The sequence below is a fragment of the Ischnura elegans genome, chromosome 13 (assembly GCF_921293095.1).
Source record: "Ischnura elegans chromosome 13, ioIscEleg1.1, whole genome shotgun sequence".
NCBI classification, from domain to species: Eukaryota; Metazoa; Arthropoda; class Insecta; order Odonata; family Coenagrionidae; genus Ischnura; species Ischnura elegans.
Window position 1 is genome coordinate 7,425,196 of NC_060258.1, and position 144,179 is coordinate 7,569,374.

The following is a 144,179-nucleotide window of genomic DNA, read 5'->3' on the forward strand; positions in this document are numbered from 1 at the left end:
TTTTTAAAGAAGGAAAATAACTTTATATTTAGAGGGGTCCGGACCCCCCCTTGGCTATGCGACTGGTGGGGGTTTTCAGAGCCCCTCCCTCAGAAAAATCTTTGAAATACCTAATTGATTCTAAAGGGCGAGTATTAGGGCTGTGTGAATATTTTGTTGTTTTGTTAGTGAACTATCCGTACCCCTGGTATTAGTTATAAAAATTATCACATTAAAATATTTTTATATGCAAAATTCTCTGAGCTCTGTTGAGGCTTTTATCCTCCTCAGGAGGTTTTGTCCCCCCCAGAGTTTAAGGAATCCCCCTCGCTGTGCCTCTGGCTAGCGCTGCCCCTCCTCACATGGGCATACCTAGGTGAGGCAACTGCCCCCTGGAAGCAAATATAAATTAAGTTCAAAACAATAGTTATGAACTAATTTTTCTTTTGAAGGAAAACGATATTAGTTTAATACTTGGAACTTAAATAAAAATCATTATTTTTTTAGGCAAATAATCGTAAAAACTAATAAATTGCTGTCGTAATTTCCTTATAATTTTGGTTTTATTAAATTTTTAAGGAAATGAATAAATTAGTTTAAATTTTTAAGTAGTTCTCATTTTTCAGGCAAATAATTGTAAAAACTAATAAACGGTTATCATAATTTCCTTAAAATTTTGGTTTAATTAACCTTTCCTGTGCAAAAAAGTTGACACTTGAACGCCCACAGCTACTTTTGCCCCCCCGCCACCCGGTTTTGATTTTAGGCATGCCCTCTCATCACCTAGGAAGACCTCGTCATGATCACTCAGCTCTACCAACACTCCAGTCCAGTGCACCCAGGCCTCCGTTGTAAAATATGGCAGCTACTTACCAAACAGGGATTGTGTAACATTTTATTGAAAAAAATACATCTACAAACAGGCCTGCAACATCCAGCCATGAGTGGTCATCCTTGTAAAACGCAGCACTTAAATTCGTAGGCAAGACTGAACTGCATAGCATTCAGAATATCCAAGGTATTTTATCAGGGGTTTTTGTTATGTGTAGTATCTTAAGTGGTTACTTTTTTACATTCACAATGAGAAAAATGTGAGTACAGTTGAAAACCTTGATATATGGGAGTTCAAAGGATCGGCCTTATTTTCTCACTTATAGAGGTTTCTTTCTTACCCAGATTTTGATGGATGCATGAAATGGTTCCGATGAGACCTCTCTAATTTACAGATGTACAAATAAGGGAGTAGGTGGTAAGAGCACAGGGAATCCGCAGTTATTAACTTATTGTGTATGCCATCATCTACACACTTTAAATTATTTAAAAATTTTACTCAAAGGAATCTATAAATATCTTTAAGGTTTCCCAATGTTATTATTGATATGCTTTCTCGATCCCATAAATCTCATAATTTTTTTCCTTTTTGAAACAACTTAACAAATCTCAATTCAATGGATTCACGGATGCAACAATTTTAACTACTAAAATTTTCTTTTCATCCAAGCAGTGCCAAATTATTTTTTCTTCAGACCAAAACCTTGAAACTCCCTTCAGAATGGATGTAAGTTAATGAATGTTTTACTAAAAATAAATTTGCAGTCTCCTGCCAATTTAAACAATCAACATATACCCAGGGCTCCTTCGAGATATTTTCTTGTCTCTTGATGGGGATTCGAAACATGCATTTCAATACACCAAAATCATTCATGCTGTGTGGTCTTCTGTGTTGTAATTTATCTTGTGGTAAAACCCTGTATGTTGTTTTTTGATATTGGGGATCGTTACAATAACTTCAACAGATAGAAAAAAAATAGAATTACAAAATGACAACAAAATATTGTAGAATTACTTGCAATTAATTCGGATGAAAGTGCAACTTTGGCAAGCAAGGATGTATCACAGAAGGGTGTGAGAAAAATCTCTGGTATGATTTCAAGCACTCGACTACCAATACCATTGCATTACTCTCCACAAAAGATTGTGTATGCAAGAGGAAAACTCATCTCATAACCTTCCTTCTCAACTACCAGTTTACCATACAAAGGCATCTCAACTTTCTCAGATTCCACCGTCTCTTCCATGAAGGAATGCACGTAATCATTAGAAAAGGAAAAAACGGAATGATCTCAAGGTGAAACAGTGAAATTTGAATAATTCTTTATCTCTTTAGGAATAAATACTTTTGGGTATATTCACTAAAGGGAGAATTTCCCTGTAGCATCCGAAATTCTCTGCGATAAAATCATTTGCCTACTCTGGAATTTGAAATGTGTTCCTCCGAATTCTGTCAGGCAAATAAAGTTAAGCATTCCCAAGTTATCATTAACCTTTGCAATCCACACAAGAGGACAATATGACACTCACCTCCCCACCGCAGCAACGAAAAACTTGCACTGTTTCAGAAACTTTATCACTTTTACTACGTATTTGCCATTTATCTTTTGCCAAAACCTAATTTTACTGACAGTTCCAACACAGTATTAACTTTTATACTGCTTTTGTTTGACATGAAAGGATGATTTGGTTCCAGGATGATGATCAAAAATATATCCTTTGCTTGACACATTTCACATTCCCTTAACATGGAAATTGAATGGAATTCCCTTATCTTTGAAATATTCTGTGATGATTGCATTCCACCAATTACCTATCCCCCATTGCAACGAACTGTTCTCACTGATATTTGATGCATGCCATGTGTGCAAGGAATCGTAAATTTCTAATGAATTCATTTCCAATATGTCAGATTTTAATTGATATTATTTTAATACTGTTTTCAGTTATATTAATAAATGCCCAAACACATAGAAGTAAGAGATACCAAGATTAATTATGTTATAAACTAACAGAAAGACAATTAGCCTAGGTAAAGCAAACACGCACAATGATAATTTTCTTAAATACACTGAGTAAGTTTGTCATAAAACTACATTCATGAACATAGATTCTTATGTTGGAGTAGCATAAGTGAGGCTAAATTACACAATGCATAAGATCAATACTACCGATACCTTTATTCTAACTTCACAGCAGCACTATACCCTAAAGGTCACAGATGTATAAAAAATTATATGCATCATCCTTATGGAAAAGTCGTTCAGCAGTTGGTAAAAATAGTGAAGCACCTGGAGCAAACTCTGTAAGGTAAAGGTTTGATTCCTGTGTGTGCAAGCCAGTGTACGACTCCTTGTAGAGAAAGATCTGAGCGAATTAATTATGAATAAAATTTCTCTCCATTGTGTGTATGCAAATTCGAGACAAAGCAGCCCTTTCAAGCAGAAGACTTTTCACAATAATAGCAGGGATAATATCAATATATGCTTTCTATCCCAAGTGTGCTACCATGTGATTGCTGAGGGAGAGAACCTTGAATGAAATATTTACAGCATACCTTGCATGGGAATGGTTTCTTCTTTGTATTTGTATTCAAGTGTATCAGCAGGTTGCTCCTTCTAGAGAAAGACTGCACAATCATTTAATGAAAAAGGCTTCACTTCTGCATGTGTATGCATGTGTGCATTTAGGGTACTACTTTCAGCAAAGTTTTTGGAACAAATTTTGCAGTAATAAGGTCTTTTTACTTTGTGTGTCCGCACGTGTTGATTGAGGCTGCTCTTACAAGAGAAAGACTCTGCACAGTGATTACATGAAAAAGATTTCTCTCTTGCATGCATACGCAAGTGGAGCATGAGGCTGTATTTTCTAGTGAAAGACTTTTGGCAATTATTACACAAAAAAGGTCTCTCCCCTGAGTGTTTTAGCATGTGATTGGTGAGAGAAGAACTCGAAGTGAAAGACTTGCAGCACAAGTTGCATGTAAATGGTCTCGTGCCTGAGTGAATGCGCAAGTGGCGGATCAGGTTGTCTCTTCTGGTGAAGGACTTTGCGCAATCGCTGCATGCAAAGGGTTTTTCCCCTGAGTGCGTACGCATGTGGTTAGTTAGTTGATAACTCTTGGTGAAAGATTTAAAACACGTCTTGCACAAGAAAGGCTTCTCTTTTGCGTGAATGCGCATGTGTTCAGTGACACCAGAAGTCTTCGTGAAAGACTTGCTGCATATTGTACACGGATAACGTTTTCTTCCTGCGTGTGCACGCATGTGGCTGTTAAGACTGCTTCTCAGAGTGAAAGACTCTGCGCACACGCTGCAACTGAAAGGCCCTCCTTTTGTGCATCCTCTTGCATCATTTTGGAGGTTTCCAGCACAAGAAGTGGACTCATTCTGTGCGTGTGGTTGCCCATCTCCATCAATGCTTCTCACTCCTCCCAGAGTTTTCTTCTCTTTCATTCCACATGAGGATTTTACGACAGGAGTATTTACTTTATGCATCGGCACTTGTCTTTTCCTTTTCAATCCTTTCAATGTCTCGGAGGTGGATGACTCACAAGAATTATTACTCACATCACTTGATGCAGGGATTATTAAACACTCATTTTTTCCCATAGATGATTCTGCATCAAGATCCAAATTGCTGGCACCGAAATGAATTTCCATGTGTTTGATCAGATCACTTTTGGTGTTGAATCCATATCTGCAGTGGGAGCAATAATATAACTTTTTGTTTGAATTTTTACCATTACTAGGATTTTCGATGAAGCAATTACTTATCTCTTTTTTGTCTCCCATGACTGCCTCAATGCCACTTCTTTTGCATTCACCTATTCTGATTATCCTAAGTCTATCTGTGATATTTGGTGCATCACCTCTACACCCAACAACATTCATTGTTGCTCCATTTCCACCGTTATTAGATGCTGGAATGTGTTTCTTATAACTGTGTCCATCATCAGGAATTGAGTCAGACATTATCTTCTCAGCATGATGAGCACTGCCCTCTTCCAAATATTTATCCATCACATTCATTCCTTTACCTACATGGGATGTTACAGTGTTGGATTGCCTGATTGTCAATGATACTGCTGGAGCAATAAAGTCATGGTTAAGATCGATTGTTACATTTCTTTCCTTCAGCACACATGAAGTTGATGTTGTTTCCATCAGCACTTTGTCAGGAGTTGATATCCCTAGAAAAGAAAATCGTACTTCAATTTTCTGAGTCAGACAGGAAATCTAGGACTCACAGACCCAATTTTTAAAAACCATTTGATAGAAAGAAACCTATTCCCTTTAATTAATATTTTTGCTGGCTGCTTAACACATGAAAAAGATGTCACTCTTTTTGGCAATTTCAATATAGGTTCAATTATGTCCGAAAAGGAAAGGCAAGCATCAATAATTATCACATATCTAGCTTAAAATTGTTGATGAAAAAAAATCATCCCCTATAAAAATTCAAAAGACAAAAGTGTTTAGTAATTTTATGTTCTGAATATTGTAATGTCCCAAAAGCCGATATTTAAAATGGCAAACGATTTTTCATTTAGGAATACTTTAAGAGAGAATTATGTTTTCCTTATACTCCTATGCAAGTAAAATAGGTGTTGGTCTTTTTGGGTCATTTCAATATTGCTACAATTTTGCCCAAAAAGGACAGTCAGGCATAAAAAATCACCACATATCAAGCTTTAAATTGCTTAAGAAAAACGAATAAGACCCATTGAATTCTTTTTTCATTTAAAAGACAAAAATGTGTTCAGTGATTATTGGTTATACACATCGTAATGTTCATTAAGTTGATATTTTAAAAGACAAAAATCTTTCTTTTGAGAATAGTTAAGGAGAAAATAATGTTTTCCTTATCCTTCTATGCGAGAGAACAACAAATATTTAAATATTTAAGGAATGTAACTTATTGATTGATAAAATAGTTCCAGACTTTCAATATGAGTTTAATTTTACCATCTACTACTTTCGACATCAAAAAGTAAATATTTTTCATAAATTACGTAGCAACTGATATCACATATTCCATGGAAGAGGCCACAATTCATGCGCTTTTATTTCAAAATTCGCAGCACATTTTTCTTGAAAAAGAAGGAATGCCCCAACCATGAATCAAGTCTAGTCAGCAATCACAGTTAAGTCTGATTTAAAAAATAAAATTTGTTAAAATTAAATAATTTCCTCTTTTTCTCTATTTCAGGATAGAAGTAAAAAAAGTTGTAGGGGTAGCGATTACATTTTCCAGGTTGACAAAGATAATCATTTTCTGATCAACTTCATGATGAGATGCAAGCAAGCATATTGAAATAGTAGGGATTTCGAATTTTTTTATCAATTCATTTTCATAGCCAGAAAGCATTTGAGCACTTTCACGTGGAAGTCGAGTCACACTCCATCAGCATGCTTTTCCATTTAAGGTATTTAAAAAATAAATTCCGAGTGGACTGTTGGTATATGACTACTAAATTCCAACAGCAAAAGGTTAACGTATGCAGCAAATGCAAAAGGACACAAGAATATTCAAATGAAAAATATATTCATTACAGTCTTAGGATATCCAACAACCCAATTTATTCAGACTAAGGGTGCGATTCATAGACTGCACTTTAGGCTAAAGTATACTTTAGCCGGGCTAGAGTCTGCTTTTTCCGTTTCATAAACGCCACTTTAGAAGAAAAATGGCCAACTCGTCACTTTACCGTAAAGTGCCCAACGGGAGCTCACTTTAGGGCTAAAGTGTCCTTTACGGATGTTTAAATATGGCTGCACCGGCTGTTATTGAAGTTGAAATATGAAGATATTTGGGTTACGGAAATGAATGGGAACGATTTTTTTGGTGAGAACACAGTAGCAGACAGGCGCGTTTCAATAAATAACCAGACACGTAATATATGTCTTTTCCCTGGAAATATATCGAGTCCGTATTGATGGCTTACTTATATTTTGACGTTTAACTCTATCAGTCATGTGATAATAACAACACAGTAGTTACACAATTACAACATAGTTGAACAGGTTGACATAATTTATGTTGATTTTGTATACAAGCTAACTGTTAAGTTCTTAGGTTATTTATGCGTTTATAATGCAGAATTTTCCTTCAAGATACTTGAATATGATAGCAAAATTCTGTTTACATTGGCGTCAATAGCCTTCGTGAGCAAAGACTTGATTTTCATTTCGTTTGGCTGGCCAAATACTAGTTTCTATACCTTGCATTGCATTTTAAGCGTTTTTACTCAATATTTGCTTTATGTACTCTTTCCGTATGCCTCCATATCACGTTTAACATGTTTCTGTGATTTTGAAACTAGAGAGTATCTGTTTCGTTTTTCGACTATGCATTTGAATGTTTACAATGATGATATAGAATCTCATCATGAAAGGCAGCAATAAAAAGTAAATTATACTTTCCTTCATAGTCATATTATAGAGAAGGAGAGATCGAGGGGAAGGAGCACGATCCCTCCATCTTCCAAGCAACGAGGCTATGAGCAAAGGAGCAGGGAAAGAACACGTCCGATTTTGCATGTGACCTTGTTGCCTTCAAAGCAAAAGGGGCGAAGACACAGGAATGTGATATACGCAGTTTGCATTGCCTGAAGGTACCAGTCCGTCTTGTCTTGTTTGAATGCGCTCATGCTGTGCTTTCTTCTTCCAAAATCGTGCTGTTTGGACTATTTTGAATATTAGTAGCCTTTTTATGTCTATAAATCTTTGTGTCAATAAATAAGAGCTTAAAATACTTAAACGGAGTCAGATATCCATCTTGTAATGTCTCATTCATTTTTGAACCTCATGCATGTCATACAATCATACAATTGCTGAAAGCTATCAAGATATCTTGGAACTCAGTAGGTGACTCACCTACTGAGTTCCAAGATATCTTCCTAGCATTTGGCTCCAGAAACTGGGAGAATTGAAGCTGGGAGACTGAACTAGGTCAGCAGGTGAGACGGGTAGGGATGAAAAAAGTTTCGATTGTTCCCGCGTAACGCATTGGACGAATTTGGATCCAAAGTACATTAAGATGAAGGGCATTATTTGTGGATATTTGGATCTGAGGTATCCGATCCGACCATTACAAGTAAGCATCATAAGGTTAAGACTACAAGTGGATACCTACTCATCTACGAGCACCATACATATCATGTAAATTTAGCTGAAAAATTCCATGTGAATTATTAGTGTTGAAAGTGGAAACTTTGATGACTGTCGAAAGTCTAGGCAAAAGTCCACAACACCGTGCAATAGGATAGAAAAAATGCCAAAAATTGTTTTCTTTATCTCCGGTGTTCAAAATAGAGGTGCGTCTCTTACACGAGCTTATATTGTATTAGAAATCCATAACCACACAAATGTAAAGATAAATATTCTCTCATATGTAAGTGACATGTAAACTTAAGTAAACAAAAATTACACATGGATGACTAAATTACGTCCTTCATCCTTCAACAAGTTTGCAACAACTTCTACATATATTTATGTAATTGAAAGCCCTAGAGTTTACTCACCTGTAGCCTTAGTTGTGGAGTCTTTGGTCATTTTCCAATTATCAATCAGTTTTTCATCCTTGGTAAACATAGGCTAAAAGTAAGAATCATCATATTAATCATGAATGCTCAGGAAAATCAACAATATTTTAGGAAATTATCATCTACAACTGAATTAAAAACCAATAATCAAATTTTGAATTTTTCTGCACAAATATTTCTTTTTAGAAAATGGAACTCATGTCCATACCTTCACAGCAATAAACACTTTCTCATTTCATTCAACAAAGAGACAGCCTTTGAATTAGTTTCATTCTAGATTGAGCAATAACTCTGCCATTGATGTAATTCTTTTTACCATTTGTTATCATCGATGTAATGCTCTGTTTCACAAAAAATTAAGAAACATTATTGAAGATAGAAATTCTATTTCCCAGAGGAAAATTTGTCCATAGAATCGAGATACAATAAAAGTATTTACAACCCTGAAAAGGTTATAATTCCTGTTGTATAAAGAATACAGCCTAAATTTTGAAACAAGGCAATATTTTTGTAAAGTAAAACATCATAGTCAACAAAGTAAATCTCAGTGTAAACAAAGCAACAACTCTTCTGCTTTGGGAGAAGCCGTACTTATTTAAGAAAATCATTTGATCAGTTGTTCACCCAACCTATGTCTTAACTAAAGTACAACCTTAGATTTATATCATCATATGAACAGGAATTGGTTGCCTTTACATATAACAGTAATTTTTAATGCTACTACCAGATTACAGTAAGCAATTTTGGTGAGGCCATAATTAGATGGAGGTATGAGGAGAAGAATAAAATTATCGTTTCGGTAAAATGAGAGTGATATTGCACACCAAAGAATCTCCATCATATATGACATCTCCATCATCAAAAAAATGTATTTTACTGCTAATTTCCAAGCAAAGGTCAAACATGAATGTAATGAACAATAGCAAGCCGATTACACTACCTTGTGGGGCAAAAGATATGTGCTGTTGATAAATAATGTTGGCCATTATCCACAGAGGTTAGATTTGTATCCTAGTAAAACTTTGCTAAAAACGGAAAAAGTTCACTTACCAAGCCATCGATTGACAGAGGGTCAGAAGTCTCACTTGAAAGTCCACCTGTATTCGACGAGTTAAATGCAGGATAATTCCCTCCACTCAGGAGCTCTTCGTTCTCCCCTTTTACATTGCACTAAAAGATAATTTTTAGTGTCACTCAATAAATGCAATATAATATAATCATAACCTTTTAAATGATAATTTATAATAATAAAACCTTGTCCTTAAGTGGAGACCACTCAAGCTGGTTGATAGTGTGTATGCCTGAGATTCTTAAGACTGACTCTAATACACTTGCTGATTTGACAGGTGTTTTTCCATCCCACTTGGAGTGGAATGACTCTATATTTGCTAGATTCAGTGGCAGCTAGCAAACATCCTCACGTGGAACTCATGGGTGGTAAATTTTGTTCTTCCAGTTTCACCAACTCAGATGTTTCAACATTCTCAATGGATATGAAAGATGTTGGAAGTCTTGATGCCAATTCTCGTTTTTGCTCTTTCATTTCCTTCCACTATTTCAGGGAAATTGTCATGCATTTCCTAAAAATGGCAACATTGAAACAATACAAATGCCTCCTGAAAACCTATGGAGCCAAGGTGTGGAGTTTAAAGACCTCTGGCAACTATCACGTGACTCATGAGTGTGGAGACATATACATTGGTCAAACTGGAAGAACTATTGAAACCAAGATATCAGAACACAAACATTGCATAAGATACGCTGAGGGAATCAACTGTAGCCAACCACTGTATCACATACAATCATGCCATTCTAATTACTGAAGCCATATTTGTCTTCTATGCAGATGGATATTGGGATTGGCTTAACAAAGAGGTAAATGGAATAGGACTCAAAGAAAAGAACTAATATAAATGCAGGTTTCAACCAAAGCTAAACATAATTAAAAGAATGGGAAGCATCACCTTTCTATGAGAAGAACAGCAAGAATGTACAACAAGGATCTAATCAGGGGAAAAAAGATTCGCGTTAAGGCTTTCTGACATAGCGAAGACTTACCTTGAAAGTACACTAAATAAAGTTCACCACTGGCCTACTCAATGGAATGAAACACTTTTCTTTCAGAAGAATAGTTATGTTGTACAAAAAAGATTGATTAACATGAAAAAAGATTGAGATCTCAATAGTTTTGCTATGTAGTGTATAGTGTTGCCATATAGTAGTGCACTGGAAAGGTTGTAAAACAGAAACTCGCACATTTGAGGGTGGCTTCCCATGAATATCCATACATACACTCAATGCAAACCTAATTTTGTCACACAACAAACAATTTTACTCAAATAAAGGTCATTCTACTCCTAGATGAGAATAAACCTTGCCACAATGTTGGCTCTGGGCAATTGGCAGTGTTGCACGGGAATGCATATTTCAGTCATTTGAACGGAGCATGCAATCTGCAAAGTAACTTCAATCGTATCTCAAATGCATTCTTTTGTGCCAGCAGAAGATTCCGCATTGTCATCAGCTGCCTTCTCTTCTTTGATGATCTATGCAGAAAGTAAAAGAGATACACAAGTCACCTACATCGAAAATAATAAATAGGTCATTTTCATCAGGCAAGGCTGTAGCAAGGAGGTTAGATCCCCCCAAAATGAAAAAAAATAAATACATACTTTATGCTCGCTTGGTGCTCACACAGCGATATTATACAGACTGTCCCAAGTGTCGTGTGTCATTTTTGACCTGTAATTTTAGTAACTTTCCGTAGAGCTATGTTCATGAAAATTGGCACACTTATGGGAAAAGGTCCTAAGTGTTGTTGAGTGAAAGCAAAATTTTAAAATTTTGACCATTTGACCTCACAATTTGGGTCCAAACCAAAAATTTGAATTTGCCTTATGGGGTTTCAATGTAAAAAAAATCGAGATAGAAAAATGTCTGAATTTCATTGACCAAGGTGTCAATTCTTATGGTTTCGGACCCGAAAAACCCGAAAATAACAATTTTATTTACGAAAATTCAACCGTTGACCCAGTAAGGTCACCGTCAAGGTCATAAGGGTGGCAAAAAGAATAGCATACCGACAAAGGTGTCGATCTATGGGTTTTATAGGGTGCCCAAGTCATTGGTATTGTCCAAATACCCGTATTATTCACTAATTGACCTACGAGGGTCACAATGGGGGTCAAAGGTCATAGTGTTAAACGTCAGGCCATCGTGGCAACTAACGTGTCAAACCATAGGTTTTGAAGGGTGCCAAAGTCGGATAGGCAGTTCATAGATCCGTATTGTTGGTTTTTTGCCCTCCGAGGGTCACAATAGGGGTCAAAGGTCATAGAGTTGAACTTCGGGCCATCATGACAGCCAACGTGTCAAACCATAGGTTTTGAAGGGTGCCAAAGTCGGTTAGGCAGTTCATAGATTCGTGTTGTTGGTTTTTTGACCTCCGGGGGTCACAATGGGGGCCAAAAGTCATAGAGCTAAACGTCGGGCCATAATGACAGCCAAAGCGTGGAACCATAGGTTTTAAAGGGTGCCCAAGTCAGTGTGGCAGTTCGTAGCAGTTTGCATATTGTCGATTTTTTTACCATCGAGGGTCATAAGGGGGGGTCAAAGGTCATATATGTATGTTTTGAAATAATAGGAAAACTAATTTCTCCAACTAAAGGTTTTGAAGGGTGACCAAGTGAGTGGTGTACACATATCCACTGCCTTTTCCGACAAGCCTCCCTTACCCTCTTAGTTTTACGCCGTTCTTGATTATTTATTTCCCTAGACATCCTTTTTCCCGACTCTGTGTCCACATTTTTCCACTACATCTCTCTGCAAAGAAGGTCTTATGGAGGTCTAACGCCACATAGGACTTTCTTTATAACTACGCTGAAATCCCATTGGTTTTAAAGATCAACAAGCAAATAGCAAAACCCATTCATGCCGCTTTTCATTTAAGTATTAGACCTCCATTGGTATCGCTCAAGTTAAGGGTTGCGAGTTTTTCCCATGAAAGTCCTAAAGATATGTTAAATAAGTAGTTAAGAAAAAGTCCCAGTTTGACTGTAAAGACCGCAACCTTCTGACTGACCCTCGTCCTGCAAACATTACTGTCTGCAAATTTATCAGGACCTCACTTCACATTCAAACTTGCAAATCGGTTGGGTATAACACCCAACAGTCTCATTGCTATGTCTTGGCCTTTCCATTAAGATGCTTTTGCCGCTGAGCACTATTGTCCGCGCAGCGTGAACTGGACAATTCCAGGTGTGCGATATAACAAAATTTAAATATTCTAAACTTGAAGCCCTAGAAAGTGTAATGTTGCAGCTTCGAGAAGAAAAGCATGGCAATCAAAACCATCTCTGCAATTGGATGGTTGACTAGCCCAATGTAAACTACATGTTCACTTTTCAGTTTATAATCCTATTAATTTTGTCGTTTAGTGATATTTCTCTTTAATGGTTAAATATTTATCACAACGCATGATACAATCAAAATAAAAGCTGGATTTATCCATTTCTTTTACGTTTTACCTTATGGTTTCGGACATAGCCAATATCTTTTTAAACGGAGTTTTGTCTTCCACTTTGAGCTGCAAATCAAAATGATGTTTAGAGAAATAAATGATCAACTTCGGCATGAAGCTAAGATGGCATGGGAAGCCTGCCGGAAAGCACTGCGAGGAAATGGAAAATTTTTGGAAGGAAGGGGGGTAAGCGCATTGCATATTTTCTTTATGACCTTTGATCCCCATTATGAATTTCGGAGATCAAAAAAATCTGTTATGCGGAACTATGAACTGCAAAACTGACTTGGGCACCCTTTAAAACCCATGGTTCCACTTTTTGGTTGTCATGATGGCCCAAAGTTTAACTCTATGACCTTTGATCCCCATTGTGACCCTCGGAGGCCAAAAAACCAACAACACGGATCTATGAACTGCCTAACCGACTTTGGCACCCTTCAAAACCTATGGTTTGACACGTTGGCTGTCATGATGGCCCGAAGTTCAACTCTATGACCTTTGACCCCCATTGTGACCCTCGGAGGTCAAAAAACCAACAACACGGATCTATGAACTGCCTAACCGACTTTGGCACCCTTCAAAACCTATGGTTTGACACGTTGGTTGTCATGAAGGTCCGACGTTTAACTCTATGACCTTTGACCCCCATAGTGACCCTCGGAGGTCAAAAACTAACAATACTGATCTATGAACTGCCTAACCGACTTTGGCTTTGTATAGCTGCGCAGGGATATCTAGTAGTCCAATGCGACTCAAGTCAATAATTATCTAAGCAAATTTGTAGATGCAGTGTGCGTAGTTGTAGTGCAGCGTGTGAAATAATAGTGCTGTGAATTAGAAGAAAGGTGAATGACTTATGGACCTCCTGAGGGACCCCAGAATTGACAACGATACCAAGGAGTTAATTCATTTGGTCCCTGCAAAAAAAACTAGGAGGCTAAATTCAATTTTATAATAATATTTTTATATTTTCCTTTACAGGTTTATAATAAATATGTATATTTTATTTTTGTCTACTATTCCATAAACCCCCCGAAAATATTTTCTGGCTACGGCCTTGTCATCAGGTGAGCTGTTCAGCCAGAGTCAACGTTTCAATGGCTAGCTCTGCCATAGTCCTCAGGGCATTGAGTGATGGACCAACAATTCATCTGCATGGTCAACAAAAGTGACATCATGATGAGCTTTGAAACTCTGTACCTATCTCTACAAAGGATTTCCCTTTAGAGACATGCTTCAGCTCCCGAGTATACCCTTCCAAATCAATATAGTAGAACTATTTCTTCTTGAGAGGATAACAACATACTTCATGAAAGATAGAAAGTTCTTTGAGCAGATGGAAGGCATCCACATTGGATTAAGTCCAAACATCGATGCAGCCATGGCACATTTTTAATGGAGGATTTTGAGGAGAAAACTCTACCCAGTAACTCATAACAGCCTAAATACTGAAACTGCTACATGAATGACACATTCATTGTTTGGCCACATGGGCAGAAGGTAAACCTCAAGAAAATTAATAGAAAAAGCCACAAAATCAAGTCCACTATGGAGCAGAAGAAAAATGGATGTCTGCCGTTCCCTGATATTCTAATACATCAAGAAGATTGCAGATGCCTGGACAACCAAAAGCCCACTCATATTAATATCTATTTGAATGGGCGGAGTCATCACCATCCCATCCAACGGGATGCTGAAAATTTAATTCAGTCCATCTTAACCATAGCCAATGAAGAGAGCTTACCCAGTGATTTGAAACACCTTCACCAATCGTTTAGGCAGAATGGATACAGTAAAAGAGACATCCATCCTGCTCTTAAGAAACCCTATGATGAAAACATGTCAATCCTTAATACATTAAACAAGAAAGAGAAACAAGAAAACCAGTCATGAGGTCTGGCCTCCCATTCATCTCCACTACATCCAGTAAATTATCAAATATTCTAGGAATAAATCGAATTGACACAATAAGCTACCTTGGAAACTAATGATGTCTAAAGAAAAAGACAACATGGAATAGGGAATACTTAGCAGAGCAGCTTCAAATACTATACTTTGGCATAGAAAATGAGCTCACCTTAGCCATGAAAACATGGAAATATTAGAAAAGGTTGTAAATTGGTTGAACATTGATGAAAAGGATAAAGATACTTGGGCTGTGAGCCTGGAAGGAAAAAAACAAAGCTGCTACACAATGAAAAAACAAACGAAGCTGCTACACAATACTGCTAAGGAATACTGCAAATCGTCCATCGTAAATTGTTTATACTGATGCCATGGAGCCTCTTTTTCCCATATGGCTCATTTCATGCCAGTTCATCCAGGCATGACCCCCACCAACTTGGATTTTGACCAAACATGGCAATTTTTATCCTTCCATGTAGGAATAAAACATTGTAAAATACTTCTTGGCTATCTTACAGCTTTATTGCGACCATTTGATATTTGGGTGAAACTGCAGTTTTTAATGAATGTGATCTCCAGGGGCTTGTACCTCCAGAGGGAAATAATTTGTCTCAGCCATACTTTTCATCCCACTCTTATGAAAATTTGCAGGTTTACAATAGTCATGAGGATTCTAAAAACTAATTGAAAAATATCCTAAGGGATATTGAAAATTCCCTAAACTCGTATGTTTCATAAGATTTTAGAAAATTTTGCGACAAAAATATGGTTCCACAAAACATTTATAACATAAACTTAAAATTCATGGCTTTTTGCTTGCTTTGTTGTTAAAAAAATCCCTTTACACTACTCTGGTAGTCTGTGTTGGGTCCTCCTTCAAGTATGACGAAATGCTTGTGTTAACTGCTTTCTCTATACTAAGTAAGTATTTATGACATGAATCTTGTGCATAATAAGTTCCAAAATTAAAAAGAAATTATCTACAGGTTTTTTTTTCTCTCGATAAGAAAAATATACTTTTGAAATAGAATATTTAAGGAATTCACAGAACTTACCCATCCTTGCTGGGATAACTTGATCGTTGCTTTATAGAACACATAAAAGTACTGGATACATGTCGACACAACTTAACTTTCTCGATTTTTATTGACAAAAATTTCATGAACGCGTTTTACTTAATTAATGTTGTGCAACTTATAAAAATAATCTGAGAAGGCACATTGTCCAACCTTGACAAGCCTTTACCCTAATGAGGATTAGACATTCATTTGTTGCTGTAACTTCTTGGAAGAAATGATACTTTTAAACTTCATAGTTGAGCTCAGGAAGTTATCAGATTACATTTGAATATGGTAACAATGTAACCACATCTTTTAGACCTGAAAAGGGTCCATGGAAAAGGAAGTGAAAATGAACTGAGTAGGCCCTGCCACTTTCACCATTTATACAAAGTAGTTTTTCTCTCAGGAGGTAGCTATTGTTTGACCTTTGTCTTCCCCAGTTGCCCTTCAACTTTGGCAGTGTGTTCATTAAGTTTATTTTTTCCAATGAGCTCAGTTGTTAATATTTGTGTCCATCTCTAGAAACCAGGTATGTAAACATTAAGGAAAATATTTTGACAAAATTTGTAATTTCTATCTCAGCTAACAATCATTCGTCAATTTCATATTTTGATTTATCATTCAGGTTGATGCCTTTATAACGACATAGTACCAAGAACTTGGTAACTGTAGTCTATGAGAACTTAATGGTACATAGTGCCATAAACTAGCTACACTCAATTAATCTCCTAAAATTCGAAGAATTAAGTGCATTGGAAAGACAAATGATTGAACTCAGGAGTGGCATAAGTTCTGGACTTCTTCTGAGTATTTGTGAGCACCAAAAAACCTACTTCCTAAAAACATAAAACGTAACAAATAACTTGCTGTTATCAAGTAACTTGCTGTTGTTACTTGTTGTTAGATGTCATAGGAAAAAATAGTAATTGATTTGATCGCCTGCATAATGCATTCAGAAAAGGAGTAAGAAGGATAAACTTCATGGCTACTTACTACTTAGCCTTCCAACTTTAACATTAAAGGCCTTATTTTTAGATCTGGCAAAATATTGACACATAATAATAAAAAACACAATAATAATTTTAACTCAAGTGTTTTTGGCATGAGTTTTTTGATCCTGTTTCAAATAACAATGTTTACTTACAATTTGGGTTGTATTGGGAATGTAAAAATTTTAATGTACGTTTTACAATAGTTACACATTTAAAGAAAAAATCAAACAAAACGATAAAAATGGCATTGCAACATTTTATGAATTTTTGATTTATTGCAGTCTCCCATACCGCACGTCACTGGTAGTGTAACAAGAATTGCACGCCACTGGTTAAGGGTTAAAAAATAAATGTCTGCCTACTTCTTTTACCAGTCTTTCATATACAGGAATCTAGCCTATCTTTTCAGGAACAGTCTTTCATATATGTTATGCCTTCCTTGTAATATTATCTGTTAACTTTGATTTGTTAACTCTGCAATTGATGTCATTTTATTCATGCAATGCCATAAATATATTAAGGTTTCTTTGGAGAGGAAAAAACAAAAATAATGTAATTGAAACTAGGCATCCATGTGAAAAAAATGGGACAAAATCTGATGCTGCCGCATCTCAGAAAAATATTTCCACACATGAAACTAATTTCTTCAGTGAAATTAATGGAGACAAAGATGAACAGCAGGCAGGCACAACCACAATTAATCAATAATTCATACAATGTTGCAATGCCATTTTTATTGTTGTTTGATTTTTCTTTAAATGCTTAACTATTTTAAAACTAAAATTAAAATTTTTACATTCCCAATACAAACCAATTTGTAAGTAAAATTTTGCACACAGATAAGTAGAAAAAAATTATGAAAAAAGAGCACTACATGCGAATGTCAAACCTAGGACTTCAAGGTAGTAGCCAAACACCATTAACACTGGGATACCGCTCCTTCCTCTATAGGAATAAAATAGACCTGTGAATGTTTAACTGCACTTCTTTTTAAAACCATTGGTTATGTAACCCTGTGTGTGGGTTATTTGTGGTCAGCTCCAAATGGACTACAACATTAAAAAGTTTGACTGAAGTTTGAGACGTGGTTTTCTTAATGAGCTATTATTTATCAGTCCTAGGATTTCATATCGTAAAATAAACATCTTCATGAGATATGATACCAGTGTTTAACATACTAACATATAAGACAAGTACACTACAACAATTACGTACAACATAAAAAGGAATAAACAGCTGCTTTAGAGACAAGAATACCTACTTGTTTCAGACCTCTGTAACTTTCAATTGAATGGGTTACACTGCCCATAAATACTCGTGCATCGGAGTAGCAAAGAGAACAGGAATACTGAAGAGGGTTGGTGTACTTTCAATAAACAGCACCACTGGAAATCCACATTCCTACATTGCAGGAAGACAGCTCTTTCTTATTCACCGGAAGAAAAAAAAGTTAAGCTTGTTTACATGTAAAGCTAGAGCTTGAATGCTAAGCATGTGCCGGTTGCTAGCAAGCAACTATGTGATACTTTTGACACCTAAATGATGGGTAACTTCTGAAAATCACAGGTATTTTGTGCCATCACATTAATAACAGCACACACATGAAACACTTTGGACCACCAAGGTGCCCCACGTCCCCACTGGAGGGCTAATAAGGTTAAGTTTATCGGTCCCAGGATTTTATATAGTAATGTATAAGGCAAGAAAACTACTACCAAATGAACAACATAAGAAGGAAAAAAACTGCTTACATTAAGATAAGATAACTTGTTTGAATAATTAATTACTTTGAATCAAATGGGTTACCTATGAATCTGTGTAAAAAGCAGAATGTCCTATGATTTAAAATGACAAACATTTAGATTTTTACCTCCTGCAACAAATAATTACATTCCATTACAAGGATTCTGTACATACCTGGGCATTCTCCTCCGGAGATAGTTCCTTCTTTGCCCCAATCAGCGTCAAGTCCAGGTCTGCCACAATATCTCCCCTACTCTGAGTTTCCACCTTTTCACCTTGGGAAGCAGTTAAGGTATTGGGCTGCAACAAAGTCCCCAATCATCATCATTAGCAAATGAGGTACAGAAACATAGATGTGCTTTTAGAATTATTCACACGCATAAAATAAAAGTTAGTTTCAAATGGATATCTTCATACTATCCGGCAAGGTAATTAATGTCAGGAATTGATTATGTTTATAGTTGTTATTAAACTTACCACTTAACTATACTCCTAATGCTTCTTATTTTCATTGCAAAATTCCTGAAAAATCCACGTCATTATCCTCTGGGCAACAGTTCTTGGAGGTGTAATTCTCCAGATATCATCTTATATTATAACAGAAACTCATATTATGGGAACACTTTGTATGAGAATCCAGAGGCCATAGGTAATAGCTTTCATTCACAGAAAATAAAAAGGGGCACAAACAGAAAATAATTTCAGTTTATTTTGGTTTATAATTTGGTTTAGAGACATCAAGGATTTTGACAAAAAAAACTTACTCAGACGAGATACAACTGACGCCCATTTTCAGTTAACGAAAAAGAGAAATCTTTGGATTAATTTCTAATAGGACAAAATTTGCATAACTTCAATGAGTAAATATGAAGATTTTTTCTCTACATGTAAAATTAATAATTGGTGTTTTCTTGAGGTATTTTTACATTCAGTGACTTAATTAAGTTTGTATGATGTATATTTCCACACAACAATATTAGTTATTAATGGAAAACACTGAATCCTTCACAACTTATTTGCACAAAAAATTTAGACTGTGCTTTCAAGCATATCAAATTGTTTCAGGAGTAAATGCACTTAATTAATGAAAAATTATAGACTACAAATGATAATTTCTTCAATTTAATATAAAACTCCACCACTGATGAAGGTTACAATACCCTTTGTCTTTTTTAAGGACATCTCTATTCTTACAAACAGACTGATATATTATGCTTTAGGAAGGTTAGTTACCAGTGATGATGAAGCAAGAAATAAATAGTCAGTATAATAGCACAGGCACCGAGAACACTAGAAAGAAGAAGACTCCTACAATTGAGAGTATTAACACCAAAATAGGGAAACAGTATATCTGATACTACATTTCGAGCATGGTAAAAAATGGTCGCCATGTTTCAAAATGGACAGCTGCAGAAAAGTCAAGATTGGAAGCTTTCAAAATGTGTCGCTCTAGAAGATTACCAAAGATAAAAAAATGAAAACAAAAGAAGGAAGTAAAAAGAAGAGTGGGAGGAAAGGGAAGTCTTCTAAAAACCTTATCTTAATTGGCCACCTCATTAGATGTGATGGCCTTATAAATACAATAGTCGGACAAAAAGGAGAGGTGGACAGAAAGAAGGGAAAATAATAGTGCTGTATTTTGTCATGGGCCACGTTATTAAGAACATAAAAAAGAAGGCCATCTATTTGAAAAAGATGAACAGATGCTAGACCGGAATTGAGGGCTGTAAGAAACCAATTTCAGTTTTGCTTACTGATGATGGTGATACAGTACAAAATAAAGATCATTATAGCATTACCTGATCAGAAGAGTCTTGATGTACCAGTTTGCTTGAGACACCATCAGAGCAATCATTGAGTACATATCCTTCTTCACCATCGCTAATCTGATCTTCTTTAACAGGAGAGCACTTGTATGTTACCCGATCACTCTATTGGAAAGAGGGACAACGATGGATACCCATTTTAATCAATTGGTATACAAATAAAAAGTGATCATGAACAAAGCTTGAATTACATGGTCTCTGTAGAAAATAAATTATTCCTGATGAATGATTCTGGCCTCTTTGTAGAAAACAGATTGACTTAATAAACCAAAAGGATTCAGCCAGTAAAATTCTTATTCGTTCTCAAATAATCTAATAACAGTCATAGTATGAAGAAGAAACAACTTTATTGGGAAAATCTTCGGAATAAAAAGCTTCTTAAGTTGTGAACTTCCCCGATCATTAAAATTAATTTCCAAAAGGGAACAAGGCCAAGAGCACTAACTTCTAAAAAAATAGATAAAAATCTAAGAATAAGCAAAATCTTAATATTTCATTAAAAGTGGAAGGGTTTCAAGACTATGAATAACAGCAGCAGAAAATTCAGTCAGACTAAATAAAAATCAGTAAACATCACTAAAAATTGATATCTTTTGGCAATCAACTTGCATTGCAAACGTCAAACACCCCATTCAAAATTGGCAAAGAAGGTTGAATCCCTAGCCTACACTATAAATTCCTCTTCACTTTCATCACAAAATCCGAATCTGCTAGAATCTGATTCCTATAAACATCAATCCCTCATAAGGAATGCAAGTTATGTAGTTGAATTTGGCTAGCAGCTACATCATGATGTCACGATCAATCTGTTTCACTGTACCTAATTCAAAAGTACTCAGTTTAACTCTCAATTCCTAATCCCCCTTCCACTCTGTGGTAAACGGAAGTGAAAAATGTGTTTGTATGATCACATTACAAATGACTGCTCAGTGCCGTGATGACAGAGAGCTTACTTGCTCAGTGAGTTTAACGGTCAGTTTGGCAAAATACACCAAATCTGTTCATTACATTTAATGTTAATGATTCAAACATGAAAGCTCTTCCGTAGTTGTTCATGATTGAAAAGGCAAGGCAAAATGCAGTACGTTTCTGCTGAGAGGTATAAATAAATAATGCATAAAGGAATGACAATGTGCCAGAGGAAAATTGGATTACACTTGGCAAAACTACACTCACCAGGTCATCAGTCGTCAATGGGTCTGACACATCACTGGAAATTCCAGCTGGATCTGACGTGTACTGCATGGGATTATTCTCCTCACTGAGGTGACCTTCGTTCTCCTCTTTCACTACTAGAAACTATATGAGAAAAATGGGCGTCACCCAATGAAAGCAAAACAATAATCTCATTTCAACATAAAAAGGCAAAACAATAATTCCCTCATTCGATAATGAAAACTCCTATTTTAAGTGAGACCACTCCAGCTGGTCAAAATGATCCTGAGATTCTTGCAACTCAAAGATCAAACTCTAGAATATTAATTTCCAAACAAGGACGGGGAGCTGCTTCACCAAGATCACGTTCAATGATAGTTTTGTAGGTTTGAATGAGAGTTTTGGTCACTTACAGTAGGGGCACAACAGCGGGAATGATAGATCAAGGTTCCAGTGGACATTGAATTGTCTTTATCATTTCTTTACCTAGGCTTATAAAGAGGTGCCACAACAATTTATGCTAATTCCTTAGTAGAATTAAAGGAGGAAGATGGCTTGAACAAATAAGAGGGCAATCATGAGACACAACCTGGTAATAGCCACCACCTATGGCTTAAACAGATATTTGACAAGGGTATCCAAAAGTCTACTCCACAGGATAAGAAACATTTCTCTCAAATGATTAGCAGTGTTGTACAACTGTTATTGACTTGTATGAAAAAAGATTTGTATGGTTCGAATTTCTACCTTATGTGTTACTACTAGAAAAGTACAACCACTAACGGTTGCATATATGTTAGTGACTTCCAGTTGAAATACTTACTATTATGACGGACATACTATCTTTCTTCATACGACTGAGAAATTTGCACAACTGACGGTGCATCAATATAGGTTTTATAGTGTATAAGAATAAAACTTACCAACTTGTCATCCCTGGGAAGTAGGCAGTCTGGCACAGGAATGTATATTTCAGTGGCTTGGGCTGAGCAAGTGAGCTGTGTATTGTTTTCAATCAAGTCTTGAATGCAGTCCGTAGTCTCCACAGAAGGCCCCAAATTGTCATCAACTGCCCCTTCTCTTTCAAAACTCTGCAGACAAAGTAACAGTGACAAAACACTTATCTCCTCAAAAACACATACATGGGATGCACTAGAGCATTGCAAAAAAGAATGCTGAACATAATGTATCTGGCTTCATGTAAAAATGGAGAGTTGTCTGCACACCTATTAACCAATCACTGAAAAGCTACAGTGCCGACTGAAATAAAATTTAGCCGGAAGATCCCTAATATTCCGAGTTCATTCAGCGTCTTTTTTAAATTTATTTTTGCCATGATAGCCGGCTCTTCAATGCAAACTGTACAATACACAATGTAGATCACTCAGATATATCATTTTTCAAATTACGAGAAATCAAGCTAAAGATAAATGATTCAAATTTTTGTGATAATAAAGTAAATAATCGAGTTTCTTCCTATAACACACCATTTGCTTCCGCAATTTAAATGTTTGGAGTAGTGGCTTTTGTTAGGCCAAAATCACTATTTCACCTTTTCTCATTAGTACAGTTGAGGAAAAACAAGTGGAATATGTTTTCAATGCATTCATTATGTCCTAGACTTCCTGTTAATATTTAAATATATAAAATCTGGAGGAGAATACTGGGTGTAATATTTATGCAGAAAGAAAAGAAACCTCAAAACCATCTTGTTTTCCATATATTTTTTATGAAACTGTTTTTTAAGTAACACTGATACTATTAGCCTTAAAACAAGCTAAACCAATCATACAACAATTATGTATTATGCGATATGCAAAGTTCCTGCTGTCTTTCAATAGATGGCTTTAGCACTGATTGCTGGTCGTTTTTGAAATACCAGAAACATCATGACTCAAGCTAAGACATTTGGTAGACAAGCAGCTTGATGACCATGATGAATACATCTCCATAATAGATACTTAGTGTTGTGAGAAAATGTCTAAGTTTGAGCCAATTTACCATCATTTGTGAAAGGAAATGATTTCCTTCTTTCATTAAAAGAAAACAGGGGATAAAGTTCATCAAGTCCCATTAAGTTAACCGAGATGCTGCTACACAAGAAACAACGTTAAATGATTGGTATAATCTTCAAACACAGTAATTCTAATGATGATGACCGTCCATTTGTAGGAAGACGAAAAGCCTTCAATGAAAATTAAATGGAGGTATTGCTTGAAGAAGACGAATGGAAAACTTAAGAAGAGTTTGCTTTGTATTTGGAGTTACCCACCAAGCCATTGCATGCGTTGGTAATTTAGTGTTAAGCAAGGATCTTGAGTTTCCAATGATTCAACAGTAATTATAAAGCATATAAATGATCCACCTCACATTAAAAAATCCATTACAACCTAGCTGGAAATAATCAAATGTAAAGGCCAAATGTTGCCCGCAAATCCTCCAGGCATTGCACTGTCTGATTATTACTTGTCCCATTCGATGGTACATGGTCTGACAGGTCCGCACTTGCACCCATGTGAATACATTGAAAATTGGCTTCATTCATGCATAACCTCAGAAGATGAACACTTTAACCATCACGATTCAAGCTCTGCCACAATTATGCAGAAAAATTGCACCTTACGATGGACAGCTTCCTTCCTTTTATATGTAACCCATTAGAAATTTGGATACATAGCTCCGTTTTTATCATAGGGTGGACAGAACCTTATTAATCACCTAGATTTTTAAATTATTAATCAAATGAACCATTTAATACAAAATAAATACATACACCTAGGAAACAAAATCTTTAACTCTACAATTACATGAAAAATTTCTCAACACAGTTATCTGCATAAACTTAAATACACTTTAGAAAAATATGAGCAAAAAACATTAACCATTCCAATAAGTACTTAGAAAATATTTCTGCTACCACACTTCAAACTCAAAGAATAAAATTCATCCACAAATTATAACAGTATCCCATTCAAATTATTACACAATCACTACACGAATGTCATCAAAACAGATAAAAATAAGGTTTCAAGAAATTGACATCAAAATATATAATAGGAATTTAAATACTTTGATCATACATTATTACACCTTAATAAAGTCGATAGCCCCAAAAAATTAAGAATGCAATAAACTTTCCACACATGCATATCATATAAAGTGTTATCACAGGTTTTCCAAGCTTAGACATCTGTGGAAGGTTACTCAGGAATTCCACCGGGTCAGGGGCCGTATTCTGTATCTCCAAACTGATCTGTGTGGCTCCGATTGGCCAGGTGGGACATCATAGAGAATTGCGGTAAGCAGTCCTGCGATTCTTTATGAAGATGATGGGTGCAGCACCGACGTGAAAACAGAGGATCATTGCTAGCCATACCAACACAAAAAAGGAGTCTAAACGGCCACCGACTAGTCGGTTCCATGAATACCCCATGCAATTCGTGTCTTTTAATTTCGTTTTCCCCTCATCACCAAGTCATGAAAGAGGTTTGTGACAATTTATCTCTTTCTCCATTTTATTTCTAATTATCTTTTTCTTTTATTATGTGAAGGGAGTAAATACATTATGATAGAGTGAAATAAAGCCTATTACAATTGAGGGAAAGTGATATTATCAATGAGAGAAAGTCATGAAATGGTGGCAGACTTCATATTTATTAACCAATACCTTCTATTTTTGTTAAGGCAATCAATAGTTGATGATAAAGTAAATTATACTGGCCTATTCAAAGGTTGACAAAGATTAAACATTGTGGAAAACCTCATATTTATTTGTTGATGAGGGAAAAACAAAATAAAATGTACAATGTGCACGGGGGGATTAATGAAACCCCCTACGCAGTGGCCATTCTGATACATTTTTGGTGTCCGTATGGCTATCGATGATCTCTCTTTTACTTGTTCGTGCTGTACCACTTGGGTTCATACAGAATCACACGACTGCTAACCGGGAGTCAGTGTGACGCCCCACCCAACGATCGGTGCCTCACTGATTGGTTTGGAGATACATAATACAGCTCCTGGAAAACTCGAACAATGAAATGTCAGCGAAGATGGTGTTGGAGAATCTGACCAGGTGTAATTATGGGGCAACCTTCTGCATATCATGTATTTTCCACGATTTTGAAGGCTGTTATGCGGGATGAAAAAATGTACCTAAAAATGTATTTCCCAACACAGGTAACCTTTTAACTTATTTATACCAAGGTCATATTTAAAGTTGTAGGCCAATATCATACAGTTAAACTTTAAACTTTTTTATACTAAGGTTATATTTAAAATTGCTAACCACCAATGTTTAAGGAAGCTTTCCAATTTTATAATGCATTTTTAAAATACAGTTTTTCTGAGAGATTTTTTAAAGAAACTGTTTTTATAACAAAAAATACAAGTAATTTTAATGAAGGCACTAACAGAAATGCAAATATAAAAATAATATTCAAATATAGGAATATTTTTATGTAAATTAGAGTTAGCAATTACGGATAAGATGTATCACATCAAAAATCCTAATTGCTTTTATTTTACACCCATGGATGAATATGTTTTCTAGGATAATTTTTGCGCACTTAAATTAATTTCCAATAGTTTGCCTATCATGCCTTCATTGTACCCACCATGAAATGCCTTGAATAAAAACAATGAAATTCCGAAACGTAGCAAAGATGCTTAATTATAAATAACCTTAGCGTCATGAGATCACAGTTACAGGTGAGGAAGAGGCCCCGAACAAAAGAAAGAAAATATGTTTGCATGCATACGAGACTTTATTTGACAACGCATAAAAATTTCCGGGTCTCTGACACTTCATTTTTTAGCAGCAAATCGTCAGGGATTTGTTTGTTCACTTTAGCATGCTCCGATTACCTAATCAAATACTTAAAAAGGTAGTGCGGTACAGCCTAGTGGGTATATTGCCTTTTTCAGTTGATAAATAGTGCATTTGAATGCTATACTTACCAGGATATCATTGTTTAGCACACACTCAGTTTTGCCAGAAGACAAAATGTTTTCATTAGTTGCCACTGAAAAACCAACTCCAACATTAATATGACCCTTCAAAGGATTCACAGGTGCGGAAAAACCGTTTATGGGAAATAGGACTATTATCACTTTTCCGTAAACCATGTTTGAGGGCCTTACATATCCCTACAATTGTAGATTAACAAAAGGTATGCTAAATTATCTTTTGATCGTTAATCGAAGTGCCTTTTTAGTTACTATTCGATTTAATGGCCACCGGCAGTTGTAAAACATTATATATTTCTCTAATTGTGTCACCGTGCGACTAATCTATTGTCATATTGAGATAATCCTTGTAAATTTATGCTGTAACTATTTCTGTCAGCAAACATTTTCTCCCTAGATTCCTACTATTGTAGACAAAAACCAAAGAGAGTCACTTTTAACTGTGCAACATTTATACTACACCAGTCTTCAAATAAGAAAAAACGAAAAGTACTCACCCTGAAGCATTTTCTCGTCAAACTTTTTCTCAGAAATGCGTTTGACTCTAAACAAGTCTTTTTGAAAACACTGAACTCCGTCAGTTTCTTCAAACACAGTGGACACATGGTAGCGGGCAGGCCATCTCCCACAGCAATCTGAGTGGTTAATAAACAAGTTAAACGTCAACAGCATTAGGAATTATCATGGAAAACATAATGAAGTAAGCAGCATTTTAAAGAAAATCGATAACATGTACCGTGTATATAATAACATGTAACTTACATATAAACCGACTAAATCATGTAGGGCATCCTTCACAGTTATTTTGCACGCTAAACTCGAAGAGAATATGTTGTAATAATACTCATGATTCTTCATACAGAGTCTGCAATGGTCAATCTCTGAACTCCTTCCAGAAGAATCCGAGAAAATCCCACTGGTGTGACTCATCTTTTCGCTTCAAAATATCAATCAATATTTAAAACAGGTCTATCGTCAAAGAAATCATCCACTCAGCATTGACAAACATAACAAAATCCCACAAGGAAACTGCATTCACTAGAGTACGTGTGAAAATGAAATACTTTAGAATGCTCAACGAAAGGAATATAAAAGCCAACAATTAATGAATCGCCTGAAAGATAAACCAGGACGAAATAGAATGGACCGAGAATATATTATAACAATTTTGGACACGATTACAAATTCCGTGGACACATACACAACAAATATTGATCCACAACATTACTTGTTAGTATAAGACAAAACAATCACACCTCAGTATCGAGTCGATGTTTCTAGTTGCCATTTTATCCGCCAACAGCAGACCTTAAGTAGAGGCCAAACATACGCGGTTGAAGACAATTTTCTTTCCATTTGATAAAATAAATAGACAATGCATTGATGTTCATCATTTTTATTTCAATTTGTTGTAAAATAACTGTATTTTGTTATTATTAATTCAATAATTTGTCCAGATACGGAATTTAAGGCCAACTTCGGCTTGCACACGCTCATAATCCATTGGCGCTTTTTAAATCTAAAAATAACTTTAAACTTTCTATGATGTAGAATTAGTCGTTTAAAAATATTCATGAATGATATTTCTCAATAAATCCCAATATTATGCCACTAATCGTTGAAAATACCTAGTTTGGATTGTAGGCCTGTTGCATACGTTATCCTCTAGCGGTTTAATACGCAACTAAATTTCGGTATCAGAACTAAACCTAGCTTACCTGGTCAGTTATAAGGTGCCAATAAGCTTGAATTCTTGTGACTCGTTTGCTGTTTACTCATCTGCTTATGTGATTTCTTTATGAAGTCCGATTTAAATGTGAACTTATTACGCCCTTTTCCTTGATAAGTTTAATGTTTTTGCATTGGTGTATGTCATGGAAATGATCTTAATGTATTAGGAATTTGGAAATTACTGAGTCATACGTGGATGATTTGTTGGAGTGAACTGGTTTAGAGATTCAATGAGTTATTGCAGTGAAAGTATGAGTATTACCATTGGGGATTTCTCGGAGTCTTCAGGAAAGTATTCGGAGAGTACCCCGTGCAGACTTTGCATGAAGAAAAATGATTATTATTACAACATATTCACTTCAGTTGTGGCAAGCCAGATAACTGTAGAGGATGCCTTATATGATTTAGTCGACTTAAAAGTAAGTGACGGTTACATTTTATGGATTTCCTGAGTTCTGTTTTTATTCCGTTCTATGAACTTATTTTCCACGATATGTCTGAGGTCTCTCGCATACGTTTTCATTGATTTCTTAGGTTGCTGTGGGAGATGGCCTGCCTGCCACTTTATGTGCACTGTGCTTGGAAAAGCTCATCGAATTCAATGATTTCAGAAATGTTTGTCATAAATCGGACGGAGAACTGAGAAATTTTTCGTGTATAAATAACTCAGGGGTGAGTGCATCTTTTTTTCATTGGAATTCTAGTGAAACTTACAAATAATGTGAAATCATTCACGTAAGTAGATATTAACTTGTTCATATTATATTACCGTGTAGCCAAGCCTTAATGGTTTCACGTTCATATCGACGAGATTTAAAACTTTTGTAAGATGTTTGTGTTTGTGGGTTCAACAGGTTAAGACAATAGCGTGAAAAAGTAACTTAATCGTGTATTTGATGAATCCAAGACGGGCAAGGTATTAAGATATATGTCTGCATCAAATTAGTATATGCAAAATTTATTAAAAATCACTTTGATTAGGATACAAAAGTTAATGGAGCATTAAATTAATTCATTAGCAATATTAAATGATATGAAAGGACCTCGCCAATGATCGACGGAATAGTGAAATTAGTCCAATTTCCCACGTAGTGTTTCCGATTTTATTTATTCAGTGGTGAGGACCGCAGACGTTTTGTCTTTTCTAACAGCTATGTGTTCAAAATTCAATCCAAGCCAAAAAAGTGGGTAATTGGAATTCAACTACTATGACCTACGAATTAAGGATATCAATGAATGCGAATAATTGTTGGGATGTGTTTTCGATATCTTTCTCTTACTTTAAACCTCCTGTTTGGATTTAAATTTGAACTCTTGAAGTTTAGGTCATTAATAGAATCGTATTTGAGGACGTTTTTAAAGTTCATTTGCCAGTTTTAAGTTATATTAAACATTAAGAGATGATAGAAATGCATAAGTTTACAAGTACTAAAAGGTAAATTAGCAACTCAAAAAGTATCCAAGAAAATATTTCAACAAAAAGATTAAAATATCTAAGGCATATTAAGAAAAATGATTCTACACACCATGGCTATTTAGTGTACTTGTCCGTTGTTATGTTAAAATAATATATTTATATGCATTTTTTATATATGTATCATATTTGAGTGATTTGATAACAATATTATTTGCTAAAATTATCTATGTCAGTGGTTCATAAAAATTTTTATCTGCTTGATTTAAAAAACCTTTATTCAAATTATTTAATGGTAAATAATATTTTGTTTACATAACAAAAAGGTGTGGTAAGTGCTACCCTAGATAGCATATATCAACTTTAACTAGCTTAGGAATTTTTTCTAGGCTTGTTAAAATCCTAAGATTCATTGTAAAATAGATGTATTAATAACCAAATAAGAGTTTAGGATTTACATTCCTCTCTCTGTAAAGTGGTAATTTTGTAATTTTTTTCTTAAAGCCTTGTCAAGGGATCGCACTTTCCCCGTGCGTGGGGCAAGTGAGTCCCATGGCTGATGTGCAATATATTTCCACATTGCATGGCGCATGGGCTAAGTGCGATTTGCCCAGATATTCAGCTTTACATTACTCTTTATGGTACCAACTTACGTTTAACCGTTCATGAAAAACTCACCACATCCAATACCTTATCCAAGATATTGGAGTTTTTGTCTAGTACTTGAAAGAGCTTTATTGATTATTATCATAATCATAACTACCATAATTACATTATATATTTATCTAGGAATAACTTATAGTGCATTTAATATAAACAATATATCTACAATTTGAATAAATCAGAACTAAAATAAATCAATTATGTTCATATCAGCATGGATTTCAATAGCACGAATTACTCTAATGTTGGTTATTAATTGATATTAAGATCTTATGTTAAGTTAACGAGTAGCCTTCAAAGCTTCTATCAAAAGTAATAATCTTTTAGGTCTTAGTTTATATAAACAACTTTAGAATTGCAGTTTAATATCATTTCTATTTACTATAAACCCAATGACTTCCAATACCTTCTCCAAGATATTTGAAATGGCTTTTATTGCATCTTCTGGTTAATTAGATATTACACTAAGCAATTTTGGTGAAATTGGATCTACTAATCATGGTTCGAATTGCATACATTAATTTACACGTATTACAAATAGCTAATGTGTGTAGAAGCTGAATAATTAATGATAAAAATAGCGTCAAGTTTTTTTATGATAAGATATTTGTATATAAATTAGATTGAAAGGAACAACTCAAACTATTTCTTCAAACTATTCAGTATTGAATATTGATTTGTTCATTTTAAGTTGGGTTTTAACCCAAGAAAGATGAGCAAATGGTTAACTTATCCTTAACAGCCAACGGAAGGCTTAGGTAATATGTTTATTTCTTCCCTAGTTATTTGGCTTGAACCCTCATTCTGTGGATAGGTGAAACATTTTTCAGTCCCTCAACATGTCCTCGGAAAGCAAACCACAGGATAACCTTATTCATTGATCTCCAGAAGTTTGTTGATATAGTGAGCATCTGACATTTTACCACTGAATATAGCTAGAATCCAATCTCCACTACAATCCTGTATTTTTGGGAGTGCAACAACTATTTAAGCGTATTTCCCTTCGATTACTATCAAAGTAGGGGCTTTGATCTCCTTTGCCCTTTGTGTCATTAATAATGATGCTCAAACGACCTAATAAACTAATTGTATGAGTCTAGGGAAATACACTCTTGCCAACAACTCTCTTCAACTCTCTCAACAACTCAAAGTCTTACCTGAGTACGTAGAAAATGAAGTTTCGTCAAGATTCTATACATACATTCCAGTAAATTATCATGGTGCATTTAATGGATTGTCTTTTGCAACAAATCAAATTGAGCATTTATCGCAAAAGGTCAGAAATTTTTTTGCCCTTGCATACTCTATCCTTTGAGGTTTTTTAATTGAAAATTTGTGCTATGAAATTAGACCAAAAAAGCAATCTTCAGGATGTTTGTCGTCTTTGAAAGGTATTTTATGCTATTTTTATGAGCATGATCAGCAACCATTTCAAAATCCACTTTTTTAGACAACTATAATCCATATTTATTCATACCAGCACATTTTCTCCCCATTCTTCCAATTATAAATTCGTCAAGTGCCTTCTTTAGGTCATCGTTGCTATTTGGCAGCCGTTTTGTTTTTTTCTCACATAATTGTGTACCATTTCACCATGCAATATTAATTATTGCTCATATTATGACAGCAACACCCATAATATGCACGAAATAATTGTATATTTGTGACCAGGTCTTAAACACAGTGAAGGAAATACACAAATATGTCTACTAAAAATTTAAGCTTGATTTTGGTAGGGCTACAGGAAAGGTCTCAAGTTTAACTTTGCATAAACAATTTCACCTCAATCAACTTAGGTTATGATGCTTAAAAAGATACAATTGTTATGGTGAAAGCAAAATGCGAGGTAATTATTTTATGAAAACTAACTAAAGAAAGCCTCTTTATCAGAACAACCATAAAAATAAAAGTTGACGTGAGAACTCTCATTAAACAACCTAGTTCTATAGTCCACAATGATTTGTAATATTTATACAAAAAAAGTTTAACTCAAGAATTGCCAGACAGAAACTAAAAATTTAAGCCATACTACAATCATGTAGCCCCGTAAGGAAAGAATGATTGGATATGGTAGGAAATGTGCGACCCTTCCATCTAAACTAAATGTAATGACCCGAGTTCTAAAATTTAAAGTAACCAAGAAAGCTAATCCATGAAGAACAGAAAACAAGATATAGTTCTTACCTAGCACCTCTGATACGCAGATGCTGAAGGAACTGTGGTGTTACCTGTCCTCACAACCAACATCAACTACGAGATGAACTGAAGGGTATATTTTCTAAGAGTGTGGAACAAGAATTCGAGGGGTAAATATTTCGAAGTAGTCGGCTCTGGTTCCATCACAATATGTGGAATATGTTGAATGACTGTGTGATATGATGTATGTGCCTCGCGAACGGAAATACGATTCTCTTGAGTGAGGTTGCATTTGCACCACCTCACCTTACTAGTTATTGTCCAAATAAATGAACCCATGAAATTACTCTTGAATGAATGTACACATAAATGTAATTCACTTGTGAAAATTGTCACCCAATATCTCTATTTTAATTACAAGATTGTAACTGTAAAAGAAGGGAATTAGGATACTTTGCATGACCTTGATATTCCAGGTAACATGAGTTTGCTGTGAATGACACGATTTGAAGGCCTTCTCATGGCCCATGTGATGCTATAATAAAGCCATCATAGTATGGCCTGAGTTTCACCAAGAATCTTCTTGCCCAATGTTGATTCTAACAGCCATGTAGTTTATGGCTGATTGATTTGCAGACACGTTTCAATTTTTATTTAATGGCATTGATAAAATTGCAAAAATCCTGTTTCCTCGAGATTATCAGCATTCCTTATTTGTTAATTTTGAAGTAGGTGAGTTGCTGTATCAGTGTTACTCTCTTTGCAGAGTATTGGAGGAGAGGGGGCTGTTCATGACAATTTGAGGTCTTCTACTGAAACTAAGGACTTTGTTCCTGATGCGACTGTAAGCACTTTTGAGAAAGTGTGCTCAGACCAACCAAATGAAATATTCATTCCTGTGCCAGACATCCAACTGCCCACTGCCAATATGTTGGTAAGTTTTATTCTCATACACAGTAATACCTGTGTCGGAAGATTCATTATTTTAGCTTTTGTTATATTAATATATCAATTGTATGATGAAAATAAGTTTGCCTAGCATAAGTATATGCATTTCTTTGGGGAGTCTTCTTTATCATTTGCATCATAAGTTGTATGATAGAAGGTAAAATGCTTATCCATTTACTCATAATTCAATGCAACCTTTTCCCTACTACACACATACATACATGTGTGGAAGTTTCCTGACCCGGGAGAAGAGAGGCGTGTATTTATGTGTGACATTTTCCTGGCCAGGATAACAAAAGCCGTATGTGCATTTTCTAGCTCTCCCCCACTTAGGACGGTCGTGGGTTTACTTTGTCTAGTTGTCTCGGGACTCAACCCTGCAGGGTTTAGGAATAAGCCTCAGAATCCGGGAGCATGTACCCAGACCCCTCGTCTTTTATAACCCCTCTTAGCGGTAAGGGACAGCAGTCATACAATTGTTTATCCAGTCAGTTTTCCAAATGAATATTTGGTCATTTCTCAAGAAAAATAGACTAAGAATTGAATTATTGGTCTTTTGAACAGCATTTACAATTTTTAAACAAAATTCTACGATAAATATTAACTTAAATCTCGAGTTATGTATAAACATCAACATGGAAATTGTTGTTGCATTAAATGCTTTAATGTTGACCGTAGAACTTTACTAAAATTTTGACAATGCTCAGAAAACAATGAGGAATTCAATTCAAAGTCTGCAATTTATATGCAAGCAACAATTATCCGTATTCTAAATATGTATAAGCTATACATAAGTTGACCGCTTACCAATGCCGCAAGTATGGTCGTAAACCCGGGAAGGAGGGAGCACAACTACCCTCAGAGTCTGAGATAATGCAGAGTTCCAGCAAGGTGGGGTCAAAAAAGGTTCCGCGAGATCCTTCTTAACGAATGCCCCCCAAAAATGCTCTGTACCACGAGAAAGAAGAGTCTCTTGAGACTCAGTACAGCAGTCATGGGAAGACAAAAACTCTGCTGTCTCGAAAGGGTTAAGTTGTACGATACGGCCAATGTTAAATGACGTTTGTTTAAAATATAAGAGGCTCTCAAGTGAACTCTCGAGCGATGAAACTCATTGTTAGCCGATTAAAAATGAAGTGTGTCTCATTGATCCCGGAAGGGACTGGCGGGTCGTAAAGGAAACCATTAGGTGGTCCTCTTTGGGACTGCCAGGATGATAAAGGTTATTTTATGTGCATTGCTGTGAAATAGCCACAGTAAATTAATCCTATGGTGCACAGAATTTAAATTATAATGTCTGAAATGCATCTCTCTCATACCATGGCACTTTTTGGGACGATATCTGTAGTGTTCAGTGGGAATGGCTGTTACAGTTACAAATATTAGATGGAAAGAATTATTTGTGGGAGACCCTGATTTCCTTTTAAGAAGAAAAGTATTTCGTGAGGCTCTCAACTGGTTGCGGGTTCATTAAGGTCTTTTCTCCTGTGTGTTGCCATCCTTGATAAACCATGGGGGCCTAACACCTAATACCATGAGCTTTGGTAAATATGCCCTGGGAATCTGCATTGTGATCCGCACTGTCAGCCAGCAATGGTTTCATTTGCAGCACTCCGAGGGGATTTTTTCTCATTGAAATTCATGTGTATTTCATTTGTAATAGGAACTAAAACTCGATGACACAAATGTGTTCATGAGCATTTCCTGATTTGCTTATATGAAGGAAAGAAATAGCATTCGGTTTATTAAATGGTAAAGTTGCATTAATCTTCACTCTAGAAGACAATTGCATATAGATTTGTTGAAATTCTGTCCATCAAATACTCAAAATTTGTGCTCAGGTAATTGGGAGTTCATTCTGTTACAAATATCAGGAGTGAATGGAACTCTGCTCTCATTTCCATGCTACAGACATTTCTGTGAACCGTTTACAATGCACATCAAATGACACCATCAGTCAAGCTTGTACGCAATGGATTGGGGCCCCTTTTATGTTGTCCTTTTGCCTATAGTACTGAAAATACTCTTACCTATCATCCATACCTCATTCTCAATCTTAGAGAGGAGGACCGTTATAAGATAATATGTAGTAGAACAGGGGAAGCCTGCAACCAATCCCGTTAAAACATGTGCCAATCATGCATCAAGAGAGTTACGAATATTTATTCTCCAAAGAGCTCCAGAAGAGAAATTAGGCACCTCCCTCTATAAATAAAGTACTATAGAACTCTATTTAGTGGTTATGTATAGTTATATAACCTTTTTAATGCAAATATTTTCATTCATTGCCTAATATCATTATTTTATGGCTTGAAGAAGCGTATAAAATGTAAAAATTGTGAATTACATGGCAAATGGTATATCATTACTGAGGATTGGTTAGGTCCCCTATTGGCAGGCCATTTAACGCTTGGGAGATTTGAATGAAGGTATGAAGTTTCTGTATGTTCTGGGTTTTTCAAAAACAAATACATCCATCCCTCTCAGCTCAAACAACGAAAATAAGAGAGTGACTGTAGCACAGTATAAATTGGCTAATGAAGAAAAATTTGACACAATTTTTCTAGATTATTTGCAAAGACAATAAATAAAATGGATAGTAGGGCTCTGGAAATTTGGAAATGATGAGGGTAGGGGAATTTTTATAGGTAAGGATGGAGAACTCCAGAGATAACAACCAGAGATAGTAAAGGTTTAAGATTTCAGGGTACATGGAAAGTGAAATTGCCAACTGTAGACCAAGAGAGAACTCCTTTTATAGGAGTTTCTATCCACCATTGGGTGACAAAAGCATCTTTGGAGGGGGTTGCAAATATACCTGAATGTAATGCAATACAGCCTTTCAAGTACATAGCAACGAAATGCCAATGATGGATCCAGCAGTTGAAAGTGCTCCTGAGAATCCTCTCTTAAAGGTGACCACAAAAGATGACTGAAAGCATGAACTCATGAAATGGAACCATGGAGTTAACTGCTTCATCATACATATGTACCTCCAAATCAAAAAATGGAATCTGACATGTCTGCATACCGTGTATGTCTGAATAAAGTCCCCCCTTTTTTCCAAAAATGCCCATGGTAATAGTGAAGGGAGGGACTATTTTCAGACGCATTGTTATAATTTTTCGGGAAACTGAAGCCTCAATATTAGGGGTGGGACTATATTTGGAGAAATGTGGTATTTTACGAGACATGCAGTATTGTTTGATAAACTCGTAGTCTAGCATAGTAACAAAATGCAAAATGAACTGGCTAGCTCCAATCATGATGGATTATGTCAGCCATATTGGCTTTAATTTGAGATTATCAATACAAATTTAAATTTGTCTTTATTTATCAGCTAATTCTAGCAGCAAGAAGTGATGATGATGATGTTGGTGCATTTGCAAATGTATCCATTCGCAGGATTCCACCTACTGTCTGTAAAAAAAAACAAGATACCAGTGTTTGAGGGGCTCTATCATCTAAAGGAGGTAATCAATTTAAATTGCACCAAAAACATACAAAAGAGAATTAATTTCTATCTTGAATAATTTACTTCAAAAAATCCACCCCATGGTTTTTCCTGTACTTAATTTTTTTCTAAAAATAATACCTGTTTTTTGTGTGCGTAATCAAGTTGCCCAACTTTGAGCACCTGGTATTCCCACAGTTTTCATTCCTGTAACGTGGAATTTTGATTGAGGAAAGCCATATTTTTTGTTGAAAATTTGCAGGAAAAAATTGTTTATACCACAAAAATTGATAGATTTGCTGTAAACAATGCAAACCTTTGCTAACATCGAAACTAATGGATCAATTGAAAATTGATTGGTGCTGACATACCATGTACGATGATTTTAAAACTAGTATTGATAAAACTTACATTAAATGCTGCAGATAAAGTGAATATCGCTTAATATTTATCTAAATGTTTTTACACCTGTACCGGCAGCTACGTTGTGGGAGAGGGTGGAGAAGAGAGGTGCATGGTTGCCAAAGCAGCAAGTGGGCAATTCATGTACTATCACGGTACAATCCATCGAACTGCACGATATGGCAACTGTGCACGGCTTTAAGAGACTTTTTCTGTTGTTTTGTTTTGGCCTTCCTCACTAGGCAGAACAAATCCGACAACCAGAGTGCAAAAAAAGAATAATAAACAAACAGTATTGAATATACTGCTGCCAATTAATGGGTATGATCTACGAACATGCATTACTTACATTCCACGGCAAACAATAGTAACAATACATTTTCAATTGGCTAATTGGTTTCAAAGTTAACAGAGATGTTAGTTGCATTGTTTAAAATAAATCTGTTAATTTTCGTGACATAAACAATTTTTATTTTAAAATCAGTTCATAATAAATCTGGATATCTTACATCAAAATTCCTAGTTATTGGAATTAAAAAATACAGGAATATGTAGAGCGCTAATTTGGGCAACTTGATTTTACACTTAAAAAAATATACCTGGGTGTATGGTGGGTACATATTTAGAAAAAATAAGTACAGGAAGTATTATGGGGAAATTTTTTTGACATAAATGATGCAATGTAGAAATAAATTTTCTTTCATATGCTGTTTGTTGCATTGAAATTAGTTGCGTCATTTTAAAAGACAATAGATGCTCTGAAACTTGGGTGTCTTGCATATTTTTACATACAAAAGGTGGGGTTCGAACATTAAACCCCAGGGTTGGTGAAAATTATTGGGTGTACTACTACTTACTTTCTCCCATAGCCATTTATACCCAAAATGGTATTTAGCCTCACCAATTGTCTGCCTCCAATTTCTTCCATCTTCTTCCTCCTCCTCAGTGACTCCCATTCTCCCCGTATCAATCATCACCTCATCTTTCCATCTTTTTTTCGGTCTTCCTGGAGGTTGTCTTCCATCAGGGTTTTTTTCCCAGACTTGTTTTACTAGGGCCTCTGGCTGTCTTTGTATTGCGTGCCCTGCTCATCACAATCTGCAGCTCTTAAGTTTCAGCAACTATGTTTGGCAAGTTGAAATGTTGCCTGAGTTCCCTGTTGTGTTTTATTTTCCAGATTTCATTTTCTCCTACGGGCCCAAAAGCTACTCTAGAAACTTCATTTTAAAAGATACACAAAAAAAATTTCAGTTTTTTTATCGATAAGCCTTGATTCAGCTCTATATAGAAGGATCGGTCTTATTGTGGATTAATCCATTTAAAGTTTGGTTCTGATGGATAAAATTTTTGATGTTAGGAGTCTGTTGAGGACATACATACTTCTACTACATTAAATATTATTATTAAAAATATATTATTATTACTATCAGGATTTTATTGAATGTAACACTGCATTCTTTCCCAGTGTCATGTAAAAGTGGAGAATTAAGAATCTCAAAGAGAAGAGAATAATGAAATGCTGCATTGGAAAGCTCTAGATTGAATTGAAAGTAATGATATAGACCACTTGGGAACTGATGAATTAACACTCTTTCCTTGCTTAGCGAAGTTAAGTTGTGATGCAATTCCATTCCTCAGTGGAACACTCCCAGTATGACTCAGCAGACAAACACAAATATTTCCCTTGGTTGATCAAATGTTAACAAAAATACTATTGGGCTTTGTATTTCAGGAAGAAATTGTTCAAAATGGGCGATTAATTATTATTAAAAAAAAGGGTGCATTCAACCCCACTAGGAGCTCAGTTTCTCAGTTGGACAGAAAAGAGCTATAATGTCAGAAATTTCATTTAAGTTGGTTGAAAAAATCTCATGCAAAGGTGCATTTCACCAGTATGACTATTTTCTGATAAAGAGGAGGTTTTATTGCAATCATTATCATTATTATAATGTATATAATATATTTTCACAGCAATTTTGTCAGTTTTAGGCGAAGTGCGGGTATCACCAAGCACTCTCATCTTTTTACTCTGTGTTGAAAATTTTTCGAACATTCCGACAAGTCATTAAAAGTGCCGCTTTTTGTATTGTAATAAACAAGTTTTTCGGAAGTCTAATAGTTTGAAGACCTTGATGGAGTGAATGAGGCACTACTCCTGAGGCAGAGATAATGATTGGCATTATGTGTACTATATCCGATTTCCACAATCTATTTATTTCATTTTTAAGCTCTTCGTACTTTTCCATTTTGTTGGTATAGGCTGTAATGATATTATGCGAATAAGGTATGGCAATGCATATCAAGTACGTTTCATTATGAGTTTTATCTTGCACTACTAGATCAGGTATACTGATATGGGCTGTTTTATGGGTAATAATTGATAGGTCATAATAAATCTTACAGTGGTCATTTTCAAGGATGGTGTTAGGTGTGTACTGAAAATGAGGAACTCCATTTTCTATGAGTTTATACTTTAGAGCTAATTTCTGGTGTATGACGTTGCATGTTAGATTGTGACGTTGCAGATAGTCTTTTTGGGATAACTTAGTGCATCCTCTTGTGATGTGCTGTATCGTCTCAGAGGCATTATCACATTTTCTGCATCTGTCATCCAATTACTTTGGGTTTTTTTCATAATATTTGTTTTCACCACCTGGTCTTGTATTGCGATCATAAATCCTTCTGTTTCTGGGAAGAGTTGCTCATGCCTGAGCCATGTGTGCGATGCATTTTTATCGATTTCAGGGGCCTCCAGGGCATGAAAGTGTCTTCTGTGAAGGGATATAGCTTTCCATTTTGACATTTTACGGTCTATAGTAACAGTGGTTTTACTTATTTGCGTACTTTCGTCAGATAGGTTGTTTATTTATTGTCTGCATCACAGATAGTTCTCAGGATATCCAAGGTAGATTTTTTGCTGAAAGAATATTTCCTTAACTGAGAAAGTTGTGAGTTGTGCTGATTCTTGATGTCTATGATACCCCTTACACCAAATTTTCTTGGCAGCGTGCTCCTCTCTATATTCAAGTTTTTATGGAGCATGTTTTTCTCAGTCATTTAGGACCAAATTATTATTATTATTTGTATTTTATTTATGTCACCCAGAATTCTCTTCTAGTTTCATGTAAAAGAGGAGAACATGGACCCCCTAAGGGAAGAGAATGATGAAGTGCTGCATGGGACAGCTCCCGATGTATTTGAAAGCGATGCCGTAGACCCATTGGCCACTGATGACTTGGTGAGTCAACACTCTTTCCTTTTTTAGCACAGTTTTTTTATGATGCAAATTCATTCCTCTGTGGAACATTGGAACATTCCCACCCTCATCTAGTAGAAACAAGCAACCTTTTCCCGGGCATCATAAACAGTGAACCAGTTCAGAAGAGTGTGTTGTGAATTAATGAATCATTCAAAATGAATCAATCATTGTAATTAGCGAAATGGGTGCGCTGAACTGCACTAGTTACTCACATTTGCTCACTAAGTGGGTGAGTGGTCTGACTTCACTGCACAGTTGGCCTTTTGGTGATTGTGGAAACACCTTGCTCATTTTTGATGACCACGGAGCAGAAAGGAGGAAAACAAATGGGAGTTAAGATGCCTTCTGCTGCATCCGGTATGCTCTCACAGGGTGATCACGGAGCAAGGTGCAGCTGAATACACCTGAGGATTTGAATTATGATCCCCAGATGTAATCGTTCAAAAAAGAACAAAATCATTCATAATGAATGATTTATCCTAATCAAATTCAGTTGGTTGTGTTTGGCTGCATTTCCAGAGAATTGGATTATATGGCTGCTTGCTGAATCCACCACTAAAACTGTATACTAATGAAGGATTTATGTTTACCTAAATCAGACTTCAGCAGATACAGATTTTGAAATAACAGGGTGGTTTCCTATTTTTTTATTGCCTAAATCGAAATATTAGTACTCCTAGAGTACATATTTCACGCTTCTAGATTTTTAAATCTCGATACCTATTTTTAGCAATTATCGAGTGACCAAAAACGTGATGGTTAACACTTTGAGTGCCGGCTGCTAAATTTAAAGCCGTACAGAAAAATTCAGCTATTTTTACTATATTCCTAAAAAATTTTAAAACATTAGCATCAAAAATATATGCATATTGATGTGCATTTCAATAAAAATGGACTATGCTCTTCTTTATTAATGAGTAGAGTAACATTTATTGCTAGTTTTTAAATACATAATTTAACAATGAAAACCTACTGTTTTTGAAAAATAAAAAAGTTGCAACATATGATATACCGCCATAACATGCATGATATTTTTTTTAATACGCTCAATTTGAACTATTTAAAGCATGGAAATCACAAAAAAGCATTGTTCCAAGCAAAGCCTGTCAAAGCAAAGCAATCCTGGATGACAAAAAGGGACAATGCACCCTCAACGAGTGGTCCATTGGCCCAAAGAATTTTCACTCTTAAGTGGCCTAACATGAGGATGCCGGTAGCTACAGAGGACTTTTCGTCCTCAAGATATAAAGTAAACTCTTTTTCCATCGAGCAGTTGATTTTTGAAAAAACAGAACCTCTGAGCAGTAAACTGGAAAAGTACCACGGGCGAAATATTACGGCTTCACGCATACAAAGCCAATTAAATGGAAAGACGTAATATTGGTATGGAATTTATAGGAGGCGACCGACAGCTTAGGTCATTTGCGCCATGAGGGAAGGGTAGGTGAGGAAGGGTGGAGAGAAACCCGGCGTCGGCATTAGCCTGCTCTTAACAAAAGGTGCCAAGGGGACCTCGGCTTAGCATCCCATCCGACGGATGGAGTGTTGCGCTTTAAATGTCCTCCACACAACACACTAGCAGGGATCGGGCAGTCTCTGAAAATTCTCTGCCGCTGCCGGGATTTGAACCTGGGCTCACCGGGTGGGAAGCCAACACTCTGACCACCACACCAACCCGATCCCCAAGACATAATATTACGTCCATGGCAATCCTCAGAAGGATTAGCAGGGCATAATATTACGTCCATGGCAAGCAAAGTGTTAAGTATGAGTGCGGGGAAAAGCCCATGTTCTGGTTCCGGCTACCACTGTATGGGGCCACCACTTTGGCGCGAGGCTATGAGCACTGCTACAATGCAGGCTAATAGCTGCTAGGAGGTAGTGGTTGGCTTAAATAAGGATTAATAATGCCCTATCAAAGGAAGAAAACTTTCCGACTATTGCCAATTTTAATGATTGTTTTTTAAGGCATGTTTCCCTGATCTCTGTGCCATTTGCATGCATTGGTAATCCCTTTTATTTTCTTTGATGAAGGGAACTACCATACAGTGAACAGGAAATTAGTAGGATGACTAGGGGTTTGTCCTCCCTTACCATCCTTTAATGGGATGTTGGATATTTACAATAAAGGTTGGTTGCCAAAGGAATTAATTTATATTTCTGTGAAAGTATTTTAACTTAGTAGGGCAAACATTTAACCTTCTTTGAAATAGAGTTGCTAATTTACTTGAATGGATAAAGCCAACATATTTGTGCTCTGAACACTATTTTCACCTAAGTTCTTGTCCTTTATTTATTGCCGTTGTCAGTCTATTATGTCTAAGGACATGACTGAGGTGTTTGTTCCAATCTTCTAAGGTTTTCATAAGGTTTAATGAGAAGGTAGAATAACTATTGGCCTGTATATTGTTGGCCAATAAATTTATTCAGCCTTCTCCTAAGAGGTAAGAATAGTTAATGAAGTAATTTTTAATTTAGGTTGGATCAGTTAGGTTTCTTGTGTGAATTAGTGAATATGTGTATCAATGGAATGGTAATTCTCTTTCTATTAGGGTGGAATGGGAACATGCATGTCCACTTCAGTAAAACAAGGATATGAACAGTGATGACGAAGATGATTATGATTGCACTGATTGGGCCAGTAATGACTTTATGTGACATGCCTCTGATGATCACTGCATGAACTATTTGTTGCATGTGTAACTTGATTTGTATGCAAATTTTATCCACATCGTATGTCAGCAATCCTAAGGTTGTTTCACACAGTAATCTGATGCACTCTCATTAACTGCTAACCTTTTTGTGTGAATGTATTTCTTCCCTTTTACATCTTTAATAGCCTGCCCAATGAATCAAATTTAGCACTGTCAATTGCCCTTCTCTCTGTCCACCTGTGAATATTTTTCTTTGTTAGGCTATTGCATCTCATGTTGTGGCCAATTTAGTTGTCCCATCTTCCTTTTAGGGGTTTTAGAAGGCCCATTTTTTCTTCCCACTCTCCTTCTCTGTTTCTCATTACCTTCTCAGTTCTTGTGATTTATCAGCATCATTCTTGTGAACTCGTTAGAAGTTAGTATAGAGTTGTATTATTACAAGATTAGTATAGAGTATTAGGGCCTATATTCCTTGGTAAGCAGTATCATTAAAAAAATTGAGTATTTTGTACCACATTTTTTACTTTCTCAGTTCATGTGATTTATCATCGTAATTCTTGTGAAATCATTTGAAATTAGTATAGAGTTATATAATTAAATTATTACATTATGATTATAGAGTATTAGGATGTACATTCCTTGGTAAGGAGTATCATAAAAAATTAAGTATTTTGTAGGATATGCCATCAGAAACATAAACCATACTTTTCGGATCAAAGCACATAAAAAGCTAATTTATTTTAAAAATTACTTTTTTATGTGCTTGGAAAATGCACAAAAACTACCAAATACATCATTCTCTTTAGAAATTACTAAGTATATCCAAATAACAAAAATATGATTTCATACAGAAATGTCTTGTATTTTCATGGTCCCGTAAGTTTGAGAGAAAGATGAAAAAACACAGAAATAATCATCAGCATGAAATAATAAATAATGGAAAGGGTTAGTAAATGCTGTAAGAGTTGAACTTGAAGCTAGAAGTCACAATAAAACTTATGAGTAGATGCTGTTGGCCAGCTTGAAATGTCTGAGGTGACACTGGAGGTTTTATTAATATTTTTTTCAGAGGTTCTAGTCATTGTTTTGCCTTTACTGAGTGACACTCAGCATTCTCTTCTAGTTTCATGCGAAAGTGGAGAACAAAGACCACTTTGGTGAAGAGAGTTATCCCGTGGTGCCCACACCAGATCCTGCTGGAAATTCAAGTGATGCCTCAGACCCATTGGCGACTGATGACTTGGTGAGCACACTAAGGCTTGTAAGGCGTTGCAAAATGCATTTTTACTATGAGGCAAATTCATTCCATTGTGAAAAATATTTCCAACACCACTCACAAGGAGACATCGAGAGAGTGATGTTTTAGATCTGAATACCAAATTTATGTTCTGAAACTATTTAGGTAATGCCGAGAAACAGTCTTTGATTTCGTCCACTTAGGACTGGGTTCAAGAGATATTCGCATGTAAAGATTTTGTGCACCATCACTTACCTTGAGCAATCACTCCCTCTCAGTTATCTTGGTGGCCGAGTGGTCACCGCCTCCAATGTCTTTTGCAGCTTGTGTCCTGGGTTCGAGTCCCGATGTAGACTATTTTTTTTTCTCTTTCACAAATTTAGTAGTCACTGTAACAACTCATCCCAATTCGTTTAATTTAGTTGTTTGGCTATTTTTTATTTTCATATTAGTTTATGGATTTGAAATGGAACTCTCAATTGTGAACTCCAAACTACTGTCCCGTTTTTCATAAGTAGGTGCTTGTTCAGCCCATAAAAAACTCCATTGAAGGTCCTCAGTTTTATTCGGTTAAATGAGGGCAGTCAAAAATTTATTTGACCTTCCCTGATGCAGTAGGAATAGTTTTCCTGAATCAGGTAATATTTTACTTCTACAGACATGTGGTAATTCATGTTTTGGTTGTGATTAGTTTTGTTTCTTGTGCAAATTGGTGAAAATGTGTGTCACTTGAATGCCAATTCTCTTTCTACTAGAGTGGCAGGGGAACATACATGTCCACTTCAGTAAAGGTGGATAAGAGCGGTGATGATGAAGAAGAAAATGATTGCACTGATTGGGCCAGTATTGACCTGATGCCACATGCCTCTGCTGATCAGGTGTGAACTCTTTGTTGCATTTTCAACTTGAATTGTACGTAAATTTTATCTCCATTGTATGTCAGCATTCCTGAGGTTGGTTTCACACAGTACTGTGTGATGCACTCTAATTAACTGCTTACCTTTTTGTGTGATTATATTTCTTCTCTTTTACATCTTTAATAGCCTGCCCAATGAATCAAATTTAGGACTGTCAATTGACCTTCTCCCTATCCACCTTTGCTTAGAGTATTTTTCTTTATTAGGCCATGGCATCTCATGTTGTGGCCAATTTAGTTGTCCCATCTTGCTTTTATGGGTTTTAGAAGGCCTGTTTTTTTTCTTCCACTCTCCTTCCCATTTCTTTCTCAGTTCATGTGATTTATCATCATCATTTATATTTATCATCACTTTATCTTGCTTGCTTCCATTATTTTTAATTACCGAAATTGCTGTTAATGAACTGAATGATAGCCTTAAATGCGCTAAATTTTTTCTCTGATATTGGCATTATATGTAATTTTTAAATCTGTCAGTTTACGTTGTGGCATTCTTTTCTCATGCAAAGGGCTCCCTTTATGGAATATATCATTATTAGAAATATAGTATTTGGAGGTAACAACACCTAGGTCTATTGCTGTGGGGATCATGGCAGAGATTTGGCATTGAAAAAAATTATGCATTAGGCATATAACAAAGATACCTTTGTGTCGGTGTGCAAACCAAATTTACAAAAAATAAAATTCCTTGCACCACTTTCCTTAAGGCTGCTTGTGGTTTAGTATGTAGATGCATGCTAAAATTCCGAAATTGAAATTTGTTCCTGTGACTAACTGGTAATGGTTGTAATTTTTATATTTCTGTTTCTGTCTTAATAATGCTGCTTTTGTATTCTCTTGCAGCCCCACTCCTTAACTGCATCCGGAGGTAAAGAAGTGGATGATGGGGGCAGAGGAGTCATCCTGACAGACCTTGACTGGAAGTTCATTGAGGCCAAGAAGGAACCATCTCCTGAGGAAGGTGACGCTGCAAAGGTATGCTTGAAATATTCCTGGTAATCATAAAAATCTATTCATTAATATATGAAGTGATGATTATTAGAATTAACAAATTTTAATTTCAGTAAATGAAAGAAAATTGGACTGTGTAACTATACCTGTTGACAACCTGAAGAGATAATGAGAGTAAGGGTGCCTTCACAGCTCTGTGTATGTCAGCTTAGTGAGAGCTCCAGTCCCATTCACAAATTCTGCCATTCACAGCTCTTTGTTGCAAAAATAAATGATAGGTGAGAAGCATCGGCTCCTAAAAATTGGCACAGGTGCATCTAACCTTTTGATTTTAAGCTAATCGCATGACACACATGTTGTTTTGTGCATTTTTGCACAATATCATTCGTCATGTGATGATATGACCTGCAATGCACTCAAAAGCTGGCTTGACAAAGTGCAACCCGCAGCGGCTCCCGAGAGCCATTGGCAACAATATCATTCATCAAGATAATCTTCTGAACTATCAGTTGCATTGGTATAGAGTGTTCCACATTTAGTTGACAGTATGGGCTCTTATGGAGAATCGTTTCCCATGTTAATCTCCATAAGGCCAGGAGCGCGGTGTTGTCAATAACTGGGAGAAAATAAATGTTGCGTTATTAACTGATTAAAAATTTCAATCTAATGTAGAAAGAGATGCTGCATTCATTGGTGCCAATAATTTTTCGATAAAAATTATAACAAAAGATATAAAAAACATTTCCTTAAATTTCCGTCAGAAACGTGTATTTTTTTACTTTATCTTCTTCTCGCAATTTCTGCCTGACCGTTGTCTGTATTGAATTGAATCTTCTGCACAAAATTCTTCAAACTATTTTCTCTTTGACGGTCTTCACCAATTGTACAATGATTGAGTTAAAATGTTGTTATGCCGACGTAACACCCTTTAGGACAAGAAAATTTTGATTTTTGCAAGGTAAAAAGTAGTCGCTTACTAACTTACGTTTCTTACGTCGTAGGTCCCTATATGCTGCGTATAAAATGTGAAGAAAACTACAAAGTTATTTTTGGTGAAAAAATCATTAACTTACATCAATTCTGAAGCGAGTTACAAGGTTTTAATCTTAAGAAAAAATATTACGGCGCCGCTGGGCCGGGCTTCTTGCCTTTTCTTGCGCGCAGAGGGAAAATTCTCGGGCGGAAAAGGAGTTTTTTGTCAATGCATACTATGAAATATATTTATCTATTTGTTTGATATCCTAAACAGAGAATACTCACTCGTCGTAACAGCAGTGTTTTTATCTGAATACATTGATACACGAAAGTAAGCAAGCGGCTTGGAAATAAGACGCTTTCGCCTTGGGTGTTTCGGTCCCATCGCGGAAACCAAGAAAGAGAATATCTCATAATCTGTGCGAAGCACTACCCCATCCAGTGCACGCCTTTTACAAAAGGGGGCTTGGTTTTTTTCTGAGTTCCTTTCATAGGGTGCCATAAAACCTGCACCAGAATCGACCCTAGCCGAAGGGGCAGTGGGAAGAATTTACGAAGGCGTTCAGTTTGTCATTGCATTTTTTTGGAGTGAACAAGTGTTGTGTGGTCTGCTGAATTTGAGAATTGTGAAGTGTGTTTTACCCTTATCTCTGCTGTAACACGCCCAATCAATATGTCCGGTACAAAGAAGAGGAGAAAAGGTGAGAAGCTCATAAGCCGCGAAAGACAGTTGGTGATCAAATTCTTCTCGTACTTAAGGAAATCTCTCAGCATTAGTGAGACCTGCCGAGAAGCTTCGATGGCTACTGGGTGCTAGGAGTCCACTATTTACAGAGTGAGAAAGGAAAGCTCCCGTGGTCCATTGGTAACTCATTCAAAAACTAAAGAAATTAGACAGCCTTACAACAATTCGAAAGCAGTAATTTTCGACGATTTTGTGAGATCGGGAATTAGAAGGAAGGTACATGAATCCTTCGTGAAAATATCCTCCGACTTCAAAATCCATCTTAAACTCGGTATATATGGATAGTATTCTCCCAGATTACAAAAGGATAACACTATACCGTCTTCTTTTGGACATAGCCTTCGTGTACGAACGCAGAGGGAAAAGAATCATCCTTATCGAAAGGGATGATATTATTCGTTGGTGGCACAATTAATTATTTAAGACGGCTAAAAAATATCGTCGCAAACACAGGACGAATGTATTCACAGGCGAAAGTTGGATTAATGTTGGACAAATAGTAAACATTAGTTTGCGAAACAAACAATTAGAAAATCCGCGTCAAGTTTTCCTTGCTGGACTAAATACTGGGCTCTGCCCCCACTTCCCGAGGAGGGACGATTTGCAATTATACATGCATGGACGGAAAATGGGTTCATAAAAGGAGCATTGCATGTGTTTCTGTACAAAAATAACTCAATGGATGAGCATGAAGGAGTGGATGGCGAGAGTAACGAGAGATGGTTTGAGCACTCACTTCTTGCAAACTTACCCGAAGGATCAATTATAGTGGTAGATAATGCCTCTTATCACCCAAGTAAATTGGAATCCTAGCCTACTACAAGCTGGAGGAAAGAGTAAATTGTGGAAATTAGCTTTGAAGATGTCTGCTTTAAAAGAGATCTTAATTTACAATAAATCAAGTACGGGAAATTTTTGAAAAATTAAAGATTGATGATATCTTATACAACATCGCCTTTCATGTAATACTAGCCAGAGCCAAAAAATACTGCATAATATCGGAGGAATAGAAATTTTGTATCATTCAGGAGTGGCGATAATTTGTATTATCCTTCAATTTATTGTTATTTTTTACATTACAGATTATTCATTATTCAGCATGTGCATTGAATAAGTACATACTTAAAATAACAAAAGACTTTTCCTTTTATATTTCAGAAAAGGTATTGTAATTTACGCTAAAAAATTCCTTCATTTACGCCGTCTTTCGTGCGATCCCTAACTCCTTTTTGAACTAAACCATTTCGGCGCCATATTATGTATGGTTGCATACGCTGTTAGGATGCCTGCCGGCGGAGCGGAAGCTTGGCAACACTGTTATCCATAAGGTCAGTACTGTCAACTAAATGTGGAACGCTCTATAGAAATTATTGTGATCATAGAATCGTTAGTTGTGAATATAATGATGGTGCTTGCCTATGCTTTTTTATGGCATTTCAGTTTTATTTCCTCACCCAGAATTTTTAAATTATAACAAAATACATACTCATTGAACATGAGTTATGTGAAAATTAATCAGAAACGTTCATTTATGTTGCACATTAATCAAACACCGTGGCTTAATCATGCTATCTGAATAGCTTCTATTGAGCAGATTATGTGGAAGGCACCGTTATGTGAGATGAATTGGTATTTAAATGACTGTAGGCCCCAGGAAACAGCTTTCTTTCTGTATTTATTTGGTGATACCCATGCTGGGTACATATTATGATAATTTATGCTACTCGGTGGTTGTAACCTAATCTCCTTTGAAGCTAAATTCAAAAAATGAGATGTAAATTGAGATGTTCTGCTGAAAAAGGTTACCATAGTTTTAGTAAGTTTTTATGAGGAGTTTTCATATTGCAAAATCAGAGTGACTTGATGGCTCTTATCGCCAAAGTCAAAGCAAAGAAACATATGTCATATCTGAAAATATTTAAATCATTTTGACTAACAGATATAAATCATTATCCAATAGGTTTCTTGTGCTCTGCGTTACAGTCACTTAAGTCTCTTGGGATACACTATAGTTTTTTGGATTCATCTTAATTTTATGTGTAGTGCATTCGTTTAAGATAACCCAAATTTCTGTGCTGGGAAAAGTTTTTGTTAATGAAGTAGCCTCACAGGTTATTTGTAAATATTTATTAATTTTTGTAATGCGATTTTTAATTACTGTGTAATTTTTTACTTGCCTACATGCTTGTACTCTACTCATGTCAGTATTGATGAAGCAATATCTGTCTATTTTTAGAAAGTTAGCCACTGCGTGGTAGTGGACTTAAATTATTTGTTCATGCTTTCTCAATTCTCTCTTCAGCTATTTTGTCCCCTTCTGGGTCTCTCATTGTTGTTTTTTAACTGTCCAATCTTTCAAAAAAGCATGCAATACAATAGCAAAATGAAGGCTAGACGCAAGGATGGCATCATACCAACGAGAAGGCATCTACAGTCATGTGATACAGTGCTTTGCCAAAAACATTTTCCCTTTGCTACCGGTGCCTACAATAGGAGAATGTTTTCCATGCTACAAGTAGATTAAGAACATTTGAAATCTCTCTGTGCTGCGTTCTCTTTTGGGGTGGAATTCCCTTGGTATTAAAACATTGTGCATTTTTTTTCTATAATTTACTCTTACAAATGAATTACTGATATTTTTTAGCATTGTCAAATTTTAAATAAATTTCTTGTGTTAATAACAACAAAGTTAGTGAACTCAAGGTACTAAGACTTTTAAACCAGAATTCTGTCATTTCAATGCTAGAATTTCATTTAAAAGTTGCTTGCACAAAAAACAGAACAAAGAATTAATTTAAATGATTAACAAATCGTAGTAGGCAAAAAATTATATCATTGCAAAAACCAATGGTAATATGACCACTTCCCAATGGATTCCTGTGGTGAGAATGATGGTAAAGGAGTGGCAGGGTGGGGCGTAATTGCCTAGGAGTTGCCCTAATGTCTCGCTAATTGGAGTGACAGGCTGGGCCTGAGTGTATTTACTCGGCGATGGCATAAAAGAGCATACACTCATCCTAGTGACTACCCTTGGCAACTTTAGACATGGTTTACACGTTTTTGACTGGAAAAAAATCTCTATTTCGCGTCATTTATCGCAAGCATAGCGTAAAAATGAGACTGTGTGTTGCGGGTTGCCTGCCCACAAAACTGCTGTCGAGGACACGAGAAAAGGTCATTTTCTCGCTAACTAGAAGGAATGTAGCTGTCGTGGTTGGTCTAAAATATCAAGGAAAGACTAATGTTATACACCATTGGAAAAAATTACTGCTTGCTGAAACCAAATTTAAAGTATTTACATTTTTATCGTTTTTTGTTGAAAATTTCGAAATTTTAATACAGAATTGCGAACGTAAGATATTAACTGATTTAAAAAAATCATATCTGTAATACCCACCTGGGCACGCAACTTTTTCTCCAAATGTACCACAAAAAATAAGGCATTTAGTAAATGTTATTAAATAAAAATATGAAAATCTGTGGAAAGCTTTAATTCGCTGACTTTGAGGTGCTACTTTCATAGAAGATAATATTTTTCCATAATTTGCTGTCATATTTCCTGGTGAGGAAATTAAACCGCTTTACGAGGATGTAGTATTTTGAATAAGTTCAACAGATTACAGCGTTATATGGTGGAAGTAGGACATATTTATGTAAAAGCTGGTAGGTAGCACTTTTCCACAGTATTTTAATGCATATGATGCGTTTCGGCGAGGAGAGGAGGACCAAGCCCATGTTATCAGAGCGTATGCGTTTTTGACGTAGTTCTGGAGCTGTGGCTCAGATGGCTCTAAGGCTCACAGCTCCAATCGCGCGGGCTATTTGACTCTCGTCGTATAAAGCGCTCCATATTCAGTTGACAGTATGGGTTCTTATGGAGATTCGTTTCTCATGTTATTCTCCATAAGGCTGGGAGCGCGGTTCCAAGTCGTCAATTACAGCATGAAAATTAATATTGCGCTCTTCATTAGTTAAAATATGCATTCTAATGTAGAATGAGACGCTGCATTCATTGGTACCAATGTATTTTCAATAAAAGTTATAACAAAAGCTATAAAAAACATTTCCTTAAATTTCCGTTAGAAAAGTGTATTTTTTTACTTTGTCTTCTTCTCACATTTGTTGCCTAACCATTGACTGTATTGAATTGAGTCTTCTGCATAAATTTCTTCATACTATCTTCTCTTTGAAGGTTTTCACTTTTTTCAAAGTGTTTCGGAAAAAAATTGTTATACCGATGTTACACCCAACAGGGCAAGAAAATTTGGATTTTTGTAAGGTAAAAAGTAGTCATCTACTAACTTACGTTTCTTACGTCATAGGTCCCTTTATGCTGTAAATCAAATTTGAAGAAAACTATACAGCTATTTTTAGTGAAAAAATCATTTACCTATCTGAATTTGGAAGGGAGTTACAAGGTTTTGATATTGCGACAAAAGATTACGGCGCAACTGAGCTGAGCTTCTCGCAACCTCCATGCGCGCGGAGAGAAAATTCTCGGACGGGAAAGGATATTTTTGTCAATGCTTGCTAGGAAATATGTACTCATTCAATACATATCCCTAAAGGAGAATACTGATTGGCTGTAACTTCAATACTTACTTAATCAGGAAATAAAGCAAATTTTGACTGCTTGGAATGACGAATTTCGCATTGGGTCTTAATAATGAGGTGGCTTCGAATTCTGGGGCCTTGCTACCCAACATAAAGTTTATTTTAACTCATTTGTGGAGTTATTCTGACCGAAGATAATGTTTTCGGAGGATGAGTAGTGAGTTTCTCGCGATAATAGCTAAGGTTTATTTTTCATTTTTAAGAAAATTTACCAATTTTGGTTGTAGGAAGACTTGAATGCTCTATTAGTACTTGTCGGCCCTTGTATATACTCTAAAAACATCGGTTGCTGTATCATAATTTATAACACAATTTTCAGTGTTCAAGGTTCTTGGCTCCATTTACTATCATTTTACTTCTGCATTTACCGTGTCAAGAATCTTGAAATTCTGTCTTTGTATGGAGATCTTGTGGTATCCATATTGCAGTAATTAAATTCTATTTTTTTAATAGCACCAGTGTGGGATACTTTATAAATATTTCCGACATTCACTGCGACAAAAATCCGAAAATTAATATTTCATAAATGAGAAAACCATCTTTAAGACAAAGTTTCTATTTTTATCGATAGAAACTCCATATACACGCTCACGTATACATACCATCATTTTCGATTGGTTTCTGCATTTTTTCAAAACAAAATTAAAATTACTTGACCGCATTGAATTTTGTCGATTGTACATAGGTCGTTTAAAACATTTTAAAGAATTCCTTCGTGCAATGTGGGCATTAAATATTTCAAGACAGTCCATAGATATTTTGATAGTATATAATATTTCAGAGAGCTATTGCCACTATTTACCTGAGTTACCATTTGAAGCATTTTCTCTGCCACTGTAGTTTTTTGCGTATTACAATACAGTTACACAAGTCACACGCTGAATCTATCCGTCTATCACATAATAAGTCGAACTCAATTCTTACTTCTTGAATTTTTTCGGCGCCAAAGAATATTTACCTCATTCGAAGACAAATATCCTATAAAGTGAACCTTTCACTTTACTGTTTCAGCTTATGATTGATTCCAAGTATTTTGGAGCCATGTTTTACTAATTAAGAAATTAATATAGTATTTATTTAATTTAATTAATTGCCATCAAGCTTGGAATCATTGAAAATTACTATACGTTTTGGTATAAATAAATCTGATGACCTCCGATATTGTTTTTATAATCGTTCAAGAGATTTTCAGAGAATAGTTTTAGTAAAGAGTAATTTTATAAAAAAATGAGTTTTTTTATTGAAAGAATAAAATAGCATGATTTGTGTAAAGAAGAGTGTACTAACTTCAGTTTTTTACTACAAACACATATTTACCACTTTTTTATTCATGAGACAAAATTCTTATCTTATCTCTGCTATTGTGTTTATTGACTGATATCCATTTACAATTTGGTGTCGATGTGGCCCTCTAGTTTCTTTTTCAGATTTCTTTTCAACTTAGAAATTAAAGTTTTTCTTACATTTTGTTTATGTGAATTTTTTTGAAAACTTTTAAGGCAGCTTTAGTAAAAACAAAAAAGTCACTGGATGGGTAATGAAGACCAGAAGATGTATTCTTCAGGCCAGGAAAGTTCTTATATAAAATTAGGAGGTGAGACTTATCGCTCATGTCCTCCTTGCCTACAAATATTTTCTTGACAGGAAAATCTTTCTATCAGTCTTCTTACCAAGTACCCTGAGAAGTATACGTCGGAGCAATACTGGAGAGTGATCACTAGAGCGCGGAAAAAAAGTCTTTCAACTTTTTGTAAAAGTGGGAATTTTGTGGTTTTAAATACAAATCTTTGCCAATCTCATTAAATAAAACAGTTTTTAATGATTTTCTTAGAGACTTTTTGGGACTTTTTTGATGTGGCGTGACTTTTTCGATTGAAAGAGTCTTTTCTGGGACTTTTTATTGAAAATACTTGCCAAAGTTAATATTTGGCTGTTGTTACCACACTTGTTCAACTTTGTGTCGGACAAATCTTGTTAATTATGCGGTGCATACTACACGAAGCAGATATTTACGGTAAAATGTAAGCTACTAACAATTGCTGACGCGGAATTTTATTAATAGCTCCGGAAACTGCAAAGAATTCTTTCGATTACTCCACCGTTCATGAAGTAAACCCATGCAGTGCTTCAACTCGAAGGCTGCTTGGTTATGTGAGGTTAGAGCTAACCATGTACTTATCCAATTGCATGTTAAATTCTCATACTGTTTCTTTCCCTGGGCCACCTCACCCTTTTTTTGCTATGGGTGTCCAGAGACTTCACAAAGGGACATTATGAACCAACTTATTTGAACCCGGGTGGTCTGCTGACAAGGGGACAGCGCTACACTGTATGCTACCTATCTATCTATGCATGCTATCTACGCATGTATGCTATCTACACTCTACTTTTTTGCTGGAGATTAGTGAAAAAATGAATAAAGTTAGTGGAAATACAAATATATGAAAGGTTATCAAGAATTTCCGACGAAGTTAATGTCTCACGTTGAGTGTAAATGGTTACGAAATGAGCCTACATTGTAGAGAGGCAAACAATGCGCTAATGGCACTCGGTCGAAGAGGAAAAATGAAGGCACAACAAGGACTGGTGAATGCATACACATTGTATGAACACAATTCTATACGCACAAATTGTGCGAAAATCCACAGAGGAAAAACCATTTAGCCAAAAAAAGTTATCACCATGGCTTGTCCCGGTATACTTGAATAACAATTCTATATATTCGAGTAAGCCGCGTAAAGTTTCAGTCATTTGCTGAGGTCCCCAAGCGTTACAAGACCATCGTCTGCTCGTTTGTGCAGCTCAGCCCAAGAAAATGTACAAGGTGAAAGGACAGACGTCTTCAGAACCCAAGCAGACCGCGTATGCATCACTATGCAAGTACCTGCAAGTAAGCTTCCTTGTTTGGAGATACTAATGCTAGAGTGAATTTACTACCTCTCCTAACCGATGGAGCAGCGTACATGGTTAAAGCCGCCAATGTTTTGGTGTTTTTCTACCCTAAAGTGATTCACATCACTTGCAAAGTGCATGATCTTCACAGAGTACCCTGCTACAAATTCGTAAAATATTTCCCACTGCAAATAAGTGGGTCTCTACCATTAAGAAGGTAGGCACTAGCTGTTAAAAAAATAAAAATAAAATTTCCAATATATTACTGCAGAAAATATTTAATATTTTCGTAGATATTTTTGAAAGCACTATATGGAAATATACAAAACATTTTGCTGTGATCCGCCATTGCCTCCGAATCCAGTTATCACGATATTTGGAACATGGCTGGAAGCTTGCATGTTCAATGCACAGCACTTCGAGAAAATTAAGAATGTAAGCAATTACTTGTAGTTATGATTGTGACCGATGAATCAATTTCATGATACGAAATAGAATTCCTGCAATTTTGCTCAGTTAAAAATAACTACAACTACACGTTCTAAATAAGAAGAGGAAACTGTTAATTTTTTACTTCAGTTTATACAGAATATAGACCCTGAAGACGATGCAGAATGTATAGAAAATGCTCTAGAACTCTTTGAAGATAGAACACACCCATTGAATATGATATGTATTTCAGCATCCTTTGGGTTGTTGGTAGGAAAAATCAAATATCTTGAATCTTCCATCCTGAGCCTCAGTGATTCGGTGTCAACAATAATGTATGAGAAGAAGAAACTTGAATGTGTAAAGGGCGAACAAGCCGTAAGTGTTTATGGCAAATTGTGCAATGTTTTGGATAAAAACGAAGGCTTCAAGTCAATTACTGGTATAGCTCAGATTCTCAACGGAGATCTCAAGGGGCATACATCTAATGTTTTACAAAAACTCACCTTAAGTGAAGTGGCTACGCTGCGATATGCTCCTATTACAACATGTGAAGTTGAGCGATCGTTTACGACGTTTAAACTCATTTTCACCGAACGTCGCACAACATTTACCATGGAAAACATAGAAAAATACCTTATCTATCACTGCTTCATTAAATATTTTTTTGGTAATACAACACAAAGTGAATGAAAATAAGTTTTTTCCTTTATTTTATATCATGAAATTAATGAATAAAATCTGTTACCAATTGCTTTTAACTTGACTTTAATATCCCTATTTCAAAATGAAGATAGCTATTGATCAGCTAAATAATTACAGGGATAAACTATATTCTTAAACAATTGCTGATCACAAAAGCAAAATTATTCAGAACTTAACAAAATATTTGGTAAATTATGGTGATCTCCTGTTTTAAAAGTTCATAATATAACACGTAAACCCATGAATCCGCATCTATACCCTCTTTTCTCCATTAATTCAGTTAAAGTCAGCCACTTTCTCATGAAAACAACTCAGACTTTTCAAGAGACTTTATTCAAAAATATTGACGACTTTTTAGGCGACTTTTTTTTGAAAAATTGAAGATATTTTTTCCGCGCTCTAGTGATCACATCCGTTCCGATATCAGAGTTGACGTCAACATGCACCTCGGAAGAGTTTGTTGAAGTGTCTTCTTCACCTTCTTCCATATCGGTAGGCAAAGTTGAAGAGTATGGCTCCATGGATCTAATCCATTCCTCATTCTGTATGTTCAGCATGTAGCTATCATCCACGTTGTAGTCTGAAGATCTAGGAGGTTTCAGCAAACTTCTTTCAGCACTGAAACTTGCCTGTAGCTCGTTCTGAATCCCTTTACTATGGGATTGCGATTAAATCCCCCCTTCTGGCTTATCACGGAGAAAACGTTTTCCAGGGCGTCTTGGTTTAGTTTTGTTGTCGCAACTCCCTCTTCTCTAGATTCTAAAAGTGCCATAATTGACTAATTCGACAAAAGAAAGCCGTCGAAACACGGAGGTCGACTTCCGTCTACTATTGTTATCCCACTCATTACCCGATGCCCTTCATGCAGCAGCTCCTTGGTTTTAAAATTGCCATCACAAAGGTGGACATTTAATTTACAGTTGAGCAAATCAAAAATGTTGTTTATCATCTCAATGAAGTCCGCAGTAGAGGTAGCTGATGATAGTATCAGCCCTCCTGTGGAGCAACTCGCACGGATTGTGGCGGCGACGGACAAATTAAATATTCTAGTAGCCAGCTTCACTGCCATCTTCTGAAAGGCATTTGGCCACAAATGAGCCGGCGTTCATTTCCACATTGCTCTTTTGGTTGAGCTCGAAGTGTCGCTCTTATGGACACTGCGGATATTTTCGAATGAAATAATTTTTTGTATCCGCTACAAAGTCACTAGTAAGTAAGTTATTTCTTAAAGATTTCACAAGATGAGGCATATCAAATATGCAATAAATTTTTCTATTTTTTACCTCGAAGTAAGGTTTTTCAAACGAGATGACCATGTCTTTTAGAGCTTTTCTAATTGAGCTTCCCTGATCACAAATAAAACTTTGTGGAATTAATCCAACGTCCAAAACCTTAAACCGCCATCGCGTAAGTATTTCGAGTTATCCATTCATTGAAGGCTACAAAATATTTGATGATATGTACTTTAGATATTTATTGACTTTTTGAAAAGAATGTAACGAGCCAAAACTAATTGTTTGTCTTAGATAACAAATTATTCAATACAATATTGATTTTCAATGTTATTACAGTATTCGTTCCTAGTGTGCAACATTAAGTTCAAAGTTCTAGCTGCAAACGACCGGTTGACGAGCCCCTCTGGAGATACTTTCACTGACATGTAATCTATAAATAATTTTCCCGTAGTAAAGCCCTCAATTTCCTCCATTGTTAGGGACTTATATCCCTACGATTGAAAACTAGTAAAATGTTTTCAGACGTTAAAAAAAACTTCCAACAGAGGAAAAACATTTTGTAGGAGTGTGTGTGATCGTTTACTTTAGAATTTGCACGAAAATACCCTATTTTCAGCGTATATGAAAAAAATCTGTTCGCAGGAGAATGTTTGAGTTAATCAAATGGATTGAGATAGTGAACTATTTTGTGTGATTCTTTTTGCATGTTGTTGTGCGCCAACTTTTACGTTTTATATGCTCTTTATTCCTGAAATAAGAAACTCCGAACGAAAGATTCCTACTTTCATAAATTTGTCTCCAATTTTGCGTCAACTTATCAGTGGATAATATTTAATTGCCTCATTTAATGGAGCCCAATAAGTTTCACAAAGTGGCTTATCTCTTCCGACAAAATACAATAAACGTTATTATCTTTCAAATTTGCCTTTGTGCCAGTACCGTATTGCGAAAGGCTGCAGAATTTGGTCAAAAAACTCAATGAGTCTCTCATTGCTGAATATAAAATCCTCTGTTAAATGAATTAAAATAACTATGTTTTATTTCATTTAACATGAAGCAATTCAATAAAATAACGCCTGAGACCTTGTCTTGTAATGAAATCCTCTGAACGTCCATTCGATATTCGTGCATATCTCCTCTCAAAATTTCATCAAAATCCCTGGAGGTCGAGTGGATACTTCCCTGAAGCTCCCTGAAGCCCTCACTGATAGCTTATTCGTCTAGTTTATCAATATAGAACAAAATTCCCTAAAGGAATATGACCCGGAATGGAGAAGCATTCCGAATTTAAGAATCTGTTCTTTCGGACTGATGGATAATATTTTTGCGGAAGCGATGATTTATTTAAGGTTAGATTACATAATTATGAGTTTTCAATAATGAAGGATGCTTCATTTTTCACTTATAACCATCAAATCGGGGGTCCCGGTGCCCTGAAAATTTTTTCTCTCTTGCCTTCGGACCGCATTCTTTTAACTGCATGAGACTGTTTCAACAGTTATTCACAGCTGCATGTTGTAAAATTGTTTTCAGTAGAAACGGGAAGAGCCAAGCAGAGAGAAGAGGGAAGGATTCGTAGATGACGCAGCTCGCCAGGCGATAAGAAAATCCCTCCTATCCACGCTTCTTTTGTCCCAACAGCTCTCTCCCACACACAGCCCGATCTGATTTCGTCTCCCGTCGGACCGAGGTGTCGACTGTCAAACAGTTTTTGAGGGGAAAGAGGGAAGGGAGAGGACCCAAGGTCAGCTTACTCCTGCGAGAGTACGTCACTGCCCTCTCTCGACAGCAATTCACAACAGGACATGTATATCCTTTTCCCCATAAGGGCTGGCCCTCTCTTCTCCTCTCTGGTTTCGGCCTGTTACTCCAGAGGATGGCTCAGTGAGCCGAAATACGTCAAATACATTAAAATGTTGTGGAAATATGCTACCAGCTTTTATTTTACTATGTGATACTTTTGTTGCCTTCATTATTTATTTTATTTAATATTCTCTGTGCATTGCTTAATATTGGGAATTCCATTGCTTACTTTCAGCCTACCTTAAATGAGAATGGAGAGTTCATTGAAAATTTGGCAATGGACGTTGAGTCTACAGTGGGAGCAGCAGGTGAGTTCTCTATAGGATTAGCTAATAATTCTAACAATTGAGGGTTTGTTGTAACTGCACATGCCTCCACATAGATCTGGCTATGATGAGAAGTTTCGAATCCACACAAAGTTTACTTTTCAGCTAATGTTTCAAGCTAATAGTTTTATTAACTTTGCCACACCCCACATACAGAAATCATCTTTGGATTTAAAATGGTATTGTTTCTAAACCCAACCCTGAAACTTGGATAAATTGAACATCAAGGGACCAGTCAAAAACTTTGTATTATCCAAAAATTCGATTACAAGATATGCTTCATAAAAAAGCCCAAAAAATAAAATTCTTCTTTCCAATCAAAACCCTCTATTAAATTGACACTATTATAAATGTATAAATGCCTTGACTAATGCCTATGAATAATGTAAAAGTAATCTTGAAACAGAAATATTTATTTCAACAAACTATGAAGTAAAGCATTGTATCAGTTTTATTCTAAGCAGTCTAAGTTTTATGGGCACGGGTTTATGTCGACGAGGTTGATGTCATCATTGCCACACTCACTTAATGATAGATGCTTAATTATTTTGTGTCAGAGATTATAATTATTACCTTTATTTGACACACCCAAATTCAAATTCAAATTATCCTAAATAAAATTCGAAATATTCACCATTTTGTAGCACTGTTTGAATTCATATTGCTAGTGACCAAGAAAAATATTAGAATTAAAGTATATTTCGAATTCAAGTAATTCAAATTATCCAGGTTCCACTGTATATCTAATGGCTGTTATGGGTTATTTTTTCATTTTTATATTCTTGTGACTTCCCCCGTTACCACGGATTAGTCCTAATTCTTGGAGAAAACAGATATTTTGTGGATAAGCTTATCCTTCACACTCCGTGTCCCTCTTTACGTGAAGTGTTTGGGGAAGATTTTTGTTTCAGTACAATATCGTCATAAATGGCCAACTGGCATCCTCCATTACCATTAAAACCATAAGTGGCTTTGTGTTAACTTACATATTGTTTTGTATGGTGGTATTTGTGAGTAAAAATCGTAGATTTTTTTGTGCTAGCAGCAATAGTTTAAGCGATAATGCCTCTTTAACATCCTTGTGTCCTTGGGATTGATATTGGCTCTGCTAGCATGTAAATGCACATTATGTTGGTTGCCATATATAGCAAAATATTCTTGATTGTTGTGGATATTAAAAAAGGAATCATCGACAGTGCTGTGATTGTGATGAAATTAGGATATGAAGTAGACTGTCTGATAACTTTTACTGATGAATCAGACATGGCCATGATTTTGGACAGGATTTGGTGTTCCTTTAGGGATGTTTCCCCTTTTTTGCAGAACATGTGAAGAGAATTCTGATAATTTTTTTCATAAATTATGGCCATTTCCAAGGAATGAGTGTTATTGACTGTAAACTTATTAATTACATTTAGCTAATATATCTGTGGCATTTGATGTGCCTGTTTAAAAATCACACTCATATCGAAATTGAAGAGCCACAAAATATTTTAGATAATTATGTAATGAAGTTTTATATGGGTTGACTGTGATCCTACAATGTAGGAAAATGAAAATTCTTAATATTTTTATATGTACCCATCTGAAATGCCACAAAATTGAATCACATTTATTTTTGGTGATTAACTTATCCGGTATATGTTTTATCCAGAATATTCAACTAATGATAATACATTGGCTTTTACATTTTATTTGAACATTTAGGGTATAAAAATAAGACAATCATTTCCTCGCTTTTCCACCTTACAATTGAGCAAATTCTTAAAGGCCTCTTATTCCATTTTAAAAGAGCAATCATTTGCCAGGCATGAGATAAGTATTGAGGTACGCTTTCTTTGGTAAAATTAGAAAAGGATTTTACTGAACAAAAATTATCTACACTTTTTACTTCCCCTTATATTTTGTCTTTATAGCAACTTAGGTGATGATCGATCTAAATTGCTACCTTTTTATCACTAAAATAAAATCTAGCATTCAAACGTCATCCATGTGTCATGTCAGCAAGTTTTAGGTTTCATATCAAACTGTGACAATGTTAATGTGAGATTCTTCCTCAGGGCTTCCAGCTCCTGAGAGATCGCAGATGAAAGCATCATCACCTTCATACCTGCTGGCTTTAGGAGATGTAAGGACTGATGAAAAATATGGCCGTATTCCTCCCTCAACCACAGTGACATGCGTTCAATCCAAGTCTGAAGCATCTCATGCAGAGGAAGGAAGGAATGTGATTGATAAAGACTTGGGAAAGTGTAGTACTCTTATTCATGGTGAGGGAACATCGTGCTTATTTCCAAGTGATGGACAATCTTATTCGAAAGACATGCAAGCATCTAAAATCAGTGGAGTTGGAACCAGAAAGAGTTTTGTTGTGGTTGGTTGTGATGCACTGGATGCCACAAATACCCTTAGTTGTATCGAAACCAGAGAAAAAGCAGACAGTGGCAATGAGGCAGTCATGGGAGAAAATGAAGAGAGTAGTAATTACTTAATCAAGAATCCAGGGAATAGTTGCAGATCAAACGAAAGTTCATATCATTACCTCAGCACCAGAGATGGATTCAACTCCAAAGATGAGGTCAGCAAACACCTGCAGACTAATCTTGGTGCCAGAAATTTAGATGGTGATGCTGAATTGTCAGATTATTCATGCAGAATATGTGAAAAGTGCTTCTTTAGAAAAGATCATCTAAATGAGCATATGCGCTCACACGTAGGGGACAAGCCTTATGTATGTGATGTTTGCAGTAAGCCTATCTCTTCAAAGAAAAACCTTGTCATACACTGTCGAACACACACAGGAGAGAGACCTTTTTCATGCAGCATTTGCTGCAAGTCCTTCTATCAGAGTTGTGACGTCACAAGACACATGCGTACGCACACCATGGAAAAGCCGTATGCGTGCAGCATATGCTGCAATCGTTTCTCTCAGAGCAGTGGCCTCGTCAAACATGCTCGGACACACGGGAGGAAAACCCTACTCATGTGATGTTTGCAGTAAGGCTTTCCCTAAAAAAAGAGACCTCATCATGCACGGTCGCACACACGCAGGAGAGAAACCTTATCCCTGTGATGTTTGCAGTAAGTCTTTCTCTACGAAGAAACAACTCGCCATACACTGTCGCACGCACACGAGGGGGAAACCCTACTCATGTGATGTCTGCAATAAGTCTTTCTCGACAAAGAGCTACTTCGTAGTGCACTGTCGCACGCACACGGGATGGAAACCCTACTCATGTGATGTTTGCAATAAGTCCCTCTCTAGTAAGAATCGTCTCGTCGTACACTGTCGGACGCACTCGGGGGAGAAACCTTATGCATGTAGCATTTGCTGCAAGTCTTTCTGTGAGAGATCTGTCCTCACCAAACACATGCGCACGCACAGCGGGGAAAGGCCTTATTCGTGCAATGCGTGTAGCAAGTCATTCAGTCAGCGGACCGGCCTCAATAACCACATGCGCATACACAGCGGGGAAAAGCCTTATTCGTGTAATGTCTGCAGAAAGTCATTCACTCAAACGTGCAACCTATACGCACACATGCTCACGCACTCGGGGGAGAAACCCTTCTCATGCGATGATTGCAACAAGGCTTCCTCTAGAAAGGACAACCTCGTCACGCACACTCGTGCACACACGGGAGAGAGGCCCTATTCATGCAGCATTTGCCGCAAGTCATTCTATCAGAGTTCTGACGTCACAAGACACATGCGTACACACACGAGAGAAAAGCCGTTTTCATGTGATGTTTGCAAAAAGCCTTTCCTTAAAAAGAGTGAACTCGACATACATTGTCGTACACATACTTGAGAGAGACCATTTTCATGCGGCATTTGCTGCAAGTCATCCAACCAGAGTTCTCACCTTAGCCAACACAAGGAAACACATGGCAGGGAAAAGCCTTAACCCTTTCGCGCCGAATCCCGCATTTGCGGCGAGGATTTTCTTGCCTGAAAAACGAATTCCACACCTGTGCGGCGAGAATTTTCCTACCGTAACCAACGACTGCCGCACATGTGTGGCACAGGTCGAGAAAAAGTGACCGTGGCGGACACAATAGACCCACGGACGCGGTCGCCCCACTTAGCGCGAGCCCAGTCCCTTCTTCGGCCGCTTAGGTCGACCCTTTCCTATCCTCTCCACGTGGTCAAGTACTCCTTTTTGGAGTGTATTTTCCAAAAAAAATATTTGTAGATTAATTTTGAAATTCATTGCTAAAAATGAATGGCTCTCTTTTTGCTGACCAAATGGAATTTTCATACGAAATTCTAACGTTAATATCAACGGAGTTATAGAACAACAGTCGAAGATGTGATTGGCGTAGCCGTTGGAAAACTTCGTGGTTCAATTCGTTCGTTGTAGCATTATTCCGTGTTTCTCATATGTCATTTCATTTCGAGTTCCAGTATTCTAACATATCGCTTTCCCGTTTCTTCGGATTTGGAGTTGGGAAAACCTATTGCTTCTTAACCTACCTTTTTACCAAAAGCAAGATCGTGGTGACGATTTTTCTAATGACAAGATGAAGAAATAAGGGATGTTAATTCCATATTTCTTAGAATATGCATCGTAAAAAAGCCATTACGTAGACTCTTTCATTGGTTATCCCTGTGGAGTCTGGCTGGTGGTGTTTTAGAATGACATATTAGAGCTAGATGGCTAGTTCCCCCGTGGCGTTCCAGATAAAGGACTTCGAATACACCCATTAAAAGGCACTCCACCTGTATACCTTCATAGTGTTGTGCTGCTGTAATAGCTTTTTCACAATTCATAATATTCACCGTGGTTTCTCGGTAAACCAAATCTGAAGAACTATAATCTTCCAATTTATGAATCTCTCAAATGAGTCTTCATGGAGAGGTTATATTCTCACAGCGATTTTCTCATACAAGCCTTATTTCTCGTTGGTTATTTCTGGTTGGTTATATTGGAAAACCTTGGGTGCATCCATATGTCTGTGAGTGCCTATTTTAATTCCTCATTTTTGAGTTGTTTCTCACTTCATACTTGGCTCTGAAGCAAGCAGTGACGTCCTGCTGTCCGTATTTACAATAACTATTTCTGTGTGCGAGGTGGATTCTCTCTTTGCAACAATTTGTGTACGTATTTCATTTCGTCTCACCATGGCTAAGAAAAGGTCTTTACCAGATGACTCAATACTAGATTTTTTTTACCAAGAGTGACTGCAAAGATGTAGATTTCGATGCCGATTCCGAATAGGATGTCTCGGTTTGTGAAGAAGAGAGTGCTGAATCGACACATCAACTGAACATCTCCGTTTCTTCTTCGAATGACACATCAAATGAGGTGGAAGATCTGGCCACGAAAAGAAAGACTACCTCCAAAGGCATGGATTGGCTTTCCGGGGATTTCACTCCAAAAATCCACAATTTTGATTCCTCATCCTCTGGCTGTAACACGGTATTGTCTGCAAGTTCTCCTATTAGGTCATTCTTTGAACTTTACTTCTCCACTGATTTGGTAACCTTTATTTCAGAGGAAACCAATCGTTTTTTTAGTACACGTTGGAGACTTCTTCGGAAGTTACAATGTCACGAATAAAAACATGGAGATACACTACCACTGAAGAAATTTACAGCTTTCTCGCCATAACTCTATTGATGCCACGTGTGAATAAACTTTCTCTCCATGAATATTGGACCAAGGATATTTTGATGAAGACTCCCATTTTTGGCCAGCTGATGACTAGAGATAGATATCTCTCGATCCTGAGGATGTTTCATTTTTCGGACAACAGAGAGTCGGATCAGGGAGATCGGCTGTTTAACCTTTTCGCGCCGAGCTCCTTCGCGGGAAGTTGCTTTTGGCTCTACGAAGGGTTTGAGATTTTTTTTGCCCCGTACGGAGTTTTTTTTCGGCTCGGGACAGACCAGGTATTCGCTTCCTCCCCTTAATAACCTTTCCTAGTGGGGATAATCATCGACCCTTTTCCCCGAGAGCAGCCCATCCCGGCGTACTTTTGCGGTCAGTTAATTGTTACCAGTGCAATTTTAATTTTTTTAATTGTTACTGTTGCATTAAATGTCAGTTCATCAATGTATTCCTTTCATTTTGCAATGCTTGTAAAGCTTTTAAACGAAGTTCTACGGTTATTTTTAGGGTTTTCAGCAAAACGGCAATATATCATAGACCAACAAATACTTTAAAGGGAATGAAATCTTTCAATGTTCCTAGCCTACTTCTAGGTATTTACGATTTATGATATTAACATAATTTAGATCCATGATGCCAAAATCCACACTCCTCATTTGTGTCTGCTCTCTAGTTCTCTGAAAACATGAGAATAATACATTTAGAATTTTTTTAGAAGAATATTTTCCCGAAAAATTCTCATACTTGAATCATGCCAATTTGTTGTTTGAAATGGCTAAATATTATTTTAAAGCAAATTTGCATCATTTGAAAAAAATCCTTGCAGGAGGAGGAAGGGGAATGCATACAGAACATTTCCGGTTACATTTGAATACACGCCAAGAAAATTTTGAAAAGAAAATGAGCTTCTCCGAGAAGAGTGAGGTTATCATCTTCCACGTACATATTTCCGCAGGAGAATACTTACACCAATATACTCTTGGGTCTTCCAGTTGGAGGATGATAAGTTTTTCCTAGAAAACATTAATGCACTAATGTGTCCCGAAATAAGCCCGTGAGGGGCACAAAGCAGACCACCTGGATCCTGACCAGAGAAGCAAGATATGAGAGTAATTACCTGGGTGGTGCAGTTCTCTTTCATTCATGGTATGGGCTGCATCGCACAGCAGGGTTACACAGAAACCATCCCTGGTATAGGTAGCGGAATGTGTACAGATAGTTAACGGCTTAATTTGAATACACGCCAAGAAAATTTTGAAAAGAAAATGAGCTATTCCGAGAAGAGTGAGGTTATCACCTTCCACGTACATATTTCAGTAGGAGAATACTTACACCAATATACTCTTGGGTCTTCCAGTTGGAGGATAATAAGTTTTTCCAAGAAAACATTAATGCGCTAATGTGTCCCGAACTAACTGTGAGGTGCAACCTGACCAGAGATCCAAGATATGAGAGTAACTACCTGGGTAGAGCAGTTGTATTTCCTGCAATAGTATGGAATGCCTCTCACAACATGTGTCTACGTAAAAAATTCCTTATCATACATTATCGTACATTAAATTTACGAATTTTTAGGATATGCAGTAGTCAGTATTTATAGCGAAATTCGTTTATAATACCTTTGTATTCAAAGGTTGGTAAGAGGTTATTAAAAATAGTCGCTGTAATTTTGGCTCAAGACAAAGAACTGAGAGAATCATATTTTACTACATTACGAGGGCTTTTTTTCATAGAAGTTAAATCGAATATTCTATCGAATTTCACCGCAAATGTACATCTAGAATGTATCTAACAAAATAACGTATATTTTTAGATGTAAATCATTACAATATCGCTCCTACAAACTTGCTTGTGAGTTATAAAAATAACAATTAAACATCTAGCCTTAGCGTCTCCAAAAATTGCTCTAGGTGATGATCAACTCCGTTAATATGAACGCTAGAATTCCGTTTAAAATTTGGAACCAATCAGCATAACATACAGAATGTAATTCCTCGCATTGATTTTCAATAAATGCAACATGAACGTTTTTGGTTATTTTAACTTATAAACAAATAAGTGACCATGAGCACCTTCCTTGAGTGGGTCACTAAGTGCCGGGATGGGCCGAGATAATCCCCACGCGGACAATAGGAAAGGGTCGGACCTCTCACGCCGAGAGACCCTAATGGCGGTTGGGACCCACTTGGCATGCTTGACCGCGAAATCGTGAAAACACGGCCTTTGGCCATTTGCTTCGAAAACGTCAAGCCGTGATAATCCGGCCTTCCTTCTTTAGCATCAGAAAATTCAGGCCGTGAAATCACGCCCTGCGTAGGGAAGAGGTTAAAATATGTCCCGTGGTAGATCGTCTGCGTGCAGCATTTAAAAATACTTTGGTGCCATACTTTGGTGCCATTTAAAAACTTATGCATCGATGAAAGCTTAATACTGTTTAAGGGACGACTTTTCTTTGACTCTTTCGAGACGGCGGAGTTTTCTTCATAGCATGACTGCTGTACTGAGCCCCAAGAGACTCTTGTTTCTCATGGTACGGAGCATTTTTGGAGGGCATTCGTTAAGAAGGGTCTCGCTGAACCTTTTTCGACCCCTCCACGCTGGGACTTGGCATTTTCTTGGACTCCGAGAGTAGTTGTGCTTCTTCATTTCCGGGTTTACGACCATACCTGCGGCATTGGTTCGCGGTCAACTTATGTATTGCTTATATGTATTTAGCAAATGGATAATTGTTGCTTGCACGTAAATTACGGACTTTGAATTGAAATCCTCATTTTTATCTGAGCATTGTAAAAATTTAAACGAAGTTCTAAGGCCATTATTAACGCATTCAATGCAGCAACAATTTCCATGTTGATGTTAATACATAACTCGAGATATAAGTTAATATTTGTCGTACAATTTCGTTTAAAAATTGTAAATGCTGCTCAAAAGACAACTAATTCAATTCTAAGTGTATATATCTTGAGAAATGAACAAATATTTATTTCAAAAATTGACTATAAACAATTGAATGACCGCTGTCCTGTACCGCTGAGAGGGGTTATAAAAGACGAAAGGTCCTGGTGCCTGCTCTCGGATTCCGAGGGTTAATCCTAAACCCCGAAGCGTTGGGTCCCGAGACAAAGACGTCGTAAACCCACGACCGTCCTAAAAGGGAGGAGCTAGAAAACGTATATATACGACTTTCGATCACCTGGCCGGGAAAATCTCACACGTATATATACGCCGGTCGACTCCCGGGTCAGGAAACGTCCACACGTATGTATACTTGTATAGTAGGGAAAAGGTTAAACAGTTCATTCCGTCTAAAAGAAGTAGGTTCGGCATAAAAACATTTGTTATATGTGACTACGAAACTGGTTTCATCCTGGATTTTGTTGTGTATACGGGAGCAAAAAGTGACATTGTGGAGCAGCATGCGGACTTAGGCAAATCCGGAGATATTGTGTCCACTCTTATGCATACCTATTTGGATAAAGGCCATACCGTTTACGTGGACAACTGGTATTCCAGCCCGGCATTATTCTGTTAGCAGCATGACAGGGCAACAAATGCTTGCGGAACGGTTCGCCGGAGTAGAAGGGATATGCCGAAAATGGAGGAGAAGTTGATTAAAGGCGAGCTGAGATTCAGGTCATCTGAAAAAACAGTAGCCTTGAAATGGTGCGACAAAAAGAAGTGTGGATGGTGTCCACTTTCCACTCAGCCGGAGTCATTGAAACGACAAAGAAAGATAGGCAAACAGGAGTAGTGACGATGAAACCTGGGTGCATCGTTGACTATAATCGCTTCATGGGGGCTGTCGACAAGGCGGACATGATGCTGAGCTCTATTGAAAGTGTTAGCAAATCTTAAAGTGGTACAAAAAGTTTTTTTCCACTTGGTTGATATTTCCATGTTAAACTCTTATTCATTGTACCAATTCCTAACGAAGGAGAAAATTCCAATGCAAAAGTTCCATCTCTCCGTGATTCGTGAACTTTTAGAAAAACATCAGAAGAGACAAAATAAATCAAGTGTCGGAAGAAGATCGAATGAGGAGAATATTCGAAGATTGAGTGAATGGCATTTTTCTGTCTTAGTTCCTGGGGCCTAAGTCTGTAACTTCGTTTTCTCCCGAGTTGGGAGAAATTAGACTCGTGAAGCACCCGTTTCATCCAACTGAAGTCCGTAACTCGTTTCTCCCGGTAACGGAGAAAACTTTCTCCCAGTAACGGAGAAAGACTTTCTCCTGGAGAATATCTTTCTCCCGACTGAAGTCCGTAACGCGATTTGGAGGAACTGACGCACCCTGGACGGGCGCTTCGGAGTCACCCGCCCGGGACCCGGCGATTCATTTTCTCCCTAGGAGAAAACGAGGAAAATAGCAATGGCGGACCGTTGTGGGCGATCGAACTGCGGTTCTATATGTATTATCAAATGTATTTTTTACGTATTTGTGCCAAAATATGACACGAAAATACATTATTCAAGTTAGGCAGGCAACGTATGTAGTGTATTTAGTGACAGGAATTGAAAGTTTTGTATGGCTGCATTTGCAAGGAAAGTGCGTGCAGTGAACTTGTGTCTCTCGTATAAGTATGCAAAATTTATGTCCTTAGTGTACCCCTTAGTGAATTGATTGCATATAGACGATGAAGTAAAGAGTGATGTGTGTTGTGAATGTAACATCTTCGACGAAATTGTTTCGTTCGTATATAACTTAGGCTACGAATCAACCGTATACATTTCGATCAAAGGTATCTAACTATTGCGAAGGGGATATGTTTCATATTTGAACTAGTCGTACTTTAGGGGTACATCGAACGCCTGTTAATGTTCATTCGTTTCATCCATTCTAAGTTTCATTTTATTACGTATTGCATCTATTACCAATTCCCAATTCGTTGTGAGATTCTGAGCTCTTTGCAGTGATTACATTTTACGCATTTCGTTGCGTTGTTGGTTGTTTTTGTTTTGGTCATATCTTGGTTACGGTAAGAGTGATAGTAAAATTCGAAGTTTGTTGGTGTTACAATAACGGGTTGGGCAATTTTTTTTTAGCCTATTCATTTAATTGTCTTCGCAATGTTGATGTGAAATAACGTAATATGATTCTAAGTCGTTAGTGATGAGTAGGAAGTGAGGTGTGAAGAATCCTTTCGAACTTCAAGGAGTTTAAATTCTTTTAGTGTGTGCAAAATGATTGGAAAACCACTTATCATGTTTTATTAGGGTTACATAATATTGTTTTATATTTATTGTGAGCCAAGCATGCATTGAAACAGTTGATTCTGAATATAATGATTATAAGTATCATAAAGATAGAAATGTGTGCGTTGTAGTGCTGTATGTGATATGATGAGCAATAAATATGTACAAGTAAGGGTAATTTTGCTTTGTTTTCTATATTAATACCTCTAGTAAACCATTTTCCCCATGTATTCGCTCTTCTACGCTGTCAGTATTTGAAATTTTTAAATGTATCGAGGCAGGTTGTTGTGTTTCCTTAACTATAACATTTTGGGAGTTTGTGAACATATGTTACTAATTGCTCGCACATAGGTATTTGCAATGTAATAAATATGTACCATTCACACATTTACCGTGACGTTATTTTCTTTACGATTATTTTCTGCGGAGTAAAATTTTTCAATTTTCTTTTTCCACTCCAACATTGTGTATTTCACATTTTCAAGTATAAATGCATGTAATACTGCCGTTGCTAGTTATGTTTTTCCATACTCATCATGCATTCACCAATGAAAGTAAGCATCCGCAGTGCAAAAAATATGCCATATATTTCATCAATGAATACAGCGGTCGTTTGTATACAAGATTACCTACATCTAAAACATTAAAATGCTTTGGTGTTACGCAATAGTCTCTCCTTTTTCAATGGTATAATATACTCTTTTGTGTGTACTAATGAACAAATACATCTGCTATGGATTTAAATCGATTTATCCACCACCAATTATAATTTCGATGCATCAATTTCTTTTATTTGAAAGTTTAACTTTAATGATTATTGATGTAGCCCTTATTATAAGTGAGAATCGTATGATTTCCCGCTCGTTTTTTCATTTGAAAAAAAGCATTTCTATTGGTTCTTCACGGTATCGCCGGCTTCAGATTCAATATTTTTCATACCTATCTGCTCTCCTATGCGATTCCGAGAATTAGAGTTTTCTCCGGTAGCGGCCAGGAACTGATGTTTTCTCCGCCAAGTTACGGACTTCAGTCGAGAGAAAGCTACGGTAGAAACACTTTCTCCGGAGAAAGGAGAATTGCAGTGGCGGACTTAGGCCCCAGATTACAAAAACCCGTGATAAAATGCTTATCATATCCTGAATGTTATGCACTGCAGCCTTTCCTACGAAATTAGAGGTGTTGCGTTTTATAAGGATGACCACTCATGGCTGGAAAATGCTGGCCTGTTTGTTCATGTTTTTTTTCCAATAAAATGTTTCACATCGAATATTTGACCCCTCAACGCTGTGACGCGTACCGACTACGCTTACTGATCTTCTTAATGAAAAAGTTTCTCCCCCAAATATTTTATTTTAAATTATAACAAATACAGTGTTTTTTGAAAGAATGTTTTTTTCTATACGGTTTCATCGTGATTTTATTTCTTCAATTTTTTTGTAATGTTTCGATGAAATTCTGTTTCATGCCGGCGATTTGACTAATTTCGTCCCAAAATTAAGGGCCTTTCTTCAACTTTACTACCTTGAAAACTGCCGCCTACACTGCTTGTGAGACGTCAAGAAGGGTCAGCTCCTCTAGCATGAGACACTATATCTTCCTCATTAGCTCACTGTCCTCGCTTTGTCCCTCTCTTGTGTGTCATCACCTCAAGGCCGTAGTGTGTTGGGTTCGCTTCGTTATTCCTAAGCGAAGGGGCCACGTGGTTTGATCTGCATTTCTTCTTTCACGGACAGTAATGAACTAGAATTTCTTAACAGTCAGCATGTACTACGGGTTCTTCGAGATATTTTCTCTTCTGTAAGATTTACGACCGCTACTGGTCCGTCAGAGGAAGTACAGGGAGCAGAATTGAAAGATTTTGAGATATTAAGACCATTCTTTTATTGATCCCGAAGTAGATGTTGCTCTGTCTACATCCCGCGATCAACTCTCCGCTGCCAAGCTGCTTACTCTCTCAAGTCCACTTTAGGCGTCCCCACGTGATCGGCATTCACCTCTCCGATTCGTTGCCATCGCCGTGGCGTGTGAGGCTCGTAGGTCGCTGATGTTGCAGTACCTATTGGTGGGAAAGGAGCGACCGGAAACCAGAGGGATGTGCAGGTAAGGTGCAAGCAGAGGAAAAGAAAGGAGAGAGCGTGGGATGCATAGGTAGGTGCTTTGGAACATGACGAGCCAGCTTCCGGTCTCTTACACTTCTCTCGATGGAGCTCGAAAACACGCTTTTCGGTCCTCCAAACCATTCCTGCTGTGTGGTTCTCTTTGAGGCTGTGTGTCGTGATTCTCGTCGGGTTAAATACGTGTGCGTGGTTATTTTCAAAATATGGACACCGCGTAATGGCTTCAGCAAGCATAAAAATATTACAATTTCCAATTTTCATCGAAATATGGAAGAAATATTAGCAAGTGACCCAGAGGAGAGTGAAATTTAGAAAAAATGATGGAGAAGACTATATCAATGAACGCTCTGAAATTGATCCGTTACGGCTGAAACGTCTATTTATCAGTATATCAATGTTTTAATAGGATTAATGGCGTCACTCCCTAGGATGGCTCATTGTATGATTTTTTCCCTTGGTTCTAACCTGGCATGGATTTGCAATAGAAAATACAAATCCTTGTTAAGTTTTGAAGGATCTAAGGTTTTCCCGGCGAATAGACTGGAGGAAGAGGTCTTGGGTTTCTAGCTGGGTCCAAAGGTTCCAAAAAAACTTATGACCCGGCTGGAAACCCGGGAACTACTCCTCAATGGTAAGTTTTGTTTGCATAAACATGCATGTATATTTTCCTAGTATGTTTAATATTTCTATGACCTTGCGGTGTGCATGTGGCGGTCCTCTTGCATGCTGCATGTTGGCGATTGGTCATCCCCTGCCAAACACCCTAGAGGTGGCTCGCAGGGTATAATGTAGATGTAGAAGTTTTATATCCGCAACGAGCTTTACTTTCAAATTGTAATCCTTGAGTTTTTGCAATGAAAACGACATTGAGCCATTGAGGTTGCACGAACATTAGGATACGTCCGTGAACATTTCATTGTAGGTAGTGGGTACTTCCATAGACATTGGTTGTCTTTTTTGCAAAAATTGTTCAACCGTAACGTCATGCAGTTGCGCCTAAGTTGAAACTACAATGCATATGTTCCTAAAAATTATTAGCCCGGCCAAAATAGAAATCGACCCTTGCATAAATTCCCAACAAGCTAAAATTGCACAGGAACGCTAGGAATAGCATTATAATAAAATGCTGAAAAGAACTTATCGATTCCGTGTGTGCAAAGAATTTTATTCAAAGTCAAAGGTCAAGAAAATGAGTTTTTTGCATTTTTTGGGCAAACGTTAGTTTTTCAATAAAAATTGCCCAGATAAAAATTGTGAACCAGATGTATTCGAATTTGTTTTTGTACTTTTTTCTCTAACATTTACCATTTATGATTGTTGTTTTGTCGTAATTGCTTGATTCATGTAAATTATGCAAATTACAAGAACTTTAAGTGAAAGTTTGTATTGTCCGTGTTTTCCGATTATTCGTGTCGCTCATCCTCATCATTAGCCCGGATAATCGGGAGTTGGTGTATAATATAAATAAAAGTAAGCATGTAACTTTATCTTTTGATAACGCAAGAACCGAATGACATTATGAAAAGATTATTCGACAAGGTTATTTTGGTGATTTTGTGCATTTCTGCCCAGTTTCAAGGAAAAAAATCACTAAACTATAGACAATAGAAACACAATGCATTACTATATTTTATAACATGAGAAGTTACATTTATTATGAGATATAACCTTTTATAGTATTTTTATTAGCAATTGGAACCGTCCAACAATGTTTGGAGAGCGGAGAAAATACACTCGCAGCTAACTTTCGAATGGCTTTTTCTTAGAAATGGTAAATCTTGGAGTAGAAAGTAAAATTATAATTTTTTAGATACTTTCCTGATCTGAAATAAAAAATGATGGTTTCCTATTTATTTTAATTGCCTTAATCGAAAGATTACTCCGTGAGCACGTATTTCACGCTTTTAGCTTTTTAAATGACGATATCTATTTTTAACGATCAAATGAAATGTGAAATTTCAAGCGCGCAAAAACGCGACGGCTAAGTATGAATGCTGGAAAACCCGTATGACATCATTCCGGTTCCTGACGCCGCGGTGTTAGGCCATCTTGGTGCGAGGCAATAAGCACCGCTGTTAGCAGGTAGCGCTTGGCTTAAATAAGGATTATTATTTCTGTATCAATCGAAGGAAACTTTCCGACCATTAGCAATATTAATAGGTGATTATCAAGACATGTTTCCCTGAGCTCTGTGCCTCATGCATGCACTGATATAATTATATCATATTGACAGTCACCCATGATATATTATATCATGAGTGACCCACCGCGTGGAAGAGATGGGAAACGGTTGATCTGATTGCATCGGTTCCATTTTAATCTGTTTTCAAAAGAGTCCGCGAGGTGTGCAATGCGATCCACCTAACTTACGAGTAATACCACTGAAAAGTAATAAATTTAACAGATAATACCATCATTGGTGTGGCTTTCGGTTGTCACCACTAATAATACCTTATTCTCCCGTGAAACTCGGATAAATTTTCTCCGTCAGCGACGCGAGTGGCGACTTTGGTAAACACTCTTGAATGCGCTGTGGATGAAGAGGCATTCAGATGCTTGATTAACATCCTCTATATCTGGGTTCCCACTCTAACTAAATTATAAATTTCGCTGTTTTTTTCAGGTTTTCACGGTCTAAGTGGCGTCTAATTCACGGTCTGTTAGTAAGCCATTTAAGGAAGAAATATTGATCACATAAATATGACTGGCCGCACGTAAACTAAAAATATAGCAAAAGCGATAAACGCCGGGAATGCAAAACGCAGCAATGAAAGGGCTCTCATGAGCCTATCGTTAGCAAAATTTAGGGCCGGCAAAATGTTGTGAGGGAGGAAATGGAGGGTGACAGGGAAGTGAAGATGTGTCTGATTTCTCGCCAGGGCTAATGATCGCTTCGGTTAAAGGTCATCCAATCTCAGCCTTAAGGTCTGTGTGTCGTCATGACACACGGACAAATATTTGTGCCTCGAATATACGCGTGCGGATAAATGCGTGGAGAGTATCGGTGAGTGACTGACCTATTTTTTTGACCCGTCAATCGTAGATCTAAAATCAAGTTTGAGAAGTCTTTAAGGTTTTATGGCGAATTTCACGGCTATTTCCAAGTTTTTTCATGGTAGACGAAATTCACGGCATATTCTCGGTTTTTAGGGTTTCACGGTTGAGTACGAACCCTGATTATTGTATGTTGCGCACTCGGTGCGCATCACGGCGTTAAGGGGTCAAATATTGGTTGTAAAACATTTTATTGGAAAATTACACGAACAAAGGTTTTTCCAGCCTTGAGTTGTCATTCTTATAAAACGCAACACCCATAATTTCTTACGAAAGGATGGAGTGCATAACATTCAGGATATGAATTGTATTTCATCATGGGTTTTAGTAATGTGCATCCTATGTTGTAGTGTGTAATTAATAAATAAATTGGTATTTTTCGTCCCTCATAGTAAGCAAAGCGTCGAAGAGACTGAACTACCTTTTCACTACATATCGCAGAGGGTTATGACATTTCAAGAGAGAAAAGGAAAAATGTTTGGAGATATATAAAATCAGAATAACTCCGGGTTAATACAACTAATTAAATGTTTATCATTAAGCAAGGCCGTTCACATTTGCAGTCCTCTGACTTACCGTCTGTAAAAAAGCAAGATACCCGAATTTGAAGAGCTTTAACGTTTTAACAAAGCAACCAAATTCAATTCAACAAAAAACATACGGAAAAAAATATTTCTTCGTTGTATCGTGTACTTTAAAAAATCTTGGGCTCAGTAAAGTTTCCTGTACTATATTTTTTCTCACAGAAGTACCCGTCTTTTGCGCGTAAATTCAAGTTGCCCAACTTTGAGAGACTGGCATTCCCGTAGTTTATGATCCTGTAAACTGAAATTTTGTCATAACAAAGCTACATCTATTACTAGCAATTTGCCGAACGGAGAACGAAATTTAAATGAACGGAGTTATTGTAAACAACGCAAACCTCTGCCAACTTCGAAAAAAGTGGATCAATTTCAAATATATTGGTACTGTAGTATTAGTAGTTGTAGTAGATAAATAAGCAAAAATCCTGGCCTCCTTGGCGACAATACAAAAATTGATTGCTCTACTTGCGGTCGCTACAATTTAATTCCCTTCCAGGGTAAGTGAAGGAGAAATTGAGGTAAAGCTCGTGCTTTGCACATAAGGTGCAAGAATAGTAAAATTAAATCCATAAATAAGATAAACTTTCCCTAAAACCATACCATGTTTCTCCTGTACTGCAGTACGGAAGTCATTGACTCTTAAGCGATGGTTAATTACGGCGACTCTCCCAGTTAAGACTGGATTATTTCTTTTGAGCAACGGCCGAGCAGCCAGTGAGCATATACGCTTATGCCACCTCTTCGGCAGGGAGAAAACAATGCAACAGCAGTTCTTTCGGACTCATTTCACATCTCTTAGAAAGTAAGTTTTATGATTGAAGGGTATTATTTAAATAATTTTATTTAAATTAGTACTTCCATTTTTCCTCTAATGCACAGTAAGAGTCTAAATATGTGTTCCTGCCATTTTTCCATAAACTAAACACTTGACAAATGGGTAAATTCCAGGGAAAGAGCATCACTTCTCAGTTTCTGAGCCATTTGGACTTTTTCCCCTCAGCTGCCACAAGCCACGTATTGTTCTTAAAAAAAAATATATGAACAAGAGCCACATTCACTAGACTGCATGTTTGGTCTTATATTTACTGATCATTATTTCAAATATATCCTCAGGAAGGTATGGATGTACTTGTTTACTTAAAGTACGTGTCCAAAATCCCTCTCACGGAGGCAGAAAAAAGTAAAACCTGAAATACTCACAGTGGCGGTCAAATCACCACCAATTTACTTCACAGTATACTTGAGCACATATTAACCTTCAATAAAATAATTGGATGAGTTAACTACTCTGACTTTGGGTGATAATTCTGAAAGTATAAATTAATGTTAATTAACAACTGTTGACATCATTTTGGCTAACATAACAGTGGAAGGGGAATAAAAGACATTACTACAGAAGCTATGCACTTGGATAGACAAGGGGTCAAAATTTCATTCAAATATATTATGTGGTTTCTGAGTTATGAATTTTTACCCTGTGCCCTGCACTCTGGAATTTGACTTCCACTGGTGCCACTTCTGAGCAAACCTCTCGCACCTCGACTCCTCATATCATGCAAAGTATGAGAGTAAGAGAGGAAATAATGTACATGGGTCATTAGATAGGTGATAGTCGCTAGTTAGAAAAATTTCATTAAAATCTGTGTCGGTGGATGAAATGCCTGGCTAAACTTGAATGGAATAACCCGCATTTTAATTCAAATTTTTATGTGTAAAGGTTGATAATTTTCATTTTTACTCTTAAAATTTATTCATATCATATGCCTAAAAAATTGAAAAATATTGCGCTAGCTTTGGTTAGCGATTAGATCACAAATTTTAAGGATGAAGTGGGCTATGGAGCACAGCACTAAAAAGCATCATGGAAAATAGCAAGGGAACATCAGGGTGTCCCCCTGCACTTTGTTAGAAAAAAAATATCATAATTGAATCCGATTTGCCGTATGGGATACTGACTTAGAGCCAAAAGAAATCACTGAAACTTTAAGCCAGAATAATTTTATTTGATCTGAATGGAGCATGAATCGCAATATAGAATAAAGCTTCACGACAGTTTGCTGCACACATTATTCATTAAAAATTCCTAGTTTAATTACATCACATTTATTGAAATGCTATTTCCTCAGATGTGCCTTGAAATACCTTGTAACAGAATGTAGTATGAATGCACTAAAGAAAATAATTCAATTATACAAAAATAGGCATTCAGTTATAAATGCATAATTCTTGAATTCAATATTGCCAGAAAAATAATTTATTGCTTCCTTATAGTATCATGCACAGGAATATTTAAAAAAAGACAAATAAATGCAAATGAAAAAAATTTAAAAGAAATGAAAACAGGAAATCCCTCAACACTAGAAATACCGGACTTGATATCCCTCCTCCAACTACCAAATGGAGTCATACTGACTCCTAACATACTATTTTATGTTTTTGGAGGTTATTTCGGCTTTTATTGACACATTACTTAAGGTAATCATTTTTGTTTGATACGCGAATTTCTAAAGTATATCAGGCGATCGTGTATACCGGGAGGAGTCAAAATGACGTCATTGGTAGTTCTAGTGTTAAGTGAGGATATTATGCCATTCATCTACAAAGATAAACCAACATATACGAATAAATCAGAGATGTATAGCTTATCTCATAGATATCCATTCATTATTGTAAGACTATTAATTTTTAGATTATCAATTACAAGTAATAATCATAAAGCAATTTACATGAAAAGCATGTACCTTAGGACATGGTTATAAAATCTTCTTTTAGAAATCCAGTTAAAGCGACACTATTTCAGATGAGATAATGAAATAATTATATTCAAGTCATAACTAATGGAACAAATTTACAAAATCTGGATGGTTTATTTGGCTTTACCAACTGAAATGGTGTAGCAAAGGAATAACTATTATTAATCCTGAAATACCTTACGAAAATCTGGTCAAAAGACTGGTAGAACGTACGAGTGGTACATGGGAGTTACGTTCCAATTAATTCTTAAAAACTAATCCTTTATCCTTATCCGCTTTACCTGTGAGTTTTGTTGACCCCTGACCTGCTTGTTAAACAATAATTTCTGTTGTAATAACGATTTTTCATGTACAGATACCAACTTATAATAAAGGCTTTTGAAGCGTAATCGGATTTTGTTTAGGTACTTATTTGAAGCAGTAATGCCCGTATCCTTACATGATCCGTATTTCTGCGTACGTAACATTTTCACTCAACGTTTCACTCCTCCTACTGGGAGCGTTATCGAGAGAATGGAAGGAATTTATTCTCGTCCCGAGCTTATATATGTTTTTCATTGCCCATTGTTGTGTTCAAACATTATTCGAATACAAAACCTTGCTACACGGGTATTGGCGAAGACGGAAGAATATCATTCGTGTCTTATACGTGAATCAATCGAAATAGCGAAAAGGCCCATAGATGGACCTAGGGGGGGGGGGGACACGGGGGCACGTGCCCCCCCAGACCCTAAAAAATATGCGAGATTTTTAAAATAGTCCCATTATCATTGCGATCGTTTTGTATTACGAGATATCCTTGTGCCCCCCTGAAAACAAAATCCTGGATATGGCCTTGCTTATGCCCCCCTGACAGAAATCCTGGATCCGCCCCTGAAAAGGCCTAATAACTACAATAGGGAAGATGGGTATAACCTCAGCCTTATATGGAGAGGGTTACTAGCCCAATATAATGACCAACGGCTATCGCCTAAAATTCAAATCCGGCACAACAATGGGCAATGAAAAACATATATAAGCTCGGGACGAGAATAAATTCCTTCCATTCTCTTGATAACGCTCCCAGTAGGAGGAGTGAAACGTTGAGTGAAAATGTTACGTACGCAGCAATACCCAAGAACCTCCTCAAGCATGGATAAAAGAAGCTGCGAAAATCTTCATACGACAATTCAGATTGGCCCTCTCAGGTGTGTGACGTCACCTGATGTCCACGTCACCGGGTAGAAGCTTCGCCGCGAATATCTCCCCATCAATCTACTCGCCGTGCTCTTGACATTGAGCCAGAAAAAGTTGAAAAGAAAGTGTGTGCTTCGGACATCCAGGAGAACCTGCCCCAGAGGCATCTCGCAATGGCATTGATGCCTCAGAATTTTATTAAAGTACCATTCAGCGGCATTCAGTATCCTTATACATTCAGTCCACTTTTTCACCTCTTGAGTATTAAACACAGCACACATGATTTTCGTATTCCGAATAAATTGCACCCTAACCATCCGTAGGGACATATTTGTCCCTGACTATATCTCAGAAACTATTGGAGATAAGGCTTTTATTTAAATTTTTTGTAAAGTTATGATAAATGTTTGCTGGTGATTTCCTTGTCTTTTGCAAGGTTAATGTTAAAAATATTGAACGTGACAACATACCCAGTAAACACGTATGACTCATGCATGAGGTCATAAAGAAGTCTGACGAATTTGTAGGACTCCTTCAAAAGAGTCCCAAATGGCCTCATAATGATGTCTCCGTGAGGTCATATGCACTCGTATAGGAATTCTTTCCGCGGTCTCACACGACTCTGAAGGAGCTCATACAAGAGGTCTTATAGGACTCCTATAACAGTTCCAATATGATATAGGCGCAAATGTGGCGCCTCGATGTGTGTGATAATGAAACTACCTGGAGAACCAGAAAAATTACCCACTTCGTAATAATTCCGATAGATGGCTTTGAAATAGCCTACAAAAACGCCGGGGCCCCTACCAGCCCATTATTTAAGATTTCAAAATGCTTTACGCACCTTTATTTAAGAAAACTCTCCGATGACATAAGTACCCGACGTATCCAATTAAAATAAAGCAAAATAATACATTAAATGAGAACCATAGGTGGAAATAAGGCAGAAAAACAAAATGGAATAGACAACTTCATGATATTTATAAATTTATTCTTCATAATATTAAGCCAATAAACAAACATCACGAGTTTTTGAATTCTTCCTCTCTGCATACTTTACGCGGTCTCCGCTTGATACAGCCACTGCCTCTCCACTCTCTCCAAGGCGACACTACTTGCTGATGTCGGGTTCCATTTCATAAGAGAGGCTGCAAAAAAACATTGAACTTAAGTTTGTTGAGAGTTATAATTGATAACATGATAACATCAAATAAACCAGATAAAGACTATTTATCTCATTAGCAGTCCCTAAATACTCCCAGGGCCGGTTTTAGCACCGAAGATGACCGTTTTAACTTGGTTAATTTTAGGAGTAACCGAATTAGTGAACTACTTTTGATTAACTCTTACACTTAATTACATTCCTATTGCATTGGAATGCTCTTAGAAGTTAACTTAAATACATGGTGAACGTTATTTCCATGCTTTATCGTTCCATAAGTTACATTACGAAGTGAAATCAAGCAAATTATAAATCGGATAGCACTTTTGTTTGTTTACGTCATGATTTTGAGAACTGAGAAGTTTATGAACTTCAATGATCTTAGGGAAAACTGTTTTGTGAACCCGAGATAATAAAAACATTGCTTGAACACGTACTAGATATGGTCGAGATATTGTATATTAGCGGAGATAATTTAAAATACGATAACAGCAAATGTATAAGGATACGATGAATGAATGAAATAAAACATGATCAACAACAAAGGCACGTTACAAAACGTGTTCCACCTAAATATTTTACATGAATATATTTACCGATAATCAATGATAAGTATGAACTTAACCAGCTTTGAAAATAGTATAATTAATGGATTTTCTCATTAACAAGTGGATAAAGAATCGGACACATAAAATCATTGAAACTTACCTTCCAAGTCTCCGTGCACGTAACACATCATGATGTCCACAAGGTTCGTGCCGATCTCAGATCCGATGGAATCCTGATTCACGTTCGTAGACACAAGAAAAAACACGAGCAAGAACTAGGCCATGGGGTACACACGATATTAATCATAAACTAGACGTCAGAGCTAAAGGCAGTAGAATAACAGGACAACACAATGGCGGACCTAGCGGAAAGTGGAAGTGTCAGCTTATTTAATAGAATCGGAGGGAGAAGTTTACGAACCCATCTCTTAATATAAAGAGTTAATTGAAGGAAGAAAATATTATACACGCAGAAATATATAATTACGATTGAAATTATAATTCATTAACATAAACATGACTTGATTTTTCAGGCCTCATGTGTGTGTGATCTTGAAGACCCCATGAAGTGTGAGGTCTTCAAGACTTCATGAAGTATGCGGTCTTTAAGACATCATTCATGTGACCTCATGAAGTGTGAGGTCTTAAAGGCCCTTTCATGTCTCTTAATGTGGAATCTTAAAGGAGTCCAACGTATGAGTTCATATAAGACCTCATTACGAATACTGTGTTGACTGGGTATGTACAGGAAGGGGTGGTATCCCTTATGGTCTCGTTATGATTTTCTCACTAGGCAAAAGGTGAAGGCTCAACCTAGCCTGATTTGCAGCCAAAACCTCCAGTTTTTCATTAATCTCCCGCAAAGCAAGTAAAACTGATCTTTGAAAGTCATCACCTGAGAGAGAGGGAGAGGCATTAATAGGATTAATAAAACAAAACATGCATCACAACACAAGATAGCCTGAAAAGATCAAGAAATGAACATACGATTTGGGGAAACTTGACTAGCGAGGACATTCCTGGATGACGAAGGAACTTGGATCAAGGATGCATCGCATGACTTCCCTTGCTTTGCTGAGTCTTGCATTGGAGATGATGCCCTGTCAGGACTTAATGAGGGAACATCACAGAAAGAAAAGTTGAAAAAATCTTCCTGGCTGTGGGGAACCCTTCCGGAAATTACATCTTCAAGTAACATCCCATTACTTTAAGAAGGAAATTGGGGGATGGAAATATCTTCTGGGCTGAATGGGGTGACCTCTGCATCAGGCAATGAAGGTGTATCACTGCTGGTACCACATCCTTGCGCATTGTCCTGGAGAGTCAAGCTTATCTTCTTTTGCGCCAAAAATATCTTCAGCTCAGTCAGGCTATTGGCCTTCGTACCTTTGTCCTTTCTAGACGTTAGTGCTTTGCTCTTAATATCGACCCTCTTCCTATGCACTACCGAGGAATAGGATTTCCCACGGAAAGATGGGCCAGGAAGATTTTCGTCATCAAAAGTTATGGGAGGCTTTGGCAAATCTGAGGTGGCATTCTTGAAAGTTCTTCCGGAAGGTCGTTTTTCCCATATCTCTTTCCTCATCAGAAGTCTATGGCTCGCTTAAGACGATTTCTTTTGCCCTTTCCAAGGTCAATTTGAGTCTCATAACTTGAATTATCCAAACGATTCTTCAACCCTAAATGAGCAGAGAGGTAGTCACCTAAAATAAGGTGAGAAAAGATGACCAAGTTATCTAACAGAGTTATAACAGAATATGTGCCTTCCCATAAGGTAGTGGCTTACCGTAACTTTTTATTACTTCACAAACATGAACAGCCCAACTGCTATCTAGGTGAGCGTGCTTTGTGACTAAAGTCATAAGCTGATGGGGTTCCAAATCTTCCACAGGCCAAAAGCATTCGAGTTCATTTGACTCAAGATTAACTCGCAGCCAACTTTTCCTCCCTACTTCTAGTACTTCCCTCGTGTCAGATGGATTTTTTTCATCTGGCACAGAAACCTGCAGTAGAACGAACTAAAATGGATGATTGAAAAAGATTAGCAATCACAAAATAATGATTAAATAAATATGTACTCTCATTGAAGTACTAGTTACCTGATAAGAAATGAGGATGAAACATCTCTTTCAGTGACTACCTTCAAGTACCCTTAGGCACATATGATATTGATTGTCGGAAGGCAATGGCTAATAATTTCGTAAGCAAGTAAATGTTCAAATAGTGTACAAATTAAATAAAACTGAACAAAAATGGTAAACAAAACCAAGATATAATTTAGTTAAACAATGACACAAAATCCAATTTAAATATTGAAATTGTAAATAATAATTTTAAAATGATAGATACAATACACTGACGCAAAACTATAAACTACAAAAGAAGTGAAACAATGAATAAGTTAAAACTTAATGGAGCAATGGTGTTCTCTGAAGAAGAGGAAGTGAAGCAAAATAATTTCCAGTTTTTAACAGCCAGCACTTCCCAAAGACATCTTTAATGGGGAACACTTCACAGATGTTGTTCAGTGCAGAAACTTTCTGGATTCCACGACGAGATGATCTAAGTGGGTACTTATACAGATCTTCGTACTGAGTGAATTGTTTCCCTAAGGACAAGATGACATCAGGATTTCTCTGTACTATTTTCTGCAATAAAACCACTGTACCGTGTGTTGTCATGAAGGAGTCAGTTGTCAGGAGTCTCTTCCACCAACCTTAAAAGTGATGTTATTCACGCAAATGCCGTTGAATCGAAGACCAAGTTCCTGATCATTCGGATCCCCGCAAGGGTCAAACAATTCAACTTTATTTTCTTGCGAAACTAAAACAGGTTTCACCATGTCCACTCTCCCTGAATCGCGTTTAACAATTTGCTCCAATGGTAGATACCCAGACCTCAGTGTTTCCTTGATACTTTAGAGGAAATTCTCAACCAAAAATGCACTAAAATCATCCGCATTTCCACAAAGCCTGCATTCATCAGCCATATGAGTCAAAGAATGGATATTGTAAGTCACAAAATTTTCTACAAATAGCTCAGCTGAATAAGTTACAAAATGCTTCAAGAATTCCTCAGCCATACCAAGATACAATGGTCTCAGAAAGGAACTACCAAGAATGTACACTGCACAATGCAACGAAAGCAGGGGCGCCGACTTATAAAAAATATTGGGGGGGCCCATGTCGGGGGTCTCACCCCGAGAAGAGGTTAAATTCAAAGTTTGTCTCAGCACCGTAACACTATATCATAATTCACACCACTTGTTTTCAGTTAACCTAATTACTACCTTAAAATTATTTGTTTTAACAAATTATTGAATGCATTTAAAAGGTATCTATCGTCAAACATGGGAAAATACCAATGTATTTTTGTGATTTTCCCAAAGCATAATTTAACTTAATTATTTTCTTGAATTATTGAGGGGGCTCACCCCCCCCCCCCCTAACGAATCTTTGAGGGTGCTCGGGCCCCCTCAGGCCCCATGGATTCGGCGCCACTGAACAAAAGATACAAACAGTACACACTGTTATCCACCTCTTGGAAAGCAACAGCTCCATCATAAATGAGCAAACGTCGTCATTCTGTTGCCTTATATTTATAATTGTCGTCAATTCTTTGTGGTTTCCTATTGAAATCTCTTGGGCATGAATCCACCCAGCTTACCAACTTAATAGTCATTGCCTTCCGACTATCAATATCAGGATTCCATGGGCCTTCCCAAGTCAGCAATGCTTCGAGAAAGCTCAGAAACGCACCCTTGTACAAGAGGTGCACAGAGTCAAGCCGAAACGGGGATACCATGCCAATTCGTACTAACTCTAAGGGTGAGTGGCCACAGTGGTAATTCAAGTCTTCTCTGTTGGCAAAGGAGTCATCAGTGCGCAAAGTGCAGTCTGGACCAGCACAAGCAAAGTTCATCCGATCCACAGAAAATTTCCCAAGTACTGTACACTTTTCACAAGCAGAGTATCCACTGTGACCAATGCAACTCTTCACCAAAGATCTTGCTGGAGCATCTAGTATGAAATCATGGACAGAAAACGGATACTCCACACTTTTGTATTCATATCCGTTGCCCATGAGATCTTGTAATTCAAGGACAAAATAACCCAAAAAGATATCAGTATCTTTAGGATCAGTAGCACCACAAAAAATAGCAATAATGAATGGGCTGTCACGAGAACCTACTAATCTGCCAAGGATAGGCCAGAACTTCAATTTTGATTCCTTATTTTTGTGCAGCGGCAAGCCATCTATACTACAGTCAATTTAAATTTTGCCATTCACCCGGAAATATTCATCTAAATCCATCTTACTGAGGTTTGCCTTAATGCTTTTATACCATAATTTAAAGTCTTCCGTAACTAATATGCCAGTACTTTCGGCTGTATCGCGATACTTGATATCGCGAGTATTTGCATTTCCAGAAATCAAATACTGATTCATTTTCTGCTTCCAATGACGGTACTTTATCTCAATTGAAATGAGAATACACCACACTTCTGATAAAATACCTGTTTTTGCTATACTTACCTAATTGTTCAATATTATGCATCATGAAATGGCAGAAATATAAAGTTGTCTTCGATCTATCACGTAATTAGTCTTTTAAAATAATTATTTATTTATATAATCAATAAACAGAATGAAGCATATCTATAAGTCAAAACTTGAATTTTTAGTGCCACAAGTGCCCAGACGTATCTTTGGATACGTCAAAACTTTACTGATTAGTTTTGTCATGAGTTTGAAAGAAAAATGAAATTCTTTAAAAAGATGATATTTCTTATACATTTAAACGAAAACAGTTAAAAACTGGATTCAGATAACTCAATACTTTATATGAAAATTGAACTTTCACATGACCATAGCGAAGCGATTTCCGAGTAGTTTATGACCAGCCATGTTAAACTAAGCATAACAATAGCAAATTTAGGCTTAAACTATCTAAATCACTTGAATACCATTTGAAGACTTTCTTCTGTCATACTACGTAAAGTAATTGCATAAACAACAAATTTAAGAGTATTTAGGAATTTTTAAAGTGAGGCGTTACTAAGGATACGTCTGGACATTAATGGGTTAAAACAAGAAGTATATTTCGTGATGGACACACATTCTTCTTAAGCTGAAGAATGAGGAGACCGCTTACCTGTCCTACTCTATTCTCTCTCTCCTTAGAAAAGAGACTTCCGCCATAGAAATAAATTCTGGATCGACCATTGATCAACCATCTTTTCCGCTAACGGTTACTCACCTGAATACGAGCCATCTGATACAAGAGGCTCCTGAGAAGCGTATTGTAGGTAAATTTTGATTTTATTAACTTCACCAAAGAAATCGTTTACTCTTAGATACGGGTAAGGAACATAGAGTGATATAATAGACTAAAATAGTTTACGCAACTGTTATTTTTATGCTCTGCAGAGCAGAAATTTCAACAATCAATGCTGTACGATCCGATATAGGCTTGAATTGCAAGAAGGAACGCAAAATATCGTATTACATACAAATAAAATATGAATAAATGGATCACTCGATCCCAGAGATGAGTATTGATCTACACTCATCGCAGGGATAAAAACCTTTTCACTTACTTCCAACAGAACAACAAAATTTTAACAATAACAATTAGAGTCTAAGGGATACAGGTACTTGGATCTTTTCAAATTCACACTTTTAATGGGGCGTTTGCGATTGATTCATACAAAGTGAATAAAAGACAGGATTATTTAGTGATTCAAATAACCCATTATTCATTGCGAAAAAAACAGTGAATCTACAATCACTCAGGCTCCCGGTTTAATCATATCAATATTAGATCAAACGGTTATACAATGCTAGTCAACTCCTTGGCTTCACACATTCCTTGGCACATTTCTCTTCCACATGAGTTTGCAAATGACGGACAAGATTGCTCCTAAAAGGGAAAGACTTTTCACATTCACCGCAGGAATAAGGTTTCTCCTTCGTATGAGTCCGAATGTGACGGACAAGGTCACTCTTTTGGGAGAAAGACTTCCCACATTCATTGCAGGAATAAGGTGTCTCCTTCGTATGAGTCCGAATGTGACGGACAAGGTCACTCTTTTGGGAGAAAGACTTCTCACATTCATTGCAGGAATAAGGTTTCTCCTTCGTACGAGTCCGAATGTGACTGACAAGGTTACTCTTTTGAGAGAAAGACTTTTCACATTCACCGCAGGAATAAGGTGTCTCCTTCGTATGAGTCCGAATGTGAAGGACAAGGCTACCCTTTAGAGAGAAAGACTTTTCACATTCATCGCAGGAATAAGGTTTCTCCTATGTATGAATCCTTATGTGACAGACAAGGTTGCTCCTTACAGGGAAAGACTTTTCACATTCATTGCATTAATATGGTTTCTCCTTTGTATGAGTCCGAATGTGACGGAGAAGGTTACTCTTTCGAGAGAAAGACTTTTCACATTCACCGCAGGAATAAGGTTTCTCCTTCGTATGAGTCCCAATGTGACTGACAAGGTTACTCTTTTGAGAGAAAGACTTTTCACATTCACCGCAGGAATAAGGTGTCTCCTTCGTATGAGTCCGAATGTGACTGACAAAGGTACTCTTTTGAGAGAAAGACTTTTCACATTCACCGCAGGAATAAGGTTTCTCCTTCGTATGAGTCCGAATGTGACGGACAAGGACACTCTTTTGGGAGAAAGACTTTTCACATTCACCGCAGGTATAAGGCTTCTCCTTCGTATGAGTCCGAATGTGTTGGACAAGGTGACTCTTTCGAGAGAAAGACTTCTCACATTCACCGCAGGAATAAGGTGTCTCCTTCGTATGAGTCCGAATGTGACGGACAAGGACACTCTTTTGGGAGAAAGACTTTTCACATTCACCGCAGGTATAAGGCTTCTCCTTCGTATGAGTCCGAATGTGTTGGACAAGGTGACTCTTTCGAGAGAAAGACTTCTCACATTCATTGCAGGAATAAGGTTTCTTTGCTCTATGTGGACTATCTGTGCATGATTTCCCATCTACAGTGAAGCTTTTCCTCACTTTCCTCACGTTTTTCTCCTCCCTTGTTCCTCCAAAGTTTGCCTTAAAAAGCCCATTTACATTTTGTCTCATCCCTTGTCTGTTACATATCAGCTTATTTAAACTCTTGGAGGAGGTGGGCCGATGAGAATTATTTGTTTCCCCTCCTGAAACAAGAGTTTTGAGGGTCAAATCTTTCCCAAATGTCAAATTAGCATCAATATCGAAATTGCCAGAACCAAAATGAATTTTGAGGTGTTTGATGAGATCATTCTTGGCATTGAATGCATCTCCACAGTGGGAGCAAGGATATGAATTGTCATTTGATTTGGCACGCTTCCCAGGATTGTTTATCATGCTAGTACTCATCTCTTTGTTTTCTCGCATGACTGCCTCATGGCAACTCTTTCTACTGTCAGTGACCCTGAAAAACTTTATGCTGTCTGGATTCTCACAACTACTTGTTTCCCCAGCAACAGTCAGTGTTGCTCTATTTCCTCTGATTTTAAACACTTGCTTAGATTTCGAATGAAGCTGTCCATCACCAGGAATTGAGCATGAAGTTATTTTGTCAGCAAGCAGGGTACCACATTTTTCAATGTCTTTATCCATCACCTTCCTTTCTTTCTTTGAATTTGATGCTGTAATTTTTGGTTCAAGGAGAGCAAACAAAGCAGAGGCTCTTTCAGAAGCTGGGAGATCTAGAAAAGAAATTCACATTTAAAATAAGTAATGTTAGTCATGTAATATATGATTCGTTGACCTAATTTATAATTACCATTAGTCAGATATCAAAATTGCAACTTCAACCGATCTTCTTGTTCAATGCCATACACATCACCAATGTTGCAAATGATTTTTTATACTGTTTTCCAAACATTTCTTCACAAATTGAGTGGCACTGCAACTCAGAGAGATTAAGTAATGCATTACATAATAACTTCAAATATCTACTCCAAAAAACACCCCAGTGCACCATTTCACACAAAATGGCAGTAGAGCATCCTTATAAAAAATATACCATGCAGTTATTTGTAAAAACTACATACAAATTATTGAAACCTCTCATATCCACCCTCAATGTGGGTGATGCCCTGTGCATCATTGTACAACCATGAAAAATTTTGATGAAACTAGAGCCTTGAAATCTTGGCTAACAAGAATAAGTAAGCATGGGCTGGTCGCTTACTGTCCTTTATCTCCAGAACCAGAACTTCAGCACACAAGACATTGAAATTTAGTTTTGCCTATTTTTAGCCAAATCAGTGTTTTTCCATATTTCACTTCTTCCATGAATATGTAATTGACCTAATAAAGCACAGCTTCCATGAGCACAACAGAGTGAATTGGAAGCGTTATGTATCAAATTAAATTTTTTCTATTATTTCAAAACTGAACCAAACCTTTTGTCCTCATTTTAACAAGTTCCATGTTAACTTTGTCTATCGGTACCATGACTATCAAGAAATAGAAGGCTATGAATTTTTCTATATAGCAATATTTCAGTGAAATATTAATATATTTCACTGAAACACGAAGAAAAATTTACTAGAAATTTGCCGACCTGATAAAATTATCCAGCAGAACCGTGAACATAAACTAAAGAAAGTATAGCAGGATGAAAAATTCACATGCTACATCCTTCACAAGTGGAGTGTCCAAAAAGCTGATCTAAGAATTTAACCAAATTTTGTTTTTGCAGTCCATTGTGAGTTGTCCTCGAATCAGCCCCCATATGGGGTAACATGTACAACCAATATTTTAAATTACAAATCCAGTTAAACATTTGAGGGTCAAACATATTAATAAATAAGAGACACTCTGCAAAGGGTTAGCATTAGTCCCGTGCTTAAAGTGCCCAGTTGTCACCCAGAGCAGTCACGGTGTCGACCCACTCATAAAAATAAAAATTTCTTCAAATTTATGGAAATATTGGTGACTGTGACTGCTTCTGTAAAATAAAATGAAAAATGAAAGTACGAAAAATTTCATCACAAAATTTGATCAAACTCTGAAAACTGATAAAATTCACAAAATTTGATTGAATTTTGGGATCACAAAATTTGATTGAATTCTGAGATCACAAAATTTGATTGAATTCTGAGATCCAGCATTGGAACATTTGCCTGGTCAGAATTCGTTACAAGTCTTTTCTGCGAAAAGTTATTTTCAAGCACTTAAGAGCACTCACCTACTGCCTCCGTCATAGACTCCATGGCCATTGTTTGATTCTGAATCAGCTCTCCATTCTCCATAGAAGTAGGCTGAAAGTAGGCAAAAATATGAATGGTCAGGGAAATAAAACTAACTTAGCAGGTGATTACGTACAACTTATTCTTAAACCATATAAACTCGCATATTAGCTTATATTTTCCATGTGAACAAGAAGTAAATCAATATTTATGATAAAATACGTATTCGCTATGGATTGACAGCAAATGTACAGGAATGTGATTTTCCATCTTTTCAAAATGAAAAAAAATCATAAACAGCACTGGATACATAATCCCATTGAGTCTGTGGTCTACACCCATTACATTCCATTGTATGCCTTCTGTCTCGACTTCCATACTAAAAATTGTATTTATTTATTTATACATGTATTTATCCTGTGAATTGAGCACTCTCAGAAATCTCATTAGCTTTAATGAGATACCTTGTGACTCTCAAAACACATTGTCTACATATTGATATCACTTTATGCTTTTTTTAGGAGGGCATATAATAGAGAACTGAAGTTTTTCAAAATTATCCAAACAAATTTCGGCTATGACAGGGAACAAAGGTGACCCCATAGCTAGGCTATCTAACTGTTTGTAATGCCTGCCAATGAAGAAAAAACTGTGTTGATTTGTGCACAAATTCAGGAGTTAACAAACTTCACTTATCACTGGATGCGGTGTATCTGACTTGATTAGGGTGATTTCCACTAAAAGTGCTATGTACTTTCTTGGGATACTTGGCAATAGATTCACTACGTTGAATCAAACTAATACGCAACTATGTTGTAACAGTTGTTGTGAGAGCATGCTTACAAGTTCATCATCACAATAAATCACTTTAAAGAAAAAGCCAAGATTTTATTTCTTCAACTCCCACAGTAAAGGATTTCCACCAAGTGTCAGTACTACTATCAATTATATTAATATTACACTTGATTTAAATCTATACCATTATCAGATATGATTTGTAGGTCCTATTATTTTACTTAGTAAAATATAAGTCAAATACAATGCATGCATGCATGCAGCAACATAAGGAAACAATCCATTAGCCCTGTGATATGAATACACCTCGAAGAACTCTTTAAGGCTGAAGTAACTTAAATTACAGGAAGAAGTTTCATTTTATACTTGAACTCATGTCTCAAAGGATTATATATGATGTTCAGAGGCAAAAGGTTCTTTACTTTTGTGGCCATAAGAAAGGGTACCTTGTTGTACACAACTGAGTAATTGGAGAGCATGATTACATCCTCACCATGTCGAGTTAGTTTCCCATGAACTTGGGCAATGGTGATGAGCTATTTCAAGAAGTATTCTTTGAGTATATGCAGAATAAGAAGGTATACGAAAATATTATTATTATTTAAATACGAAGGCTTTTATTCCAACAGAGATACCTTTTTTTCTCTTCTTTATGGCACCCAAAAGGTTTGTACCCTTTCTTTCAAGCAAAACCAAGCCAAGTGATGAGAAATTGACCATTAGTGATACTTCTGCCTTTGATCAAGTAGGGCCGCATAAGTTTCAATACAGCATGATCTGTAAAGCGATTCCCAGCTTGACGAGAGTTGTCCTCGCCAAGGTAATGAAATCCGTTAATCAAATAATTACTATCTGTATCCGCTACAAGCCAGTATCTTTGCCCATATTTATCAGACTGTGATGCCATGAATTGCGTGAATGGACATCTAGCTTTGTTTGGAAACAGCTGTTCGTCAAAGGTTATGTGTGGCCCAGGCTATGGTTCCACAGAATGGCCATCTCCTTCTCAGGTAGGATCTTGAACGAGAAGGTGTCGTCGCTTTGAAGCCTGGCGAGCACCCCTTCCACGTCGGCACACAACCTCAAGATAGTCATGTGTCAGTCCGATAGCCATGTGTACATGCTAAGATGTTTTTCCTTCGTAACTGAAGTACTAAAATGCCCTTACCATAGCCTGGACCACACACAACCATTCACGAACTGCTATTTCCAAACAAAGCTAGATGTCCATACATGCAATTCATGGCATCTAAGACAAGAATATCATTTAGTATTGCAATAATGTTCTCTGATGTAACACGTCTATACAGTGCCATTATCAAGACCAAACTGCTGATGCAAGTCAAGAAGCACATCTTGACTGGTCGTGACATGCTAGCAAGCCAGTTTGTCAAATTCCACGCCAGGCAGCCGGTCACAGAGGCTCAGAAGAAGTGAAGTGCATTGTTGGACCCGTCACTACACTTATGTTTCACGGCAAATAAAGAGGAATATACTTGCCTTACCAGCCAATAAATTTTCAAAAAAATGATAACAGCTGTTATTTATTGAAATTATGTAAAACATAAACAATCGTAAAGGTAATATATTATTTTAAAATACTAATTTGGCAAGTAATAATCAAACTGCATCACATGAAACACCTAAACCGAATGAAGAAATCATAAAATATACTAGGTGTCAAAATGACACCCTCCGGCATTCAAGGTAAATTTGAATATTTAAGACCGAAAAAGGAGAGCAGGGTATCCCTAATACTGTTGTTTTATCAAGCCCTAAAAGTGATTAAAAGTCACGAAATATTTCGCAGCCTGCAATCTTAAACCTTAACTTATCTCTGGTTGCAATCTCTGGAGTTCTCTGTCCTTACCCATAAATATTCCCCTTCCCTCCTCATTTCGAAATTTCCATCAAGCCCTAATATCCATTTTATGTATTATTTATCATGTCTTTACAAATAATCTAGAAAAAAATGAGTCTTAATTTTTTTCCATTACTTGACTTCTACAGTACTACAGTCACACTCTTATTTTAATTGTTATTATCAGATATGGATGGATGTTTTTGTTGTTGAAAAAAAACAGAGTATAAATAAATCTTAACCTTTCACTCATATCTGCCAATTGTTTGATGGTCTATTACTAGGGGACCTAACAAACCCTCAGTTTTGATACACCGTTTGCCATGTAATTCACAACATTTACATTTTACATGCTTCTAAAAGCCATAAAATAATGATATTAGGCAATGAATGCAAATATTTGAATTAAAGTGAGTATATAACTACACATAACCACTAAATAAAGTTTTATAGTACATTATTTCTTAGGGAAGTTGCTTAATTTTTCCTATAGGGCTCGTTGGTGAACAAATATTCTCTCACAGTAACTCACTTGATGCAAATGATTGGCATATGTTTTAACGGGAGTGAGTGATTGCCAGATTCCCCTATTCTAATCTTATTACGGTCCTCCTCTCTAAGATTGAGAATGAGGTATGGGTGAGAGCAGAGAAAAAGAGTATTTTCAGTACTATTGGTGCTCTTTTTCTATACTTTCAGTACTATTCCTTTGGGGCTCATTGGTGAGGACATTCCCCAAACTCACTTGATTGATATGAATGGCACATGTGTCTACCAGAGCAGTTGCAAGCTTCCCCTCTTCTATTGATATCCTTACTCCGAGAATTAGAATTAGGCTTGGATGCCCGCAATGACAAGAGTATATACAGCATTATTGGCGAAGTGACAACGTAAAAGGGACTCCATTCCAATGCGTACAACGTTAACTGATGTTGTCATATAAGATGTATTATAAATGGTTCACAGAAATTTCTGCAGCATGGAAGTGAGAGAAGAGAGTTGCATTCCCTCCTGATATTTGTCACAGAATAAACTTCCAATTACCTGTTCATAGACTTTGAGTTGTTGATGAACAGAATTTCACCAAATCTAACATGAAATTGTCTTCTACAGTGAAGCATAATGCACAGTTAACACTTAGGTACACTTATGTTAAATTTTTCTCTTTCAAATGAGGAAATCAGGGCATGCTCACTGCAACAGTTTCCTATTCGTGTTTCAGTTACAATTACAAAGGAATACGCATGAATTGCAATGAGAAAAAATTCCCTTATACTGCAAATTGACCATGGTTAACCAGGCAACTGTGCAGATCACAATGCAAATTCCTACAGCTACTGCACCAATGCTAACGTTACCACATTTTAGGCCTTCACCATTTATCAAGGATGGCAACATGAGGGAGAAAGGACTTCAATGAAGCCACAACCGGTTGACAGCCTCATGAAATACTTTTCTTCTTAAAAGGAAATCAGGGTCTGCCTAAAAAATTCTTACCATTTAATATTTGTAACTTTAACAGACACCCCCACTGAACACTACAGATATTGTCCTAAAAAGTGCATTAGTAGGTGAGAGATACATTTCAGGCAGTATAACCTAAATTCTGTGCACCATAGGATGGCTTTAGAGGGGCTATTTCACAGCCATGCACATAAATTAACCTTATCATCATTGCAGTCCCAAACAGGACCACCAAGTGTTTTCGTTCATGACCCTCCGGTAATTTCAGGACCAACGAGACACACTTCGTATAAAATCGGCTTCTAATGAGTTTTATCGCTCAAGAGTTAACTGGAGAGCTGCTTATATGTTAAAGCAACGCCATTTAAATGCCTTGCCATGCTGTGATACATCTGGGATTTAAAGCTGTCCCTTAAAGGTTAAGCTGATATTGCAAAGTGGTTGAAAATCCTAGCTGTAATAAACTTGGAGATAATTACTTGTATGAGATGTATATATATTTATTTATATCGGTAACTGTATTCTCCTTTGCTCTTCCATGCTTATATTAAGGCAAGTTCCCTTACTGACTTTATGAAGGGATATTGCTTAAACAAATAGCTGTGTAACAGCCAAGACTACTGGCTTGTAAGTAGAATTGAGAGAATTCACTATAGACTTACTACATGAGACGTGCAACATTTATTTCATCCCATTAGCCGTGTTGCGCAACTAAGATTGAATTATGAGTAAACGGATAAGCAATTTACCTCCTATCATACAACTTATGATCCAAATGTTAACCCCTCAACGCCGTCATGCATACTCAGTACGCACCCTTTAAATTTCGTATGCCGCCGTCATGCGTACCCAGCACGCTTCCTGACCTACCGTTTATAATATTTTTCTCCACCAGAAATTGTATGTTAAATTAAAGCTAATTACTTTATCTTTTGAAGAAATGTTTTTTCTTTCCAATAAAATACTCATAGTGGTTTTATGCCTTCAAGTTTTTAAAAAAATGCTTCGATAAAATTCCGTTTTAAACCAGTGCCTTGACGACTTCGGTCCAAAAACTCATCGCCTTCTTTCAGCTGTTCTATCATGAAAACTTCTGCCTGTTCTGCTTGAGAGACGTCTAGAAGGGTCAGCTACTTTAGCTTGAGATACGATATCTTCTAAGCTCAATGCTATCTCTCCGTCTTCTCCTTGTTTGTCGTCACCTCGAGCCCCAAGTGTGTTTGGTCCACCTCGTCAGTCCTAAGCATCCTAAGCAAAGGGGCCATGTGCTTCGCTCTGCATTTATTTTTTTTCTGGACAGTAATCAACGAAGATAAGATTCCATTTAAACAGTCAGCGTATGCCAGGGCCCCTTCGAGATATTTTCTTTTCTCTTGAGGGAGCTTCTAAACCACGAGCTTCAGTCCACCCAGTCCACCAGAGTCATTCATGCTGTGTGGTGTTCGTTCAGGCAGTGTGCTGAAATTCTCATCGGGTGTACTTACTGTGTGAGGTATTTTTTTATAATTGGGGATCCTACGAAATGGGAATAGTATTGAAAGGCATAAAAGAGACTCGGAAGTCTGTTTGTGTGTTAGGCTATAGTAAAATATTGGTGGGGTGAATTTCAAGGACCTGTTATTGCATTCGTTCGTAATGGAAAGAAAACGCCATTACAAGTGAGGTATGAAGTTATTTAGGAGACTATTGAATGAGGCAGTCCTAAATTCATATGTTGTTTACAGGAAAAACACGTATAAAAATTTGACTTATCATTTCGCGTGCCATTGGGCGAGATAATATTTTTGAAATATCCAACGTCATACGAACTGCTTGGACTTGGCCGTCACTCATTACACAATTTAGTACCAAGACTCACAATAATTGATTTCCTAAAGACAATTCCAGCAGCTGGGAAGAAATCAAAGTCTCAAAGGAGGTGTGCAGTTTGTGCGTAACATGGGAAATGAAGAGTTTGCGTGTACTGTTGTGAAAAATGTGAAGTGGATTATGTTTGGATTGCTTCAAATCATGTCAGAGCAGATTTTCTAAGGTAAATCATCTGAATATTTGGATATTGACGATTGAAGCATTAGCATGTGATTACTTATATGAAATGATACGGTAATAATGGAACAAAGTCAGAGAAGTGGGCGGAGTGGTAAATTTTCAAGTAGGCGAAACAGGTAATCCTATCGAAAGTATCCAATCTGTTATGAAATTTTCAACCCCAAATAACTAAATTACATCATGTAATTGTATTTTTTAAATGCATGGAATGTTAGAGATCTCATAGCTTATTCGAAACCAAATAAAAATCTTTCAAAATTGAAAATTTATTCATTAGTTCATAAAAAGAGATACATAAAACAATAAATATTTTTTCCAATAGCTCGAAAAATTATTATATAGTAGTGCATTATAATACGCAAGTTTACTAAAAATTTCAATGATACTGATCGTATATTATGAAAGATATAAATTATTGAATGATAGTATACCAAAAAGGCAAAGATTTTTAAATCTCATCCGGCTGCTGAGATGGGATTTAATTAAATGCCTGCCGCGCTTGAGGGGTTAAAGAAGACTCCAATAGAAATGCATATACATATGCTAGGCAAACCTATTTTCATCATACACACGATGCATTAATATAAAAAAAGCTAAAATAATGAATCTCACAACACAGGTTTTACTGTATATGAGAATAAAACTTACCAACATATTGGCTGTGGGCAGTTGGATGTCTGGCACAGGAATGAATATTTCAGCAGGCTGGACTGAGTATGCTACCTGTGCAGTGCCTAAAACCGCATCTTGAACGTAGTCCTTTGTATCAGGAGAAAACTTAAAATTGTCATTAACTGCCCCCTCTCCTGCAACACTCTGCAAACAGAGTAACGCCGATATAACAACTCACCTACTTCAAAATCAACAACTAAGGACTGCTGCTTATATTTATGAAACAGTATTTTAGAAATGGTATCTATGTCATTCAATAAAAATTGAAATGTGTCTGTAAATAAATCACACAAAAACTACATGACCGCTAGAAACCAAATTGGGCAAGAAGATTCTTAGTGAAACTCAGTACATACTATTATGGCTTTATTACAGCATCATTGGGGTCATGAGAATGCCTTCAAATCAAGCCATTCACAGCAAATTCATATAACCCCTGGAATATCAAGGTCATGATAAGTATCTTAACTCCCTTCTTTTAAAATTACAAGCTTTTACTTAAAATAGAGATTTAGGGTCACAATTTTCACAAGTAAATTACATTTATGTGTACATTTATTCCAGTGTACTTTCATGGGTTAATTTATTGGACAATAACTAGTAAGGTGAGGTGGGGTAAATGTGACCACCCTCACGGAAGATGGTATTTCCATTCTCGAAGCACTTGGTGGTCGTACAACATATTCCACACATTGTAATGGAACACGAGCCTACAGTATTTTCCCTCGAATTCTCGTTCCACATCCCTAGTGTTCAGAGAAAAAAAACGTTTGGGATAGTTGGTGCCCTCCATAAAATACAGGATAGTAGTGGAGATTGGTTTCTGGCTATATTCAGTGGTAAGAAGTCAGTTGCTCACTATATAGGGAGAATTCTGGAGAACAATGAATCAGGTGATCCCGTGGTTTGCTTTCTGAGAAAATGTTGTGGGACTGAAATAAGTATCACCTATCCACAGATTAAGAATTCAAGCGAAATACCAAGGGAAGACGCTGTAAAAATATTGCCTAATCCTTTGGTTGGCTGTGGAGGATAAGTTAACATTTTCCCTATCTTTCTTGGGTTAAAACCTGAGTTAAAAATTAATCAATATTGAAGGCTCAATTGTTGGAAGACCATGAGTTTTTCTTCATTTCGTTTCTTTATACTGATAATGCAAGCTACATTATAGAATGAATTTTTTGTTTCTTTCAACCTAGTTTACATTCAGATATATTGTCATACACAAATTCTATGCTATTTTTCCTACTATTTATTCGGATTCTATACACATTAGCTATTTGTAATATGCTTGTAAATTAATTTATGAAATTGGAATACTGTCACCATCGATCAATTACTAAATTCCTTAGTGTAATACCTAATTAACCAGAAGATGCAAAAAAAACTACTTCCATTACCTTAGATAAAAGCCAATTTCTCAAGAATGGTTAAACATAATTTGGTTCCTTAAAAAGCAATGTAATGCTGAATTTCTGGGCAAATCACACTTACCCCATGTGCCACTTCATGTGGAAATGTATGACACATCAGCCATGGGGTGCACTTGCTCCATGCACAGGGCAAGTGCGATCCCTTTTACAAGATTTTAAGAAATGATTTATAAAAATTACCACTTCACTGAGAGAGGAACGTATATATAATTTTCTTTTTTTGTCAATAATACATATATTTTACGCTGAATCTCAGGATTTTAGCAAGCCTAGAAAAATTTCCTAGGCTAGTTAAAGTTGATATATGCTATTTAGGGGTTACACTCATCCCACCTTACAGGTAAAAGTATGGTGTAAACAAACCTTTGAACAAGAACAGTAAAGCAACAACTCCTACCTATTTAAAAAGCGATGCAGAGTTTAACCTTTTCGCGCCGAGCTCCTTCCAGGGAAATTGCTTTTGGCTGAGCGAAGGGTTTGAGAAATTCTTTTTCGCCCCGTACAGAGTTTTTTCTTGGCTTGGGACTGTGCAGGTAGTCGCTTCCTCCCCTTAATGACCTTTCCTGGTGGAGTCCCGGACCTTTTCCTTGGAAACTGGGCAAACATTATCCTCGACCCTTTTCCCTGAAGACAGCCCATTCCGGCATACTTTTGTGGTTAGTTTATTGTTGCCAGTGCAATTTTAATTTTTTATAATTGTTACTGTTGCATTAAATGTCAGTTCATCAATGTATTCCTTTCATTTTGCAATGCCTGTAGAACTTTTAAACAAAGTTCTACCGTTATTTTTAGGGTTTTCAGCAAAATGGCACTATATCATAGCCAAATGAGCTTTTGCGAGAAGCGTGAGGTTATCATCTTCCACGTACATATTTCAGTAAGAGAAGACACCGAACGAATGTCTACGTAAAACATTCCCTATAGTTACATTAAATTTTCGAATTTTTAGGATATGCATTAATCAGTACTTAAAGCGAAATTCGTTTATAATACATTTGTATTCAAAGGTTGGCAAGAGGTTATTAAAAATAGCCGCTGTAATTTTGGCTCACGACAAAGAACTGAAAGAATAATATTTTATTACATTACGAGGGCTTTTTTTTCATAGAAGTTAAATCAGATATTCTATCGAATTTCACCCCAAATAACACTTAGAATGTAGCTAACAGAGTAACGTACATTTTTAGATGTAAATCATTACAATATCGTCCCATTAACTTGCTAGTAAGTTATAAAAATAACAATTAAACATCTAATCTTAGCGTCTCCAAAAATTGTTCTAGGTGATGATCAACTCCGTTAATATGAAAGCTAGTTCCGTTTAAAATTTGGAACCAATCAGCAGAACAAACAGAATGTAATTCCTCGCATTGATTTTCAATAAATGCAACATTTATGTGTTTAGTTATTCCACCTTATAAACAAATAAGTGACCACGAGTACCTTCCTAGAGTGGGACACTGAGAGCCGGAATGGGAAGAGGTAATCTCCACACGGACAATAGGAAAGGGTCAAACCTCTCGCACCGAGGGACCCTAATGGCGGTTGGGACCCACTTGGCATGCTTGACCGCAAAACCGTGAAAACACGGCTTTTTCCCTTTTGCTTCGAAAAATTCAAGCCGTGAAAATCCGGCCTTCCTTCTTTAACATCAGAAAATTCAGGCCGTGAAATCACGCCCTGCGTACGGAAGAGGTTAATATCCACTCCCACTATAATGAGGACTCTTATATGGGACAAATTACTCAATATGTACGTAGAAAATAGTACTTCACAACAAAAGAATCTATTAGAAATATCATACCTATAGGAATGTCCCACTTTTACCGTGAAATAAATAAAAACTATACTTCCATCTTTGTTAGCACCAAAATTATGTACACAAAATTACATTTAACAAAAAATTATCTAAATGAGCAGGTATTTAAGTAAGCAAGCACTTAATTTTTTTATAAACAACTGACATAGATAACTTAAGCAATTAATATAGTGTAGCGGCGCCTGTGTGTGCTGTGGGATCGCTTGGTAACGAGTTGTTTATGGACAAGGATTGATTCCTGTGATGGAAGTAAATGGTTGTGATATTATATCGTGCTGTTCTAAAGTGTTTTAATTAAAGTTAGGCATTATTCACTAGCGTAACTAGCTTATTTAGTTGAAAACCTGTAACAATTGGTGTCAGAAGCGGGATATTTTTTTGATTAAATTGAAATGGCTGGAAAAATTACACTCAGTCAATTAAAAGTGGCCGACCTAAAACGTTGAAGGAACGCGATTTGGATACTTCGGGCAAGAAGTCTGCGTTACAAGACCGACTTAGAGAAACCTTATTGGAGGAAGGAAAGGACCCTTTAAGTTTTCTGTTCGAGACAGCAGATATAAGCCAATTGCTCACTTCCTTGAAAAATTGGCAGGAGATAGTTCATGAAAGTATTTCAGCTCTCCAAGGGGATATGAATGTATTGCAAGACTCTTTGGACAAAAAAATTGCAGGACTTGGAGATGTTAAGAATGAAGAATTGAATAAAATCAAAGATGATTTGAAAGCCATTGGGGATCGACTAAGGTGGCTTGAGTGTGGGGCCGGAATTTCCACCAATCAAGGAAAGGTGACCGAATCCATTGGAGTTTCTCAATTGTCTGGGCAATCAGTGACAGGACATTTCCAAGTACGAACTATGGAAGCTGACGCCATTGGAGCTCGTAGTATTCAAGAGATATTGAAGATGTTGTTGGAAATTTTTAAATATAAGAAGAGGAAAATTCGATGCTGGGCTTGTGGTGAGGTTGGGCACATAAGGAATAAGTGCACTGCGAAATCATTTGATAAGGAGCAGGAAAACTAAAGAGGGTTGATAGGGAGGGGCAGCAGTCAACCCGCCACAAGAAGACCCCGAAAACAATGAAAAAGTAGCATCCTTTTGCTAACATCATGACAACAAGGAAGGCACCTTGAGAAGAACTACTGTGGTTGCTGATCTTTGGGAAAGTGACACACTTCGGGAACACCAGGAGGAAGATCCTAACCACAAATATCTCTGGACATGGAAATTTTCTCGCGAAGGAAGACCAGCTTGGCAGGAAGTGGCTCCTCTCTCACCATGTGTTAACACATACTGGGCTCAGGGGAACTCGATTGTGGAAGATGCTGGTGTGCTGAAAAGGGTGATTGAAAATTCAACTGGAGGCATAAAGAGGAATCAGGTTATTGTTCCACAAAACCCCATATCTGAGGTTTTGATGAGTGTGCACGATGGTGCTTCTGGAGGACATCTTGGTCTACACAAGACACTAGAAAAAGTCCGGGAGAGATTCTACAGGCCAAATTTGAAGAAGGACGTCAGAGAACGGTGTAGGAAGTGTAGTGTGTTCAGCGGCAAATGGTCCACTGAAAAAGAGTAGAGCACCAATGAGGGCACCAACCAACAATGTAAGGGCACCTTTTGAGCATGTGGCTATTGATATAGCTGGACCTTTTCCTCTGACAAAGGATGGGAACAAATACATCCTTGTAGCCATGGACCCTTTCAGTAAGTGGGTTGAAGCATATGCCTCTCCAAATCAAGAGGCTACTACAGTGTCTGATGTGTTTAATGAAATACACTTTTGTATGTTCCACAATAGTTTTTAATCCTGACCCAGGTTTCGGCAGTACACACTGTCATTATCAAGGTAATGACAGTGTGTACTGCCGAAACCTGGGTCGGGATAAAAAACTATTGTGGAACATACAAAAGTGTATTTTATTATGTTTCCTGTGAACAAGTTCCACCAAATATCGCCTTCCAACCTTAAGCTGATCTGATGTGTTTGTGAAACAATTCTTTAGTCGCTTTGGTGTCCCATTAGAGCTTCACTCTGATCAGGGAAGAAACTTTGAGTTAGAAGTATTCACCCGAGTGTGTGAGTTGATGGGTATCAGGAAAACCAGGACATCAACACTTCAGCCACAGTCTGATTGCATGGTTGAGCGTATGAACGGAACCCTAGGTAGATACCTAACGAAAATGGTTCCAGACAATCAACATGATTGGGACCTGCATCTCCATTTCTTCCTCGTGGCCTACCAAAGTTCTCTCAATGAGACAACCAAAGAGACACCCACTCGCATCATTTTTGGGAGAGATCTGCGTTTGCCTTGTGATCTCCAATTTGGGTGCAGGTCTGGGGAGGATGTTGAGATAGAAGACTACATCACAAAGCTCAGGAAGAGTATGGATGAAACCCATCAAAGAGTGCATTCCAATCTTGAGGATACAAGTGGCGAAATGAAGGAGAGGTATGATATCAAGACTGACCAGGGTGGCTACCAGGCAGGGGATTTGGTGTGGCTCTACAACCCAAAAAGGATTTGTGGGTACTCTGCAAAGCTCCAGAAACAGTGGGAAGGACTGCATGAGGTAGTTACCTGGATCAATGATGTGGTGTACACGATCAAGAAACCTCCAAGAGGGAAGCCAAGAGTAGTCCATTTCAATCGCTTGGCCCCTTTTCATGGCTGTAATGGAATGGAGAAAATACAAGCAGCTGAGATGCAGTGCACATTGGCATCTGAGGGATTTAGGGGTGACATTGATCCTCAGTTTCCCCAGAAGTATTATGTGATTAATGGTACATGTCGCGACTAGGGTAAAACTTTCAATGCTTGCCGCTCAGTTGAAGGAGATGTTGAGACTGATCATATGACTTCTGTTGAGGGACACCTTATAATGCAGCGAATGGCGTATTTCAACCTACAGATGACTTCGTCACCAGAGTAAGAAGAAGAGCATGAGGAGAAGGATATGGGTGAGGAGAGCTCTTTGGAGGAAGCACAGCCTGAGTCTGCCTACATTGAGCCAAAGACTTATACTACCCTGGTGTGATCTGGTGGCCCTGAAAGTGAATGATTTGTTACATCCAGTGGGTCAATTCCTGGTATCTCCGCCTCTCATGGCCCATGCCCACTTAATTATAAAAATTCCTTGTGATTTTCTAATAAAAGTTGATGAAAATCAATGAAATAGTTTCAAACCTAAAAATAACAGTAAGATAAGCTACCAGTATAGTAAAATACAGCTAATTATTTGTCGCAACGATTCATTCATTTTAAATGATTCGTTCATGAAAAACACAGCATTTCTGCTCCTGTTAGGTCAAGGGAGGAAAAATGTCTTGCCTTTCTGCTAAGCGGTGCTGGGGATGTTCCACCCGAGAATGGATTTGTGTCATCGCATAACTGAGCTAAACAATGCAAAAGTACACTCACCACGTCATCCGTTGCCAATGGATCCGTGACATCAGTCGAAATTCCGGCAAGGTTTCGTACGTGCAGCATGGGATAACTCTCTTCCATAAGATGGTCTCTGTTCTCCTCTTTCACATGACACTATAAGAGAATGCTGAGTGTCACTAAATATAGGTCAAACAATAAAAATAACCTCTATAAAATAATAATAAAACCTCCTCTACTAGCTGAGACCACTTCAGCTAGCCAAAAGCATGTATGTACTCATAAGTTTTTTATGACTCCTTGCTTGCAGTTCAACTCCAGTAGTATTTAACTGCTATTTCCATTATTTATTATTTCTTACAGATAATTATCTCAACAGCTTGAGGGATGGAAATCCCATCTCTTTTTCTGTTGCTAGTATTTTCTTTCAGCCAATCACAATGCATAGCCTCTAACAGTGATTGTAACACCACAATTGGCTCTCAACTGAATGAAAGTTGTAAATAGGGTAGTTTCCTTCATCAAAGAAAACAAAAGGAAATAATTGCGATTCGTTACCCACCATTAACGTATTCACAATACATATACAAATTATTTCGTTTTAGAAATGCCGGTTTAGACGAGTGGCAATGGTTCATTTTTATCCTCATTTGAAAAGGACCAGATTGGCGTCCATGCAATGCCACTCCACGTGACGTCACAGGGACCTAGTTTCTATAGGAGAAGATAGGAGTTATACATCGTCTGAGGTTACCAATGCATGCATGAGGCACAGAGCTCAGGAAAGCATAACTTAATAGTCACTTATTAAAACTGGATAGGGTCGGAAAGTTTTCTTCGTTTGATGAGGTATTAATAATCCTTAATTGAGCAAAGCGCTACCTGCAAGAAGGGTACTCAGCTACCTGCTAGCATACTGCGACGTATCAGCGCTAAGCCTCACCTCAAGGTCACCTCACCGGGCGGGAGGGGGAACCAGAAATACGACGCACGGACAGATTTCCCGGCATTCATACTTATGAGTCGCGTTTTCGCTCGCTTGAAAATTTTCACTTTTCATTTAATCGCGAAAAATAGATACTGTCATTTAAAAATCTAAAAGCGTGAAATATGTACTCCAGGAGTAATAACCTTTCGATTTAGGCAATAAAATAATAATAGGAAACCACCCTATTGCGTGAAAAAATCCACAGAGGGAAAAAGTCATTCACCTACACCTGGATTCGAGCTCCAATCCCTCGATTTCCACCTGAGTGTTTTTAGCCAGTGAACATTCCAAGCCGTCCCCTCTGGATATTTGTGGACTATACTGCACAAGGTGATGCTGGAATGCTGAGCATATGATGCCAAAAGCACTCCAAGTCGTGCACATGGCACCACAGCCGGAGAGCAAAGTCTGAACTTTGAACACATAGAGGTGTTCGGTCTTGACTACTTTTAAGTACACCGGGATTAGCCACGGCAATAACTGTAGCAGGAGTCACCCACAAAGCACAAATTGTGCAAAAAATCCAAAGAGAAAACATTCCTACAGTTTGTGCATTACGGTTTACTACATTAAAATTTATCACCTCTGATTGGCATTCAAGTCATGAACATCAGTCACCATGTCTCCTTATATGTATCACCTACACCCAATTATCAATAGATTAGATGAATGTCTGGCATACCTTGGCAGCATCCTCTGGGGATGGTTCTTCCTTAGCCCCAACTAGCTTCCAGTCAAAGTCTGTCACGATGGCTCCTGTGCTTTCAGCCATACATTCCAACCATTCTTCTTGGAAAGGAGTAGAGGTCAAAGGCTGCACAAGAATCCACATATAATAAGTGCACAAATAATGAGAGAGTTAGAAAAATGAGGAAACACCTTGTTGAGTTAGTCACAGAAATAAAATTAGAGGTTGATTTTTATGTATAGTGTTTGTCTAAATCTACAGTCTACTCTACAAGCTGTCTCAAGGAAGTAATGGTAAGGAAATTTAACTGCTTAAAAATTGGTTTGCATGTTTGCCATTTGCATGGTTATCTTTGCCATACTCATAACGCCTCTTTTTTGCACTGCAAAATTTGTGAAAAGCCAAAAATGATCCTCAGAGCAATATTCTGGAGATGTCTACCTCCTGATACCATATTATTTGTAATGATGACTTATCTGTAGGGAGTACCTGGCATATGATTTCAGTACCCATGCATTAAAACATATTTACAGAAAACATATACATTCAATATCAGAGAATTTAGTTAGAGATTTAGTGCATTTCGGGTTATACTTCCTTTTATTAACATCAACTTTGGCAAATAAAAATAATACTCATTTTCATAATTCCATGTCATTATTTCACAATGGCCATTGAATAAAATTCTAAAAATAGCCTATTTCTTTGATCCCAGGGAAAAAAGTCAGTTTTCACTGGTTTATAATTTTTGCACTATCATGTTGGAAGTTTCTTGTAAGAGATCAATTTATTGTTAATTTCTGGAAATATTGTTAAAGAAGTTGAAACTTCAATTGGTTGGGAAATATATATGCTCCCATTATTAAACCAGAAAAAAGTGCCAACTTCAACATTTTTTCATCAAGTTGATTGATTGCTTTACTTTGTGGAACCAGGATATTGGAAAAGTTTCATTTTAAAGATATTCGACCATAATCATTAATATTCAATGATAATTATAGCCTCAATTTGCAATCAAAACCATCTCTTAATATTTTTAGCCCTCATTCATTCTACATTTTGAATTTGCTCTTGACCAATCTGAAAAGAAATTCTTGTAGTAAACATAGCCCATGCACGGTGCTCCGCAGCACTTCTATCTGAAGTGTGTTGGAGTGAATGTGGCATTCATTGGATCGCAGCAGCAATGAGCAAAGTTGAGTGGCAGAACACACCTATTCTTTTCATTACAATGCACAGTTCGTTTTGAAGGATACAGTCACAAATGATACCTCTGTACTCTATGATTCAACTTTTATCAACTTAGGGAAAATGTTGTGTTTCCCTGCTGAATGGCAATGGGAATATTAAACCATGGAATGAATTTGTATGATAGCACAACCGCACTGAACCATGGAAGAGTACACTCACCAATTCATCAGTTGCCAATGGATCTGTGACATCCCTTGAAATTTCCAGTGGATCTGGTGTGTACATCACTGGATACTTTCCTTCACTGAGAGGGTCTTCGTTCTCCCCTTTCACATGAAACTAGAATAGAATGCTAGGTGTCACTAAATAAAGGCAAAATAATAGTACTAAGACCCTCTTTAACACATTCAACGCGAGCCTGATTTTCATTTAAGTCATCAAAATTGGCCGATATATTAAGACATAAAAATAGCAAGAGGTTTCTGCAACATAACTTCCATTCAAATACTGCTTTTTACAAACAGAGCACACGATTCGAAAGAGGGAAGCCTGTTGAAGGCCATACACACAATCGGAAGACTCAGAAGTGGATATTAGTTATGTATGGAGAAAGGGCTTCCAGCCTTCTAGCAGAGCAAGCCAATTGACGTGCTCTGCACTGAATGTGTTGAATGGTAATAATAAAACTTTCTCTTTCACCTCAAGACCACTCAAGCTGACCAAATGCATAGAATCATGAGATTCTTTTCACTCCCACTTCAAAGTTAGGAACATTTAGTTCAACCTCCACAATAATTTTACGATCCTTTCCATTATTTGTAATTTCATATAAATAATTAAGCCCAATGTCATTTCTTTTTTTGGTCAAAATCATGAGACCATAAAAATTCAATGGATTAGAGAATGAGTTAATACTTTAGAAATTTTGATACACTTTTTTTATTTAGAGCATGACCTTTAGGAGGAGCTTAAGAATTGTTTCCAATTATTTTAAGAATAGTTTTTTATTGGAATTCCATAACAAAGCAAAATATTCAATTCAAGCTCTAACCAGTGCATTTTTCGGTATTTAGGCGTTAAAAACACATGCTGAATATTAATTACTGTTTGATCCAAGCTGCCAATAGATCTGTAAAATGAAGTTAAAATTTCTGATGGCATATTCCACCAAATGCTTAAGTTTTCTATAATATATCTTACGAGTTGATCCAATACGTACTTAGATCTGTAAAATGAGGTTTATATTCTGGCGGGCAAAATCCACCAAATTCTTAAGTATTCTATGCTACTTCTTACAAATGACAATAGATACTTAATATAATGATATCCATCTTCAATCACAGTTTTACACCTGCCTCTTGAAACACAAAACTTCATTCCATGCTATATGTAAATTTGAGCTTTCTTACAATAATGAATGAATTAAGGGTGAATAACCCATATATTTATCTTCACCACCCCAAAAACAGTGCCTTTAAAGGAGGGAAATCTATCAAATGTTAAGGAAAGATGATCATAATCACCAATATCCCGGATATTAACAACTTAACAACGATCACACGAACCCACGACCATCAGTTAGTCAGGTACTTTATTACTGTACTTTATTCTGCCGCCACTGCATTTTAGGTAACACTGCAGTAAGTGTAGATTGTAAAATTTCTACTCAATATTGGCAATAGTGTTTAAGGTTGCTAGAGAAAGCATGGAAAAGCTATGAATTGAATTACCTTTGAAATGCACCCTGTAGTATTAATCAGGGGAAGAGCCTAACAATCTTCCTAACCCTCATTTGGATTCTCTGCACCTTAGAAGAGCTCATAGTTTTCCTTCTTTCTTACCATCTATAACCCATACTTTTTTTATCTCCCACCAATCCAGGAGTGAAACCTTATCTGCCGCACTACACCACATCACATTTACCCGTCCATCTCTAAGGAAATGTCCTCAGTGAGGGAATGGGGCTCTGCGGAACAAAAAAAATACCAGCTCTTCTAGCTCCACTCCACAGCGGCATTGGGTTATTTGACACGTTGCTTATTATACCATATTCTTTACATTTCAAAACCCACAAGACCCAATTTTTTTAAATTGCAGGATATAAGCTCCCAGAATATTCATAAGATTTGTCTTGATTGCCAGAATCACTGTAAAAATTACAAAAGTAACACTTGTCTCTTCTCACTTCACCTACACCTGTTCGATTATTAATGTTTAAGATCTTAGCCTTCTACGTACACTGCAAAGATATGACATTTAAGGGGACACATGGAAGCAAAATTACATATCACATGGTCACCTAAGACTTATTCGGTCCTCACTTTCAGCGTAAAAAATAAGACAATATAAACATTAAAAAGCGGAGTTTTTCCAGCACCGCATATCAGAAAAAGTATTCCAAGCATCCATCACACACAAAATTAACACTTTGCGTGCCATGGACGTAATATTACATCCTGTTAATCTTTCTGAAGAATGCCATTGACGTAATATTACGTCTGTCTATTTTATTGACTTTGTTTGCGTGAAGCCATAATATTTCCTCGCGGTCCTTTGCCAATTTACTGCTTAGTGGTTCTGTTTTTTTCAAAAATCAACAGCTCGATGGAAAAAGAGTTCACTTCATGTCTTGAGGATGAAAAATCCTCCGTAGCTACTGGCACCCTCATCTTAGGACACATTGTGCAAAAATTCTTTTGTGGAAAGAACCGTTCGTTAAGGGTGCAGTGACCCTATTTGTCATCCTGGATTTATAATGCTTTGCTTGGAATAATGTTTTTTTTTGATTTCCATGCTTTAAATAGTTCAAATTGAGAGTAGTAAAAATACTATGCATGTTATGGTGGTACATCATGTGTTGCAACTTTTTTATTTTTTCAAAAACAGTAGGTTTTCATTGTTTAATTATATATTTAAATATTAGCAGTAAATGTTATTCAACTCATTCATAAAGAAGAGAAAAGTCCATTTTTACTGAAATCCACATTGATGTAAATATATTTTTGATACTAATGTTTTAAAAACTGTACGAATTTAGTAAAATGGCTGGATTTTTCAGTAGACCTTAAAATTAGCAGCTGGCACTCAAAGTGTTAAACACTTCCACTCGAAAATAACAGAGAAGGGGAACAAAAGTAGAGAGCATCATGGCAACAAATTGATGACAATGCAGCATTCAAGATTTTTTGCTACAACTTCCCCAATAACAGGTTAAATCTAGCAAAACACAACGAGAAATGAAAATAATAGATGTCACTACCATATTTAAGTAAATGAAAGATCGTAGCACTTTTCCACAAGAATTTTTAATGCGTACAACACGTTTCGGCTCACTGAGCCATCATCTGGTACAAGATGATGGCTCAGTGAGCCAAAACGCGTTGTATGCATTAAAAATTCTTGTGGAAAAGTGCTACGATCTTTAATTTATTTAAATATGTCTAACTTCCACCAATTGAAGCCTGAATCTGTTGAAATTATTCGGTCACTACCATAATCTATCAGACAACATGTAAATTTAGGTTACCTTTGAAAGACACTTTAATAACAAAAAAATAATGCAGTGCTGCTGCAGCCCCCGAAATCCGACAACGTAACTAAATTCCTAAATACATGTAAGGGTTAAAGAGATTTACTGATCACATTCATCTCATGATGTGAGATAGGTACGCATCATTGAGCCCAGGAGGAATATTAGGCACATGTAAAAATGAAAATCAACGAATTTAATTTTTAACTTTAAATTAACGTTAAAAATATTTTTAACTTTAATCACCTATGAATGGCCACTTAGCTTCCCTTAGATGATTATACTTGCCACTCACATTGCACACCAATAGTGTATTGTTTGCTAATCTCACAGATGTCATGTGAAACAATACAACATTACGATTGAGACACTCCAGTTGTGCTGGGATCAAGCTAGTAATTTCACCTGCCATAAACTTCTATCCTAACTCTTTCACAATACGTTTGACGCTTGGATGGTAGCAATGAAGGGGGATTTAGGGTAAGATAGACATCAGGACAATTGAAATGAGGACCCAGGATGGGCTTGTGTGGTTACTCTTCCAAAGGCCAGGTCTGTATGTCTTCCCTTTTCACCTGCCCACCTCGGGAGCAGAAGGACAGTGAAGGAAAAAGAATAGGAGGAGCCACCTCGATAAGAGCCTGACAATGTCTCCAGGGAGAGGACAGGGATTGAAGGGAGGGGATGTGGAAACAGAAACCCATCTTAGGGGCAATGAGGGCCACTATTAGGAAAACCATAATTAGCTGTTTCCACAGAAAGGAAATATTTTCCAATGAGGAAGAGAAAACCTTCAATATTCCATAGATAGTCATTAGGAAAGCATAAAGAAAGGCCCCATTCCATCCTGTAAAACCTTGATTTGTTTTCATTAGGATGCATTTTAAAGGGTCTTCAAAATGTGCACAGCATAGCAATAAGTGCAAAGAGATCAATTTAATCTAAATATTTCCTCATAAGGAAAGGAAACTATAAATTATCCATGCACATTATTGAAGCTGCTTATGGATGGAATTTCAAACAATCTACCATGAAACTGTCATCTATAGTGATGGTAAATGAATCCTTTACACACATGCTCTCTCTTTTTAATATTTTACCATTTACAAGCAAATGAGGAGATACCAATGAAAAAAAATCCCTTGAAATTATATAGTGTACCTAATACCGGTATCCAACACATAACACAAACATAGCAGTATGACTTACATTTTCTGTGCCATTAGCTGGCTTTTCTGGAGGCTATTTCACATCCGTAGCCATCAATACACTTTTTATGGCACAGTGATTCATAATCCAAGTGATCATAATATGTTTAGAGCACATCACTTCATAAATACATTGAATTGTGTTCTTCTTACCTTTTTTGTGCTTAAAAAGAGGTGCCATGAGTTTTCGCCAGTTCCTTAGTTGAGGAAAAGCAGGAAGATGAGAAACTACATATCAGTTTTCCTGGATATCACACAATTACTTATACCGCCTATTTTTTACAGAGCGCGACCCGGGTTTCAACAAATTATCATCACCTTCAGGTGCAAATTATGATTTGTTTATCTTATTATTTTTTCCTTGTTACTCGATGTATTTTAAAATTGACACCAGAATAGGGGAAAAGGATGGGTAGGGATTGAATTTTATAGAGATTATTACTTCATATCAGTTGATATACATAGAACTGTGTTCTACTTCGCTTTTCCTATGCCTATAAAGAGGTAATATCTCAGGGAAAAATTTCTGCTTTGTAAGTCATTTGGAACTGTCGCCTATCTGCTTTGTACCACTGATTTGTATGTGCTTTTGAACTACTGTGGAATTGAAACACGGTACACAGCAGTTCATGACGTCATAGCATCCTACCATGTCATCAACTCATTTGTAACATATTTTGAACTGCCTTGGATTTCCATTGGAAACTGCTATGGGACTCATTTGTATTTAAATTTGGAACTCGTTTGTACCACTCGTTCATCCGTTTTGAAACTGATTTTTACCACTTGGACACCCATTTGTACCTTGTACTCATTTGTACATCATGCCACCTGCTTTGTAGCAGTTCAAGATGGCGTACTCAATTTTCTTGAAGTTTATTTTAGTCTGATTCGTATATTTAGGCAAGATGAATATTACGAATTGAAGTGCGGCAGTGCCGCCATTTAGCAATAGCTCCATTGCTTTGCAAAGCATTAGTTATAAACGAAAGACCTTCAAGCTCGTCAAGCTTAACACAAGTGTCATGTTTTCATATTGCGGAGTGAGGGGTAAGTCACTTTGGTGGTCAAGAAAGTCCTTATCGAGAGCTTAATTCCGATCTTACGTGGTTGATGTGGATCATTCAGTGTCCATTTTTGAGTGAAATGCCTTCGTTTCTGGAATTTTTTTCTTGAAAACCGTCATGTTAAATATCTGAAAATGCAATGGGAAATGCGAAAAAAGGCCTTTCCGGGTAATCGAACTTGTCAACCTCGACATTGAAATATATTTTCGAAGAAGGGATTCATGGCGAAAAAATTCAGCCCTAAAATACGAATCCAAATATGGACATAAACCATTTCCTAGGGATCGCGAAGACAATACATCAGTATGTTTTATCATAGAGTAAGTATATTATGTACTTACTCTATGGTTTTATGTATATTAATCTATGCAAAATACTACTTTTCCGGTAATATCAAAGAACGAAAGCAATGAAAGAAAAGGTTGCAAAAATGCCGTAAAATTCGCAATATTTATAATTGCGAAGTATACTTTGAAATTGAAAAGACATTGAATTTTTACGATAATAATATACTTGGAAACCCCAAAAAAACGCGAGCGCTATGAATTTGTTATTGAATACCTTTATTATACGCAACCAAAATTCTTGGTACGTAGTGAAGATAATCTTGTCGCATTTCAAATCGGACCCAAAAATACGATTTAAGCCACAAGGAAAATAAAATAATTTTTAAACTAATTCGAGTGATTATTTGGGAGTTCCGTTTCTATTAACTGACTTGCAATTATTTCTTATACCTCTTATGCATTTTTATTGCATATATTAAAGAATTTTCGTTTTCTCGACCAAACGTATCAGACTGAACCTGGCCATGGTATGTTAATGGCGCGTAGAAGACAGTTCCAAAACAAATGATGACGTATATAAATCGCATGTATTTGTTCACAAAGAATTACAAACGCATGGAAAGCCGTTATACATGAATCTTCTCAGTACACAACAGTTACAATACGAATGATGACGCCCGGAAATCCTGTCATCTCGTTCAAAGGGTGTTCCAAATGAATTTTCTCCGTACACAGCAGTTACAATACGAATGATGACGTCTGGAAATCCTGCCGAATCGTTTAAAAGTAGTTCCAAATGAGTAGAAAGCAGTTCCAAACGAACACACTCTGTACAAAGGAGTTCCAAAGGGGATCACAAATGAGTTACAAACGTCTTCATATTTCTAATTTTTGGTACAAATGAGTGAAAATGAGTTTCACAGCAGTTCCAATGCAGATTTTGGTGTTCCAAAGCAGTTTCAAAAGGGTTCCAAAGCAGATGCAAAGCAAAAATTTTTCCCTGAGATGAGAGTTTAGGCACGTTTCTTCATCAAGGTGAAGCGGAAAGATTGAACAAACAGGGAACTATCTTGAGACCAAGCAGTGTTATACATAAGAATATTTATTAGCTTGCAAGCAAACGCAAGCTATCTCAGTTCATTTTCCATGCAAATTTCTGCCATAAGATTAACACTGTTCCGCAACAAACATCGCCACAGGTGTAAATAGATAATAGTGATTAGGCTATTTGACTCGCATAAACTTGCTGTTCCGTACAACGGAGAGTTGTAGAATAGAATTGGGAATAGTATCTATTCATGTCAGGCACACCCATTTTCATTTTATTGATGAGAAATTTACACAACACAAGGTCGTCCAACTCAGATGTTACTGTAGGTGAGAATAAAACTTACCAAAGCATCAGGTCTCATTTCTTGGCAGTCTGACACAGGAATGTATATTTCAGTAGTTTGGAATGCACATGGGAGCTGTGAAGTGCCTTCATTCGCACTTTGCAAGCAGTCCTTTGAGTCAGTAGAAGACCGTAAATTGTCATCACCTGTCCCCTCTTCTTTGATACTCTGCAGAGAAAGTAATGGAAATAAACAACTCACCTTCTTCAAAGTCAACAAATTAGGGGCACACCTAGATATAATGAAACAGTATTATTGAAATCTTACCTCTAATACTAGAAAAGATTATGTTAGATTGAAGGGCCAAGCATGCATTGCTAAGCCACTCCACTTGAACTGCATTTAAGGACAAAAGACCTAGAAAACACTGTCACGAGGCATTGGTGAGGATATTTCAGGGTGACAATAGTACACGTACAGAGGTATGGTTATTAAGGTGTACTCTTCAGCTAACATTTTATTCTTTGGTTTATTCAAGAATTCTACCCAAATAACTGCTGGAAAAGAGAGACGTGAAGCAGAGAAGGGTCATTTTGGCTGAATACCTGAGCCTCTTCCATGAATTACCAAGCAGCAAAGGAAATTTCAACATTGGGAGAGAGAAAGAGATTTAACACTTTTTAAGCAAACCAGCTTTTCCCACCGACCAGGTAACAGGATACATATTGGAGAACAACACACTCCCTGAACACTTAACAGGCTAGTAATAAAGAATCTTAATATTTCCCCAATACTATGCACTATTGACTACCATCAAAATGATCCCTCCATTCTCAGATGACCTCTCAGCACTAAAATCTGTTAACAAAATGGAGTCTCTTGCGGTAAAATTAGACACAGTTAAAGAAGGTTTTGAAAACATGCAATCAGCATGGCCACAATGCACGCACTTCCCCTTACCTTTCTATCTGCAACCCATGCATCCCAGACCACAAAAGTCTTTACCACATTCTGATTTCCTATTACTCATTGGACCATTACCAGAACAAAATTATGTCTCCTCACTCTTTAATAACTTGACCACATGTATTCCACTTAACTTTACTCCCACCTTTTCCCTGGTGCTCTCAACAACTTACCAGGCTGCCTCCAGGATTTGATGTTGCTAGCCACGGTGCATCCATCAGCAATGAACATTCTTTGCACTCTACATCAGAACACTGAGCTTCAGTGATGGCCATACTAAGCACAAAATCCATGTTCTCCTGTACATTTCTAAGACACTGGAAGGCCTCATTGTTCAGTAAGTCGATTGCATGATGACACCAATCAAATCCAAGGAAAGGGTTAATGCAAGCCCCTATTATTTTACAACAATAATTTATGTCATCAGGTAACTTGGCCATGAAATTCACTATCACGTTCCCACCAGTAGAGTGAGTTAACCTCTGAACATTGACCAAATCTTGGTTTTGTGACGGCAACATGTTTTTCCCACAAAAGCTGTTTTTAAATCGATACTCCTTCCATGTTATAGAAGATGGTAGAGAGGTAATTACACATTCCTGAGATTTTATCAACACTTTCACCGCTTTTTGTTCACTGATCCATTCAGGAAGTCTTCCCAGATGCACTACCACATTATCAGTTTTGGAGTGTAATGGTGATTTACATTGATTCATGATATTCTAATACAAATTTATAAACACTTAAGACAAATAAAACAGAACTATCTGCTTTTTAGTCAACAAATAATTTGCATAAAATTTGGGATGATGTTTGAGATCAATCTTCCAGTAGTTGCAATGTAAAATATGAACATCAACAGCTGTGCATCACTTCCCAGGAAGGGTATCGTTAAATGTCCATGGCTTGTATTTTAATAGCAGTAGGCCAACAAAACCTGAAAAATAAGCGTTATTATACACATTTAGATCAAATAAATTCACAACAGTAAAAGGCACTGCCCAACATAGTAATGGAAACCCATAGAGACACTGTTATCTTATTATGATACATGTTATTATATCTTGCTTATGCATTGCGAACAATTCAAAAATTAAGAAGTGGGAAACCTTCCAATGCAATGAGTGGATATCAAACGACGAGGTTAATGACCAAAGGTCACTAGGAAAAAGGTCCTCATTCAAAGAATTCAAGATTATATTGTACATACCAATGTAATAAATTTAATTCAAAGTGTATAACTAAACAAGAAAACCAATTCTGAGGAGCTCTTTTGCCTGAACGAAGTAATCAATTTCAATGCCACCTGAAGCACGAGAGAGAGTACACAGTTGCGATAGGTCATAAAAATCCTCTGTTCCATAGTGCTTCATTCATTACATGTTAGTTTATTCTCAATATAATTATTGCACTTAAATTCATGTTTCCCAAGTTTGCAAGCCTTAATATCCCTTATTTTTCATTCCAATGACTCACAGTTTGGATGCAAGGACGCCAAAATTATTCCCATCTGTTTGAGAGTGACAAATTTTAAAAACCATGAAAATTGAAATGATATAACGATGCAAATATCTGCTAGTTTTAGAACCAATGGCTCCATTGAATACTTATTGGTACTGTTATGCAATGCATTATGTCTTCAATGCAGCTGGTAAGAGGTTATAAAAGAGAGAATCAGTCAACCTTAACCTTCAATTATTGTAGGTAAAAAAACTAGTGCTGTTGCTGATCACACCATCACGCATGTAATCTCCTTTAGCATCAGGCATGCTGAGGCATAAACAGAGAGACCAAAAATAAACCCCAATGCCTGCTACAGAAAGAATGTTGAAAAATTAAGGCTAAATCATTTGGCTTAATTTCAATGATTCAGGAGCAGACTTAAGCATTTGGTCAATCTAAACTGGAACTTAGCTTGTCACCATTTCGTACCACTGAGCATATCATGCTGTGAATGATGACCGGTGAAAAGTTGTTTCGTCTGAAAGCTGCCTTAATGTATCACTGGCTGCTATTCACCCCATAGACGGCACACCATCGGGCCACACTGAGTAAACATTAGGGTGGTGCGAAAAAACTCAAGTTCCAAATTTCGTGTCGTAATAGTGCGGAAAAGTTGCGATACGTTAGTACAAGAAAAACAAAAAAAGAATAATTAAAATCGAACGTCATCTTCCGATCCCGCAAAGAACCTGAAAAAATAACAAAAATGAAAAAAATTGTTTTTTTTTTCGTTGTAAAACAAATTAAATTAAATTAATACCTTTTAACGCTGTAGCAAAAAATTATTACAAATATCATGGGTTATTACTTATATATGCATATTTATGGCTTTTAACTGTTATTACCGATCACACAAGATCATTAAAAATGTATAAATTTTGCAATTTCGCCGGTTTTTCAGAGTTTTGTAATAATTACTTAAGGATAATTTTTGAGAAGTTTTAATTAGCTCTTTAGATCAAAAATGACAATAAAACTGACTACTAGAATTGAAAGGCAAAATTGCACTTTAAAAAGGCAGCATGTTAATCCTATTGAAACCGAAAGTGAAGATGTTGAGGTTTTAAATGACGCAACGCAAAGTTCAACAATCAAGGAGAAATTTGTTGACTAGGAAGATTACATGCCTAGTACATCCAAAAAAAATATAAATCACCATGGCAAATTAGGGTAAAATTCCAAAGTACAGCTTTTCATTGTGATCGATGCGGGGTGTCTCACCGCACAGCTGCTGCTATAGCATCATGTTTACTTGTAGACATTGGTGTTATAAATGAAGAATATACTTCTAAGTTCATTGACCGATGTAGAATTAAAAGGGAAAAGAATAATATTATAAGCGATTTACAGCAAATCCATCTTGATTTAGGTGAGCTACACGGTTATACTTTGACGGAAGGGTAGACAATACCATAGTAATAGAAATGATTGAATCGAAGGAGTACTGTCGGACAGTTATAGCGCAACACCATTCTCTAATAAAAGAACCGGCTTTTGTGTATTTGAGTTATGTTTCTCCAAGCTCCGGGTCTGCTAAAGATTTAGTGGTCTCCATACTATCTTATCTCTCTGATCAAGGAGTATCATTAGAGTTCTTAGAGTTAGTTTGCTGTGATGGCACGAACATCAACATTAGATGGAAAGGTTGCACTATGAGAAAGCTCGTAAAACACCAATGACACCCGCTGCAATGGGCAGTTGGTTTACTTCATTTCATTGAATTACTTTTGTCATATTTTTCAGTATTTAGATGGTGAAACAAGTGGCCAAAAATCATTTGGTGGGCCAATTGGACTAATATGAATGGATGTGGAAAGCTTCCAAACTGCATTTCCAAACAATTGAATGTGAAATTCTACCAGTTGATCGATTAATTTTGAGCAAGGACCAAAGATACCTTATTGATATTAGTCAAGCAATCACAAGTGCCAACTTTACAAATGACTTAGCAAACCGGGATACTGGACCATTTTCACATGCTAGATGGCTCGTGTGAACAAAGCAAAGGTAACCTCTCGATACATACCTGGATATTAAAAGAAAGTAGTTTTCCCTGTTATTGAACGGAACTCTATTAATGGCGATGGTTTTTGATTACAGAAGGCACATTAGAGAGCTAGGGCTAAAAAGAGTATATAAAGCCAGACAGACTTAACCAAAAGGCAAACCTATTGTAAACTTCATTACTCCTACCACGAACTTCGAAATAACTGACCATATAGAATTGATTGACTGGAATGTAGTCAAAGTATCTACTCCACCTCTTCTTATGAGAATAATTACGAATGAAGAAATAGCTTCCCTCATTGAATCTGGCGATAAACAAGATTGGGATATTATAAATTCCCATATCACACGCAAGCAATGGAGCCGTGTGTGAAATTGGTAACGGAGGCATCCCTTAAGCTTTGTGGCTATCGATCCAGAGATGGATTTATCAGGGCTAATTCAAATCAAGGTCCATTATGCCAGACCTTACCACTAAATCGCAGCACAAAGTAGTTTTCAAAAGTTAAAAATTAAAAGAAGGACAAAAAATTTAAATATTGTAGAAGCAGTAACCCTCATTGATTGGATGGATGGAGGGTGTGGGTAGAACTCAAAGTGCAGCCACCTATCCGCGGTGAGTTCTGGGTTGCTTATTATTATTAAATAATATATAAACAAAGAAAGAGCTGTATAATCAAACATGTATTTTAGACTAAAATATTACCTTAAGTTATTATGACACAACTCTGAAAAACCGGCTAAATTGCAAAATTTATACATTTTTAATGATCTTGTGCGATCGGTAATACCTGTTAAAAGCCATAAATATGCATATATAAATAATAACTATGCTATTTTAATCATTTTTGCTACAGCGTTAAAAGATATTAATTTAGTTTAATTATTTTACAGCCAAAAAAAAACAATTTTTTTCATTTTGGTCATTTTTTCAGGTGCTTTGCGGGATTGGAAGATGACGTCCGATTTTAATAATTCCTTTTTTGTTTTTCTTGTACTAACGTATCGCAACTTTTCCGCACTATTACGAAACGAAATTTGGAACCTGAGTTTTTTCGCACCACCCTAGTAAACATACAAGTTTTCTAACAAACAGTACCCAAAGTATTTGCAACCGAGTAAAGTAATCTCCCAAGTATCTGAGTGGATTTGAGCTGTAGATAAAAGGAATTTCAAAAACTCCATCATGAATTAGTCTTCAAATTTCATAGCAAAAAATGAAACATTTACAACTACGTCCGTATTCTCGTTTTAATTTTTTGCCTTCTTGTGAGTAAACCAGAACATGCAAATGAAAAAAATTCCTCCCATAATATTTTTGTTTCTATTTCAGGTACCCCTCACTTAACTATAAACATGTTCCTAAAGAGTGTCATACTAGGACATTTCATGCTAAGTGAGGTGTTTTTAATACATAAAAATACAACTTATATCCTGTGCACCACAAGATGACTTTTCTGGGGCTATTTTAGATTTTAGAGCAAAGTTGCTAATGCACAATGATAACAAAATCCAGGTAATTATTATCTTTTGTAGAACCATTTACTTCGTTAATACATTGGATTGTGTTCTCCTTTGCTTTTCCCATTCTAATTAAGGGGTGACAGTAGGTTTAGAGTTAGCACTTTAGCTGATGTATAGCATGAATTTTGCTTGAACATTTACAGAACAATCTTTCATTCCTGCCATGTTTTACCAAATACTATTGCCTTGAAAATAGAATTGAGATTGTTTACCATTGGCCTACTACATTAGATACAAGACATTTCTCCTAGGAGATTAGCAGTGTTTTAGTGATTTAAAACTAAGAGTGACTTAAATGAAAATAATTACGGTTACGCTTTTTGCCTCATATCATACAAGTCATACCGCTGAAGTTCGCACAATTGACAGTGACTTCCCGCAGAAATATTTCTACTAGGCAAACTCACTTCCTTTCTTTCACCAAGAATTTATTGTATCTGGAGGTTTTTTATCTCAGGTTTCACAATAGATGAGAAAGAAACTAACCAACACATCGGCTCTCAGTAGATTAGTCGGGTACAGGAATGTGTGCCACAGTTGTAAGGACAAAGCATGTGAGCTGTGAAGTGCCTCCAACCGCATTTCGAATGCAGATGCGACTGAAGGCACTTCACAGCCCCCATGCAGTCCCTCGTGTCTGAAGAAAAATCCTACTCGTCACCAGCCGCCTCATTTCCTTTCAGAGAAAGTACCTGTGATAAGCAACTCACCTCCATCAAAGTAAAAAAGGAAGAGATGCTCATAATCTTGATGAAACAGGATTTTCAAATATTCTATCCACACTTTCAAATAAATATTGAGCATCGTCCATCTGTAGCTAAGTGGCTTGAAAACTACAGAACCAAATGAAATTTAATTTGGCAGGAAGAAACCAGGTAAACTTGATTCGTATTCAGGCAACGTAACGACCTTTGAGCCCTCAAAGTAGGCCCTTTCACAGAAAAATATATTATGCATATGGATTAGAGTATTAGGGGTCGTGCAGATGTGGTTTTATTCCCTTAATTTAATTGTAATTATATTCTTAACAGCAATGTTGATGAAGGTTGTCATTCTCACATTTAAGTGAATGAAAATGAACATTTTTTTATTCCTGCACTCAATCAGAATATCAGGAATTTCTGATTAAATAGTGATAAACTATCAATATCACTTAATATATTTTATTTAAGCCCAAGCCTTACCATAAAAACCATTGACATAGCATATGCTTTCGATATACTTCTTTCATTCTTGATGTCTTCTTTGTGTTTAAAGATTATCTCTGGGGCTTACATCATTATGAAAAACATACTTGCTGGCCTACAGAAATTTATTTTCTACTTTCTATTATGCATGTGAATTGATTAGAGCATAAAAAAATTAAAAGTGGTCAAGCACTAAAAACTTATTTTACGTAGTAAACAAAATCCAATATTGAGTTCTAAAAAATGAAATTAAAATTCTATAAACAGATTAACAAAATATATCTGAAATACCTTCATGTACTTGTTCCATTTGTATGTAAGTTGCTAATTTGTGACATCATAATCACGTTTATTATATTTACACCAACTTCGACTATCCAGATTACCATAGATTTTACTTAAACCAACATTGTGAGTTGGGTCATTCCATGTCAACTCAACCAGGGTCCCACACCCACCATCTCAGATTTTGATAATTTTTTCCCTGTTGTTAGTTTCAACCTTAGTTAAGAAAAATCCAAAATATTAAAGACCCATTGCAAGTATTTTCCAAGATATGAGTGTTTGAAGTCAATGAGGCGCACACAAAAATTCTGCGCACCGGTCAAATTATTCAATACTACCATATTTGTGCCCCTGTAAAACCTAAACCAAACGAGTGAATCTAGTAAAAATTTTAGAGTGTATAAACATGCTGCTATAGTTTTCAAAAATGTTATCAAAACGATTTTCACTTGACAACTTTTTTTTCTATAAATGTTCAAAAATTGCACTTTTGACAAATTTCAACAAAAAAGTGACATTTTCAAATCATTGTAAAAATCACATATCAAATGAAAGCCATAAAAATCACTGTAAGCATGGTAAAGACCACCAACTTTAATATAGGGTGAGGTTTTGGGCAATTTTGGATTTATTTGTTAATAAATCTTATGAAAATCATCATTCCGCTAGTGTTTTTTGTTGAAAAATGCCACTTTTTCAACTTCTAATACCAAAAACGGGACACCAATTAGGTGACTGAGTTTTTTAACATAACTTGCTCTATACTCCCTCTTTCAGTAAAATTAAACCTGAAGTTGCTCCCATGATGGATAGTGCTTCTATGATTTGTTTTAATGATGGTTGTAAAATGGCGGGCTACAGCACTTATGTTTCAGGGCTTCCCCCAAAAGGGGAGTTGTATTTGAGTGTCAAAGTTCCTTTAAATCCCTTTCATTCTTTAAATTTAGCAGGCAGTCTATTTTTTATTTCCAAATGGTATAAAATGGAAACATTTTAGCAAATATATGGATTTACTAGATATTTGCAATTAGGCAAAAATTGGTTGAATATGTACCTATTTGAAGGATAAGTACATACCTCTGACCTCTAAGCCTGATGGTAAGCATCCCAGGCCTTCTCAATTGCAGTGACTGTGGAATCTGGTAAAGTACACTGCCTTCCTGTGATGGTCTTATGCTCTGGTATATGTATTAACACATCAGTCAACATTACCCAGCACTAATCCAAATGTTTTGGCAAAATGTTTGACCTAGCCTTACCATCTGGTGTCATGAAATTCACAAGAATTGCACCATCCTCAACTGTTTTAACAACACAGCCAATGTACCATCTGTTTTCATACAAAGCAGCGACATAATATCCAGGTGTATGATGAAAATGTATGGGAAGTGGAGACGTTTAGACACTTGTAGTTCAAGTCTGCTTTTGAGTTTGAGCACTTTCAATATGTTAGTTACTTTCATTGGAATCCCAAGTTTCATGGTGCTATGCTTTAGCTCTCAACACAGAGTAGACATCATATAGACCATCAATCTTTGACAGTGAAGATTAGAGTTCTGGTGTGTTGACTATTAATTTTATGAATTCGGATATCCATGGAGGTTGTGAAACTTTTTCGTTTGAATTTACATGTTTTATGTAATGGAGGGTTTTGATATCCGCTTTACTTGAAAACTTTTGGAAGACAAATGTCACTAGACCACTTAAACTCAAGAACAAGGACTGTGCTACATAAATGATCTTCTATTGGAATTGAAAGGTAACTTAGTATGGAGAAGGGGGTTTTGTCATATCTCCTCTACAGGAACTGTCTCACCAGAATTTTAGGTTTGTCTCCTCCACAAGTGTGTGTATTTGGAAAAATATGCATTCTTACAATAATGCTGCATTCCATTTGGGGCACATTCTAGACCACTAAGAAAAAGCTTGTGGGAAATTAGTGTGCAAGAAAAATTGAAATGCACAGCAGAAAATCTGTGATACATGGTCAAAATTTATACCCTTCATGTTCAGCTTTGGTTTCAAGTTTTGAGGACATTCAGGTTGAAGATACATACTGCCCACCTCATTGTATCAAGCATGAAGATACATTGAAGCATGTTAATACAAGTTTTGAAAGTCTTAGCTGTTCCCCAATCAAAATTTCAAATTTGAGTAAGACTAACAGATGATAGTAGGAACAAAATTCACTCTTGTCAAGTAGTCAATTCACTCCTGGAAGAAAAAGTGAGCACATGCTTTGATGTACCAGGGCATAGTTTTCATAATTAAGACAGATATTTTAAATGTGATAATTGTTCTGATTTCAATGCAATGATAGATGATCTTAAAAAATATGTGAAGAATCAAACTGGGAAAAGCAGTCTTAAGTTCTTACACTGGCGCCAACAGGATGGACTATATCAAAAACTGCTGAAGTTTGCAATGTAATTAAATAGCAAGTGAAGCAAGCTCGAATTCTAAAGAAAAGGAAAGGTATACTTCCAGATGTGGCCTGGAAAAAAGGAAAACAGCTAGCTGATAATATCAAAATAGGTGTAATTATATTTTAAATTCAGTATGTGTTTGTATGGAACACCAGAATATTACGCTTATGCGAGATGTACTTCCTTCAGTTAAAATGGAATACAAAGATGCAATGAAGTGCCTAGTTTGTGAATTTGGTAAAAATCGGTGTATGGTGCACAGGTGTGAGCAGTGCCCAGGTAAAAATCAGCTGCGTGAATTGCTATGCAACCATTTAGCTAAGTAGTTATCAGATGATTTAACTCTTACTTATTTTCAGTGAACACATACAGATCGTTCCATAACTGAGAACGTACAAGTAAATGTACATGATTATATAGACCGGCTTGCCAATATGGTGAAAGACCTTAAAATAAATAATTTTACTGCTTTATCTCAGGCCAAATTTTTTAGAAGAATTGAATATCGTAAAGGTCATAATTTTACTTGACTTTGGTGAGAATTTCTCTTTCATTGTGCAAGATGCCGTTCAGGGATTTTTTTGGGACAACTGTTAGGCAACAGATCATCCACTAATATCTATAATAAAGTTGATGAAAATGTGTCCTACATGACCTTCGCATCATCAGTGACTATTTGGATCACGGTGCAGTAGCAGTATATCCCCTATGAATGAGCCATGGCAATGTATTAGAATGTATAAAATTTTGTATCAGGTTTAAAAAATTTTTTCATAGGGGATGCCATTATCCCATAACTTATTAAGTTCATTAAGGAGATATTTTTTGGCATAACAAAATGTAAATATTTTAGTGACAGAACTGCAAGCCAGCATAAAAATTCAAAAATATAAAAAATATATGCTTGCATTAATCAGGATTTGATTTGTCAGCAGAATGGCATTTTTGCTACAAGTCATGGAAAAAGTTTATGTGATGAATCGGGGGAGCGGTAAAATGTTCACCTGCAAGGGCCTGTTTACAACAACCCAGTGGACAAAACATTTTATCAATGTGTGATTTGAGTGAGTTGATAAAAATGTTGAAGGCATAAAAACATCATATGTTTCCAGTGATGATGGAGAGATTTGGAAACCAAAATAGAACATGTGGTTTTAAAACTCTAAAACAATTAAGGTACAAGACCTCATCACTAAAATATTTCATTCAGTGAAAATGAGTAACAATTCAGTGGATTTTCTCTGCCCAAGTTCACAGTGCCGAAAAAAGTTGATTTACAAAATAGAAAAGCAAAATCATGTGCCAAGAACATTATTAGAAACCCTGGAACATATGTCACCATGGTATATAAAAACAGATGGTACAATGGCTGTGTTATTCAAACAGTAGAGGATGCTTACCATCAGGCTTAGAGGTCAGAGGTATGTACTTATCCTTCAAATAGGTACATATTCAACCAATTTTTGCCTAATTGCAAATATCTAGTAAATCCATATATTTGCTAAAATGTTTCCATTTTATACCATTTGGAAATAAAAAATAGACTGCCTGCTAAATTTAAAGAATGAAAGGGATTTAAAGGAACTTTGACACTCAAATACAACTCCCCTTTTGGGGGAAGCCCTGAAACATAAGTGCTGTAGCCCGCCATTTTACAACCATCATTAAAACAAATCATAGAAGCACTATCCATCATGGGAGCAACTTCAGGTTTAATTTTACTGAAAGAGGGAGTATAGAGCAAGTTATGTTAAAAAACTCAGTCACCTAATTGGTGTCCCGTTTTTGGTATTAGAAGTTGAAAAAGTGGCATTTTTCAACAAAAAACACTAGCGGAATGATGATTTTCATAAGATTTATTAACAAATAAATCCAAAATTGCCCAAAACCTCACCCTATATTAAAGTTGGTGGTCTTTACCATGCTTACAGTGATTTTTATGGCTTTCATTTGATATGTGATTTTTACAATGATTTGAAAATGTCACTTTTTTGTTGAAATTTGTCAAAAGTGCAATTTTTGAACATTTATAGAAAAAAAAGTTGTCAAGTGAAAATCGTTTTGATAACATTTTTGAAAACTATAGCAGCATGTTTATACACTCTAAAATTTTTACTAGATTCACTCGTTTGGTTTAGGTTTTACAGGGGCACAAATATGGTAGTATTGAATAATTTGACCGGTGCGCAGAATTTTTGTGTGCGCCTCATTGACTTCAAACACTCATATCTTGGAAAATACTTGCAATGGGTCTTTAATATTTTGGATTTTTCTTAACTAAGGTTGAAACTAACAACAGGGAAAAAATTATCAAAATCTGAGATGGTGAGCGTGGGACCCCCCAAAAATTGGTTGAGTTGACATGGAATGACCCAGTTCTATCAATACAATTTTAGTATGCCTGCATGTAAACAACCCTTTTTTTAAATAGTTGTGATAAACTATATCCAGGATAGAAAATTTTATATTCTAATTCCACTATTCTTCAACCAAACCATAGAGAGGAGTGGGAGTAATACCGTTTATTGCCTACTTAATACAGTTGCAAAAACGACACACAAGATAATCTTCTATGCTAAAAATATTTTATTTATCATGATTTTTTCAATTAACCCTTATAACTGAAAAAAAAACAATTACACAGCAATCATGAGAAAACAAATAACCACCGTTCTTTTCTGGCCTGTGCACACCATGCATACACTTGAACAAGATAATGTGTGGGCGATTATAGTACACCAGAATGGAACAAGTACACATGTATGAACCATATTAGAACAGGTTCTATTTTTTCTTCGTGCACTTATACGACTTGGGTGGTCAAATTGTGCATTTTCGTGTCCATTTATGCATTCCTACATGAAGACATTAACTAGTACAGGTAGGTAACATGTAAACAGGCCTTTACCGTTGCACCAAGAACATTATTTTAGAAAAAAGAAACCTCAAAGTCATCTTCTCTTACAAAATTATTTCATGAAAATATTTTTTTAAATAACCCTGATATTCATATCCTTAAAACTTGCAAAACCAATCATGCAACAATTATGCATTACCCTCTAAACTTTTCTTACACAGAAAAAAGAAATATAATAAGTTTACATGCACTTCGAACTAAAATTAACTACTGATCAACAAACTACTTTCAAGGTCTCTCACATTTCATTATTTAGCAGCATATGGTCAGAAGTTTCTTTGTTCTGAAAAAAATGGAGTATGGAAGAGCCATGTGTGTGAATTCCCTTGCTAAGTTGATAAAGGGTGAATTCGAATCCCAAACTTTCCTAAATATCATGGTCTATTAAACACTAAGTTTTACCAGAACATGAAATGTCTTACTAACTGCAACATAAATAGCATCCTGCCAAGTGCTCAGAGATAAGGAAAAACCGTTTATGGGAACTTGGACTTGTTACATTTTTTCCGTAGACCATGGACGAGGACCTTTCATGTGCCCTAATATTGTAGATTACCAAAAGGTATGCTAAATTATCTTTTGACCGTTAATGGAAGAGCCTTTATAGTTAGCATTCCCATTAATGTACTACAACATTATATTTCTCCAATTGTATCAACAAGAATTTAATCGATCACAATATAGAGTTAATCCTCACAACTTCATACAACAAATATTTCATTCCGCAAAATTTATCTTTCAAGATTCCTACTGTTGTCGACAAACACCGAAGAGTGTTACCCTTAACTCTGCCATACTTACACCATGTCAGTCATCAAATAAGAAAAAAGGAAAAGTACTCACCCTGCAGCAACTACACGGCAAAATTTCTGTCAGAACTGCGTCTGATGATGATAAAATCTTTTTTAAACACTGCATTCCGTAAGTTTCTTCAAGTACACTGGTCTGGTAGTGGGCAGGCCATCTCCCACAGCAATCTGAGATATTAGTAAACAAATTAATAACGTATCACAGCGATTGAATTCATGTAAATATCACTGGACACTCTGTTTTATTTTCAATACACTTTTATTACACCCACTTCTAGATGGCTCTCTCATTAACAATTTATTATTTATCTTTTATCACCATAGCATCGTCTCAAACAAAGAAATCAAAATAAAAACAAACATGCTCACAAATAAACAAAACCACAAATGAACTTAAAAACAGAAAATAAACTAAGCATTTACAAAAGTGATTTTGGTCATAAAGGCACATGCATCATTACACATCGACAGATCTCGTAATTATCCAGGATAAAACAAAATGAAGGAAGCACCATTTTAAAGAAAATCGATAGCATTTAATGTGCCACTCACATGTAAGCCGATGTAGGGCATCCTTCACAGTTACTATTGCATGCTACATCCGAAGTGAATATGTTGTAATGATAATCATGATTTTTCCTACAAAGTCAGCAATTCCTTCCAGATGATTCCGTGAAAATCCCGCTGGTGCGACTCATGTTTTCACTTCGAAATCTCATTCACTGTTTTAATCAGGTACATCGTCAAAGACATCATCTACTCACTGACAAAGATCTCAAAATCACACAAGGAAACTACATTCAGTACGTTGATGTTTAAAAATAAAAATACTTATGATTATTATGCTCAACGAAAGGACCAACGACGCCAACAACGAACAACAATCGCCTGAGAGACATTTCACGACTCAATAGCAAGGGCTGAGAATATTTTCAACAATTTATGACATGTTTGTAAATCTTACGAACACAACTTGCACGACGAAGATCGATCCGCAACGTTTACTTGTTAATACAAGAACATGCAATCGAGCCTCAGATTAGAATCGATGATATCTAGTTATCCTTTTATCCGCAAATAGCACACCTATAGAACAGGCCAAGCATCCGCGTTTCAAGACAAATTTCTTTCCATTTGAAAAACTAAAGGGACATTTAATATATATTCGTCAATTTTGGTAGTATTATAATTTATATTTAATTATTATTCTATGCTTAGGCCAGAAACTGAATTTAAGGCCGACTTCATCTTCCACACGGTCACAGTTCATTTACGGTCTTTAAATATTAAAAAGGTTACAAAACATCTTGAACGCTGAATTTAAAGAGTTTTCAAATATTCATGTTAAAAATAATGCAATTAAGCTCAATTAGATACATCTCATAGTTGCAAATACCTCATTTATCGATTGTAGGCCTATTGCGTACAATATCCTCTAGTGGTCATAAACGCAACCAAAGTGTGGTATCTGAACTAAACCTTTCTACCTTGGTCTGTTATATCGTAGAACGTCAATAAACATGGAATTTGTTGAAGTATTTGCTGATTACTCTGTTGCGATGTGATTTCTTTTTGAGGTCACATTTAAATGTGAGCCTAAAACGCCCTTTTTCTTAATAAGTCTCATGTTTTTGCATTGTTGTACTTCATGGAAATGATCGTAATTTATTAGGAATTCAGTAATCACTGAGTGCTGTGTGGATGCTTAGCTTGAGGAGTGAACTGATTTAGAGACTGTGACAACATGAATGCTACCGAGCGCTGGGAATTATTCGGATTCTCTAGACAGGAATTCCGAGGGCACCCCGTGCAGACTTTGCATGAAGAAAAATGATTATTATTATAACATATTCACTTCAATTGTAGCAAGCCAGATAACTGTAGAGGATGCCTTATATGATTTAGTCGACTTAAAAGTAAGTGGCGGGTTACATGTTATCGATTTCCTTGCCTCTTGTTTTATTCCGTTCTATGAGTACATATTTTCCTTGGTACGTCTGAAATCTCTTGCATATGTTTTAATTCCTTTCTTAGGTTGCTGTCGGAGATGGCCTGCCTACCACTTTATGTCCACTGTGCTTGAAAAAGATCATCGAATTCTACGATTTCAGGAATATTTGCCATGAATCGGACGCAGAACTGAGAAAATTTTCGTCCAGAAATTACTTCAGGGTGAGTGCTTCTTATTTTTTTTCATTGGATGCCTCGTGTAACTTCCACATGATGTTAAATCATTCTCGCAAACAGATATTAACTTGTTCGTGATTATGTACCGTGTAGCCCGGTCATGGTAGTTTCAATTTCATATCGACGAGAATGAAAAATGTAGCAAGATGTTTGTATTTGTTGGTTGAACTGGTTATAACAGTTACTTTAAAAAGTAACTTAATTGTGTATTTGATGAATCATTTGCTACGACGGGGTAAGTATAATGCTTTATGACTGTAGCAAACTGGTACGTGCAACGTTTGTTAAAAATCGCTTTGATTAGGCATCAAAAGTTAATGGGGTATTAAATTTGTTGATGAACAACATAAAGGCCCTTGTGCATGATCGACTGAACAGTGAAAAGAGTCCAATGTCCCACATAGTGTTTCCGAATTAGTTAATCCTGACGAGGCATTAGTTAACCCGCAGCTGGTTACTCAATGGTGAAGAGTGAAGTCGTTTTTTTTATTTTGGTATAACTAAGTGTTTACAATTCAATCATAGCCGAAAAAGTGAATCATTTGAGTTCATGAATGCCCAACTCAAAATAGATATCAACGATCATGAAAATTTTGTGGAATATGTTTTCGATGTATTTCTTTTGCTTTTTACATCCTGTTTGGTTTTAAATTCCAGCACTTACAGTTTAGATAATTTATAGAATCGTACTTGCCGACTTTAAGAAGTTTACTTACCATTTTGAAGTTGAAATGCACGAAGATATATCCAATGAAATTTTTCAACAAATCGATCTAAAATATTTAGGACAGGTTAAGAAAACTTGTTCGTTGCTATGTTACAATATTAAGAATATGCATTTTTTTATTTTTAACATATCTGATTGATTAATTAACAATATTATTTGCTAAAATTATCTTTGTCAGCTGTTTATAAAATGTTTTATGTCTTAGCTTATATAAACCGTTAATTCATGCAATTCTTCGTTAATAATATTTTGTGTACATGATTTTGGTGCTATCAAAATTACGTACCCAAAAGTGTGTTTTTTATATATTGAGAGTGTGGTTTTTATTTAGTGAGAGTTGGGTTTTTAGTTATTACGCTGTAAAAATGGGTACATTTATATATGTATCCTAATTTTAAGAGATGTTTTTCGTGATGAAATACAATTTTTTATGTAATGAGATATTTTTCCCATGTAAGAATCGTAATAAATGTGGCTGGGGATATTAAACACTGTATTGCTTCTTAAATTGGTAGGGGTTGTTCATTACGGTTGATGGTTAAAGGTCTGTTTACTCCATGAACTTACCTGTGCTAGTTATTGTCTAAATAAATGAATCCAGTAATGTACGCAAGAATGCATTGTGTAACACACCCAACTTGTGTGAATGCATGAATAGAAAATAGAACCTGTCTGATTTGGTTCTTGCATTCATTGTTCATGCATTCACACATCAACTTGCATATGTTATTGTGTGGTGTAAACAGGCCTTAAAAATATGAGGTGATGATTTTGATTCTCATGATACATTTTTTTGGTCAACTTTTTTGAAAATGCTTATTATTTATACAGATAAATTTTTTGCAAATAGCTTCATGGCATAGGGAATGGGATGTATGTCATTTTATAGATCTATTTTGTTTAATGAATTTGAAGTGCATGGACAAATTGTTGGAGTTGAGATTGGAATGAACTACATGAATGGGAAGTTCATCTTTTCTTGTATATTTTTGGGATATCTTGCATTTTAATTTTAATGGCTGTCTTTCCAAAATCACCACCAGGTTATGACACGCACAATAAAAACTGTAGGAAGCAGCTTTCCTGAGGCCATAATATCATATTGTGATGTGTATGAGTGTGTTACTTTGCTATGTGTAATATTTCTTCAGCAGACGCTCGCTCGCTGATACGTATTTTGTTATTTTGCATTGCACGGTTCGGTGTCTGTTCTTGAAAGATGCTACCCATGAAGCACTGACTTAGAATTCAAATCCTGGAGATGTGTGCTGAAATCACCCTGAAATAGCCTATTCTTGTAAATTCCGCATCATCACCTGTTCATTCCTGTTCCTGGCTTCCTCAAAGCGATCGTATACCCATCTGTCGATCATTTCAAGCTTGTCAATTTTCGTTCTCTGATTTTATATCTTTCTCCCACATGAAACCTGGGCAACTCTTCAAAGACAGTATGTTTAAAATCTTTTACTCTGAAAATAAGTTCCCTTCATTTTGTTGCCAGCACCACAGTTTTACCACTCCTGCTTGGATGAATCTTGGCGACATCAGTGTCCGTATAGGGCTTATTCTCGTTAAGCGGTCAAGTAAAAAAAATGTGAAACATCTGAAATCAACTAATCTGAAGAAGATTGAACATAACAAAAATGGAGGTGGCTGACTGGAAAAAAATTACTCTCTCGGAGTCTCAAACCCTGGTCCTTTAAAATGAAAGTGCGGTGCGTTACCACTAGGCCAAACTGGCATTGAAACAATGAGCCAAATTGTTTAATTAAATTCAATGTGATCGTATTTTTAAATTTTAAATGCTTTTTTCCCTCAAACCGGGGTGTATATGGACAAAACCCTTCAACAGTATTCCTATCTAATAGTGTACTTTCAAGTAAAAAAGGTGTCATCTCCTTTCTTGACATGACTTGCACAAAGCCTCCATGAGACTGTAAGAGATACGTCATGGTGATATCAGGTTGCCTCAGGGATCCCATTTTTTATTTGAATTCAATTATCTATGCTTTCATTAAGTGGCCAAAGTCGACATTAACATTAAATAATTTTTCAAATCTTCTTTCCTCAAAATTTTAATCTGCATTGTTATCTCCTATTTATCTCAACAGATTTTAATGATTACCTTCAGTTTTATACAGTTATAAGGAGTGATTTTACTTCAATGGAGCAGTGTATTTGAGTAATGTAAAGAAACTCTTACATGATTCACTTCATTAGAGAAATGTTAGGAAACGTTAATGTTGTATTTATATAAGGATACATTAGTAATGATTTTTAAAAAGAATTAAATGCTCTCACGAGTAGGTAGATCTGTGTATGAAACTAAGAACTGATTTATGGTGTTTATCCAAATCATTATGTTGATTGGTAGTTTCATTGTTCACAGAAGGAGTTATTGTTGTTTATAATCAACTTTCTTTGCTTTGAAAAGTTTTTTTTTATAATGAACTTACCCTTGATCAATGTAATGTTGTCAGGTTCTTAAGTTCAACAATGTCAGGTCAATTTTTTTTTCAAAATTTGAGTTTTTTAATGTTTCTTTACTGTAGACATCGCTTGAGACGCGTGAATATCGCAAAAGCGATATGGATGTGATATGCGCGAGTAAATGCAAGATAGATGCGGTCACTGGACTTTTATGATATTTTTATGCGAATTTGCCTTTAAGACGGCAAAATTCATACATTATGTGCCAAGCGCAGTTCGAATGCTCTGCCGACACTCACTGCTTAAAACATGTGAGCCACTTGCCAGCTGCTAGTTGGCTGGACATGGCCACGAACTACAAGTAGGCACGGGCAAGCTACACCTCTGCCACTATATGTCTTGTTCCTTAATTTATTTTTATTTTACAACATAATTATTTAAAATATTCTGTATTTTGTCATATAACTGTTCTAGAATATTACCTACTACTTAAGAGCACTACTTTTCTAGGTCAGTGCAACTTATGATCTAAACTCTATTTATTTTATTTACCAATGACCCAATTAATACAATTTGAAAGCAAAAAAATCATCTCCTATGCCTACACTATTTAAAAAATCAGGATATTTTTCAAATAACCATTATACTATTATTATACTTAAAACTGACATTGCATGAAAATGGCCCATTCATTTTTATTTAATTGCACTTTCAATAACATTTTATCGCATTTAGTTGCGTCTATTTTTTATTTTTATAATGAGGTAGATGATGATAAAATGTAGTGAAAAACATGCCTTGAAATGTATTTGGAGCATGCTTAAGTGAAAAAAGAAATGCCTTACGATTTGCTGCTAAAGATTGAAGTGTCAGAGACCCAGAAATTGTTTATGCGTTGTCAAATAAAGTCTCATGTGCATGTAAACATATTTTCTTTCTTTTGTTCGGGGCCTCTCCCTCACCTTTAACTGTGATCTCATGAGGCTAGGGTTATTTATAATTAAAAGCATCTTTGCGACGTTTTGGAAATTCATTGTTTCTATTCAAGGCATTTCATGGTGGGTACAATGAAGGCATGATGGGTAAAGTATTGGAAATTAATTTAAGTGCGCAAAAATTATGCTAGAAAACATATTCATCCTTAGGTGTAAAATAAAAGAAAATAGGATTTTTGATGTGATACATCTTATCTGTAATTGCTAACTCTATTTTACATAAAATCTTCCTATATTTGAATATTATTTTTATATTTGCATTTCTATTAGTGCCTTCATTAATATTATTTATATTTGTGGTTATAAAAACAGTTTCTTTAAAAAATCTCTCAGATAAACAGTATTCTGATTTTAAAAATGCATTATAAAATTTAAAAGTTTTCTTTGAATTTTGTGGCTTACAACTTTAAATATAACCTTAATTTAAATAAGTTTAAAGGTTACCTGTTTTGGGAAATACATTTTTAGGTACTGAGTTTTTCATCCCACATAACAGTCTCCAAAATCGTGGCAAATATATGATATGCAGAAGGTTGCCCTGTAATTACACCTGGTCAGATTCTCCAACTCCATCTTGGCTGACATTTTTTTGTTCGAGTTTTCCAGGAGCTGTATTACGTATCTCCAAACCGATCAGTGTGGCACCGATCGTCGGGTGGGACATCACACCGACTCCCGGTAAGCAGTCGTGTGATTCTGTACAAACCCAAGTGGTACAGCACAAACAAGAAAAAGAGAGATCATTGATAGCCGTACGGACACCAAAAATGTATCAGAATGGCCACCGAGTAGGGGGTTTCAGGAATCCCCCTCGTGCACATTGTACATTTTATTTTGTTTTTCCCTCATCAACAAATAAATGTGAGGCTTTCTGCAATGTTTAATCTTTATCAACCTTTCAATAGGCCAGTATAATTTACTGTAACATCAAATACTCATTACCTTAGCATAAATATAAGTATTGGTTAATAAATATCAGATCTGCCATCATTTTATCATTTTCTCTCATTAATGATATCGCTTTCACTCACTTGGAATAGGCTTTATTTTACTCAATCATAATTTATTTACTACCTTCACAAAATAAAAGAAAGAGATAATAAGAAATAGAATGGAGAAAAAGATAAATTGTCACAAACCTGTTTAATGACTTGGTGATGAGGGGAAAACAAAATAAAACACAAAATTTGCATGGGGTATTCATGAAACCGACTAGTCGGTGGCTGTATAGACACCTTTTTTGTATTGGTATGGCTAGCGATGACCTTCTATTTTCACGTCGGTGCTGCACCCATCGGCTTCTTACAGAATCGCAGGACTGCTTACCGCGATTCTCTATGATGTCCTACCTGGCGAATCGGTGTCGCACGGATCAGTTTGGAGATACAGAATACGGCCCCTGACCCGGTGGAATTCCTGAGTAACCTTCCACAGATGTCTACGCTTGGAAAACCTGTGATAACCCTTTATATGATATGCATGCCTGGCAAGGTATGGTTTAATTTTTGGGGCTATCGACTTTATTTTGGCGTAATAATGTATGATCAAAGTATTTAAATTCCTTTAATCTATTTTGAGGTCAATTTCTTGAAACCTTTTTTTAAATCGGCTTTTATGACATTTGTGTAGTGATTGTGTGAAAATTTGAATGGGATACTGTTTTAATTTGTGGTTCAATTTTATTCTTGGAGTTTGAAAGGTGAAGACAGAAATATTTTCTAAGTACTAATTGGAATGGTTAATGTTTTTTGCTCATATTTTTCTAGAGTGTCTTTGAGTTTATGCAGATAACTGTGTTGAGAAACTTTTTTATGTAACTGTAGAGTTAAAGATTTTGTTTGCTAGGTGTATGTATTTATTTTGTATTTTAATGGTTCATTTGATTAATAATTAAAAAATCTGGGTGATTAATAAGGTTCTGTCCACCCTATGATAAAAACGGAGCTATGTATCCAAATTTCTAATGGGTTACATATAAAAGGAAGGAAGCTGTCCATCGTCAGATGAAATTTTTCTGTATAATTGTGGCAGAGCTTGAATCATGATGGTTAAAGTGTTCATCTTTTGAGGTTTTGCATGAATGAAGCCATTTTTCAATGTATTCACGTGGGTGCAAGTGCGGACCTGTCAGACCATGTACCATCGAATGGGACAAGTAATAATCAGACAGTGCAATGCCTGGAGGATTTGCGGGCAACATTTGGCCTTTACATTTGATTATTTTCAGCTAGGTTTTAATGGATTTTTTAATGCGACTTGGATCATTTATATGCTTTAGAATTACTGTTGAATCATTGGAAACTCAAGTTCCGTGCTTAATACTAAATTACCAACGCATGCAATGGCTGGGTGGGTAGCTCCAAATACAATGCAAACTCTTCCTAAGTTTTCCATTCGTCTTCTTCAAGCAATACCTCCATTTAATTTTCATTGAAGGCTTTTCGTCTTCCTTCAAATGGACGGTCATCATCATTAGAATTACTGCGTTTGAAGCAATGATACCAATCATTTAACATTGCTTCTTGTGCAGCAGCATCTCGGTTAACTTAATGGGACTCTTGATGAACTTTATCCCCTGTTTTCTTTGAATGAAAGAAGGAAATCATTTCCTTTCACAAATGATGGTTAATTGGCTCAAACTTAGACATTTTCTCGCAAGACTAAGTATCTATTTCCGAGATGTATTCATCATGGTCATCGAGCGGTTTGTCTACCAAATGTCTTAGCTTGAGTCATAATGTTTCTGGTATTTCAAAACCAATGAGCAATCAGTTCTACAGCCATCTATTGACAGACAGCAAGACCTTTGCATAGTCCATAACACATAATTGTTGTATGACTGGTTTTGCAAGTTTTAAGGATAATAGTATCAGTGTTATTTAAAAAACAGTTTCATAAAAAAGGATTTGGAAAACAAGATGACTTTGAGGTTTCTTTTCTCTCTGAATAAATATTACACCCAGTATTCTCCTACAGAGTTTATATTTAAATATTAGCAGGAGGTCTAGAACATTATAAATGCATTGAAAACATGTTCCACATGTTTTTTCCTCAGCTGTACTGTTGAGAAAAGAATAAATAGTGATTTTGGCTTAACAAAAGGCACTACTCCAAAAATTATAATTGCAGAAGCAAATTGTGTCTAACAGTATGAAACTCGATTATTTCATTTTTTCATCAAAAATTTGAATCATTAATTTGTAGTTTGATTTCTCATAATTTGAAAAATGATACATCTGAATGATCTTTATTGTCTATGGTATAGTTCGCATGAAGGGCCAGCTACGATGGCCAAAATCAATTTAAAAAAGACGCTGCATGAACTCAGAATATCATGGATCTTCTTGCTAAACTTCATTTCAGTCGGCACTGTAGCTTTTCAGTGATTGATTAATAGGCGTGCAGACACCTCTCCATTTTTATATGAAAGCAGATACATAATGTTCAGCATCCTTTTTTGTAATGCTATAGTGCATCCCATGCATGTATTTAAAAGGAGATTAGTATTTTGTCACTGTTACTTTGTCTGCAGAGTTTTGAAGGAGAAGGGGCAGATGATGAGGAGTCGGAGCCTTGTGTGGAGACTAAGGACTGCATTCAAGATGCAATTGAAAACAATTCACAGCTCACATGCTCAGCCCAAACCACTGAAATATACATTCCTGTGCCAGACTGCCTACTGCTCAGGGGTGACAAATTGGTAAGTTTTATTCTTATGCAAAGGGAAACCTATATTGATCCATCTTCAGCTGTACAAATTTCTCAGTCACATGACAAAAGACAGTATGTCCGTCATAAATGTTATTTCAACTGGAAGTCACTAGCGTATATGCAACCTTCAGTAGCTGTACTTTTCTAGTAGTAACACATAAGGTAGAAATCCGAACCACTTGAATCTTTTTTTATGCAAGTCAATATCAGTTGTACAACACTGCTAATCTGTTGAAAGAAATGTCTGTTATACTGTGGAGTCGACTTTTGGCAAAGCCTTGTCAAATCTCTGTTCAAGCCATTAGTGGTGGCTGTAGCTGAGCTGTGTCTCATGATTGCCCTTTATTTGTGCAAGCCATCTTCCTCCTTTATTTTAACTAAGGGATCACCTAAAACTGTTGCAATAACTCTTTATATGCATAGGTTAAGAAAAGGTGAAGACAATTAAAGGTACGCTGGGACCTCGATCTATCGTTCCCTTACTGTAAGTGACCAAAATTCTCATTAAAAACTCTCAATCAATGTGATCTTGGTAGTGTAGCTCCCCCTCTATTTGGACGTTTATATTCTGGAGTTTGATCTGTGAGTTACAAGATTCTCATAAGTATTTTGACCAGATGGAGTGGTCTCAATTAAAATAAGAGTTTTTATTATTGAATGAGGGAATTATTGTTTTGCTTTTATTGAGTGATGCCCATTATCCTCTTCTAGATTCATGTGAAAGATGAGAATGAAGGTCAACTCAATGAGAATTATCCCATGCTGTACTCATCAGATCCAGCTGCAATAACAAGTGATGCCTCTGACCCATTGGCCACTGATGACCAGGTGAGTGTACTTTTGCCAAGTGTAATTTAATTTTTCTATGGCACAATGTCATTCCTTTATGCATTATTTATTTAAAGCTCTCAGCAGAAACATAATACGTTTTGCCTTGCCTGTTCAATCATGAACAACTACGGAAGAACTTTCATGTTTGAATCATTAAAATAAAATGTAATGAAAAAATATTTTGTATTTTGCCAAACTGACCGCTCAACTTTGCTCACTGAGCAATTAAGCTCTCTGTTATCAGGGCACTGAGCAGTCATTTGTTATGTGATCATACAAACACAGTTTCACTTCTGTTCACCACAGAACAGATGGGGGGATGTAAGGATTTGGAGAGTTAAACTGAGCACTATTGACTTAGGTACGCTGAATAAGATTGATCGTGACATCATGATGCAGCTGCTAGCAAGATTCAACTACATATCTCTCATTCCATATGAGAGATTAATGTTCACAGGAATCAGGTTGTTGCCAATTTGGGTTTTGTGATGAAAGCAAACAGGAATTTACTGTGGGGATAAGAGATACATCCTTCTTTGCCATTTTTAAATTGGGTGTTGCATTTTGGCAGTATAAGTCAGTTGCTAAAAGACATCAATTGTTAGTGAGGTGATCTCATTTTTATTAACTTTGAATCAATTTTCTTCAATTTGAGTGTTGGACATCAGCAATGAAAGTCAGTTCCCAAAAATATCAACTTTTAGTTAATTGTTAGTACTGTTTTGCTATGGCAATGTCATTTTGAAGTGGAAATTCACAACACCTCAGCAGAACCAACAGCTTTTTTTTCTTTCCAGATCGTGAGAAACCATGAAAGAATTATTGAAAGTGATTGATGCATTTTAATGAACAGATTTGGTGTATTTTGCCAAAGTGACAACTCAACATAGTTTACGGAGCCAGTGATGTCTCTGTCATCATGCCACTCAGCAGTCTTTATTTTTGTTATCATACAAACGCAGTTTTCACTCCCGATTATCTCGGAGCAGAAGGGGGGAAAGGAATTGAGAGTTATGCTTAGAACTGTAGAATTTGGAGCTCTCTAATTGATTGACAATGACATTATGATGCAGCTGCTAGCAAAATCTGACAACAAAACTCGTTCCATATGAGAGATTGATATTCACAGGAATCAGATTGCTTCAAATTGGATTTTGTGATGAAAGTGAGCAGGAATTTATAACCAGTGCTAGGCAATTAAGGTCGATTGCCAAAAGATTTCAATTGTTGGTGACATGAAATGATTTTGATTAAATTTTACTCAATTTTCTGCTGCTATTATTCAAAGTTTTGAAACATTTTATTTTATTTTGAAACAAACTATTTTTTATTGTAAGATAATATTATTCTTAGATTTTAAGAAATGTTTTTCTAGAAAATTCAAGTTTTTTTAATCAGTGCCTTTATAATGTTAAATTTCGATTGAAGAAGGTTATTATTGTTTTGCCTTGTTATGTTGAAATGGAGTTATTATTGTTTTGTTTTTACTGACACCCATTGTTCTATTCTAGTGTCATGTGAAAGAGGAGAGCCAAGATCACCTCAGTGAGGAGAATTATCGTGTGCGCTACACATCAGATCCAGCTGGAATTTCAAATGGTGTATCAGACCCATTGGCAACTGATGAATTGGTGAGTTAACTTTTGCCTTGTGTAGTTCCTTTTTCTTAGGGCACAATGTCATTATGTAGCAGAATATTCAAAAAAGCTCTCAGCAGATATCTACAGCATTTTCCCTCACCTGATCAGTCATTTACTAATACAGAAGAGCCTAAATGAATAATTATTTAAAATGAGTGATTCACTGTATAATGTTACGTAGTGAAAGGATTTGGTGTATTTCGCCAAACTGACAGTAAACTTTGCTCATGGGGCAAGTGAGCTCTGTGACTTCAGGGCACTGAGGAGTTATATTTTTTGTGATCATACAAACATAATTTTCTTTTCCGTTCACCTCGAAGCAGAAGGGGGCTAGAGAATTGAGGGTATAACTGAGTTCTGTTGAATTTGGTACTCTGACAGAATGACCATGACAACATGATGCAGCTGCTATCCAGATCTGACAACAAAATGAGTCCCTAATGAGGGATTTGTTATTCACAGGAATCAGGTTGTGCAGATTGGGAATTTGCGATGAAAGTGAGCAGGCATTTATGATGGGGACTAGGGATTTGTCCTTTTTACCATTTTTGAATGGGGTGTTGAACGTTGGCAGTACAAGTCGATTGCCAAAACACATCAATTGTTAGTGATGTGAACTGATTTTTATTTGCTACATAACAACTAAACACTCTTTAAACAGGGAGCAGGCAAAAGTATATGGCACTGGAAACTGTAAGTACGGATTAAGAGTTACCACGTTCCAACAATTTTTAGAGATTACATATAATTTTTAAATTTTTGCAGAGATCGATTACGGTGCTAAAAATATTTCAAATAGTGTCAGCACAAAAGCGTCAATGCCTCTGAAATAAAAGCACCCTGGGTGATATAAATACCTATGATTAAAGCACAGTATAGGAACAGATTAGCGAGGATGCATCTGCTGCATTGTGAACACTTGAGGGGTTAAGGAGACCATTTCATGGTGGAATTCTGGAAATTTTTTCTATCTTAAACTACGTATACAGATAAAGGATTTTACTCCACTCCATTGCAAGTTTTGAGAAAACACCAAGCACTCTGAACCAATGGCCATGCTGTGGACATTATTGAAAGCCATTTGCCTATAATGCATTTCCCATCACCGTCATCACTGATCAATAATCTTAAGATTGGTTTCATGCACGTCTACTCTCAATTCTCTTATCAGGGTAACTTTTCACTGTAATGCACTATAAATGACCGTGTAAATCAAGCTTCTACATGATGGAATATTTTCTCCTTCATGTTGCCTCTTTGGCTATCGAGCAGCAAATACTCGCTGCATTGGTAGCATTCAAGCCACACTCTTATTATTGGTGTAAGGATTGTAGTTCAAGGCAGATGATGTCACTACCGTGATCACAACATGCATCTAGTGTCTCACTGGTAACATAGTAATGTGTCACATGACTTGAATGCGATCAAACAGTTAAATATAATGATATATTGTAAAAAAATTTCTTCTTAGGCTCCCTGATATTTAAATTTTCCACCTCACATCATACATCTGTCTGAAATGGACCTTACTAGTTGCCCACTCTGTAGTAATTCTTAGGCTTTTCAGGCTTTACCAGAAAAGCAACACCTTTATGCTAATTGTCTCAAATGTGAGTGAGTAAGCTTAAGACTGTGTAGGGGAAATTATACGGGGCCTCAGGATTTGTCCTTTACCATCTTTGGAAAGGGTATTGGATGTTGGCAAACCAGGTTGGTTGTTGTGAGGTATACATTTTTTGATGGAGCTTGTTGTGTGCATACACATAGTGGGATACACGACTCAAATATTTGGGGAAATGAAAAACTAGCTATACCTCACCACTGGATAGTCAGTCAATAAATCATTCATTTTTACAGCATGTCACAATTGGAACAACATTGACTCTCTCGAAAAAGGCCATTTGGGCTTATAGCCCTACAGGTCTCTCTCCATTCGGCCGACATTTCAGAGCACGAGTTGGCTTCCATCCTCAGGGCTAATAGGATGACAATGGAACCAAACTCGTGTTCCGAAGCATCGGCAGAATGGAGGGAGACCACCAGGCTGAAAGCCCAAATTGCCTTTTTCGAATATATTCACCGGGAAAGCATCAGACTTAAAATTGACTTGCCCCCACGTAAATTGTCATAACTTGACTCCTTCAAAAAGGCACTACACCAAAAACTTCTTTGAGAACAACAACGAGAGAGGTAGCATCGTGGGATCAGAAGGAAAGATTCCACATCTATCTCCTCCAGCTTCATTTCATTTTATTTTTCTTTCCATGTACTGGGTATTATTTCCTTGTAATTTCTTATATTTTTTGATACCCAGGTTTACATTACCTCTTTCTCGGCAGGTTTTCCAAGATTTCTCACGCCCCCTTCTTGTGTGGGTATTTTCCTGCTGTGGGTTTTTTTTCCAAAAAGGGCGATAGTCAATATCCTCAGGTTTTTCCCACGTTTGTTTTCATTTTATTCACTTGGTAAATGGTTACTTTGTTGACTTACAATTTTGTTTGATGTTTGAAAATGGAACTTCTATGTCTCTTTTGTAATTTCTCTATCTGTATTTTCATGAGCTACATGACTATATATTGAACTGCATAAATTTCATGCTTGATGAGGGGTTATATGGAAGATGGGACCTCCTAGTCCAAATCTCATATTATTATTATTGCGTCCAACTCTGATTGAATTTAAATAAAATTATTACCTTTAACAGATGAAATTGACATTTTTGTACTCCTTCTGCTTGTGTAGACAAAGATTCTTGGTTGTCCATGAAGGATGTCATGAGACCATCATGTCTCAAAATATTGCTGATAAATTTGTTCTTCCCTCTTTGGAAGGTTTTT

General features: G+C 36.5%; 4 protein-coding genes across 4 annotated transcripts in view; 2 read left to right on the plus strand and 2 right to left on the minus strand.

The window, feature by feature from the left end:
* Positions 1-2,718: 2,718 nt before the first annotated feature.
* LOC124170431 (zinc finger protein 37-like) lies at positions 2,719-27,455 on the minus strand. Its single transcript, XM_046549151.1, has 9 exons — positions 27,288-27,455; positions 27,023-27,079; positions 22,481-22,648; positions 21,579-21,701; positions 20,376-20,507; positions 18,751-18,876; positions 9,407-9,526; positions 8,336-8,408; positions 2,719-5,002 (listed from the first exon to the last, which is right to left on the minus strand). The coding sequence occupies exons 1-9, from the start codon at positions 27,453-27,455 to the stop codon at positions 3,429-3,431; spliced, it is 2,541 nt and encodes an 846-aa protein (XP_046405107.1). The 3' UTR covers positions 2,719-3,428.
* Positions 27,456-27,630: 175 nt separating this feature from the next.
* On the plus strand, positions 27,631-63,003 carry LOC124170432 (protein glass-like). The gene is made up of 9 exons (XM_046549152.1): positions 27,631-27,759; positions 28,791-28,928; positions 33,236-33,403; positions 40,392-40,511; positions 44,310-44,429; positions 45,179-45,301; positions 46,183-46,314; positions 59,924-59,996; positions 62,075-63,003. The coding sequence occupies exons 1-9, from the start codon at positions 27,631-27,633 to the stop codon at positions 63,001-63,003; spliced, it is 1,932 nt and encodes a 643-aa protein (XP_046405108.1).
* A 22,789-nt stretch (positions 63,004-85,792) lies between these two features.
* LOC124170433 (zinc finger protein 436-like) lies at positions 85,793-91,449 on the minus strand. The gene is made up of 5 exons (XM_046549153.1): positions 91,419-91,449; positions 89,249-89,928; positions 88,598-89,083; positions 87,474-87,504; positions 85,793-86,343 (listed from the first exon to the last, which is right to left on the minus strand). The coding sequence occupies exons 1-5, from the start codon at positions 91,447-91,449 to the stop codon at positions 85,793-85,795; spliced, it is 1,779 nt and encodes a 592-aa protein (XP_046405109.1).
* Positions 91,450-138,769: 47,320 nt separating this feature from the next.
* LOC124170166 overlaps positions 138,770-144,179 on the plus strand; it is a 10,615-nt gene continuing 5,205 nt past the window's right edge. Inside the window, exons 1-3 of the mRNA XM_046548869.1 lie at positions 138,770-138,860; positions 139,583-139,699; positions 141,214-141,333. Of these exons, the coding sequence (XP_046404825.1) occupies positions 139,631-139,699; positions 141,214-141,333 (189 nt within the window). The 5' untranslated portion in view covers positions 138,770-138,860; positions 139,583-139,630. The remainder of the gene's footprint in view (positions 138,861-139,582; positions 139,700-141,213; positions 141,334-144,179) is intronic.

What these genes read in the sequence shown, in the direction of transcription:
- LOC124170431 (XM_046549151.1), bottom strand. Translation starts at nt 27,455, where the DNA reads ATGAGTCACACCAGTGGGATTTTCTCGGATTCTTCTGGAAGGAGTTCA. An exon ending in ATCAAGACTCTTCTGATCAG is followed by an intron (nt 18,877 to 20,375) that starts GTAATGCTATAA and finishes ACTTTGTTGCAG; the next exon opens with CCCAATACCTTAACTGCTTC. An exon ending in CTCTGTCAATCGATGGCTTG is followed by an intron (nt 8,409 to 9,406) that starts GTAAGTGAACTT and finishes TCTTACTTTTAG; the next exon opens with CCTATGTTTACCAAGGATGA.
- LOC124170432 (XM_046549152.1), top strand. Translation starts at nt 27,631, where the DNA reads ATGAATCGCCTGAAAGATAAACCAGGACGAAATAGAATGGACCGAGAA. An exon ending in CGTGTATAAATAACTCAGGG is followed by an intron (nt 28,929 to 33,235) that starts GTGAGTGCATCT and finishes CTCTCTTTGCAG; the next exon opens with AGTATTGGAGGAGAGGGGGC. An exon ending in AGGAAGGTGACGCTGCAAAG is followed by an intron (nt 46,315 to 59,923) that starts GTATGCTTGAAA and finishes GCTTACTTTCAG; the next exon opens with CCTACCTTAAATGAGAATGG.
- LOC124170433 (XM_046549153.1), bottom strand. Translation starts at nt 91,449, where the DNA reads ATGGCCATGGAGTCTATGACGGAGGCAGTAG. An exon ending in AGGAGAAAAACGTGAGGAAA is followed by an intron (nt 89,084 to 89,248) that starts GTGAGGAAAAGC and finishes ACCTGCGGTGAA; the next exon opens with TGTGAAAAGTCTTTCTCCCA. An exon ending in ATCAGATGGCTCGTATTCAG is followed by an intron (nt 86,344 to 87,473) that starts GTGAGTAACCGT and finishes CTGATCCTAAAG; the next exon opens with ATACTGATATCTTTTTGGGT.